The 144,179-nt window shown below is 29.6% G+C and overlaps 1 protein-coding gene across 1 annotated transcript; it reads right to left on the reverse strand.

Moving 5' to 3' along the window:
* Positions 1–11,996: 11,996 nt before the first annotated feature.
* LOC142328343 (uncharacterized) lies at positions 11,997–76,371 on the reverse strand. Its single transcript, XM_075372049.1, has 5 exons — positions 76,326–76,371; positions 70,526–71,075; positions 29,123–29,175; positions 26,043–26,087; positions 11,997–12,494 (listed from the first exon to the last, which is right to left on the reverse strand). Exons 1-5 carry the CDS (start codon positions 76,335–76,337, stop codon positions 12,108–12,110), a joined length of 1,047 nt encoding a protein of 348 aa, XP_075228164.1. The 5' UTR covers positions 76,338–76,371; the 3' UTR covers positions 11,997–12,107.
* Positions 76,372–144,179: the final 67,808 nt, after the last annotated feature.

A 144,179-nucleotide genomic window follows, 5' to 3' on the forward strand; every position in this document is an offset into this window, starting at 1 on the left:
TTACCGTAGGCTAAACAGGAAAAAGAAAGATCTGGCCTCTACGTGACTAGAGGGGAAGGATTTTTAGCGGGTGAGAGCCCCGCACTTGCCGTCAGAGCAGGCCTGACAGCGGCTGGCACAGCTTTTCCTCCCCGTACGAGGAAAAAAACAGTCTGTTTTATTGTCAGGCTTGGAACTATAGAAATAAACTACAAACCTTGATGACTTGGAAGTAAATTTCGACGCGTTATTAGTGGATTTGATCAAGCGATCAAGCTGATTTGTGCGAAAGAGCCATGCAAAATTTTGTTTATAAATTTGATTGCCAGGCAAAGCTGTAGACCACAGCTTGCCCATTCATATGGGCAGACCGCCCATATGAATTATACTGTTTTTCGAACATAATGTATTGTTTGAAGCTCAAAATAATAAATAAATAAAAAATGTTGTTTGATGTTAGGAATACTTTTTTTTTATTCCAAATTTACTTTCTTCGCTGAAAATAAAAGACCTATATATATATATAATTTTCACTTTTAAGATTTAAAAGTAAATTTAATAAATTAAATTAAATTTTTATTTAATAATTAATTTAATTTAATTTAATTAATTTTAATAAATTATTTTTTTTTAAATTTAATAAATTAAATTTATTTAATTTCCACTTTTAGTTTTTTTTTTCATTTGTAGGTCCATTTATGATTTCTACATTATTTATTTCTAGTCGGTGTACAACTGTACTTGAACGTATTTTCTTAATTTTGATTATGAATTTAAATACTATGGTTTGTTGAGTAATATATTTTACAGCTTTTCATCGAAATTTTATTTAAGGTTTTCTTATTCTGAAAACTGTGTTTTGTACTTGTTTTTACGTTGGTATTTTATTTGTGTTTCTCAAGGAGTAAATGATTTTCTGAGCTTTACAATATAACAGTCTAAAAATACGAAAAAAAAAATCTTGAAAAGGATTGTGTGCATTAATTGACTTCAATAGGTAGCCGCTTCCTTTTCTCTACATAATGATGACTGCACATGTAACTTTTTATTCCTGTATCTTGTTAATTAAAACGCCCGGACGGGATGTCTCGTTAATTAGAACCTAATAAAAGAATGATGGCCGGGGAGAAGGCAATTTGTTTTTTAAAGGCCATTTACATTTAAATATAATTGATTCGATCAAGCCTTGAACTATCAATTTTTTACTCGAGAAGTTAGTCCTTATTTTTTCAACCATGAAGTTACTTGGTACGTACTACTAGTTCATTTTTAAAAGAGTACAGCCCTTTCTTGGTGTTCAAACATAAACAGTGAAGAAAGAAACAATAATTCTTTGAAATTTGTTGTAACAGATGGTAATTGATGATTAGTGGTGGAGCGTAATCTTGTAAAGAAATGAAGTAGGTATAATTCGAGGTATAAAAGTCTAAGTATGTATTGATGTCGTAAAAATTTTATTTATTCATTCTTTTGGTTTTATGTGACTTAGAAACACATACAAAAAATATCATTAACGTTCATAAATTGGTTAATCGTTTGAGCATACACAACATGCACGCATAATTACCGTTTTTGTAACGGTAACTTTTATCCGATCTCTTTTTTTATGTTTGTCAGTTGTAGATATATCCGTTGTATTAAATTGTTTAATACATTTTAATGTAATAAAATTTTAATTTTAATGCAGCTGATAATAAATGGAATGGAATGGTAATGACTTAATGCAGGTAATATATACCATTTCTTCTCTTGTGAATGAAGGCAACGGTTTTTTATAATTATTTTTGAAACCTTGTTCGTACCTGTTGGTTTGTAGATTACTGTTATTAGTATTATCCTAATCGTTATCATAATATCATTAAGTTAATTTTATGATGTTGGAGCCGATGAACCAGAGTAGATATTTATTCTACGTATTAAATCAGCCTCCCAGATAGTTCCGGGTTTATTCTTCATAATAATAACAACGATTAAAATGAATTTGGTAGCTCCATATGTGGTGGTCTAATCTTTACATACAATAAAAACATTTGTATTCTTTCTCATTTAATAAACTTAATCAGCTAAACTGCATTTGGTAACATGTTGTATAACAGATTATTGCAGTAATTTGTTAAATTGAATTCTATTAATTTGAAGTTTCTTAATAATATTTTTTTATGTTTACTTATTTTTTAATTAATTAAGTTGTTATTTTAAACTTTTAATTTGTCCTTAGTTATTATTGCATAGATTAAATATTGCATCAATTTATTAATTAAAATTATCCATCTACGTTAATTACGAGGGAAAAAAGTAATCCCTTTTTTAAATCTTCGTGTAATTTTTTGTCGAATTATTATTAATGTTTTGTGTCCCAATTTAAATTAATAAGTTAATTCTATAATTAAATAATTTTTTGATACCTTGTTTCAGTTTTTATACTTGGATTTTTTCTTTTTTTTTAGTTTTTCAAATTTTATTTCAACACAATTTTAAAATAATTAAAAAAATCCCATCAGAGTTTCGTTAATAATTACCTTTATTCTTTGTTGTATTGTAGTAATAGAATGTTAATTTTTCATTGACCTTTACATCGGTTCGATTCCTAGCAAAACCCTACCATTTTTATCACTTTATTTTTATGATGATAATAAAATAAATTTCAAAAATAATTATTTATAAGAATGTAATAGGTTCATAGAATAGACTGCTTTTGATAGGAACGAATTTAAATTTAAAACAATTAAAAGACTTACTTTTTCTATTTTATTTTGTTTCATTTTGAAAAAGATATGAACTTATTTTAATCCAACATTTTACAGAAAAAAAGAAAAAAATCTTTGAACCATTAAACATAGTTATATGTCAAAAAAACCATTACAATAAATAAAAACACAAAAAAAAAACAAGTTTCAACTCTCTCATCACTGTGACTCGCTGCATAAATGCGTATAAAAATTCACCACTAAACAATCAACATAACCACAATTTTTTTTCTACCTTGAATTTGCGTAACTCAAGAACTACTCAATCAGTCTTTAACAAATCTTCACTTTTCACATGCAAAACTTCAAATAAATAAAACAGAAATAAATTCAATTGGTAAAATCGAAATTTAACGTTAAAAATCCAGGGTTACACATAAAAAGTAATAAGTGCAATATTACATGTTCGATTCGTAAAGGTTATATTACTTTTATTAAAAAATTAAAAAATATGATATGAAGTGAATGTTATGACTATCAACAAAAAAAATTAGCCGTGAAATTCAATTTATTTGTTCTTCGTAGAATGGCAATAAATTTTTATAATAAATCCATAAGATAACAGTCAGTAATTCATAAAAAAATAAAAGAGTAATCTAACAAAACGGAGGAGTGATAACCAAAAAAATTACGATAAAATTGTTAACTGTACGGTAAAAATCTAACAGATACCATTTCTTCCGCTCAAAAAACAAAAATAAATTTCTGTAATATAAATAAAACTGTTATTAACAAAATGATACTGATATCAAAAAAAGGTAAGATACTACATTTCTATTTTCAAAATCTGTTATTAATTTAGAATTTGTTTAAAAAAAATACGTTAAATATATATATAATAGACAACAGATATATAATAATAGATAATAAACAGTGTTTGATGTTTTTTTTTAAACAAAAATCCAGGTTAATAATAGATTTTGATAATAGAAAAATGTAGTTTCTTACCTTTTTTTATACCGCTATCATTTCGTTAAAAACAGTAATTATATTACAGAAATTTTTGTTTTTTGAGCGGAAGAAAGGATATCTGCGAGACTGTTACCGTACAGTTTACAATTTCATTGTAATTTTTTTGGATACATTTTACAGATTCCTTAAATCAGAAACCGATGTAGTAAATAATTTTTTTAACTTAATAGTTTTTTTTTAAAAATAAGATAATGGAAAACAGATTTTTAATATTTGTCTTAAAAACTTGTAAATTTTTGGTTTTCAAGCTTGCAATGTAAAATTGGGTATGTGTTTCATGACGATAACAAAAACCCTTTTAAGTTCTCAAAGGGTTAAAAATTATTAATATCTGAGCAACTATAACAGATGCAAATATATGGTATTTATTGCAATGTGATAATTTTGGTAATTGACTTGTGAAAGAATGAACAAAATTGTAACAGTAATAATGAATTTATTATTTTTTAATGTTGATGATATTGTGTCTATTGTCTTACCAGAAATGATTAGTGCATCCTGTTATTGTCATAAAGTAACTTAAGTAGGGAATTAGTTGTAGTATACTCAATTGGAATAAAACAAATACTCCCAAACGCAATTCTTAATCATTTTTACTGACGAAATAAAATTTTTATTAAAATAGTTATCATAGAAAATTATTTTTATACATTTTTTTAAACTGTTTAATTCAGGAACTTTAATTTAGAACTTTAGTTTAGAGATTAATCTCTAAACATCGCTCAATTAAGCTTAAATCTAATAGAAAATAAAATAAATGCATAATAGACTCGCTACATTCTATAGAGCCTTAGTTCACTCTCAGTAGTAAACTTTAACCGTATTATCTCTTCTCTTATTTATTTACTACGAAGTTTTTTCGTCTTTGGTGATTCTTGAGAAGAAACGCCAAGTTAAGGATGGGTGTTGTTAATAGTTTGTTGGTAATGTAATGCCGACGTCAAATGTAAAAATTTAAGGAAATGTGACGAAAATGATACATGACAAATCGTTCGTATATCAACATAACATTTTTTCTGTTTGGCCTCTGGAACCACCGAATTGTATTAGGTAGATTTCATAAGAAAGTTACCTATTGTAATGGGTACCATGGATCGTTTTCCGGAAAATTTCGACATATCTTCGCGTTTCACATCCCCCAGACCCAAAAACCACCGTTAGTTCAAAAGTTTATGTATACATTTAGACATACGAGTATATATATATATATATACGAGGTGCGACAATAAAGTAATGAGACTGATTTTTCTTTGCAAAATGTGGCAACCCTGCAGCTTGCGTAGGCATACCATCTTTGACCTTGGTCTATAAGCTACTTCTAGTCCAAGCAGCACATTGATGCAACTGCTCAGTCGTGAGTTATGCTGTAATAAGTGAACACGTGTTTGTGTCTCTCGTCACAGAAATGAAACCGCAAAATATTTCGCAACGGTATGCCATTCCTTTTTGCGTTAAATCGGGTGAAAACGCGACGACAACTTACGGTAAGCTTCAGAAGGCTTTTGGAGAGGAGGTTATGTCAAGAGCTCAAGTTTTTCGCTGGCATAAAATTTTTTGTGAAGGCAGAACGAATGTTGAAGATGAAGACCGTAGCGGACGACCGTCAACCTCACGGACAGATGTCAACTTGACCAGGGTTCGTGAAATCGTACGATCTGATCGAAGATTATCCGTGAAAATGATTGCAGAAGAACTCAACATCGATCGAGAAACGATTCGTCTAATATTAACTGAAGATCTTGGTACGAGAAAGATTTTTGCAAAAATTGTCCCCAAAAATCTCACACAACAACAGCAAGAAACACGGAAAAATGTGGCAGCCGATCTGTTACAGGAAACGGAAATCAATCCAGATTTGTTGAGCCGTGATATCACCGGCGATGAATGTTGGTTATTTCAATACGATCTAGAGACAAAACGCCAAAGTTCGCGACGGTGCTCAAAGGGATCACCCAGACCAAAAAAAGCTCGCATGTCAAAGTCAAAAGTGAAACGCACGCTTGTGTGCTTCTTCGATTCCAAGGGAATTGTTCATGAAGAGCGGGTGCCTCCTGGACAAACAGTTAACCGATATTTCTACAAATAAATTTTAGAAAGACTTCGTAAACGAGTTCTTCGTGTCCGTGCCAACATCGCTGATAATTGCATTCTGCATCACGATAATGTGCCATCCCATACTGTTCTGTCAGTACAGCAATTTTTAACCTCAAAACAAATTTCAGTACTACCACAGCCACTTCATTCACCAGATATCGCTCCGTGCGACTTTTTTCTATTTCCAAGTGTCAAAATGGCGGTCAAGGGACACCATTTTCAAACAACACAAGATGTCCAAAAAAAAGCTGTGACGAGGGTCTTGGAGGATAATTCAGAAGATGAGTTCCAGAAATGTTACCGTCAATGGCAGAAGCGCTGGAATTAGTGTGCGCAATCAGAGGGGAACTACTTTGAAGTAGACAACACTAAATATGACTAAAACGGTAAGCAACATTTTTTTTTCACATCAGTCTCATTACTTTATTGTCGCACCTCGTGTATATATATATATATATATATATATATTTCACTTTTTTGTGGACACGATAACTGCCGTAATTTTGCGCGAATCACTTTTAAATTGATACATAACATATAACGACCCAAATTTGTGTGTGTGTGTGCATGTACACACACACACAGCAGTAGTTGTAAAACTGGTTGGAGAAAACAAAGTGATAATTTTTATTAATATGAATTTTTAACACCTCTTTATTTATTACTTTTTTATTTTATAATGATGTTCTAATTGAGGTTTCCTTCGCCCTTCCAAGCAACCGTAGCGCAGTTCCTTTAATTATCGTTTACCTAGCCGTTCCAGACGTGATCTGTACAATGTTTAATTACGTTGTGATATGAATAAAATATTTTAGCTATCTTAGTCTTTCCCATCATCAATCTTTATCCATTACCCGTTTATACCTTCTACACCTCTCCTTTTACCAATCTCTTTATCTAAAGTGGATTATTCCTGTTCCTCTCAATGCGTTTCTTTGAAATCGATGATAATTAATTCAATCTTGTAAGTAATATTTGTTTTAAAAAAAATATTGTTTTACATATTTTCTTTCTATTACCGCTTTTTCTCTTTTTCTTTCCGGTCGCCCACTTGCCATAATATTCCCGTCCACTCACATAAGCAAGTCGCTTATAGGATACGCCCTAGCCTTGATTTATTTCCATTTTGATCATAATTAATTTTTATGTGACCGATTAACATTTTGAATATGCGAACATTTTTTCCGATGAAGGAATTATGTATTCCTAGAATATCTCAAGCATTATTGATTGCGGTTTTTCATTCTCTAAATATAATATATTTATTGTTTTTATGTAACTTGTAATAAATAAGTTTATTTTCAAGTTTTAATTTTTGTTTTCTGTTCTTTCAGGTAAAAAGAAACTTAGATCAAGTGCAGATTATATCTTATTTTACGGTAAGCTGTTGAAATCAATTTATAACATTGTTTTTTTATTAAAAATTAATTCCTATAAAAAAAATATCAGTTCAAGATAACCCTTTATTTTCTGAATAAATTTGAGAATGGACTTCACAAACTGTATGTTTCAATTTTTTTTATTATTTACTGTTATATTATTATTTAAAACGACCCCAATAATATTACGCAGTATTTTACTCTATTTTTCATTTTGAAAATCGGCTAATAATTTGTGTTATCATTACGTAAATTACTTGAAGAAATATTATTTTTAATTTGTATTTTTAGAATAGATTTTGTTTTATCATCAATAATAGTACATTTAAAACGAGTAAATTGATTTTTATTGAATTTCATTGTCCCACCGAACTGGTTTAGGTTCGTTAATTCGTCGTCGCAAATAAGTTGTTTAACAGCTAATTTTCGAAGTCGAAGGTCCTGAGGTTCAAATTCTAGCAAACGTTAGTTGCTTTTATACGGATTTGAATTTTCGACGGTGGATACCGGTGTACTTTGGTGGATGGGGTCAATAATTATACGTCTCACGGATGGTCGGCCTTAGTCTGTACAAGACTACACTTCATTTTCATGTCATACATATCATTCTCTTTTCATTGGTCATAGGGAATGGGGTTCTTATTGTTCACAGTTGATCAGATTGCAACTTAAATATTAGGAAAATAAAATAAAACGATTTCATTTGCAAGTTATATGCGATTTGGTTCACGTAAACTTTTTTTTTATTATACGTTTAACTACATAGAATAGCCTTCCGGGTAAATTTTCCAGTGTATTTTTTGTATTTTATTCTAATGAGATTAAGCCAAAATTTTATTTAGATCGAAGAAAATTTATTTTAAGTAATAAGGTAAAATCAAAACAAGTCAATCATTTTTTTCTTTTTTGGTTTGCATCTTTCACAATAAGACACCAAAATACCTAGGCGTTACACTTGATAAAATTTCATTTAAGGAGCACCTAATGAAAACTGCAGAGAAATTGAAAGCGAGAAACAACATTATACATAAACTCTGTGGAACAAGGTGGGAAGCATCAGCTTCCATTTTGTGCACATCGACTCTAAACCTGGTCTTCTCGGCTGCTGAATATTGTGTGCCAGTGTGGCTTAACAGCCCTTATGTTCATAGAATTGATGCTCAACTTAATAACGCTATGAGAATGATTGCCGGGATTATTAGGTCTACTCCCGTGGAATGGCTCCCGGTATTGAGCCACATACACCCCAAACCTGCGCTTCAAACCTATGAACGCTTGTAAGAGAGTTCAAGAAGATTATGGACAATCGAAACCTACCAATACATGAGGACATTGAGGATTCCAATCGTGGTCGCCTTCGATCTAGAAAGCCACCTATCAAAACAGCAATTGCTGTCACAGAGGACGGATTTAACGTAACTGACGCCTGGCGTCAAGAATGAACCACAAAGCAGAATAACCAAATCCCATGCATTACTCAAAGGCTGCTGGGTTTTGACTAGCCACGTAAGACACGGTCAACGCTAAACAGAATACGAACTCAGCATGGTAGGTGCGCCTATTTCCTGTATAAATGGGGTAAAACACCGACGCCTCTTTGTGAGTATGGTGAAAATCAAGCTGTTAGACACATCACAAAAGTTTGACCTAGGACAGCTTATGAAGGGAATGCTGAAGATTTCCTGCTGGCGACTCCAGAATCAGTAGCATATATTAGTTTGTTAAATCTTTGTTTGTAATTTTGACTGTAATTGGTGTTGTGTTTTGGTGCCATATGCTAAATAAATAAATATATATGAAATTTGTTATGTTGACTCAGTTAAATGAGGCATTGGTGTTAGTGAATTGTTTGAAGAATGGACTGTGGAATCGGATATTTCACCCTTAATTCTAAGTGGGGGTTTAAAGACAAAATAAGGTTACGGCAGATTTATTTTATTTTCTTGGTTTACACACTATTAAATAGTGTAGCATATACTTTTTTCGTATTTAATCTCCAGGAATTACCGTCAGGTATTACTTCAGAGGATGTATGAGGATGGTATGAATGAGTGAAGGGTAGTATTGTACAGTCTCAGGTCGACCATTACTGAGATGTGTGATTAATTGAAACCCAATCACCAAAGAACACCGTTATCCACGATCAAGTATTTAAATCCGTATAAAAATAACTCACTTTACTAGGATTTGAACGCTGGAACTCTCGACTTCCAAATCAGCTAATTTGAGAAGACGCGTACAGTACTAGACCAACCCGGTCTGTAGCTTCACCACATATGCCTCAGATTTAGCGTGATCAAAAACGAATGGTCCAGTTTATTGATTTAGTACATTACATCAAAATTACGCTTTACCTTGGTCATTATGGTTGTTTTTTTACTCGATTTCATATTAGCGTTACGCGCGCGCAAACACTCACATACACTCAATTTTCTAATACTATTGATTTATATTCGTGTCTGCTTTATATAGTTTGTCTTTAACATTAGTCATATTTTTATTATTTAGTAATACATTTTTATTTTTTGTATTACTGTTTAGCCACCATATCATATTTTTAATTATACATTTACGATGCAGAGAGATAGAAATATATTGTGATAGTAAATATTACATTTAATATTTACAATATAGCAGTGGCTACCTGCCACAGCTCACACGTGTAGTTGTAGTAATATCGCCTATAAAAAAGAAGTTTTTTCCATAAAAAATAAAAAAGATTTATCAAAATCTGTGTAGTACTCGCTGAATGAAAAAATGTACACCTTCCAAACTAATAAATTTGCTAAATTTTCGAAAAATTAATGAATGATAACGGGTTTTATTTGTAGACTATACGTTTCGATATAAGAAAATTAAAAAAAAAAGTTTATTGTAATTGGTGCAGTAATTTTTGCGTGATTGAATAAAAAAAAAAAAAAAAAAACACTAATTAGTTTTAATAAATAATGTAATATCTAGTTAAATTACATTACCTATCACTGGAAGCAGATTTATGACTTTGATACAACTATGTTCTTGAACAAAAATCAATATTATTTTTTATGCGTGTTTTTTCATCACGCAAGAAAACGGAAATATGTTACTACAGATGGGGTGTAATTCTTAGAGGAAAAAAGTTGTGCGGGTGTGCACGCGCGCGTGCTTCACATATGTCCTTCACGCGCACACGTGTGTGTTGTCTGTGTGTGTTTTTTAAGGACATAGCTTAAGATTATCAGTTCAAAAGATTAAATTAATGCCTTTTTGCGGAAACTATCTGTTGGGATGAACAATAATATGAATTGAATGGAGCACGTATCTTTAAGTTTTAAATATTTTTAGGATGAATTCTCTTTTATCGATGACCATGATGTGACAAATAAACTGAAAAGGTTTCAGCATATTTCTGGGATGTTTTCGTTACACCCTGAAACAGTAAACAGAAAAAGGAATTAGAATAAAATTCTATAAGACTATAACAATATGACAAAAATCAAATTAGGGTTATAAAAACGTGATTTCATAAGAGACGAGTATTTCAAGAAAAAATCGGCTTCCTTGCACGCCTATTAGATTACATACACGAATTTCTTGCTGCACCATTTATACTGATTTCATTTGAAAGTAAGGTACGATCCTCCAATTCTTTATTAAAGTGGAAGTCCACTGTGGCGGACACCACATTGCATCACATTTTTTTCTGGTGTCCGTATCAACAATTTATATAGTAATTTTTTTTCACATCGCTCAAGTTGTTATGTGGTGTAACTGAGAACATGTCGGATCCGTAACCATGGACACATCGGTTCGAATCCGACTTCAAATACATTTATTTTTATTTAACTTTTATTTTTAATTTAAATATATTGATTTATTAGCAATTGTTAACCGATGTAAACATTTTTGAATTAAAATGAAAAATATATAAAATTTTATTTCATTAATAACTTCTGATTTTCTTTCATATTTTCTATTTTTATTGTTATTATTGAATTATTTATTGTAAAGATTTTTTTTACAATCAGTGGTTAATAATTATTAGTAAATCAATATATTTAAATTAAAGAAAGGAGATGAAGTGGGATTTGAACCGATGAGCCTTCTACTTGTAAGATCCAAATATTTTATTAATTAAAATTTATGTGTCTATAATTCTGAAACCAGTGAAATTAAGCACCACTTACGTTATATCGTTGAAAAGCTCTCAATGAGGTCTTGTTACTGCAGTTACAAAAAAGTCCAAAATCCAAATGTTTTGGATTTTGGGCTTTTTTGGTCACTTTTGGTCCAGTCTATTCCAATCAAAAGTTGAGGTGCGCAACTAGATGTTACAACAGTCCTTAATCCAAAATTTCAACATTCTGGCTAATTGTTATTGAGTTACGCGAGATGCATACGTACGTACAAACCTCACGCCGAAACTTATCAAATGGTTTCAGGGATGGTCAAAAATTTTGACCGTTGAAATCTGAAAACCGAAATTTTTGGCAATCACAATACTTAGTTTATTTCTTACAAGGAAGTAATTTTTTTTAAAGAATAATCTACGTACATTTTCCGTTTTTAAGAGAAATTTTTGTAGAGTATGAAAAATGTCATGCCTGACCGGGAATCGAACCCGGGACTATCTTATAAAAGGAAGAGACAGCTATCACTCCGCTACGGAGATCTTTTATTTTATTAAAAATACACAGCTTGTTGTGCACTCTTTAATAATTTAGTTTATCTAATTTAATAATTTATTTAATAATTTAATTTTATCTTCATCGATAAATAATACTATTGTTAATTTTTCTTCAAAATGTCGGTTTGGTTTAAAAAAAATACATATGTTAATGTGAAATATAAAAAAAATGTTTATTAGGTATAAATAGTTGTACAAAAATAATTTATAGTAACTTTAATATCTTATTTATTAATCTTTGTTCTTGTATTTTTTTATTATCGTCATCTATCAATGATGATAGTGATGTAAAAGAGGAGCTGGATGGTGGTTGGCTTCCTTGTGTACGACTGCGTTGAATCCATTATGATCGTCAGCTGTATATTCTACAGTCCTTTTGCTACCGTCTGGTTCGATAAGCGTGTAACTACCCTTTACGACATCGCCGTCTCTTGTTTCATGTTGACTTTTTGCGTCTCCTGTATGATGATCAGCTACACTATATTCGAATGAATATTTTGGGTGAGCAAATGGTTCTGGTGCTTTATGTGCTGCGTATGCTACTACTGGAGCGTGTATCGGTGCTGCGTACGCATATGAGAGTGCTGGTGCGTGGTGTATTATTCCAGCTTCTGTCATCATTATAAATACTATGGCCAGAATTGCTGTCATTATTACCTGAAATTAAAGAAAAAGAAAATAATAAATATTATTTTTAATAACAGTATTATTAAATAAAAGAAATAAAGTGCGTACTTATATAAAGGCAGCGAAGTGTGCCCTTCGGTCTTTGGAAAATATGGGAGTCTACAATCTGTTACAGCCTATAATTGCTGAAGCAGTTATACGTCGTGTATTACAAAGGTTATTTTTAGTAATAAAATACTAAAAAGAAAAAATCTGATGTGGACATCACATGACTTCCTTGTACGCCTATTAAATTACATATACACATTATTTTAAAATTAGAAACATAAAACTTATTTCATTAACTTCTGATATTTTTTCATATTTGTTTTTTTTTGTTATTATTGATTTTATTATTTATTATGAATATTTTTTTAAATCTGAGGTTAATAATTATTAATAAAGCAATATATTTAAATTTAAAAAAAGGAGATGAAGTCGGTTTTGAACCAATATGCCTTCCTCTTGTAAGGTACAAATATTTCATTAATTAAAATTTTATTTGGCTATAACTCTTGTACCAGTGAAATTAAGTAACATTTATGATATATCACTGAAAAGCTCTCGATGAGTGCTTATTACTACAGTTAAGAAAAAGCCCAAAATACAAATTTTTGGGATTTTGGACTTTTTTGGACACCTTTAGTTCAGGCGATTGCAATCGAAAGGAGAGGTGCACAACTAGATACTACAGCAGTCATAAATCCAGAATTTTAACATCTTACGACTAATCGTCTTTGAGTAATGCAAGACACATACATACGAACAGATGTCACGTCGAAACTAGCCAAAATGGATTCAGGGATATTCAAAATGGATATTTCCGTTGAAATCTGAAAACCGAAATTTTTCGCGATCACAATACTTCCTTTGATTCGTACAAGGAAGTGAAAAATTGTATAATACATAAGATGTGGTTGGTTCCAGAATCTACGTCAAAATTATTTTTATGCGTGCGATTCTTGTTTCTGGGATTTACGCCCTCCTTCTGTTCCTCGTCTGTTTTGCTTCATTGAAATTCAAATTAGATTCGATCTTTAGTTTATGCTCAATTATTTTTGAGCGTAGAAATAAGAACATGATGAATGACTCCAATATGAAAAATGGGATACATTCTTTCCTCAATTTTTGTATTTAATTTTATTCGGATATTTAAAAGAATTATAACAATTTTACACTATTGGAAAAAATGAATTCTTATGATTGTAGTGTACAGTAAAAAAAAAGAATAGTTAAAATCTGCAAATCGTAAAACTGTAGGATATTTAACAGGACTTTCGATGATCTTCCGGATCCAATCCTGTTTTTCCTGCCTTACGGCTATGTGTTTTTAGAGATGTGTATCTGGTTACGGATATCTGGATAAGGATACTTATCCAAAGTAAAGCTTCATAATTGAAAATTGTTTGTTCCAAGGAAAAAAGAGGCTATTATCACGGCCAGTAGGCCGATTACGATAAAGATGCTTGGGATACGGCTAAAAGCTGTCCGAATTTGGTGGAATCTTCCTTCTCTGGGTAATAAGTAGGTACCTTTATTAGAGTTAATAATTTTGACTCTGATTAAAATTTTTTTTTAACTTTGAACTATTACAAAATTCATACATGATTTATCGTTTTTTCTTAATCTCTTTTTTCTGAACCATGTTTTTATGAAATAACCGTGTTAGGTTAAGTTTTACTTCGTTATTCTTGGAGAGGACTGAGTTCAACAAAGAACAACTTTTTTTTTTACTCTGGTTTATTTATTACACGTATTTTAAGGCATGGAAATAATATATACTCTAATCCCGAAATTTAAGATTTGAACGTATTATAGATGTCATATTTGGAAAATTTTGTATTATGTGCTATTCTAATATATTATTTGAACTTTATTCTTTACAATTATTTTTATTTTTCCATATTCTTAATGTATAGGCTTAATACTTAAATCAATAATAAGTATTAAGCACTTAAATACTTATTAACATAAAAACTTATACGTAATTAATAAACTTTCTGTGCTAATTAACTAGAATTTCGGTATGTAAATCATTTTTATAGAAACTTTTTTAAGTATTTTCTTTTTTACAGTTATAAGCGATTTGAATTTGTTAATTTTCAAACAGGTAATGTTGAATGTGTAAGATATTTTGAACTTGATTGAGTATTCTTCCAGTTTTACTTTCTGTTACAGATTTTTCGAAGAAAAGTACTTATCGGTCGCGTGGTGGGTGAAAATGAATTTTCTTTCGTTTTGAGGTATGAGGAGTACGAACACTTAAATTGGGGTTTTCTTATATCTATAGGCCTATCTATAAAATTTTCTGGCTCGAAAATCTCCAAAATTACCTGATTTCAATTTTCATTGAAATTTATATATACCGTTATACCGTATCTGAATATTTGCATGTGAAAATTTAATGGCGATTGGATTAGTCGTTCCTGAGTTACCCTTCAATTTAAGGTTGAAAACAGACAGCATAATTTCAATTGAGGTATTACTTTCGGTCGCATGTTAGCTTTGGGAAGTGAAAATTAATTTTCTTTGCGTTTTTAGATAAGGGGAATACAGAAATATTATTCACTTAAATTGTGGTTTGTTTCGTTATAGATTTATATATAAGCTTATGTAAAAACCTTTGTGGCTCGAAAATCTCCAAAACTACTTGATCAATTTCATTGAAATTTAGTTATGCTGTAGTAATGTATATGAAATTATTCATATGAAAATTTGATAAAGGTTGGTTGAGTCGTTTTTGAGTTACGATCAATTTAAAGCCGAAAAAATTTGAGCAGGACAAGTTAGAAGCGTGGTTTGTTATGATGCTGCAAATTGGAACGTTGACGTTTCTTTACCTGCGGTTTTTATTTTTAGCAATATAAAACCAAGTTAAAAAATATATATATATTAAAACCACATTGAATTAATGAAATGTCGGTCTTATTGAGTAGAACTACGCAAGTTTTTTTTAAGCAAGTATGAGAAAAACTATAAGAATATCATATGGTCGACATTTTTCTGTTTAACTGTATCAAATAATTGACCAGATTTATCTTCTCCAGAATAGCTTATTTACATTTTGCTTTATTAAATTTTTAAATTGACGTTAGTTTTTCGTTTTGTATCTATATCAAATGATTTTGAATTGACCGATGTTTAGGTAATTCAGTATGATTTTAGTGAAATGAGAGTACAAAAATTCTTTTTTTTATTTTGTTGGTTATTTTGTGATTAAGAACAGCTGTTGTTCTTGGTATATAAGCAATAACCTCATATATAATGATTCTAAATTACGAACTATTAAGCAAGAAATCTCTCTGATCAGTAAACGATATCAGAATTTTAATATATTAAACATAAATATAAAGAAGTAATAATTTAATCTAATAATTATCTCTTTGATAACATAGTACCGTTTGATTTCATTTTAATCCATCAGAGTTATGAATATTACTTCAGCTTACTAGTAGGACCGAGACAGTCATGACTGTTTTTAAATTTTAACTATGATTTTTAAACTTTGACTTTAATGTATTATTTTTGACTCCTGATGATGGCTTCTAAGTAAGCCGAAAGATCTAAAGAACGTATCAACGTTCTGGTAAAGTGGATTTTATTAATTGTTAATTTATTTATTTAACATATCAGCGGTACCATGTTTGAGAAATTTATATCAGAATCGTTTGGATCGGCATCCAAATTATATGGCAGAAACTTTATTGAGTGATACTATCAGCGATTTTTCCAGATTAACGAGAAAATTGGTTGTATAATCCACCTTTACGAAGTCCTCTTAATGTTCATTCCAAATTTTGCTTATTTATTTATTCTACAATTTGAGCATAAAAAACTAAAAAAATACAGTCTGAACAGGCTGTAAAGTTATAATAATAAAAAAAATTGTGATATATAAATATGGCATTTAATTTCAATAATATTAACGAAGTTAGTATATTCTAAACATAAATGGTTTAAAGAATTTTTTTAGCTTTAGTTGTATTACTAATTCAGATTCTTACTAGTTCAAATTCTTATATACTTTTTAGGATTAATTGGGCAACAACTCGTGTACGTACATATTGGTTTAATTACTACGTCAGTTTTACCTGTAGTAAGTTTGTATGTTATGCGATTAGTAATCGATAAAAATGTAGTATTGGAATTTGCAATTTCTTTTGAAGTCATTTATTATTAATGAAGCAGGAACTTGTATTACAAATTATCCTATTATGTTAGTTTTATTACGTCAATCCTTATTAATATTCATAAAAGTAAGCGTATCCCATACTTACAAACACACACGCACACACACACACACACAAAAAATACATATATAATTAAAATTATGTATGTAAATGCTTTTAGTCGTTGAAAAACCAATAGATTCATTGACTATCTGGGTTTATTAACTATTAGACTCGTTTTATAAATTAACTTGGTTTTTTTAAATATGTTTTCCCCTTACGTATACTTTCAAAGCTTTTTTTCATGTTAAAAATTAGTTTCTTAAATCGTTCTGATAATTACTTTTCCCGAAATTCTCATTATTCAAAACCATATAATGTTTTATTTCATGTCGTTTATTATTTAAGTATTTAAAGTGAAAATATCCAATATTTAAATGTTTACGAAGCGAATAAAATTGATTTTAATTAGTTTTAGGATTTTAAAATCCTTTTTTTATCTCTGCTAGAAAAATTCAGATTTTACTTACTCCTAAACAGATTTTTTTTTTAAAAAGTCTGTGTAACTAAAACGTTTGTAAAATCTTGCTTGTGATAGAGTAAAAGGAAAATTGGTTGTTTTATATTTTATGTATAAAATAATACGATAATATTACTTTTTTGGCTATGACGCCAAACCTTAGGTAAAAGAGATACTATTCTTTTAGGATTTGTTTTCTCTGTCATTGATGTTCTCTTTTAAAACCAGTTCCTGTTGTCAATAGTACGATGATATTACTTATAGGAGTAAGTATCTTCTGAATTTCTTTGAGCTTCCTGTTTTTATTTGCATCTGTTTATATTCAGTTCAGCGAAAAAGGCAACTGGAACCTGCTTCAGTTTTCATTTTCTTTAGAAAGTTTCACACGGGTTACTTGTTATAGTTCAGAATGGTTATACTACTTTCCCGATAAATTTATGTCTTATCCTTAACGGATTTAGCGTCAAATCTACTTCTTTAACAATTTTTATCATTCAGTTTAATGCGCACGATTATTTTGGGTGCGTGTTTTTTAAATAATGCTTTAGAAGTATCTTATTTTTTATATGTGAATCTTTAAATATTTCTTTTACGCTTATTTTTCCGTTTTTATTTTGATGGGTTAGGCGAATGATATTTTGCAGTTTTACAGGATTTTTATTAAGACTTCATTACTCAACTTATTAAGAAAACTTTTACATATGAAAAAAACTCATGTTTAATAGAATTTTTTCTTGTAAACTTTGGATGGAAAATATTATCTTTTTATCGTTAATTTTGTTAAAAATAACGTGCCAAAAACACAACTCGCATACAGTAGTCGCCACATAACGACGAGCTTAGCCCGCACGTCACCCCTATACTATTGTTCTCTGAAACATGGGAATCAGTGATTAGTTATCTCTTAGTAGCGTAGGCATGATGCCCCTTACGTTGGGTAGTAATCGTCATCATTTCAAGCTCGCCGTTACTTGGCGACTACTAATTATTTCCTTGTAGATAGTTTTTTGTATCTTAATATTTGCATCTGTTGTGGGTTTTGATTTATACGTGTATATTTATTCATCTTAAAATAAATGTGAAAATTACCGAAGTTTGTTAAAATACATAGAAGAGGAAGTCTAAAAAAAAAACTTATGTTGTAAAAGTTAGCCGGCAGTTTATAACGTGTAGTAGATGATGACGAGACTTTATAAATTCCCTTATCACAATCTACTATCTGCTACATACGAAATAGTACAGGCACTTAAAAAATTAAAATTACGTATAAGAAACTCTTATCAGCGTAATAAAATGCAAAGTAGTATATATATATATATATATATATATATATATATATATATATATATATATATATATATATTTATTAATAAAATATTAATTTTCGTATATTAACTCTATTTTACTTTAACCTCCGGGAGGACCATCGTTAGGTATTATTTTACAGGATGAGATGAATGATTTGTAGCGTGTGTGAAAATGCCATTCCTGCCCGGATTCGAACCCGGGACCTCCGGATGAAAGGCTGAGACGCTACCACTCGCGCCACGGAGGCCGGCAACTGTATATTAACTAGAAAAAATACTACATTACTCCAAAAATAAATTCATTTGTATTTTATTTAAGCCTAAACATTACTTTACACATACTGTACAGTAAGTAGTGACTGAAATTTTTAAAACGTGTAAAATAAATAACTATTATACCAGGCTTTTCTTTTTACTTTTTATCCTCCGGTAATTACGTTTCAGATAATACTTCAGAGGATGTATGAGAATATGCGTGAGTGTAAATGAAATGTAGTTTTGTATAGTCTCAGTTTGACCATTCCTGAGATATGTGGTTAATTAAAATCGAACCACCAAAGAACACCGGTATCCACGATCTAGTATTCAAATCCATGTAAAAATAACTGACTTTACTAGGACTTGAACACTGGAACTCTCGACTTCCAAATCAGCTGATTTGAGAAGACGCGTTCACCACTAGACCAACCCGGTCTGTAGCCTTACCCCATATGCCTCAGATTTAGTGTGATCAAAAACGAATGGTCCAGTTTTATTGATTTAGTACAGTACATCAAAATTACGCTTCGTCTCGGTCATTATGGTTGTTTTTTTTTTTTAGTGAATTTGCTAAAATGAATTATATTTCCCGGTTTTCTTTAACAGATATTCTAAAGGATAACTCATACATTGAAAAGTCAGTAAAAAAAAAATTATAATAATAAATTATACTTTCGTTAATAGCTTTAAATTCTTGGAAATGTTTAAACGAGTCAAGGTTGAAGTATATATTGTTTTCTTATACTGCATATTAAGAAATTATTGCTAAGTTATGCGTGCAACTAATGTTAAACGTTATTTGATTTTATTATACGTCGAGCAAGAAAATAATAAATAATAAAATGGATACACGTTTGATTTTTGTAACTGGAAATTGTTTGGGTCATGAAAAAATTTGAGAAACAAATTATATTTATGTGTCTGTGCGCGCACACACGTATACATTATATATTAACATATATATTTATGTAAATTCATGGACAATTTTGTATATAAATATATTTGAAAATATCTGCGTGCATTAACTGAAAGTAATAAGTAAGAAGCAAATAGATATTGTAATTATTTAAATTAATTCATATATATATATATATATATATATAACCAACCGTGATGTCTGTTGCTTGTTATTGCAAATTTATTATGACTATGTTTGCAATAAAACTTGACTTATATATAATTCTTAAGAATTATTTTAATTTTCAAGAATTTTCTAGTAAAAATACTTAATATAAACATTAAAAATGATGCTGTAACAATTAATTACTAAGCAAAGATGACAAAAAGATAAATACCAAAGTTAAAAATTGTTTACGTATACAAGTTAATTTTTAGTTTACAAAAATCTTCCATTTTACTCGAAAATCTCACAACGCGACCAGTGAACTTACTTTATAGAATAAAGAAAATCACTTCCATAAATTTGTGGAGAGTAAAGCTTCATCAAACGTAGAAAAAGTACATGAATAAATAAAAGCGTAGGGGTAGAATAAGAACCTTCTCCCTATTTTGAAGTTAGTTAAAATTAAGGAACTCGGTGTAGCAAGTGAAATCTATATTCATATTCTGTTTCCAAAATAAAGGGTTGTAGAATTATTTGAAATAAACTCAGAAGATTTTTTTCTATTACTTTACATATTCGTATGCATTTACTGTAATTATTCCCAAGAATTAAACTTTGCTGATTTTTATAAAAATTTTGAGTTTTATGTTATTTACAAGAACATTTGTCGAAAACATAACTTAGTTTTGAGCAGGTATATATAACGAAAATGCAAATATATATCTAACGTATAAACGTATATTAATGAACACACACATACACACACACACACACACACACACACACACACACACACACACACACAGTGTGATCAGTGTTCTTTGGACTCATAATTGTATACTTGTTTGTCTTCGTTATATATTTACATTTGTTGTGCAAGATATTTGTGCGTATATGATTCTTTCAGAGATTTCAATGAAACCCTCTCTTTGCATGTCAAATTTACTTATGATAACGGTTAATTTGAACTGATTGTTCGTAAAGAAACTTCTGCCAAAAAAAAAAGTTAATGATTTTCCTACATTAACTCGGTCTTTGTTTGAGCTATGTATATAGCTTAAACCTATTCTAACTTAAGAAAACGAACCTACATCCTCGGTTTAAAGTACCGTAATTCTCTTGTTATGAAGTATTTTATTATATAACTACCTAATTTACAATGATTAATTAGATTTGCTTAGTTTTATTGTTTAATTGTATGAAATTGATTATTATTAAAGTAACTATTGTAGGTCAAGTAAATGAAGAGTAATCAAGTATAATAAAAATTAATTTGATTTTTTATTACTTCCTCTTATTTATAGAAAATATAATTATTTTTTTCTTTTTCACTTTATATTGTTTCATCAGATGATTAAAACATTTTATTATTTAACGACTCCTTATAATTGGTATACTTTTAAATCTTTGCGATTGTATAACATTGTAAAGTTGCATACTGTACAATAACAATATTTGAAATCTGTAATAGGATGTATTCTCATTATTGTATTGTAAATATCGTTACAAAATGTTATTAATAATAAAACATGATTTTATTATGGCATTTCCATTTAGACACGAAATTATAATCTAGATAATATATTTATATATATAGTTAGGTCGTCCATTTATGTTATTTCTCGGTTTCATAATATTTTTATTTTATACCATATCGTTATTTATATTTTACGTAAAGATACTGTAATTGAACACTTTTTATGTGCAGTATAATTTAATCTCTTTCCATCCGAGATATTTAGAAAATGATTTATCGACAAAAATGGAACGCGTGATTAATTTTGGAACATCCTCCAGAAATTTTATTGAAAACGTCTTAATTGAAACCGGTATAATAAAATATTGACATTTTCCTGCTTTTACAAACAATTTTTATTATTTCATTTTAAAACTGAAATTTTTTTGTTTCATGAAAATGTGAATTTTTTTTCGTAAATCTCTTTTTTTTAATAATTAAATTTACTTCACTATTACTTTGATTTGGTGTAGGTACTTTTTTTACCAACAGTTTTGAGTAAAATTCCTCATTAATATTAGAACAAACCCTTTCATGATGAAATATTACTCTATTTTTGTTTCATAAAATTTAATAACTTTTCGACAAAAAATGACTTATTTTCAGAATTTTAATTATTTTTAATCTTCCATGTTAATTGTTATTCTATGTATATCGTATTATAATCAAAAAATAATAATCTTGAGATTTTCTTTTTAAAGTTATTTTTAAGACGAATATAATCAATTAGTGATTACATTTAAATTAAATTATAAATTTTCCGACACTAATCGGGAATCCATCCCGGGATCTTAAGATGTAACAAGCAAGAAGGTACCACCAGTTTGGTCCTTGAGATTGCTTAGAGGTGATTAAATGTTTTGCAGTTACCTATTAGTATACTGATCTAACATAAAGAATATCAAAGTGGAAACTTTGCTGTTTAAAACACAGAGGGATGTAGTAAAGACAAAATTTCAACTGGCTTTCCCTTATAGAAAGATATTGACTGTTTTTTTTTTTTCATTGCGGTCTCTTGGTAAATCATATTAAATTTTAAGAAGAATTTCCCTTCACAGTGATTTCCTTTTAAAATCTACTTAATGGATTTCTATAAAGAAACCTCTTCTGCAATTATCACACGAGAAAATTTAAGATTATAATTTTTTTGTTTTGATTTAACAAAATTTCTTAATCTAAGAAAGATTGAAACTGTTGTCGTTGTGTTTTATAAAGAAAACATAAATAAATAGGACTGATAAGTTTTATTTGAAGTTTTTATTCTTTCTTTATATGTTGATTTTGTACCTTTAGGCTATAATTATTTATTTAAATCCTTAATTTTTTTAGTTTATTATTAACGCAATTATTTTATTTATTAACACCATATTTGTTAGTCATATTTGTTTTAACACCTTATTATCATTATGGTCGAGAGAATGTTCTTAATTAATTTCCTTTATAATCGTAGTTTTTATTGTTATTATTTAAGTAATTAATTATTAATAAATATTATTAGAATGCTTATGGTGAATTAATTGCTATTGTGATCAGTTTCAAATCAATTACAGATTAGCCAATCTTCATATTTTTTTCTTACTTTGTTTATGTATTAATTGTGTTTAAATTCATTCATAACAGGTGTTAAATGTTCTAAAAAAAAATTAATCTTAAACAATCATTAAGATAATCCATTTATTTTTTTGAAAAAATAGGCTAAACAAATTCGTGTAACTTATTTTTTTATTTTAAAAAGTTGGCAAGCTTGTAGATATTATATTTCTTGCGCGTTATTTGTTTGATATGTTATATACATACATATATATGTTATATATATATATACATATATATATGTTATATATGTATACATGTTATATACATTTAAACAACTTTATTTTACACGCTGAAAATAATCAGTTTCCCATTAATTTATGTTAGTAATTTTGAATTCTTTGTATCAGTTATTTCTTTACATTAACCTGCTTATTAGTAAAGTATATATAATTCAAAGCTTTTTAATATATCGCTTGGTCATTATTATAATATTCAAATTTTAAATGTGAATTCTTAAAAATCAATCTAGTACTCATTCTATAAAGCGATGAATCGCTTAGAAAGTCTTTATGAAAATTTTTCAAAAGGAACCTAAATTGGTTGAATTCTAAAAATAATGTCGACGAATTATTCCCGTTTTCAATGTAAGCTTCTTTTATCTTACTACTCTCCCGTGCAAAGCCGGAAATTTTATTAAATATTTATATAAATATTATATAATATAAATATACTAAAGCTTAATCTTCTCCCTTCCAAAGCAGGTAATGATATTAAATATTTATATAAATGTTATATAATATAAATTTTATATTAGTATAAATTTATATTCTCATTCTCCGTCTCCTTGGGGTGAAAATAGAGGGAAAGAAATCAAGGGATTTATTTTTTATGAGACTTTTCTATTGCTGTAAAGAAAAAATAAAGAATTTTAGTTATTTATCTTCAATGTATAGTAAAAAAAAATAGATAGTGAATGATTTTTCCAATAGTTTTAATAACTTCGAAAATGTTGTGCATAGATTGAAAAAAAAAATCAAATTGTTTGTGGTTTTTATTATTATTTTTTCCTCTGAATTCGTTGTTGCATTATATAATGTTAAAATTTTTATAATACTTGTACACAATCAAATTATTTGCCTATTTTATTAATAATTTTTGTTTTATAAATTTCATTCTCCAATGTTTTTCCTAAGTTTTTCTGTCTTTTTTTTTTGTTTCATTACTTCTCTTACATAAATATCACACAGTAATTTCTTACTGAAATTTCATCCCATATGGGATGACTTACAAATAATTTAGTTTTTTGAATTTAACTTTTCATTGCACTTATTTCTTAATTTTATTAAAAAATTTGTATCCATTCATTTGATTATTACTTTATAAGTAAAAAATTAGAAACTTTAATTAATTGTTGTTTAATTTGTACCAGAACACAGTATTGACATGTAACGTATCCGAAAATTTACAATGGTGTTTTTTAGTTAAAATAGAAAAAAAGTAAAATAGAATCTACTCTTAAGATATATTATTTTATGTATAATTCGCTGTGTACGAGGAACAACAAATGTATTTAAGACCTTAATAATATCAGGAAGAGATTTGAATATTATACACTTAAACAGTAGAAGATCGATTTGAATGGTCAATTAAAAGATACAAACCATGAAAAAAATTGAAGACCATGTAGGCGATAACTGTGGCCAAATTTGGTATTTATAAGTAAAATTTCTTGTTATGGACATATATATATATATATATATATATATATATATATATATATATATAAAATAACATGCCGTTTTTCATTCATAATCAACGCCCAGCAAAAACTACTGAAGATAATTTGATGAAAACTTGTACACTTTTAGAAGTTCTTACGGTGTAAGTGCACAAAGAAAAAGGATTTTATGAAATCCCGAATTTAAAGGGTTAAAATGGAATAACAATGAGATTTACAATTTTTTTAATTTCTCGGTAACAAATGAAGTTATCAACTTGATGTTTGGTGCGTATAATCTTCATTTAAATATCCAAAAACCAATTATTTTTTGGAAATTGCGAGTTTTATGGGTTAAAATAAATGTGTAATTTTGTTTAAACACGGCTTTTGTTTGAATCTATCAGTAAAGAAATTAAAATATCATCTTAATGTTTGGTATGCGTGAGTATCTAAAAACCAGTTTATAATTATTTTTGAAATCCTGAGTTTAAAAAATAAGATGAATTTTTGAATTTTTTTTTTTGAAACCCGCCTATTTTTTTTTTTTTTTAATTTCTCTGTAAGAAATGAAGATCGCAACTTTTGGTGTGAATATTTAAAAACAAATTTTTAAATTTTTCTTTCAAATTCGACCTTGAAAGTGGTGAGGAAAGGTAAAAAAATGTTAGCATTGATTTGAAATTTCCTCCATTTCCTACTATACTAAACAACATATTCACAAGATTGAAGTTTGAAGTACTCTTCAGATTATATTTATAAACCATTTTCGGTTTTTTTTTCGAATTTCGATTTTTTAAGGGGTGTGACGGTGTACAGCGCGGCGGCTCAACCAAGACAGCCGCTGTTACTGTATATAGGACGCGTCTGGCTGCACCTGCTTCCGGTTACTTGACAAAAAAAAAATAAAAATAATTGACCGCGATGCGAAACGCAAGTAACCATATATAGCGGGAGAAGCCGCGACGAGGATGCTAGTGTATTCATACATATATTTATATAGAAAGAGAGAGAGAGAGAGAGAGAGAGAGAGAGAGAGAGAGAGAGAGAGAGAGAGAGAGAAAATAGAATTATATTATTTAAGCTGACGAATTTGAAAAGCGAGGGAAATTTATAAATACAATTTTGTTTATTAATTTAGGTGAGTATAAAATGTTTTAAGGGCTACGTTGATTCTACGCTACATGTAGCGGCGCGTTGTTGTAAACAAAATTCTTTACATAATATTGAATCATCTGCCTGAAATTGTAACAAATTTCCATTTCTCTATCACGAGCTAACTTTTCCTAATTTAAGGAAAAGTGTTTTACAATTTAATTGCAATTATTACGCTTGTTAATGCGACAATCAGAGTTGCCCCAAATATTCACATTTTCAAAATCTTTATCAGTTTCCTTATTTCATATTTTAATTGAAATTTTATAAAATTCTAAGAAAAAACATTTTCATCAAGTACCTGAGTATATTGTGCCATCCTTCTTCTTTTTCTTCTTGCTAAAAACTTTTAATATGTTGATGCGACTGTGTCTGGATTGATACTGTTATCCCTTACTTTTTGTGCAGTTTATATACCTATTTTTTTACGAATGTAAAATAATATATATAGTAATATAAAGTAAAGAAGTGATGGTAATACTTTCATTTCAAATGGACTAGAGAGCCGAGAGGAGAGGGACATCAGGAGAGGGCGGAAGGTTTCGTTTCGGTCCTTGCCCCGTTGGCTTCCCATTGTACAAGCACAAATGTATACACGGTGTACAGCAGTATTAACACAATTGAGTTACCGACCGTTGTGCAACATTCGTTATTATTATTACTATCATCGTAATTATTATTACTATATATTATTTCTGTTTAACTGTCCTTAGTGTCTCTTTTCTATTATTTTATCTCATTTTTGATTCCTTATTTTAATTTATACGTTTTAAACAAGTTAAGCAACTGCAGAAAGATTTTTTTTTTTTTAATTTAAATTTTGCCCGTAAGGTTGTAAGTAGATGAAAACATAACTAATTGTGTAACCCGCATCTTTCGTAATGTTAATTTAAAAAATAAATAATTAAAAATTTATAAATATCATATTATATGATATTTAATTATATAAAATTAACCAGTATAAGAATTTTTAATTTTTTTTATCAACTTGATTCTAATTTAAAATATACCGCAGAAATCTCATTTTTAACTTCTAGTTCAAATATTTAGCTTCGTACTACATTATATGTTTACTCGTTTATACGTGAACATCGCCAAATATTTTATACGAAGAAACGGGTCGAATTGAGAACCTTCTTTTCTTTTTGAAATCGACTAAAATTTTTTTTATAATAAATTATTATTTTTTTTATTTTTTATAAAAGTTTTTATGCTTCAGGATAAAGAGAACGTAATACGTTTAGGTGATGTTTTACTTTTTACGCTTCTGCAATTCAAAAACAACTCGTAAAACGTTTTTCAAATTTTCATGGAAATTTTATCCAAAGTTTCGTTTCTTATCACTGAAGTGATATTAAGTACATTAAACTTCAAAGAAAGTGACTTTGTGCTCGATAGAAATAATTTTCTTAAAACAATATGACAAACTGTTTAGGTAGGTATTAAATAAAAGTGTTCAGAAAAAGTATTTAAAAAAATATATTTAAAATAGTGTTATAAACACATTACTGTAGTTTATCAGGAAATATTGTTAAATTTCATTCGGAAAGTTCTGGGTTCAATTGTCGGTAGGTTTAGCTTACATTCAAAATGTACAAAATTTATTTTTTATCTATTAAAAAGTGGTGTTAGGTAACTGCAATTGGGTACAGACCTGTAATTATCGGAGAGAGGTTAAAAATTATAAAATAAATTTAAAGGTTATTTGATAATCAATAATTAATATTAAACAAATTTAAATTAAAATGTTAGAAATTTTTTGGAGAAATGCTTGATACTTAAAAAAAAATAAAAAATATGATATGAATATTGATTTTTAAAAATATGATGTTTTAATTAGTAAGGTGTCAAAATCTTTTCCATGTATACTTCTTATATTGGTACATGCCAGCTTGAAAAAAAATTATACTCACAAATTATTTGGGGGTATTAAACATAGCATTTCTTTTTAGAAGATGATATCCACTACTAGCACTAACCGTACGAAGCCGTACGGTCTCTTATTTTTCTTAATTATTAAATTATACTTAGAATCACAGTTTCATTTTTCCTTTTATTAAATCCATCTTATATAACGTACAGAATTCTCTTCGTCTTGGTTGTACACGTGGCCGAAATTAAAAAAAGATTTTTAAAATCTTGAAATCAGTTATGCGCGTTTTAATTTATTCTGTTATTTTTCATTCTCTGTGTTCTTTGCACTCTCCTTAAATACGTTTCTATTTATAACTTCTTTTATTATGCGATTTATATCTGAAAGATGAGGTTTTTCGTCCGTTTTAGGGTCAAACATTATTTCAGTTAGGTGGATTTTCTGTATTACTCATTCATAGTTTCCTTTCATTGTCATACATGCATTACCTTCTATAATTTTAACTGTATATTTGTCGTGCATAAACAGTTATTTATATGTAAGGGTTGGGATTTTTGAAAATTTGTTTATTTATGTACTGTATAAGCTACTCAAAATTCTATTATAATTAATATTTGAAATTTTGCGATATTATTGATTTTTTCTCAGACTGTATTAATAATCTATTTGGTTGTTCCCCTATTAAAAAAAAAGTACTAGTTTGATACACTGTGTATATTTTATGTAATTGTTTGTTTTACCAGACTACATCATGATGTTAATGTATTAGAGAGATTTGTTAGTGCTATTGTACTCCACTAACTCCAAAACAAATGTAGAAATTTTAATGAAAGGTATCAAATCTTATTTTTCAGTTTTGTGAGTAACACTGGATATTATATGATATGTAAAAATAAAATGAAATGCTGTAAACCTTTTTTTCTTTTTTTAAATGGAGACATTATTTGAAACTGCTTAAAAAGATGTATTTTTCCTTTAAATGAGATCTACACCTATTTACAGATTAATTTAAAAATTAACTTCAAAAATAGTATTTTCTTGGCCTATCTTCATTCTTCTAGTAACTTCAACCGTGGTTTTAAAACACCAGAAATATTCATTATTGTAACAATTATTAAAAATCTTTATGCTACATTCTGTGTAAATATACTCGTACATACATGTACACATATATGTACACCCACACTCATACATATATAGTATGAGTGTATTATAATTATTATAATAATTATTATATATATGTATATATATATATATATATACAGAGAGAGAAAGAGAGATAGATTGAGCGAGAGTGCACAGCATATCACATCCGAAGGGTATTCAAATTAAATTGCTGTTGGACTAAGTACTACAGTGACGGACAGACTGGATACACATTTATCCACAGATAAAGAAAAATTATAACAAATATAGCAAAAAACGACAAAATAAAATTTTGCTAATCTCTTCACAGAAACAGGACAAATCTTCAAAGAATTTCACTATAAAATTCAAATTACACGCACCAAAGAAATACCAGGCTGTGAACGTCCTGGAGCATTATGAAATTCACTAAAACCTAAAAATACATTCAACATATATATTCAACGAGTAAACACAGGATATATTGAATGTATTTTCGATTATGTACCTATCAGATTTTCCTAACTTTTTTCAGATGATAATTCCGTTGGTAACTTCAATGAAGTAATTCCAAAAGATCTTACAGAAGAAAAAGTTGGAATATTTTCAAAATAGTTCGTTTCAAGTTAACAATTTTAGTGGTTTCGAGTTTTGTTACGTTGTTCAAACGTCATTGTAGATTTAAACAAAAAAATATTTACTAAATTCGTCTTTTTTGTAAATGATCAAGTACAAAGTTACCAAATACACAATTTTTACTTCCTTGTACGAAGTAAAGGAAATACTGTGATCGCGAAAAATTTCGGTTTTGAGATATTAACAGAAATGTCCATTTTGACCAATCGTGAATCCATCTTCACTAGTTTCGGCGTGACATCTTTACGTACGTATGTACGCATCTCACATAACTCAAAAACGATTAACCGTAGTATGTTGAAATTTTGAATGTAGGATTGTTGTAACATCTAGTTGTGCAAATCCAAAAAAATTGGATTTTGGACTTCTTAATTGCAGTAATAAGCTCAACTTAATAAGCAAGCTTTTTCAACGATATGTCAGAAGTGGTACTTATGTTCATTGATTCCAGAGTTATAACCCAATAAAATTTCAATTAATGAAATAATTGAATCTTTCAAGGGGAAGGCATATCGGTTCGAATCTGACTTCATCTCCTTTTTTAACTTTTTTTTTTTTTTAATTTAAATATATTGATTTACGTATTAATAATTAGTAACCTCTGTAAAAACATTTTTACAATAAATAATAATTCAATAATAACAATAATATAAAGTATCAGAAGTTATTAATGAAATAAAATTTTATGTACTTTTCATTTTTGAAAAAAATATGTGTATGTAATTTTATAGGCGTACTAGGAAGTCGTGGTGTTCACATCAGATTTTTTTTTTATTATGGGTTTGTGTGATATTCTCGTTGCAGTTTCAACACAAAATAAATGAAAAGTTTTTTAATTGAAGTATGTTACTGTTGCCTATGTAGGAAATTTATTTTTTTGTTGTCATTCTTATTATTAAATTAGTTATAAAACTAAGAAGGGGGAATACATATTCCCACATTTTAGAAGTATGTTTTCGTTAACAGTCTGTCATTTCTCTGATTTTTTTTCTTATTTTAAAACAAGCGCCTATTCTCGCTTTTACGTTATTTTAGATAATTTTTTAATAAGAGTATCGTTATTTTTATAAAGCTTTTTGCATTTTTAATAAAACTTTTTAAAAAAATAAAAAAAAAATTAATAAACAATAATTAAATTCATTAAAAACATTAGATTTATAAACCTTTTCAGTTCTAGACTTTTTACCGTAGTTCTTTTAGAAAAAAAAAAGTTGTACAAGTCTTACATTTTAAATTTTAATGAGGTTTTTATAAAAGTCGGTTTTATTTTATTTTTTTTTATATTTTGTTAAATTAAAAAACTGAGTTCTTTTTAAAATGATGATTCTAAATTAAAAAAGATCACATGATCTTGTAAATAAAATAAGTTAATATTATGTGTGTAGATTATGAAATTGTACTTTTTAGGAAATAAAAAAGAAATCTTAACATTTTAATTATATGAATGAACCGGATGATTAAGGAAACTAAATGAAACCAGGTGTAAAACTTGTCAGATGTTATTTATTTTTTTGTGTTTATAACTCATAAGAAAATTTATTTATTTAATATCAACTAAATTGTGGGTTTATTTTGCTGTACTTTTTAGCGAATTTTCAAAAAAAAATTGTTGAAATCGCTACTGTACCTGGTCAGATTTTCTAAGGGATTAGTCGAGGGGAAGGGTTGACCAACCCTTACGTTTTGGAGTCTCTTAAAACCCTTACGTTTTACGTTTTGGAGTCTCCTGAACACGACTCTGCAATGTTTATATGCAACGTACATATGCATGTATAAGATTTTTTTGTCCGTTTTACCGGATGCAAGTCTTAACATCCGGAGGTCCCGGGTTCGAATTCCGGTCAGGCGTGGTTTTGTCACACACGCTACAAATCATTCGTCTCATCCTCTGAAATACCTGACGGTGGTCCTGGAGATTAATAAATTTAAAAAAAAACTTAATCTATTTTGACGAAATTTGATGGAGGTGGTGTAAATCTATTGAGAACAGAATCCTATTGATTTTCAAGAGAATCGATTCACAGGAACCGGAATTAGATGCAAAATACTGAGGTTTTTTTGGTTCGTTTTCAAGTTTTTTATGTTGAACTTGAACGTGACACGATAAAAAAGCAAAATTAGATTTTTGCGAGCACCGCCAGATGCGAGCTAGTTTCTCTTTTTTACTTTAGTTTCGCAGTAATCTAAAATGTGATCTTTCTTTTTCTGTTTAGCTTCTGGAACTACCAGGTTGAACTAAGGTGTTACTTCAAAGAAGGAATGAGGATGATACATATGAATGTACTCTAGTATTAAGGAAAAGTTTTGGTGTCCAAAAAAACAGTTAGTTTTAATCGTTTTGGGTCTATTTTGGTTCAATTTGAAGGTTTTTTTTTATAACCACGGCTCCAAAATCACACAAATTATGCTAACAGTATCAAAGTGGGTTGTTGGAAGTAGCAGTTTAAACAACTGATGCTGTCGACACTTAACAACTGTGTGAAAAGGAGAAAAGAAAAAAAATCCACCAATATAATATATTTATTGGAACAGTACACATTACTTCGCAGTATTATAAAAGAACATATAATACTAATGTAACATGAAATACAAAAACATCGAACGCAATATATTTTCAAAGCTCATTAACAGCAGTAGAATATCTTTCCTTTCTTAACTGATGTAGGAAATCCGCCCTTCTGACGCATTGATTCGACAGAGGTGTTACTTCCTTGTTCAAATTAAAGGAAAAATATGTATTCGCCAAAAATTTCGGTTTTCAGATTTCAACGGAAATATCCATTTTGACCATCCCTGAATCCATTCTGACTAGTTTCGGCGTGACGTCTGTTCGTACATATGTATGTCGCATAACTCAAAAACGATTAGCCGTAGGATGGTGAAAGTTTTGGATTTAGGACTGTTGTAACATTTAGTTGTGCATCTCCCCCTTTGATTGCAATTGACTGGACTGAAAGCGTCCAAAACAGCCTAAAATCTAAAACATTTGTATTTTGTACTTTTTCGTAACTGCAGAAATAAACTCTCATTGAGAGCTTTACAACGATATATCATAAGTGATACTTATTTTCATTGGTTCCAGAGTTATAGCAAAATGAATTTTAATTAATGAAGTATTTGGATCTTACAAGGGGAAGGCACATCGGAACTAATCCGACCTTATATAAATATATATTTTTAAGAAGTTTTTTTAATTAAAATATATTTTTTAAATGTTTTAATTTTTTTTAAATACAAGTTTCATTTATTAAAATTTTATTTGACTGTAGCCCTGGAACCAATGAAAGTAAGTACCACTTATGATACATCGTTGAAAAGTTCTTAATGAGGGCTTATTACTGCAGTTAAGAAAAATTCAAAAATCCATATTCTTTGGATTTTGGGCGTGTTTTGGACATTTTTGGCCAATTCGATTGCAATCAGAAGAGAAGGTGCACAACTAGATGTTAGAACAGTCCTAAATCCAAAATTTCAATATTCTACTGCTAATCGTTTTTAGGTTATGCGAGATAAGTTCGTTCGTACGGTACGTACAGATGTCACGCCGTAACTTGTCAAAATGGATTCAGGGATAGTCAAAAAGGATATTTCCGTTGATCATTTTTCGCGTTATAATTTTTGTTTAATATTATAATAATGTTATTTGCTTTTAATTCTAAATAAAAACGGATAAAAATTAAATTTATTAACTTTAAATCTGATAAAAGATGAAGTTGTTATTTTCTAAGCTTCTTATCGGTATTTTCGTGTTAGTGTGATAGCAGTTATAGTGAAATCCATTTAAATATTTGACAATACATAACTTAATTATTGACAAGACATACTTAATTTTCAGAAAGATAATCTTGATTCTTCGTTTCGTCTTAAATAACTACTTACGTTTTTCACCCCAAAAAAATAAATAATAAACAATAAAATTTAATTTAAAAAAACTACAATTTCAAAGAATTTCAATACATCTAAGGTATGGTATTACCCGATAAAATATTCAATGCGAGATAATTTTGTTATAATCTATTACCGTTTGTGTTTGAAGCGTATCAGGTTAAATGTTATTAACCCCCACCGGGTTGGTCTAGTGGTGAACGCGTCTTCCCAAATCAGCTGATTTTGGAAGTCGAAAGTTCCAGCGTTCAAGTCCTAGTAAAACCAGTTATTTTTACACGGATTTGAATACTAGATCGTGGATACCGGTGTTCTTTGGTGGTTGGGTTTTCAATTAACCACACATCTCAGGAATGGTCGAACTGAGAATGTACAAGACTACACTCATACATATCATCGTCCTCTGAAGAATTATCTAAACGGTAGTTACCGGAGGATATACAGGAAAAAGAAAGAAAAAGGTTAAATGTTATATTGTGTTTGAATTTATTTTTTTCTCCCAATATGCCATCAAGGAATTTCTTACAATACGTTTGTTATATTCTGTCTGATTTTATAGGTTATCCGGCATTGTGGTAGAAATTTAAATTAGACTGCTTAAAATTGACAGTATTGTAGGTAATGTAGGTGGATGAAGAAATTTTCTATTGTGTTGTAATATTTATATTATTTCTTAAATTGATTTTTTCAAAATTCGGAGGTAAATTATCTAGTTCGTGTTCAGCTCTTAAATTTTGTCTACAATTTTGCCTTGATAAGCAATATGTTATTATAAATCTGTATATTATATGTACATTAACATTTGTGGTTACGTCAAATCGTGAAATGAATTGCAAAATTCATTAATAAATATATTTTTTGGCATAGTTTTTTATTTATCAGAATTTGAGAAATTTCCTTTTTAGTATAGTTTCCCTCAGGATGCGTGTAATATTGAAAACTAAAATAACTAAGGTTACTGATTCATTACGATAAAAAGCTTGTTATCATTCAAGCCTGATTCTCTATGGATAACCGCTGTCAAACCGCATATTTTTACAACATATGCCATACCTGTGTAACTTATAACTGTAATACACGCACAAGTACGTGCTTATGGTTATGCAACTGACATTTTTGACATGACGTTAGTCATTTTTTCCTCATGTACACACGTCGCTGATTCAGTGTCTTATGATGTTTATATATACGTAGTTCCTTTATTTATCCTAAATTCTTGAACCGTAGCATTTCTATGAAGTAAAAAAAAAAATATATTACGTTCTGGACCGTGACTTTTCTTACATTTTTTTATTTTAATGCAGAACTTACGTAAAATGACTTTTAATTCGTGGACTTGTACGATGCTACTCGTGTATAAATGTTACTTGTGACACATATACTCTAACACGGTAAATACTAAAAATTCTTCAACAAAAAAATAGCTTTATTAAAGTTACATATCTCCCCCATAACCTTTAGCCCCATTTATTAACTTTAGGCGCAAATAAATAATAATGCAAATTTTTGACAATATACTCGTATATAAAACGAAAAAATCGGTAATTTAGTTTGCTTACAAACTCCAAGGAAAATTTAAATAAAAATGATGGTTCACAACAAAAGATTTTAATAATTTCTTATTAAAGGCTTGTAAATTTGTAATACAGCAATTAAAATGGCCCATTTTAATTTTTCATCGTGGTAAAATTTCCTAACATTAAAAAATAAAGTTATTGAAATTTAATAATGAAAAAAAAATTAAATTTATGAAATGAATAGACTTATTTCAGTGTTCAAAAAAACATGTAAAAAAACAAACGAGTAGATTTAATATCAACAGAATTAAAACAACAAAATTTGATTAATTGTATGGTTCATACATTTTCTATTGTGTGTACATGTACTAGGTTGATGACTGGAATGATTTTTAATTTTGTTTATAGGATAAAATAAAGAATAACAGCTCAAAATTATCAAATTATTTACCTTCTTGTAACTAATTACGTTACCCATTTTTTACATGCTTTTTCCTTAACTCGCTTTCGTCCACGTTGCAGTACACATACGCAGTAGATAGGTTTACACGATCGATTCATTCGTTCAAACGATTTATACTTCTCGAATTGATTCGTTCGAACGATTTTTTTCCCCTGTTTACCCTCCAGGAATCACCGTCAGGTATTACTTTAGAGGATGATATGTGTGAGTTATGTGAAGTGTAGTCTTGTACAGTCTCAGGTCGACCATTCCTGTGAAGTGTGGTTAATTGAAACCCATCCTCCAAAGAACACCGGTATCCACGATCTAGTATTCAAATCCGTATAAAAGTACCTGTCTTTACTAGGATTTGAACACTGGAACTGTTGACTTCGAAATCAGCTGATTTGCGAAGACGCGTTCACCTCTAGACCAACCCGGTGGGTTCATTCAAGCGATTTATACTTCTTTATACGAAAGATTTATCTAAAATTATATTTTCGTTTTGGAAATAAAAAAAAATGTTTAATTCTTCCCGTCATAGAAATTCACAAGACCAGTTACAATCGTAGTTTTGTTCAATAGAAATAAGTCAGCAGTGCAATGTTTAGAAAGAGAACGGCAGCGCTATTTAAAACGTAAAGCTAACGAAACACCAGAACAACGAGAGATTCGTTTGGCACTTAAACGTCAGCGTTATTCGCAAATTCGTGCTAAAAGTGAATGCCAGCGCTTAATGTTTTTAGACTTAAAAATAAATTTTTAATATCTATTGAAAATAATATTTAAAAAACATTTTGTTAAACTTGGGAGGAGATAGCATTCACATAGTAAATCCAAAAGCCATTCAGTTTTCTCCTACGAATAGCTATGGAATTGTTAAACGACAGATGCTAACTTTGATTCTGTCATTGGGATTAACAGCGCACAAATTCAAACTTAAATTTCAAGTTCTGTATACTATGCTGTCGTCTGTTTGGGTCCAAAATTCTTTGCTGATGGGCAAGCATACGTTAGCCTCAGTAGAGTTAAATCTCTTGATGGACAGTGGTTGAAGAATTGGACAATAAAAAAGTAACTGGTAAAAAACCTTGTAACAAGGACGCTTTAGAGGAAATGGACCGTATGAGAAATATAATGTAAATTATACTTTATAAATTTAACTATAATTTGATTAGTCTCTGTATTGGAATAAAGAATTTAATTTAGTTATAAAATGAAATGTGAATGATTACTAGGTATTTAAGTATATAATAGAGTAAAGCATGGGGCGCGACTTCAGTTCTATTTTGCACCTCAACTGTAGTTCATTCATAGAGATTATGTAGATATTGTGTACTGAAGCTATCATTTCCATTTTGTATCAAAACCTTTTCATATTTAAAAAATTTATGTAGTCATATTTCATTGTAGTCTTGCGAAAAAAACAACTTTATACATATTTTTTTGTTGAAATCAAAATTATTTTCTGTGTATTTTTACTGAGTAATCCATTGTTCGGGTCTTTTTTTTCCTCGAATTGAATTGAATTATTTCTTATGATAAACTTAATTTTTCAGTAGTCGTTTACTTTTAAAACTACTATTTTTTACTTTTAGTACGATGCTTAAATATTAGTTTTTTAGACTTTCAGTTTTTTTTTAGAAAAGCATGTTTTAAAAAAAACATTTTTTTTATTTAGTCGTGTAATCAATTTGAATATGTCGAGGGGCGACGCTAGCGCTCCCTCTGGAAAATATGATAACTTGACAGCGAGGAGACGACGCTATCTCTCTATCTTTTAAAATCGGATTTCTATAACCTTTTTAAAATAGGGTTTTTCGACACCTGCCGTACCTTCAGATTCATTTTATTAAATAAATGAGAATTGTATGTTTATGAATGATTGTGTTTAAGAATCCTGAATAAAAAATTTAATCTTATTATTTATTAATCTATAAATCTATTTATATTTATTTATTTATTCTTATTTATTTTTCGATTAGCATTCTTCTTTTTTTATTGTTGCGCATTAAAGTCCCACAGTAACTACTACAAAAATATTCAGATTTCAGAAGTAGGCCGACCGAGATCACCTGATAGTGATCGGTCAAGAACGATCGGATCATTTTCATCAAATTTTAACATGCACATCTAAATTTTAATGAAACTGATGTAGTAGTTTGGAGATTTTTGAGCTCCAAAATTTTATACATAGGCATATATAAATAAAACACATTCTGTCAAGTATTTTTCATGATTTAATTCATATTTATATTGAATACATACAGTCTACGCATGCAACAAAAACTTTTTCAAAACAGAAATTTGTTTCCACATTTATTTTCAAAATTAGTGATCATTCTTTTTTTTACTAAGAAAATTATTTAGGAGCAAGTATGACTTTTTCTACGTGGAACTATGTAGACAATTCCATTTTCAACTCTATGCAAAAAATGAAATCAGAATACATTCTGTCAAGTTTAAACTTTCATTTCATCATTTCCCTACTACATGAAGTTTTTTTAATATTTCAATATAAGGCATTCTTTATACATGCAATTCTATGCCTAAACGTATTTATGTTGAGCTGATGTTTTTTTGCAACTCACTTATATACTAGATCTCGATAAGAGAGCTGCGATGAACAAAATATATCGCAACTTATTTTTAATAATGTTTAGTATCATGCTGTAGAATTTGTTGTAGGATAAAAACAATATGTCTCATATTAAAATGGGATCCCTATAGGAAAAATGGAATCGACCAAGTAGCCCACATCATTACTCGATTTATTTTCAATCGGAAACAGACGGGACTTTGACATACTTGACCAGTTCGCCAAAAGAGATTGAAGCATCTAATAAACATAAATTTATCCGACTAAGCTAAGAAGTTTTAATGAATTACTAATTTTCACTTTTATCTATTCGTTTGAATAGTTTTAATTTCATACAAGTCAGATTAGATGAGTTCTAAAACCGCTTCAGTACTTCTTTAACTTCAAGAAAATTTAGGCTTGATATTAGAAATTCATTCACAGAAAAAATGCTTACTCAGGTAGTTTAGGTTGTTCGACATCCTGTGATTTTTTAAATGGAGCTGAAGCATCCTGAAGTTAAAGAAAGGACAAATGTTGGTCCAAGCGAGTATATACGAACTTTCATGCAGTTTGAAGTTAGGAGAGGTGACAAAATCGGTGTCAGCTCGGAGTAGATGCCATATGTTAAAATGATTTAAATCTAATTCTTTCCACATTTTTAAGTTATATTGCTAAATGAAAATATTAAATAATAGCAGACCCGGCAATGTTCGCTACTGCTAGATTTGACTGTATACGAGTATATAGCTTAAATGAACACAATTGAAAGTTTGATAAAACAATAAAAAACGGAATTTCACAAAATTTAACCTTTCACTTTTTCTATTTTTCTCTTTAACTCCTTTCCACCGTTTCCCGTTCCCACTTCTCACCTCTTTTCCATTTCTTCCTTTTCCCTGTTTTCCCTTTATCCCTTTTATTTTTTACCGTTTTCCATTCTTCTTTTTTTCCCTTTCTCCATTTTTCCCTTTTTCTTTTTCCTCTATTTCCTTCTATTCTTTTTTCCCTTTTACCTGCGCGTAAACCAGTCCAGTAGTTTTTTAGTTATAGAGGATACACATACGAACATTGTCTTTATTTGTTGGTTTCGTAAATATCTCGACACCGGCGCCACATAGCGGGTATAGTTTTTGCAAAAATTTTTCTTTTCACGTAATTAATATATATCCTGAATATGAGCCAAATCGGTCCATAAATACAATTTTTCGAAATATCTCGATCCCAGAATCACCTAGCGGATCCAAACTAATTCAGAAAACATAGAAACTCATACAGGGATAAACAAACAAACATTCATTGTTATTTACATATATATATATATATTTCTATTAAAATGTTTGCGATCGCAATACTTCCCTTTACTTCGTACAAGGAAATAAAAATATGAAATAAAATCAGAAGTTATTACTGAAATAAAATTTTATGTTCTTTTCATTTTAATTCAGAAACTTTTATTAATTATTAATAAATCAATAAATTTAAATTTAAAAAAAAGGTTAAAAAAATAATATATGTATATGAAGTCGGATTCGAACCGATACGTGCGTGGTTATGGATCCGACACGTTCTCACATACACCACATGAGCGACGTGAAACAAAATTAATATGTAAACTAATATAAAATGCTGGTACTGACACCACAAAAAAATGTGATACAATGTAGTGACCACCACAATGCAATTGTATAACGTACAATTCATTAAAGAATTGGAGGTCTTTCCTCACTTTCAAATGAAATAAGTTTAAATGAAGTGCAGCAAAAAATATGTATATGTAATTTAATAGGCGTACAAGGAAGTCATGCGGTGTCCACATCAGATTTTTAATAATATTAATGAAATAGATTCATTCGTAAAAGTTTAAAACTTTCAATTAAAATGTTTTATTTTTTTAAATGGAATTAAACGTTTTATCACTTGAACGATTTTATTATTAAATTAAAAAAAAAATTACATTTTATTACATAAGCTACTTTTACTTTAAAATTATATAAGACAATTTATTTATATTGGTTAGTAATTAATAAATTATTTGATATATTTGGTATGTAATATTGTGTGTGTAAAGATATATACAAATACACAAACGTTGCACACACACACACACACACAGACATATATATATAGACATATATATATATATATATATATATATGTACATACACACAACAAACTTAACGTCATGCTTCAGTAACACTGCTGCTTTGTTCAAGGCAATATTCTATTTCCCTTTCCAATTTTTAATCATTTCTTTAGTAAAGACACCAGTACTGTGTCAAATATCCTCGTGGCTGTAACCCTTTAGGCAAGAAAGGTAAACTGTGACGGTTGTATATTGTGGAATTGTGGAATAAAAAAAAATTAAATAAAGAATTATCGTATCAATAAAGGAGGGCGACTGGTCAATAAATTTGATGGTCAAAATGCGGAAATGAATTACGGGATGCGTGTTTTCATTATTGTTGTTATTGCATTTAGCTATGTTTACACCGCGTTCTACTACGCGAATATTATTACACTTAAATGGTTTTTTTCGTAACACGTTTTATTATAAATTATTAATCTAATGGAATGTTCGTATTTTTTATTAAGATAATAAAATTTGTATTATAAAGTATCTTGTGAAATGTTGTAGATTACGATTAAATAGTTAAGCTTTTACAAGCGTGTTTAAAATAGTTTTGACTTGTTTTTTTTTTTTTTTTTTTTTTTGTTTTATCGTATGATCTAATTACTTTGTATTATTTCCTGGATTTACTTTTATTTATAACCAGTAGCTAGATAGGAAGATTGTTCATAAATAAAGTAACACGTTTTCGAATATTTTTGCAGCATCTCGTGTTATCTTTTTAATATAAAATTTTAGTTTATCAGTAGAATTATTTAATATAGATAAATAACGTGTAAGCGTAACTGTTTGGGAATGTAGATGGGCGTCCCTTAACAACTCATACGGTAATAAACTGTTATCTAATTTCATTTAATGGTGATACTTGAATACCTTTGCTTCATTTTTAATTATAAATTTAAGTACAGTATTTTTTATATTTTTTTATCGGAATTTTTTTAACGGATTTCATCGTCTGAAATATTTTAGAATCCTATCGTTCGTACTTCTCTCTTACTGATTATAAAAAATAATAAGATTTAAAAATATATTTTTTTTTAAGTATTTAAAATTGCTCCGTTTGGGGGCCGTTACAAAATCAGGAATAAATACATTTTTATACATTGTTTTTTTTTTAATGAATTTTTATTTTATTTTCCATTTCCTTTTATTTTTAACACGTAAATTAATTTTTCAGATGAATTTCAAATTATTGCAATTTTTTATATTATATAATTTCCCGTGATTTTATATTTTTTTATTTTTTTTTATTGTGGTTAATTTTAACCAATCTAAAATGGAAAATTACAGGTACAAATAAAACAGGAAATATCTAGGTAGGTCACATCCATATTGTTTTTTTAGGGGTAATCTGACAATGTGTTTAGTTAGCACGCGACAAAATTGTTTTGTACGACTAATGATTATTTAAAAAATAATAATTTCACTTTAAATTCACGGATAAAATTAGGAAATACATTTATAAATATACAGGGTATTTAGGGGAGAAGGGAAATAACTTGGGGGACTGATTCTAAAATTTGAAATAAGAAAAAGTTCATAAAAAATAAAAACGTAGGTTCGCAAATGTTTTGTTATCGAGTTACGGTTGAAAAAACATTCGTTCGGATTTCAGTTCCTCTGGTGAAATGAAATCAAATTAAAATTTTCAAGGCGTTTTATAAGAGGTAAACTTGATTGCTTCTTTTTTTTTTGACCTGAAAAATCGAATAAAATGTGTCCCAGAACTGTATTTCCCGTAGCTTTTATAATATCCAACGTAAAACAGGAAAATTTGATGATGGAAACACGTTTTTTAAGGTTTGAGGTACAAAAAGTTTGTTAAATGACTAATAAATGCATACATTTTATTATGAAGATTATAGAGAATTTAAATCTCAAAATTAATGTTACAAAGTGTATGAAAAAAAGTCAAGTTTTATTACTAAAAACAAAACAGAGCAAAAAAATTTTATGAATCTGTAAAATGTATTTAAATAAACTTTGAAGCATCGATTGTCAACTTAATTTTTCAAAGGTCGATATTTATTGTACCAAAAAATAACTGTTTTTAATTTTTTTAAATTCATAACATTTATCAATCAAGTTTTGTTCTAAGCCCTCCGGGCTGATCTAGTTGTTAACTCATCTCAAATCAGTTGTTAAAAAGCTGATTTTCGAAGTCGAAGGTTTTTAGATTCAGTTCCTCGTGAAGGTTAGTTTCTTTTGTGCGGAATTTTAAAACTAGGAAATGGATACCGGTGAACTTTCGTGGTTGGGGTTCAATAACCCACACGTCTCAGGAATGGCGGCCTTAATGTGAACAAGAACTACACCTCATTTACATGTCATTCATATCATTCTCATCTCATTGGGCTGGGGGAATTGCTTATTGTTCATTAATTAAACAGATTGCAACGTACACGTTAAGAAAAGTTTTGTTCTGTAATACTACTTATTAATTTTATTACATGAATTTTCTCAGAATTTAATTCTCTACAAATTTTGATAATAAAATTTACGCAGTTATTAGTCATGTAACATATTTTTGTTCTTCAAACCTAAAGAAACCTGTTTTTCGTCACCGAATGTTTCTGCTTTACGTGGATATCATGACATCTACGGGCAATACAGGACGTTTTATTCGATTTTTTAGGTCAAAAAGACAGAAGAAACCATCAAGTTTAGGCCTTATGTAACCGCCTTAAAAATTTCAGTATGACCTCATTTCACCGGGCGAAAATTTTTGCTAGCCGAAACTCGATAACAAATTTTCGGACGTATGAATTTTTTTCTTATTTCTAGATCTACAATCTGTTCCCAGATTATTTCCCTTTACTTCTGAATCATTCTGTGTATGATAACATTAAATGAATTTGCGTACCTTCCCGTTATTAGGTAGATATCATAAGAAAACAACCTATTTTAATGGGTACCATGATTCGACTTCCGGAAAATTTCGACATATCTTCGCGTTTCACATCCCCCAGATCCCAAAACCACCGTCAGCTCAAAACTTTATGTATACAATTATATATATATATATCACTTTCTTGTAGACACGATAACTGCTGTAATTTTGCGCCAATCACTTTTAAATTTTCCTTAAAAATAGCTCGTCCCAAAATCTCGGTCGAGTTCGTTAACGGCCAAAATCGGACAATGGGGTGAAAATGGGAGGGCTTTTTTGAAAAACAAAATATTGCAATAACTTTCTTATTAAATAAAATATCGAATTCGTTTAAAGTTCCTACTATTATTTGGATAAGGCCATAAAACTTATCTAAATAAAGCTTTTTGATATCACCAATAATTTTCCGATGGGGGGGGTTAGAAAAATGGGGTTTCGATGACAAAGAAGAATCGAATAGGCACAGTATCGAATCGGTTTAAAGTGGTCGTTAGATCTCTAAACATTACGTAAAATATTTGTCTGAAACAATTTTTGATATGACCAACCCATACGGGAAGGGATAACCAAAATATTGCTGGAATTGTAAGAAGATGGGACTTGTCGTATGCTAAACATGTGAAACTTTTTTCACATGCAATCATTGCGTTATTGAGTAAATTTGAAGTTTTTCTTAACTTTAAGGTAGAAATCTTTTTTATCCCGTACTTAGCACCGGTGAAATCTACCTCCGCCTTCCGGCGTGCCGAAAGGGATTTTTTTTTCATGTTTGTTCTCAAATCTTGCATCCTTAATTTTACAACTACCTGATATTGCCGAATGATGAAATTTTGCACAGTTAATAAGGTCGGATGACAATACAATATTTCAACATTACTTCTGCAAACATCCCACTGTACGGGGATAGATTAAGGGTGCAAGTGTAATAATTTAACATTCTTACATTGCTTATTGACGAAATTTTGCATCAATGATGAAAATTTTGGTAATTAATTAAGTAAATGAAATAAAAACTTCACTATTTCGTTACTTTGTATAGTAAATGTGATTGAAAATTTGTTAGAAATTTCAATATATGATGTTATCTTTTGAAATCCAAATTAACCTACTAAAATTAAACTCATGCAATGCATGATAATAATTTGATTAAAGTATGACTATAAAATATAAAGCAAGTTCTTAAAAATTTTTATTTTAAATTTTCAAACCTGTTTTATTGAAGTTTGACGTGAAAATATTTTAAATATGAAATATACTAAAAGTCGATGGATCTTTCTTTACAAAATAAATAAAAAGAATAATCAAAATCTCTGCATTTAATCATTATTACCTACGGTTCCAATTGAGAAGCCAATTTTTTTTGTGTTGGTTGAGTAGCATGCGCAAAAGAAATTATGAGGAATTCCGCACGCTTCAAAATACAACACCCCACAATATTCCCTAATTCCTTTTAATTTTGCCAAAATTAAAAAAAAAAACGAGTAAAAAACATTTCATAGAAATAACCTCCGTTATTCACAAAAAAATGCCTGCGCAGTGCTGCGTAATAAGACACCGACTTTTCGTTATTTAATTTTCTTTTGACCCTCTCAAGCAGATACCCTGTCATCATGAGCCTTAACGCTTTCTGAATACGTTGAACTGTATTGGTAACAATTGATACCGCAGATAAAGAAACGTCAACGTTCCAACTTGCAGTATCATAACGAACCACGTTTCTAACCTTCTTTGACGTACAACTGCTAATCAGTATAACATTTGCTGATATTAATGTTATCTATATTTCTTTCTTTCTTTTTCTGTTTATCCTCCGGAACCATCGTAAGGTAGTATTTCAGAGGATGAATGAAGATGATATGTATAAATGAAAATGAAGTGTAGTCAGGTAAAGTCTCAGGTCGACCATTCAGGAGATGTCTAGTAATTGAAACCCAACCACAAAAGAATACCCACGAACTGATATTCAAATCCGTATAAAAGTAACTAACTTCCTTTACTAGGATTTGAACCTTAGAACTCTCGACTTCGAAATCAGCTGATTTGCGATGACGAGTTCACCACTAGACCAACTCGGAGGGTACGTTTCTAACTTGTCCCGCAGATTTTTTCGATCTTAAATTGAGTTAACTCAAGAATTATTCAACCAGTCTTCACAAAATTTTCACATGCACAACTTCAGGATACTTTACTACAGCGTATTAAAATTTCAGTGGAATTTATGTACTAGTTTTAGAGATTTTCGTGCCACGAAATTGTATCCATAGGCCTGTAAATAAATAAGGAAACTACAATTTAAATGAATGATATTTTCGTACTCCTCATACTTCAAAACTTAAAGAAAATTTATTTTCACTCCCCACTGAATCCACGTGACCGAAAATAATACCGTACTTTTTCGAAAAATCGGTAAAAAAATCATCCTTGATTCATGATTCTAGTTTAAAACGTTCCTGAGTCAAAACTCAGGGATACATACACATACATGCATAAAGAATGGTTTTACTTATTTCCTTAGTGCTTTTGAATTTAGCCATCAGTCGATAAAATACAAAAATTTATGGGAAACCTATTTTTGAAAGTATAATAATAATTTACATCTATCTATTATTATTTACTCTAGCAGAATGGAATGTAAATACGAATTTGATTTATTTTAAATTCATTTTTTTAATCACCGGGTAACTTAGTTGCTTGCATCATTGTTATGTCGTAATGTAGTTAAAATATATCTGGATTTTCAACGAATTATATTTGTATTAAACTGATTGATGAAAGAAACGTTTCGTTAAAATGAAATATACATCTTATTTACATCGTAAATAACGACGTTAATTCATTATAGATATGTATACTTATTTATATCTTATTGTTCGTATTGTTGCATAATCACCCGATTTGATTAATTAGAAAGTATAATAAAAATTGGGTGTGGAATGTTGAAATTAAAATTCTTATACGCCGTATAATCTTCAGTTTTACTATAAAATAATTTCTTAAGCGTGTTTCTGATCATAACCTTCATCATGTCGTCGTATTTTTATATGTAACACAAAAATATATAATCTATTTTTGTAATTTTTTGTTACTTTTACTTTTAATCTTTTTCGACAATGAGCTTTATTAAAAAATATTATTGAAAAATAAAAAAGTTCTTATTACAATTATTATTTTGTTATAATCATAACGTTGTTTTGATTATTCCGTGTAAGAAATCTTTGAGTTTTCTGCTCCCTCTGATATTACACGTGTAATTGTAATAATAGATATGAAAACACGTGTTGAACATAATTATTATTCAACTGTATACTGTTTGCGTGTATGTTTATTATTCTTTTTGTAATAAATTGGAGGACAGCAGTAATTATGATTCAATTTTACCAACATTGAAAGCTCATAGGTAGGCTATTTAAAAAAATATTCTTTGTTCCTGTAGATGTAAAGATGCCGTAATTAAATTTACTATTACTTGTTTGTATATATTATTATGATTTCTTTCTCTTTTTGTTTGATATATATATGTATATATATAAACAGTTTCTTTTTGTACTTCCTTTTTATTGCCCTTGTAACAATAACACATTTATTTTGTTATTACTAATAGTGTACTTATTAATAATATTACATATACATTCATGTGCTGTAAATCATACCTGCGTGCATGTCAGTAGTTGTAATATCATTAGTTATTATCACTTCATTCGTATGCAAATCAGTTGCCCATTTTAAAAAACGTACTTGTACCTTTTTTTAATCATTAACATTTTTATATACCGATTAAAATTTTTATTGGACTTTGCATTTCTGTTTTATTACTTTATAGCTTTTATATTTGTTGTTGAGCGATTACTAAATCTTTCTTTTTTTAATATATTTTTACCGTATTTGCTCATATTAAATGTATTTGAATGCGGTTATTTATTTAATGTGTCATGAATCATTTGAATATTACATAATGTTTATACTTAGCAATTTAACAAATAATCCAGTTGTAATTACCATTAAAGCTTGAATTCTTGAATATTTATATTTTATTTTTTAATATATTCCCGTAAATCGCTATTATAAGTCATTCGCTCCAATCAATAAATATATGCAATCTCTCACTTTTATTCAGTTTTATGTTAAGAAAAATATATGCTAAATTAATGTATTTTTTAAAAATATCAATAAAAGTATAAGGAAACATTTTTTTTTTAGTAATCATACTCTTAGATCTATTACTCAGCAGACCAAAATGCTACTACTTCGACACAAAGGTGGTTAAACTTAAATCTAGTACTTTTTTCTTTTTAAATTAATTTTTTTACCTTTTATAATTATAACTACTATTGAATTACAATCTAATGATTCTTGATTGGCCAGTTATTTATCAAACAATTATATTTCGTTTTTATTCAAGGTGATATTTAAGTATGGAAACGGCTTCATTTTTCAAAACTGAAGGATTCTAGAAGGTGAATTTACAAGTGCGAATTTACATAATTAGAAAATTACTACTTTATTGTGCGATTGAAATTTTTGTTCATCATCTTGGATACGCCATATTGAATCAACAAATTTTTTTAACATAAAGGTACACATATTATTCATGATTTTAATGTAAAAGATTTACGAGAAAACCCCGTTTCTCTGTTATTTTTTTCGTGTTTGATTAACAAGCAAGTAAATTTGCAGAAATGTAAAAATCGTGGTATAATAAAACAAGATAAAACGTTCTGAAATAAGTTTTTTTTTTTAATTTTTTTTCATTACCTCTAGAATTATATCCGATATCAAATGGCCCAAACACTTATAAACAGACATCACAATAATAAATAATTCTAACGTTAATAATACATAATAACTAATAATTTACATTACTAGAAATTAATGGGTAGGTCAACTGATATTAACCCACCGGGTCGGTCTAGTGGTGAACGCGTCTTCCCAAATCAACTGATTTGTAAATAGAGATCTCTAGCGTTCGAGTCCTAGTAAAGTCAGTTATTTTTACAAGGATTTGAATACTATATCGTGAATACCGGTGTTCTTTGGTGGTTGGGTTTCTTCAATTAACCACACATCACAGGAATGGTCGTACTGAGACTGTACAAGACAACATTTTATTTACACTCGCACATATCATCCTCATAAATATTATCTGAAAGCTAATTACCGGAGGCTAAACAGGAAAAAAAGAATGGTCAACTGGTATTGTTTACTTTTATTAAGAAAATATTTTATTTAAAAATTTAGTTAAATGTTTTCGGTCTTATTTTAATTAATACAATAAATTTTGAAAAAAAATTAAACAATTTAAGAAAATTTTAAATTTAACAGTAACAAGCTGTAACAAGCTGAAAGTAGTAACAAGCTGTGAAAGTTCTTAGCTAAAGTTTTAGCTGTGAAAGTTTTCGTAAAAGTTTTCATTAAAATAATCTATCACTTGTTCACCTTACTATTTAAAATAAAAAGATTGATTCAGTGAAAGTTCCAAAGTTGCGATCAGAAATTTCATACGCACCATAAACTTTATAACTGTATAGATCCGCACTTTTCAAATTAAGTCCCGCAACCTTTCAAATATAAATAATTATCTACTACGTTGATTACAAAGAGTACCAGCAATCTGTACTGGTTTAATATTTATACCGTTTTAAATGTTTCTGGCTTCCGATATTAATATAAAATATTTATGATTCCCGTGGTTTTGTCTGTGTAGCATCACGCAGGGCATTATTTTTTTTTCTTTATCAGTTTTAGTTCAGATTAATAGCACCATCCTGGTTCTATGCTGAGAACAACTTAAGGTCTGATTCACGTTAAGGGATATCGTATCAGTATTATTGGTCATCGTTTCTAGAGCAGTAATTAATTTGCTTCATTCATAGTATTCTACCATTAGAGCAGGTCCTGTCACGCCTGCTGCTCTCCACTTTGTTCTATCCTTTGCTAATCTCTTTGTTTCCGCATATTTTCCCTTTTCCATAATCCGATCCATCATTTGAAATCTCTTCCTTTCTTTCCATTCACCAAGCCTTCTATCTCATCCACTAATAAACATCTATTTCCATACAGTGTCGTAGCCAGTTTCCTTTTCCTATTCTCATCGATTCTACTTAAGATTTCTTCATTTGTTACATGGTTTTCCTGAATTACTTAATACAATAAGTTTTGAAAGCATACCATTCTACAAAAAATGTTCAGTGTTTCCCCTCTACAGCTTGACAATGCACTAACCTTACGTAATATCTATTTATAACTTGTATCTTGTATACGTGCAATTATTCACGATTTCGTCAATTATTGGTGTTCGTCAATTATTTTTCAAGTCGTAAATGATTATAAGTTTTGCACATTATTATGTTTTAAGTAATCCAAAAAATAATAATCTAGAGGAAACAAATCTAGAGACAATTTCTTTCTTTTTCCTGTTTGCCTCTGGGAATTACCGTTCAGGTATTACTTCAGAGGATGATATATATGTGTAAATGAAGTGTAGTCTTGTACAGTCTCAGTTCGACCATTCCTGAGATGCGTGGTTAATGGAAACCCAACCACCAAAGAACACCAGTATCCACGATCTAGTATTCAAATCCGTATAAAAGTAACTGCCTTTACTAGGACTTGAACGCTGGAACTCTCGACTTCCAAATCAACTGATTTGGGAAGACACGCTCACCATTAGACCAACTTGATGGGTCCCACCAGAACAACACATATAAAACCACCAAAACAAGAGATGAATAAATTATATTAACTTAGCGTGTGTATTGTATGTACAAGTTAGAAGTAATACTCATAATTTTGTTAGAAATGGACTAATAATTGAGAAAACAGTAGTAATAATAATAATAATCATTCGGGAAAGCCTTACTAGACTTTTCATTGACAACTGGTTTATCTTTATATATAATCTTTTTCCGGTATGAGTTCCTATATCGTTCATCCGACTATGATAAAACTTCAGTGAGGTGTTATGCGCACGTCCGCGAAGGTTTCTGAAATAGTTTGGACCTGCTAGGTGACGCTGGGGTTGACTTATTTAGAAAAATTTCATTTCTGAATCTCTTTGGCTCATATTCGGAATATATTTTAGTTACGTGAAAAGAAAAACTTTTGCGAAAACTATACACGCTAGTTGGCACCGCTGTCGACATACTTACGAAACAAACAAATATATAAACAGACTTTCTTCTTCTATATATATATAAAAGGCAATGTTCCTTTGTGTGCCCGCTATAGACCAATAAACTACTGAACCGATTTACGCGCGTGTTTTTTAAAAATGGTGTGCGTTGTCCGGAGAAAGTTTAAAGTTATTGAAATCTTCTATCTGACCAGTAGAAAGATAGTTAGGGGTATGTTGAATTCGTGTTATTTTCGATAAGTAGTGCTGTTGTGCTGTTGTTTTGCCAGTTGGATTTATTTACATTCTGACTTTTTATAAAGTGAAAGGTAAATTTTTGAAGTTCTGAAACGTTCAGTTTTTTAATATTTTATCAATTGTGTTCATTTAATATATGTATATATAAAATATACTCAAATCTAGCAATAGCGAAGCATTGCTGGTTCTGCTAGTATTTTATATATATATATATATACATTTTTTTGGAATCAGCTGATCTTTACCAAGTTGAATAAACGAGTTTTTTTATTATTATTAGAAACAAAAATGGTTATTGTATTAAAATGTAGAAAGAATCATTTACTATTAGAGATTGAAAATGAAATAATTTGATTGTAATTGAAAAAAATTGTTTCTGTTTGATAATCATTTACCGTTTTTCCTATATTATAATAATAATAATAATAATAACTATTATTATTATTTTAATATTCATGTCGAAACTCATATTACATTTAGTTACAAAACTGGGAAGTGATGAATTAATATTATAAATAGTATTTTATTCTACACTCAAATTCCTTCAGTAATTATATGATTTTAATGTTATAAATTTCACACATTGATATTGTCAGAATGTTTGCAAATGGCTATTCTAAATATTCCCATAATTTGTGTTATTAAAACATTATTTGCCGTTTCGCAACTAGTGTTTTGAGTATTTTTGATCATGCAATTTAATATCGCATTCCTTTATGAAAACGTTTCTCACCACTCCCATTTTATTTGATTGCATTATAATATTGTACACGTAATTAAGATCATTTAAATTATGTTGTTTCTAATAGTAATTGCCTGTATTTTTACTAATAAAATAAAATTTATTAATATTTAAAACGTGTTTTTTCTTCATTGAAAATTGCTTGCAAATTGAACGCTTCCACTTAACAGGGATGTAGAAATTCCCTGAATTCTGGTGTTTGAAGTGAAGATATATAAATTCGGTATAAGTTTTAAGCTATAAAATGAAAAATTTTAATATAAATTAAAACACTCCGTCGATCTTCGTGACGGAGTGGAGCGTCTCAGCCTTTTATCGGGCGATCCCAATTTTGAATCCTGATCAAGCATGACATTTTTCATACACTGCAAAATTATATTCTCATATTCCCACGTATAAGCTTCAAATCTTCTAGGTAGAATTCAAGATATATATATAGATATATAGCATGCTACCATCCCGCATTCGTGGCTTCGCCCGCGCTGTGTGGTTTCTTGTGTTTTTCGTCGTGATCAATTTTATTTTAATTTTACGTTTTTTAGTCAAGTTACCGTAGATAGATGCACCCAGTCGCGTCGCATAGACAGTAACAGTGGCTGTATTGCATGACCCGCCGTGCCGTTCACAATCTCACACCTTAAAAAATCGAAATTGAAAGAAACCCCGAAAATGGATTTCAAATATTTATCTGAAACATATTGACAAGCTCCAATCTAATGAATATCTCGTTTACTATAGTCGGAAATGGTGAAAATTTGCAATTATTGTTCAAATTTGTTTACCTTTCTCCACCCCTTTCATGGTCGAATTTCAAAAAAAATCTAGAAATTTTTTTTTAGATTTGTATGAAAATTATAACAACACAAAATTTAAGTTAATGTCTTCATTTGTTACTAAGAAATTTAAAAAAAATAGATGGGTTTTAAAGAAAATTGAAAAAAAATGGATTTTATTGTTATTCCATTTTAACCTATAAATTCGGAATTTTAAAAAATCCTTTCTTACTGTACACTTACACCGTAAGAGGAACGTGTATACAAATTTTCATCAATTTAACTTTAGTATCTTTGCTGGGGCTTGATTTTGCATCGCTCCCAACGTTTATCTGAAATGAAATTAAGTAAAACATACTATTTGTAAGTCTATATTTAACTAAGAAATAAATTCATATTGTTTATCTTTTTTAATTTTAAATCAATAGGCCGATAGATGAATTGGAGATGAAACTTCCGGGAAAGTCCTACATATCCATCTTACCAGCAAAAAATGATGTGTTTTCTCGAGATCTTTCGGTTTATTTCAAATCATCATCAGGAGATAAAAATAATATAAGCAAAAAATTAAAATAATTACACAGTCATGACTGTTAGAATGTCAAAAGTATACTCGAACAAACAGTACACTCATACACAGTCTTGACTGTAATTATTTTAATTTTTGACATTTTTTTATCTCATGATGATTTTGTTTGATATAAACCAAAAGATCTCGAGAAAACACATCGTTTTTGCTGGTAAGGTAAATATGATTTTATGTAAATATAATATTTTTTCGTTTATTTAATTCAATATTTTTAAGTAAAAAAAAAGTAAAGCTCGCAAGCATACCGTATTTAATTCGCTCGGATGTGATGGTAACGTAATTTCACAACTTACATAGAACAGAAATTTCGCTTTTACTATCGGCAGACTGGTGTAGCTGCGAGGCTTAACGCATCAGCCGCTAACAAGGCTGAAAATTTTAACATCCCGAAAATTTTCATCCAGTTTTTTGAGTTCCTTAGGTGTCAAAACGTCCCATCGAAACCGCATATGTCCACATTGGACGGATTGCAATACTTTCCCTTCTAGAGTTATAGCGAGCGCTATCTACACGGGAAAGTAAAATAAAATCTTTTCCCTATTGCCCTCATTTCAACTTTATAATATAAATTCTTTTTGGATTCTCAGAGTGAAAAACTTTATATAAGATTACGAAACAAAAATAGTTCTCTCTGTATTTAGTTTAATGTTTTGTTCCATCAACATATTTAATTATACTGAACTACTCGTAAATAAATAAGACAAGATTTACTTTATATTAATACATTTATTTTTTTAATTAACTTTTACATTTTTTTTCTTATAACACTAGTTATAACTGTATTTTAATGTATAAAATAAATTTAACATTCTTTGATATAATTATCTTTCTTTCAATAATATCTTTCTTTTCAATAACGTCTTTCTCAGTATCACGACAAAATTACTCTAAATTGCAATGCAAGAATGCAAAATGTAAGATTATGTAAAGAAAAATACTAGTGAAAATGTTTTGTTTGAAGTTTATGAAAATTTACATTTCTTTTGACGTATATTTATATATTTTTTGTTAGATAATTTTCCGTTGTTATTCCTTTATTTTTATAAAGGAATGTAACTTAAAATATTGCAAAAACCTAATACTTACTTTTCTTTTTTTACTAATTTGAATTTTATTTATTCTTCATTATAATCCGATATTTGTATTTATTTAAGAATTAATAAAATTATCGTCAGATGTATTTTTTTTTTATTGTCAAGTTATAATTAATTCGTTGTTACTAGATAAGTTAATTTATTTATAAATCATTCCTTTATATCGGATTATTTATTACTTTTTAATTTTTTCTGTTGGTTATTTGATATATATACACATTTTTCTTTTTATTAAATTTTTGTCATCTAAGATGTAGAAATTTATTTAATTTTTTTTTCTCTCTTTTGTACGCTAAATCGTGATGTCACCAAACTTATAATACTTCCGCTTACATAATACAGACTAGTGTTGTACAAGTCTTGGAAAAATTCGTGATATATACATCTTTTGTCGTTGCTGGTTACAAAATTCCCACTATTCTTTAATAAATGAATTAAAATACGTACCATAACTTGATGTTTACTACTTGCATTTAAAAAATAAAAAGATAATTAACGCTGGCTTTAAATTTTAAATGGGTTAACTAGACATTATGTTAAATCTATCAAACCTTATTTTTTTTAATGATTAATCTTCATATAATCTTTAAGGAAGATTTTTCTGCTTAACAGTATGAAATTAATGTCATGTATGAAATATGTCAACTTGAGTGAGGGATTCGAACTCAGAACCTTCCAGATTAAAAGTTGTGACATCACTGAGTTCGGCAGAATGCTACATTTATATTATGACATTCCATAATATGAACTATTTAAAATACTTTATTTTAAACATTTTTGAAAAATTGCTTAGAATTCTGCAAAAATCGGGCGTTTTACTTCGTTTTTTTTCGTTTTTGCAATTTTGATTTGCTTATAACTCAAAAACAGATATTTATACCATTTTAGTCATAATTTTTCTTGTAAAATTTGGCATTAAAATCATGTATCATATGTACCCTCCTATTAAAAATTAAAATTGGATTCAATCTATCTAATCTAAGATGGCGAACAAACATTTCGACTAGAACTCGCACCGAAACTTGTGATACTGTGGCTGAATCAATTGATCGAATCGCTGATGAAGAACCAGTAAAAGCGGTCTGCAGAATTAGGCATCCCGCGACCGACTATGCCAGACCACATGCGGAAAGACTTGAATATTTCATGATTTCGGCCATGATCGTGGCTTGGAACAACGTGTGCATGCATGTGAAATGTTGCTCGCACGCTTTGTGCGATTTATCGTACCTCACGAAATCTTAGTCTTTTTTTGGGGAAAAAGACAATCCGCACTTTTATGTGAAAATCGAATGGAATCCACCGCATGTTATGATTTAGGCAGGTATAACGGCAGACCATCTGCTTGGACCATTTTTTTTTTTTTTGTTCTGCGAACTATCACAGTTATCTTCACATGATTAGCACGTGGTTGCTTCTAGAATTAAAGGCAAGAGGAATAGCTTACTGACATCGTTACACTTCAACAAGAAGGCGCGCCACCATATTTTGCTGTGGATGTCCGCACACGGCTAATTGAACTGTTTCCAAATCAATAAATGAACCTTGAACATTTGTAACAATATTATTCACAGTAAATGACAATGTTAACCAAACATAAATGTTGAAATATACTGTTTTTTTCATTCGTAACAATGTTTATCTACATATCTATTAACAATTAAAGGGTCTGTTCGCCCATACTGTATTTTACTTGTCGATTAAAAAAAATAAAATAGATAATTTTTTTCTTCAACTCCCACTAAGATTTATGGACGTGTTTAATATAAAATAAGTTTGATTTCTCACACTTTTTAAATTGCTAGGATTTTTTTCTAGAGGTTATATTTTTTATATTTTTTACTTTTTTCTTTCAAAACATTAGAAGATTTATTGATGTTGCTTATATATCAGAAAATATATGTTATAAATATATAAAAATATATGATAAGAAAATTCTCATTAGCATTTAAAAAAAATTATCCATTTAAAAAAAGGATTGCATTTGTTTAACTTTATATATATATTGATAAAATCAATTAAACCTCTTCTCTAGTAAATCTATTACGAATTATTTTAGTTAATAAATCCATTAATATTAATTAATATGAAATCAGTAATTTATTACGTTTTATTATATTGTTCGCTTTGAAGGCTCTTTAATTAATCGCTTAAAATTTCCTAATTACGAAATATTTATTAAGGCTCCAATATTCTCCCACTTAAAATGGGTACAAAAAGGATTTTAAAATCCTTATTTTGGTCCGATAAATATTAATTTATTCAGATTAAATTTTTGCATTTCTAATTTTTTATATTTACGATTAAGACGAACTTTGAAAAAATGAAGTATCATTTATAAAAAAAAAAAAAAGAAAAAAAAAAAAGACGTACTTGGATGAAATTAGAGAAATATTTCCTGATAGACATCATAATACTTCGACTTACAAGAAATAACGTTGTTATGTTTCTCTGTATCAATAAATTATTTAACAGTGTAAAAGATGTTCAAACCAATATAATTAAATATAAATTAAAAGATTTGCTTTTAAAGAAACGATAAACGAGTTTTTTTTCCAAGATAACTGTAATTAGATGAATGTGAATTTTTTCCGTGAAATCATTGAACATGTTCTTAAATGAAAATTATTTACATATTTAAAAGTAGCATTTAATTCCGTCGAAAATGGATAATTATTTTATTATCTAATTTTACTTCTTTATTTATTACCTCCACTTATCCTAACATGTAATCGTGTAACATTAAAAGCAGTTGGGCATGTGTATAACGGTTAAATTAGTTCTATTTTATTTTTACGTATTTATATAAAATAAGCAAGTTCTCTTTTATGTCGTTCCGTTCACGAGTTTTGCGCAATTCTTGTGATCTTCCCGACAAATGCCGCAGTAGTTCGTTTTCATTGTCCGTATATTATCATTGTCATTCGTGGTTTGATTTACGTGATGTATAATTTTTTTATCTTATATTGTTATTCTGAATAAAATATATGTTATTGCTTCTCTTTTATAACAATAAATTAATGGTTGCAGTGTTTAGTAGTAATAAACTGCTTTTCGTTTTTATAAAAATTTGGTTAAAGTGATTGAAATTAATTAAAAAGATTAAATAAGGAAGGAGATTAAAATAAAAATTATTTTTTAGGTTTTAAACTGGCTTTCTATTTTTTTATTTGTTAATAAATTACTTAACCCGTGTGGTATGAACATCCAAAGATATTAAAAATCTGAGATGAGTCCTGAAAATTTGAACATTAAGTTTTATACAACTTTTTTTTTGAAAAAAACTTTTCCATACAGATTTATACTTATTTTGATGCAATTAAATATTTTAAAGCTGTTCCTCGGAATAATGAATAGATGCCTTAAAAGTCTAAAGCAACAATGCAACACATGTAAATGCATACATCGAACAGCAGTACAAATGTGCATCCAAACAGCTAATCCTCACGGAATTCAGTAGGCCCCAAGAGACAGGAAATTAACCCAAGATCAGATAAATACATAATATACATCAAAAGCAAAATACTCAAATATAACGAAACAGAATTATACATCAAAACCATTACATCATAATATCAATACAACAAACTTACATCAAACTAACCAGGCACAGATACATACCCCTTATACTTACTACCTGCGGACGTCATCAGATACGCGAGTGGAGTGCCCGCGGCCTCTTCACGTCAAGGCGACCCCCACATGCACGCGGGACCCTCCTCGTCGCTCACCCTCGGACTTGTCCGTCCCCGCACCCTCCGACGCCGCCGGTTGTTTCCTGATTGCTCCCATGCTTGGAGGTCTCATCATAATTTTGGCTGGAACATCACTTCCCTGCCTAAGATGTCAAGTAGCTCTGTCCTAGATCCTTCGTATCTCGGACAATGGAAGAACACGAGGTATGGCGTTTCCTCGTCGTCGAGGCCATACTTTTGAAGGTATATGATCGATATGATATGATCAATCATAGGTGAATAATCGGTGATATGAATGATCTGGTTGTAGCTAAGAATATGAAATGGCAAATTGATCCAGGGCGTCTTCGTTTTAAAGAGTTTGTGAACTGCTATCTTCTTGAATCGAGCTTCAACAGAACGATCATATTACTAACTTTTTTACCATTATTTTAATTCTTTGATACAATCCGTTTATTTATGTAAATTTTACCTGATTTTTATTTCTCTTTAAGCTGCAATCAGTTAAAATTGTTATTAACTAAATATTTACTTAAGTAAGGCTAAAGAATATTTTTCTGAGAAAATTTTAACGAAATTCCCATTAATCGGAGCTAAAACCAAAACTGTTCCCAATTTAATGTGTAGAATATGTCATCAGAATATCCTGCCTTACTCGTTGTCCTGTCTTACTAAAAAAAGAACAAACATGCCCTGAAATGGAATTCAGACTGAATTTTGTATGCTTCAGTCAACCGTGCCGGTCTACCAGAATTCTTTCTTGTACCAAAGGTACAAGAAAAATTTGGTGAGCGTCTGTATTTAAGCGTTTATATGAATCTATAAAGCAAAATGTTTTACGCGAGTCAGTATGTAATGTTTCAACTAATATCGCAACGTATTTTTTAACCGCCTAGTACAAGAAGCGTCATCTTTACAGTTACGTGCTGATACCGTGTTTTAGATTTAAATACTTTAACCCACCGGGTTGGTCTAGTGGTTAACGCGTCTTCCCAAATCAGCTGATTTGGAAGTCGAGAGTTACAGCGTTCAAGTCCTAGTAAAGCCAGATATTTTTACATGGATTTGAATACTAGATCGTGGATACCGGTGTTCTTTGGTGGTTGGGTTTCAATTAACCACACATCTCAGGAATGGTCGAACTGAGAATGTACAAGACTACACTTCATTTACACTCATACATATCATCCTCATTCATCCTCTGAAGAATTATCTAAACGGTAGTTACCGGAGGCTAAACAGGAAAAAGAAAGAAAGAAAGATTTAAATACTTTGTAGCTAGATGCATGAGTGAACTGAGCATTATGAGATTTATTACCCGAAGAAAAATGATAGACCTCCTTCACTCACTACACAACCTCTGTCTTTAATCATAATCTCTTCTTCCCGAATAAATAATAAATAAACTCTTAGCTGTATGGGCTTCCCAAGTAATGCGTTATCCGACCGGGAGTTACTCAACAATGTTATAAGCTGTCGTACTAAGATAAACTGTATGAGGATTTGTACACAAAAAATAAATAGTTGCATATATAAATGTTAAAATACCATCAAATCTCAACAACTACCGTTTTTTTAATTTAATTTTGTACTACCTTTATGGTAATACGATATAACTAATTGTCATTAATTTTACCAAATAACTTTCTGTAGTTTATTCAGGTATTAATTAATGATATATATTTGTGAGAAAAAGTAATTTATTGAATAGCTAAAATAAGCAGTATGCTGGAATGTAGTATAATAATAACCTGGGCTAAATCGGCTGAAACTGGTCTTCAATGCACATCCTTGGAGGATACTCTGGTCGGATTTTCAGTGTCACTTTCGTGGTGTCATATCCTTGATGTCGTATCCGTGGCCGGCACTCCTGGCCGGGTCTGATCCGGCCGGAGTACCGATCACGGATATGACAATGTCGTATACGTAGACCACGGCACTCATGGTCGGGTTAAACCCGTCTGGAGTACCGATCACAGATATGAAACAATATCGTATCCGTGGTCGGCACTCCTAGTCGGGTGAAACTCGGCCGGAGTACCGACACTGATATGACAGTATTCTATTCGTTGTCACATTCGTTGTCGGCAATCCTTTTCGGGTCAAAATTGGCCGGAGTACCGATCATGCACATGAAAATCCAGGTGAAGTAGGTCCGATTAGGTGATGGTGTGTCGGTCGGCCCGGTTGGTGTGCTGGTCGGCGAGGTTTGTGTGACTGTCCTCTTTAAGTTCTGAAAATAAACCAAAAACATACAAGGTAGTTTTTATTTCCTATTATGGTAAAAACGGTACGTTTCAGTCTCGATGGTATTTTAACATTTCAGACTGCTTATGTATTAGACATTTAATAACATATATATAAAAAAAAAGGTTTAGGAAAATATTTAATTACTTATTTTTTATGTACGGACCCTCCATATATTTAATCAAATTAATATATGGCCTTGGTTTAGTAAAATAAAAGTTAGTTGTAATTGGTTGGATCTGTGAAAAGCTGCAGAAGGGAACAAACAAATTATTTACATTACCAGTTCTCCGATGGACATAGTCGGTAAAAAATAGGAATGCCTATATACATATACACAAAGACACACACTTTTTTCCTTTTTGTACCGTTATTAAATATTCTTTCTGTAATCAATGAAATTTTTAATTCCATTGTTAATGGAAGAAATGTTCAATAACATCGTTTTTTTCACTATCAGTTATACATTTTTCATCTGAAAAAAAAAAAACAAAGAAACCATTAAAATAGTGCAGTATATTGTATAACTAATTAAATCTAAGATCATATAAAAAATAAATATTACCCAGATACATTTCTTACAATGTAAACAAAATTAAAATATTTAAAAGTATTAGTTATAAAATATTATTCAGTAGCCTTTGTTTATATTCAGTGATAAAATGCTAACTATTCGAATTCATTATTTATTTTTATATCTCAATTTTTTGCTATCCGATGTAGCTCACGCGTGTAAAATATTTAAAAATACAACCTTTATAGTATAATATTTTATGCTATGTAAATTTGTTATTTTTACGCTATCCGAGCTGGTCGCAATTGTGCTTCTCACTTTCGCTGCTTGACCGGATCTGGGAGGCATGACCGTGATCTTTTTTTGCCGACTTGAGCGGAGTGCAGATGAGGAGTGCTTATTTTCTTTCCCGGTAATGGAAATCGGGTTGCAGTGAGCTTCCTCTGCCGAAATCTTGCACCGTTCAGCGGGAGTCGTCACTTCAGCCCTTGACAGGGATTGTTACTTATTTCTGTGTGAGAGCGATGGAATGAGATCATTTTACATGAAACTCCGGCTTGTTTTAAAATATGTAGAACGCGGCTGTCTGGGGGAAACCCAGTTAAGATCAATGATCTGGGGCATATCCAACCTACTCACCGACCGCTACCTTGCTACATACTGACTGGCGTCATTTAATTCTTTAAAGAAAACTAACTTGCACGAGGGTCCTCATACAACCTCATCTTGGAGAGCCTTTGGATTTACAAGCGAAGCGAAGGAAGAGCGTTGAGTTTTATGATATTGAAAAGAGAGACGAGCTAAGTTTTGACCATACGTGGTGAATCGCTGCCGAAATATTTGATGATAAAGAGGAAATACGGAGATTTTACTAAGTTCAGTCCTTTTGTGATTGCTGCAGGAGAATCTGTTAAGGAAGCAATGGAGATTGCTGTGGGACTGTTTATTGTAACCATCAACAATCTATAATCACCACGGCTACTCAAAGCCAAGAAACAGGACTTATTGATATTGAAGATGTACCGCATGGTACAATATTTCCAAGGGAGAAGTTGTGTGCAGGGATTACGAAGGGAATTTTTGTGTGCATGTCTGAACAAACGAAACAAACAAACTGAACAAACGAAGAAACAAAAGTTGAGCCTCCGCGTCGCATGTCTTGAGTTTAACAAACCCAAATGTCCCAAAAAGGTAAAAACTGATTTCTCAGACTAGATATTCGTTCATTCATCCCGACTTCATTACGGTGCTTTGGATGTCAGAAATTCGGACAAACAGCGGTGCGATGCACTATGAAACAAATCTTTCCCTGTGGTGATCTATCACAACCGGATGACCCGTGCAGTTTACCGGTTTGTGTCAACTGTCATGAGCATCACTCTACGAGATTGCGATTTGTTTTAAGATATCTTATATCTGAGTTTTCTCGACATCAAAACCTTTAGAGTTTTTCTTTTTCGTTGACATTTATCACTTCAACTTTTTCTAGATTTTGAGATATTTTAAGATATGGTAACGATGGTTGTAAAGATTTTTATAAAATAAATTTTGTGAACAAATTTGAACGTACAGTAGAGTATGTATAGAAAATACTACAAAAAAAAATACATTACTATAACGAAACAAAAATATTACACATTTTTTTATTTACAGTATCCATTTGCGCAGCAACTAATGACGATTCACGCCGGATAACGATTAAAATCCTAACTTCACGTGTAGTCATGAAGTAGTGTAATTCACAATAGATAAACAAATTAGTCGCACTAAAATTAAAATAAAAAAAAGGAAAATTACAATTTTTATTCCTGTTGTCCGTTTTCAAGAACTGATTGAATAGTTTTTATCGATAAATTTATTGTCAGCGTCCGTTATTTAGAAGATCCATTATTCAGAAGTATTTTATACATAATTACCACAATAAAACTGCTGGGGAATCTAAAAGTATCCGTTATTAGGAGAAATCCGTTATTGTAAAGTTTCACTCCATATTCATAATTAATTTTTTTACTATTTAACACTATATATAAATTTATATTAACGATAAAAGTTTTTGTAAACTAATAAAGATAAAACTAAATTTTAGCGTACCTTATTTTTAATCCAGTCTTTAAAATATAAAATATTGAAAAAATTTAAAATAACTATACGCCTCTATTCACTGTTATTCAGTTTTTGTTTGAGTTTATTTTCAATATTTCTCCAACTATGCACGTATGTCTTATAGTTTAAAAATTTGATAATGAATGTGAATTTTTTATTCATAATTTTTCAGTGATTGCTATGAAACAGAATTTATAATAATTCTATTGTTGCTTTAATTTTTAACTTCAAATTAAATTTTTTACTTCAGTTTTTATTATTTTTATTTGTATTCACACTAAGCATTTAAGAACTTGCCCTTGATGACTTGTTAATAATGTAGTCCAATACTGAAAACTTCGAACTAGATCAGTTACCAAAGATGTCTTAATATAACCATTTTAAAATGGTCATTTTTTTTTTGTAAAAAATAGTTTAAAATGTTAATTTGGGTAAATTTTTGTGGTTACCGTATACATTTTTCTAAATACATCATATAAAATATCAAATCACTCTATCATTGTATAAGAGTAGATGATTATTGTAAAAGTGATTATCTTTATTAGCCTTCACCTAACCAGAAAAAGTTTTTTTTTGTCATTTATCCGTAATGATGTAAAATATCTACAGTATTTATACTTATTTTCAATTCTGAATATAACCAACAAAACTGCATTGAAAAAATTTATTAAGATATACAATGAACAGAATTGTTTTAATTTATATATTTAAATGTATATATATATATATATATATATATATATATAATTTTTTTAAAAGCAGTTCGAAAATAAGAACAAAATTTGTATTCAGTAAGTTAGGTTCCGTGGTTAATCCAGCTCCTTTTATTTTGATATCACTTTATTAAGTTTTATTTATAGTATACATAATTATATTGGAAATTATTCTCTTAATTCATGTAACTTGCATAATATAATCTGACTCGGCTAATTTGCTCAGCTGAAGTTTTATTTTAATAATATTAATAAATAATCTTACTTATTATGTATCGTATTTATTGTAATTATCTCATATGATTCTTTAAAAATAGGCCAAGTTTTCTGTATGTTCGTTTCTTCATTATAAACAAAATGTTCTTTGTGTCTTTATTACTAATTACCATATTTTTCACGTTGTTTTACTGCTGACATCCTTGAAAACGCTCCATTTAGTTATTAATTCAATTTCGTATCCGTTTCGAATTCCAGTTTAATTAAAGCTTAAACGCACAATTAGTTATCGAAACACTACTTGTCATTCATTAAATCCATATTGAGATCATACCTAATGAAATAACCTAATTCAAAAAGCTAAAAAGAGTGACAAAAAAATTAACTTTTTTTTTAAGGTAATTTTACAAAACCCATGTAATGTAATAGTCTACGTAACATTATGGCTACATGGCGACGAAAATGAAAAATCTTGATCATGGCCTTCACTACAAAACCGGAAAAGGTTACCGTGATTTGATGGTTGACGTGAAAAAATATGGTATTCACTCAATAATGGAAATTTGCTGTGTTGGTAGTTTTAAAAACTTTTTAAGAATTGTTATTTCTGATTGTGAATTGTTAATGAAAATGACTGGACCGAAAATAACGAAATAACAATATTAAAAAAAAACTATTAGTAATTATTGCATTGAGAATTTATTTTCATATTTCTCATCTGATTGATTTCTTGCTAATTTTCATCCGTTCACACGAGTTTACTAAGAATGGCGTTGAGTATTTTTATCTTTGATGAATAATAGCGTACAAACCACTTTTATTTTAAATCTTCTGTACCAGGTCCATTCATATGTTTCTTAGCTTCTCTTTGAAATTTGCCTGTCAGACATCGCATCTTCTTTTGAACTTTAGCGGTATTTGTGCCCATTTCTCTACCGATTTTACTCCATACGTTTTGTTTTTTAATTCCCACTTTATATTCCGAACAGATACAGGTTTTCTGTAAACAGTTCTATTAATTTTACTGTCATCTTCGTTTCATTTTGTTTCTAATGAAACAAAATGGATGAATTTTTAACATTCACAGATTCCCTCACAATTTAACTAAAAAATGTATCTGTATAAACAATACGGGTAAATATTTTTTTACGTAAACGACGGCATTTAATGACAGCTAGTGGATGAATGAATGCGATGTGCAATGATCATTTTAATAGAAATGTTTTTAAATATCCTCTAACATTGCTATTGGTAAATGTTTGCAACATATTTTTGCTCTTTACAATTAACTTGTAGACAACAAGATTTTTGCCATAAAAAAGACAAATTTGCTATCATTTTGTAATACATTGTATAGATTTATACAGGATCTGGGGGGATGGTATGCCTCTCCTTCGTTTTTAAGTGCAACAGGAGCCTGAGGACTCTCCAACCATGTAAATTGAAACCAATATTTGTTTCGGTTCCGCCTGGCAACTGATGAGTTGTGCATCTGCGGGGAGGTCCAGTCGAACGAAGACATGATGTTCGACTGCCCAGCTCTTATGGCGGGGGTAGGAGAACTCAGGCCACCCTGGAACTTAGAGGTCAAGGGGACAATTGGCTACTCACAAGCGGCGAGTCAATGTGGCGAGAGCCGCATTGTTGGACTGTGTGGGAGTTCCTTGATGCGGTTGCTTTGTTTAACCGACATCAGTAGTTTACCTAAAGGAAAAGACTTCTACCACGCTACTGTAGGAAGCTAACCGAGAGATGTGGCTAGCTACCAGCCAGATTAGGGCTCCAAGCGCTTTAATGGTGGACAGGTACTTGCTGGCATTTAACAGTCTAGGCATAGCAGCGAATTGATGTCTTTGACGAGATAAATTTAATTATTGGTACTCATATATGATTTAGTAGTTGACGGGGTGCGCCTACCCATTTTAGTGATATATGACAAGTGAGCGGTCGGACTCGCAAGCGAGTGTTGTATGGTACCACGCTTATTCCGCTTACGCTTTTAGGTTAGCTGTAGGAGCTAGTTAGGACACTGGTCGCTAAACTGTTTCGAGGCTCAGTAGCTGTTTGTGGCACAGACATTCGGTCTTATGCTTTAGGACGACCGAATGGGGTGATGGCGGGAGAAATGCCACGTAAAAAAATCATTTTGTAATAATAGGAGTTGATTTTAGTTATATAATGTACTGTTAGTAGCATAACACTTAGTAACTTGGTACGCTACGAGGGTCGTTCTATACTTAAAGAGACAAATGTCAAGGAAAACTGTTTCGTAGAATAAATTGTACTGACTGATGTTCAAACTGGCACCCCTGAAAGTATGAACTGTTCGAAAATTCTTTTCGAACAGTTCATATAACCTCTGTTTTTTTCAAAATGTTGGCTCCGTTTTAAGGTGGGAGAACAGCATGCTATGATAAGATTTCTATTTTGTGAATGTATAAAACCGGTGAAAATTCACTCGCATATGTTATAACATTATGGTAAAAAGTGTATTACCAAAATTGGAAGTTTCGAATGCATTTGTTTTTTTTAGATTGTACGTAACTTCCATGAACGAGACAAGGATGACATCAAGGTGAACAATTAATTATTTTTTTACTGAAATAAGAACGCTCACACAAAGGCTGGACAAGTACCTGAATGTATGTCGAACAGTAGGGTTAGTTACACTGTCATTAAGTAAATAATATTTTTCCTACAGTCGCTGATCTTTTTAATTTTTGAACAACTGTCACACCATCTTGATTTAAATCCAATCGCGATGGTATTGTCAGAGGTAAAACGACGTGTTGCGAACTACAAAACAACGTTTAAGATGTCAGAAGTTCAGAGACTGTGTGAAAATAAAAAGAATTCGATGAGCGACGAACACTGGAAACCTTACTGTGAAAGGGTTAAAAAAATCGAAGGTGAATATTGGAGCCGAGAATCGTTAGTAGATTCTCTGACAGAGTCTTTCATTGGCTCTTTGTGTAGCGAGTGATAATAGTGACAATTAGACTGAAGATAGTGATGTCAGTGAGGAGAGCGTTCTAGTTTAGGAATTAAACGGATATTAATTTTCCAGTAAGTAATTACAGTTTCAATAATAACCATCTGTCCAATATTTACCGTGGTATTAGTAATAGATAATATTTTGTCATCCGTTATTACATTTTACAATGTTCAATACAGAACTCGCCGACTTTATTTCATTTCAAAATTGTTGCATTCGTTTATTAAAAATACAACAGTTATTTAGTAAAGGGGATTACTAAGAGCGAGGAACATGTTTTTACGTTGGGTAGTAATTTTCGCCACTTTAATTTTGCCGTTACTTGGCGGTAACTATACTTGTAGTAGTGTTTCTGAAGTGGTGCATGTGAAAATTTGATGAAGATTGGTGGAGTCGTTCGTCACTTATGCTCAATTAAGAATCGACAACCGATAACATAACTTCAATTTGAAGTTACGTTGACTGCATTTTTTTTTTTTCATACCCGCTTATGCAGTGAGTCACAATAGTGAGCGACTTGAAAGTTGATGTTATTTTGTGGGGTCTGCACGTTAATTGAACGTATGTAGTTGGCTTGTACTCTGAAAATCAGTGCATTTCTGACTACGAAATAGTGAGGGCACCGGAAACGAAAGGCGATTCTTGCGTAGGACTGCGCAAGAGTTTTTTTTGTCTTTGGATCGTAATAACCTTTTACATTGTTTCCTCATTAAATTTAAAACAAAACCGTAAAAAATAATCAACAGTGAAATAATGATGCTTTACTAATCTATTTAAATTTCATCGTTCTATTCGATAATACTATTATTCAAATTATGTGAAGCAATTCGTAAACTTTCTGGTTTAAAAACTCAACATTCTTAATAATATATTAGTGCTAAATTATAAAATTTAAAAGTATTTGTTGTTTTTGATGATCCGCGGGCTTATTATTACCAAAAAGGTAGAATGATCAAACAAGAAACAAACTGTTGACACATTCTCTTGTTTTAGGTATACTGTAAGATATTTTATTCATCAAAACTCTTTATAGATTCATTTTTGTGTGAAATACACGGAGCAGAAAATTATATAATTTCTCTAACCCGGAAATCGATATATTAATCTTCTGAAATACTGTACGACATAATGTTTTATAAAAAGTTTATAACTTAAATCGATTAGAGAGCAATTTTCAATATCCGCCGATCTATGTGATGGAGTGGTAGCTTCTCAGCCTTTCATCCGGAAGTGCCTGGGTTCGAATCCGTCAGGCATAGCATTTTTCATGCGCTACAAAGATTTCATTTCCAAATCCACGGTTAAACTTCAAGGTTGTGGGGCGAAATTATAAACGCAAATGTCTGATAAGTTTTCATGATAACTCAAACTTTGTTTAAATGTATTGAAATTGTATTTAATCATTTTATTCACAACTCAGTCTCCCCTCCCCATTAAAAAAGAGCAAAAAAAAAAGAAACAGTTTGTTGTGAATAAACAAATTAATAAAAAGAATTTCCAGGGATTCATTTTAAATGTGTTTAAAAGACATCTATAAATATATATTTTTTTAATTTATCAATTGATATTCAAATTAATTTTAATTTTGGTTTTTGATGAATAAAGTTTTTGTGGTTTCCTTACTTACTTGTATTTATTACATACTAGTGGATCCGGCAATGCTTGGCTATTGCAAGAATGTGAACCACATTCAAACCTCATCAATCTCACTACTATATAAATCATAAAGAAAAAAACGTGTAGATAAATAACCTAAAACTTCTTGTACTAAATTTATTGTCGTCGTATACATCGAGAGATATCTTCTGTGTCGATCTTTGTTCATGTCTATATAGACTTCCTCCGACAGTTATTATGTGATCAAATATTATATTATTAAATAATGCGAAACTAATAATATGTAAATACTCCGAGGGCAAATAATAATAAATTGTGAAATTTTCAGCGAAATCGGTTAAGTAGTTTTTGAGTTATTAGAGTACACACAAAACCAAGATGTGTTTTTTTTGGGTAAATTATTGATCTAATTTTTTTGGCCAAGAGAAAAATTATTCATTTTTTCCATTTATTGACTGATGACTGTTTGTTATATTTTTAAAATGCACAGGTTGATCTGTTTAGGTGATTTTATTTCATTCACTATTTCTGCCGAATCTTGCATAATATTTTAAGTGTTCTAGGTATTGTAGTATAATGTGGTGATTGTATACTTCTTCAAAACCTTTTTCATATGATGTTAGTTATTGTAAATATATTAAAGTAAGAGAAAATGCCATAAAAATTAAAATTAAATATTATGAAATGAATTTCGGAATTTTCAATTTATGTGAAGAATGTTTGTTCAGAAAGCAGAAGTGAGACTAAAATACTTCCCTGTGGCACTCCAGTACGAATTTAGGTTTTTTCCTGTGAATATTTTATAATAATAAAGTATTTTTCATATGTAATATTATTGAAGGTTATATTTCCGCTTAGCCTCCGGAACCACCATAACGTATTAATGATTTGTATGAATATAAATGAACTGTAGTCTTGTACAGTCTCAGGTCTACTATTCCTGAGATGTATGGTTAATTGAAACCCAACCACAAAAGAACAGTCCTCAAAGACTGCCAACAGGACCCTAGGTGCTTATTCTGCAAATCACATGGTCATGCCCCTGATGGTCCGGGATGTAAGATGGCTTAATCGGGATCTGGAACGGCTTTGCGTAGGAACATCGTGTAGTTTCTGAGGGACAGCTCCATCCGGGTGGTGGTGGGAGGCCTCGGTCTCCCGCTTTTCTTTTTTCTTTTGGAGCTTTGTCAGTTAAAGGAATGCGTATCAACTTTCATTTAACTTTTTTTTTCTCTGTTGAATGTTTTCCACATTTTTTCATTCTTTCTGTGTTTTTCTTATTCTTTCTTGTGTCCATTTTTCTCTTAATTTTTTTTAAGGGTATCTATTCCTGAATCTTTTTATGTTTTTGATAATTTTTCCCTATTTTAAATATCGTTTTCGGTTATTTATTTTTCTTTTAAATCTTTAGCTGTGTCTGAAAACCATTTAAGTTCTACAGTTTTACTTTCGAAGAGGTTTTTTTCTTTAATCTATTATTATTCATTCTACAAAGGTGTTGCAACAATTGGGATTTTTTCCATTTTATTATTGTATTAGAGAATGTCAGTTGATTTAGTTTTTCACTGGGTTTTATTTTCTAGCCTTCTTAGGTTTTTGTAGGTCGAAAGATTTTTCTTTCGTACTTCTTTATTTTTCCTACTAAACTTTTATTACGAGGAGATAAACATTCAGAGGTAAATATACGTTTTGTTTTTAACGCTATATTATCCTCGTAATGTCTTAATTTTAAATTCTCGGTAACGATTTTTTGTTATAAAAGTTTTAATTAACGTACAAGCTGAATGAAATTTTATTATTATTTCTTCTCTAGTCTATTTTGTTCTGTTATTTCATCAAGTTATTTGAATTTATTGATTTTTTTCTATTTCTCTTACTTCTGATTACAAAAGTTTTTTGCGACTTTAAAAGTCAGTCATATATTTTGATTTTTTTTCGCTGGAAATCTTTAGGCCTGTACTGATATAATTTGTTTAGTTTGATCCATTCATGGTCAAATCATTTAAATCTATGACACCTTCAGTGTTACTCTCTATGACGGTTGACGATGTAATTTTAAAACGTAAATTTCTGATTGACAAGAATCAACAAAATATTCGTCGTAAAAATATACTAAATGAATAGAAACAACAGAAATCCTACACACTTTTTGAGCGGATTCTGAATACAATAATTAAATAATATTAAAAAGTTGAAGCTAAGGCGAGAACATTAGCACTAGTTGTTGAAGTTAATCTTAAAGATCACATAATATAAAATTTGATTTGTCGTTAAATAGTTTTTATTTTTAATATTTACTCATCTATTTGATTCCCTAATTGTTCTACTTAAAAAAAAAAACTTAAGTGTTTTTATTACAAAAAGTGACTTGTGTGACATGAGTAAAATAAGTTACGTACTTTATTCTCCAATAGTTACATAGTTATTGTTTTTCGAATAATCAGATTGAATTCTTTATTGATTATTAAAGTCGATTCAGCAATTTTTAAGTTAATAGAGCACAAACAAAAATATACGCAACTTAATTCTAAGGCAAGATTGCTGGAGTAGTCTAGTAAAAAGTATTAAATTAATTTAATTACAATGTTTATTTTGTTGGTCTTTTATACGTACCGCTGATATTAAATCCAGATCTTCACCATATGATTTTTTTGTATGTTCGGTAAACCGAATAATAAAAATTACCAATTGCATTGGATAACAGTTTAGTTTTTGTAAATTTTATCACTTTTTAATTACAGAGTAATATATTTAATTTTGGTTGTCTTTTAATATAATTATTTCAAAATTGTGTTACGGATATCTTGTTCATAGTTATTCGAATATTATAGTTCTGACGGAGTAAAAATATAGTGATTTTTTGTTTACAAATAAAGAAATAAAATTAAATGTAATTTTTCTTACAAAATAAGTAAGTTTATTTGTCAATTAAATACATATCTATAAAAAAAAGTACTTACAAATTTGGTAAAAAATCAGGTATACAAGAGTGTAATTATATTACAAAAGATGCGGGCAGTAATGATATATTACAGATGAGATTAATGATATGCGTAGGCTGGGGCGGCGTATTTAGCGTATGCTACTGGAGCAGCGTATTTCACTGGAACTGCGTATGCTTTTGGAGCGTAAGCTACTGGATGGTGTCCGACTTCTTTGTGTACGATGGCGTTGAATCCGTTGTGTGGATCGGCTGTGTATTCGACGGTTCTCTTGCTACCGTCTGGTTCGACAAGGCTGTAAGTTCCCTTTACTACATCACCGTCCCTTGATTCGTGTTGGCTCTTGATATCTCCGGTGTGGTGGTCTTGTACGTCGTATTCGAAAGCGTATTGCGGATGAGGGTCGTATTCGTCATAATGTACGGCTTTTGGTGCGTATGCTATCGGTGCAGCGTATTTAGCGACCGGTGCGGCGTATGCGATCGGTGCGGCGTATTTAGGTGCTGCGTATGCGTATTTTGGTGCGGCATATGCGATTGGGGCTACATATTTTGGTGAAGCGTAAGCGATTGGTGCGTGATATGCTGGTGCGGCGTATGATGATATTATTCCTGCTCTGGCTACTGCTAAAACAGCGGCGAACACGAACAACTGTAAACATAATTTTCATAAGTATTTTATTACACAGTTACACTTACTTGTGTTTAACATTAATAATAAATTTAATTTTATTATAAGGTCTTGGCGAATTAACTATTAATTATATGAAAATCATTCATTATTTCTTGTAATGAAGTTGATTCGTCTGGGCAAGGAAAAAGAATCTGATGTGGACACCATATGAATTCCTTGTACGCCTATCAAATTACATATACACATATTTTTAAAATGAAAAGTACACAAAAATAAAATATATTTTAAATTAAATTAAAAAAATACATATTTAAAAGAAAGGAGATGAAGTCTGATTTGAACCAATGTGCTCTCCCCCTACAAGATTTATATTGTAGAATTTTTAACGATACAAATACAAAGTACAAGAGTATTTCTCACTTTCTTTTCGTTATTCAAAAAGGGAGTGAAACAACGATATAACTTATTCTCGTTGCATTCCAACACACACAAACATAGAGAGAGAGAGAAGAAACCTGTAGAATGGAAGAATGGATAAGCTATCCAAGGAAGGGAATAAAGTGTTAATGAAGTTCAGAGACCACAGATCAGTAAAGATATACATTATATATCTTTTTTTTTCGTGATGATATCACCACATAAACTTAAATCATGGTCTCATAATTTTTTTTTTTTTAACCCACCAGGTTGGTCTAATGGTGAGCGCGTCTTCCCAAATCAGCTGATTTGGAAGTTGAGAGTTCCAGCATTCAAGTCTTAGTAAAGTTAGTTATTTTTACACGGATTTGAATACTAAATCGTGGATACCGGTGTTCTTTGGTGGTTGGGTTTCAGTTAATCACACATCTCAGGAATGGTCGAACTGAGACTATACAAGACTACACTTCATTTAAATACATACATATCATCCTCACTCATCCTCTGAAGTATTATCTGATAGTTATTACCGGAAGCTAAATACAGGAAAAAGAAAGACTATATATTAAAACATCCAGATTTAATTAATTTGGTTATATAGAAATGAGTAGAAGGTAAAAATCGTAAAAAAGATAAAAATAAAACATTTTGTTGTTTGCTTTAATTCTTTTTCTTTACGGTCTTCTCTTTTCTTGTGATTTTATTAAATAATATTAATAATGACTTTTATTTGTGTTCGATCTGTAATAAAAATATATCACTCAATTTTTTTTAATAAAGTGGTATTTGACTCGCACTTTGTACTGTCTCTTGTTTTCTTCTTTTTTTTTATACATTAACTTTATCCGTTTGTTTCTTTTTCTTATACTAAAACAAAGATAATTAAATATTGCACATGCCGTACACTCCATGACCACATAGTTAGTTAATAATAACTATAGTGTCGAACAAAGTGGATAACTATAAAAATTAGAACAGTGTTTAGAATTGGAGGAAATATCATTTCTAACGTAAAATAATAAAAGTTGAGCAAATGTAATTTTATTTTGTATCTAGCCATAATTAGTTTGTTTGTTAATACTTTTTTTCACTATAATAAAAATAATGGTCACGTGTTTTATTTAATATTTTTATATCGTGTTACGTGATTTACTTTTCCATATTAGGTTAAAATTAATTTCCGGATAGTGTAATTTTTTCTAGTTTTGTTTTTATTACTTGACCTGAGAATTGATCTCACTCAAATTGCTTAAATAAAAGCATTCAAAATAGTATAATTCTAAACCATCAAAAATCTTTAATTAACCGTATATTATTTGTAATACTTAATTTTTTTTAATCTTTGACTCAAATATTTTCTCAAAAGTATAATCTGTATTCAATTTGATTTTAATTAAAAAGCATGGAGTGAAATAAAGTACCGATTTTTTACCAGGAAGTTAAAGGATTTGGTAGTTACATAAAAATGCCAAAAAAAGAAAATAGTGATCATTCTTTTTTTTTTTAATAAAAAAGCTTATTTAGGAGCAAGTAAGACTTTATGTAATGGACCTCTATGAATAATTCCATCTTCAATTCTATGCAGATAATGAAATCAAAACACATTCTGTCAAACTTAAACTTTTTAATTCGATCATTTTTGTTCTACATCGTTTCATTTTTTTTTTTCAATATAATTTTTATTAACTCCATATAAATTTTCAACTATATGCAAAAAATGAAATCAAAGCATGTTCTTTCAAGCTTAAACTTTCATTCCATCATTTTCTTACTACATGAAGTTTCTTTTATATTTCAATATAAGGAACTTTTTGCTACATACAACTCTACGCCTAAACATATTTGTATTGAATTGATGTTTATTCCAAACCATTTATCTACTAGATCTCAACTAAAGAGTGGTTACGAATAAAGTGTATCACAACTTACTTTTAAATACTATTTTTAATAGTGTTGCGTATCTTATGAATTCATCCTGTACAATTCATTGCAGGATAAAAACAATATATATCGTATTAAAATGGAATTTCTCTAGAAAAATTGGAATCGAGCAAGTAACCCAAATCGTTACTCGATTTATTTTTAATGCAAAACACACTTTGACTATACTTGACCGGTCCGCCGAAAGAGATTGACATGTAAAGTATTATAGTATAGTATATGTTTACAATTCTTGTATATAATTTTATTAATAAAAATGCCTTATTTTGAAATTATAAAGAAACTTTATGTAATAGGAAAATTATCGAAAAATGAGAATAAAATTTAGGTATACCATTTTTTTTTTGTGGTGGGGTGGGACCGGAGGATGCCTATGAGTCGCCGGACAGAATATAGTCTTTAGAAAAGATATACTTTAAAAAATTGTACCATTCGTTTTTTAATTATTTGATTACTTTTTAAATCAATTAAATAATTATTAATTAGGCGTGAAATGAGTAGAATTTGTCCCCTAGAAGAATTTTCGTTGCTGATTATTACGGCCCTTTCATCAGTTAAACAGTGTCATTTACCACTCCCCAATAACATGAAGATGCCGTTTATTATCCCTGTTAAACATTTTTCTGGAAGCATAATTTCACTTATTACCAAAATTATTATTTTTAATTAATAAAATAATATTAAATAATAAATTCTTTCTTTTTTATTTTGAAAAATATATCTCTAAAATTAATATTAAAAGTAAATTTACCATATTAAGGGTGACTTAATGAAATTACTTTATTTAGGGAAAGACACACCTTTTTTCATAATAAAATCTGGCAAAAATGGGAAAAGTGTATTCTATGAAGAAAATTTTTCATACTATTTAAAATGGTCAGATATTTTATTTCAATCTTTTACAATATTCTGATTGTAAATTTTACTACTTTTAGAGTGTAATAAAGTATTTAACCTTTTTTTTTTGTTAGTTATTTAGTGGACAGGTAGATATTTTATTAAAGATTTCCGATCTCTGTGGCTGAATGGTAGCGACTCAGTTTTTCTTCCGGGGATAATTTTTCTTTTAATAAATGTTATACCTTTATATGTGTTTTGCTCAGTGATGTATAATTTTACCTGTGTTTGATATGAATGATGATATCTTTATCACTTGTTATAAATTCGCTTGATAACATTTCTCTTTTGATCATCAATATACTTTAAGTTACTTTCCCGCATAGTTACTCCTAATGCTACTGCCATTATATGTAATAAATGTTATCTTATTTCTATTTATAACTGTTTTTTTTTTTAATTCTTCAGATGTATTTTATTTAATTAAAAATTATTAATATTATTAAAATAATAAATATTGTTGAAAAAATAGTATATTTAAAAAAAATGTGTATTTTATTTTTATAATTTTTATTTTACTTTTACTTTTTTGATAGAATTATGTAACATAATATTAATTAGCTAACGTTTGTAATTGGGCCTGCAGGATGGTATGTATCCGTTAATTTTTATACTTTTTCAAAAATTTTGTAACTAAATTTTCTAAACTAATTGCTCGGTTGATACCATAAGTAAAAAAATACACTAAGCTTACATAGAATAACAAGTAGCCGTTTTTTATTATGATAATATATACAGTACTTTTATTTTTTGAATCATAATCAAACATGTAACATCTTAAAAATTATAAAACAATAATTAGTTTCAACTAATCCGTTTCTATTCTTTCATAATCGGGTGTTTCTGTTTCTGATTGGTTAATTCTCATAAGACATTGATATTACATAGGTATGAAAACCATGTAGCCAGGACAGAACTTCATTCCGTGTAACTCATTAAAATGAAAAATATTTTTTTTAATAAACGATTTATTAAACTTTTCTTTTTTATTATTAAGCTTTAAAATTTTTAAAATAATAGTTTTTCTGTCTTGCAGAGAAGTTTGTTATATTTGACAGAATTAATATTAATAAATGCTTTGCATATTTACAGTATATCAGAATACATGATAAATTTGCATAGTAATTTTTAGTTACTGTTTTCAGTGGCATCGTTGTACTACTTAATTTGTAAAATAATAACAACAAGAAAATTTTAATTTATATATTTTAATAAAAATAAATTTGTAAATTTGAGCAACCGTTACGAAACGTTATTATGATTAGACCTTCTGTGTCATATGATAATTATTTATTTTTTTGTGTTACACATTTATAATAACTCACTTTGTTATTTCCCTTTAATATGAAAAAAAGAAATATAAAAAAATAATAAATAAAAAGCAAATTGCAATTTGATAAGTGAAAAACTGATTTTTTTTTTGTACAATATTCATGTTTACAATTTTTATAACCAATTTTGTTTTTCAATTGAAAACGAAGTTAGTTTTTAGTTTAATAGAACAAGTTATTGTAACTTGAAAATATAACTTTTTCAAAGACTTTAAGCTGTTTTTTTTTTTTTTTTTTTTTTTTTTTTTTATTTAACAAGCCATTGTAAGAGTGAATTTACTAGAGCGAAAGCGGTTCTTTTATAAGAATCCTGACTTAAATTTCCTGTGTCCTACTACAAAGTAGTAATCCAGTACGTTTTACACAATTTTTGTTAGTTTTGGACTACTCTGTAAATTTTTAGAAAATGGATCTGATATTTGTTTATTTTTATTTTAAATATATAATATTTAAAGTTTAATATTTACAGTTGCTTTTAAAATCGTATTTATTTAAATAAAACTTTTGAAAATTATAATTAATTTTTTTTTTTGTTTTACTCATGTAATTAATCGTGTTAATTACATTTTAAAAATTATTAAAAATTAACATGCATAACGTACACGACTAATAATTCTTGTTTGAACTTGGTTTAATTTTTTTTATGTATTGGTAATGAACTTATAAATCAAAATTAACATACCTGTAATGCCATCCTGTATTTGAAAATATATTGGATGTTCAGTAGAATGAATAATGTTATAATGAATGTACATAGATGGGGCGGTCAAGTCTTATATACAGTTTTGTATGTATGTATGTCTTCACCGCACGCCTCCCCCCACACACAAAGGTGGTGAAATAACCTCCACTCTCCACCCCGCCTTATTATACTCAAGCAGTTATGGTCGGTCCATCATGTTCATGACCGTCCGTGGCTACGTATTACGTATTACATGCAACATTAAACGGGTGGGGGAGAGAAAAAGAACGGATGACAGTTAAGAGGGGCAGGAGATGTGTCCTTTCACTCTCTTGATATCAGTAGATAATATTCTTTCGCATGTTTATCGGTACTTCAAAAATATGTGTTAACAGCTAAGGGTTTCCCTTTTTTAAAAAAAGTGTATTGGTACGATACGTGAGTTTTATCCATCGATCAAATATCATATTTAAACACATTAACACCTACACAGTGATTTATACATTCGTTGCACCAAGAAAATACACGACGATTTCACACAAATATGAACATTATTTTGTACGTACTTTATATAGTAATATAACAAAACTTTCCTTGTTTATATTTAAATTTTAAAAATAGTTTTTAAAATTTTTTTAATGTAATAAATTCTAACATTGACCTTCCTTTGTTATAAATAATTTCAATAAAATTAAATTATCACGGTATAAAATTATCAAATACTTGCACAAGAATATATTACTAGACTTGTGGAAAATATTACCGTGTGAAATATGTTATGTATGCGTTCCTTCATTAGAGATTTTTTTTTTTCGTAATATGGTGGTTAATAAATTATAATAATTATATAGTTCATGTGAATATTATCATAACGGTGTTTATAATTTACGGTGTTAACTAATTTACAGTTTTAGTTTTTTAATTTTTTGCAAGGAAATTAAAACTACATTAATTTACTTACTCGTATGGGTAAACATTCAAATCGAGCCATACGTTACTTTGTTATTCATATTGTGATTGTACAGATTCTAATTTCAGTAGTATTTCAGTCGGTGACAATGCATTTTTAATACGTTAGTTACAATGCGAACATATAATTAAACAACGTTACCGATAATGGAAAACAAATACCTGGGAAGATCCAGTTCATTTAAATATTTCTTTAATGACATATTCTAGAACATTATAGTAGAAAAGTAATTCGACTGTAATGATCCCGTTGTAAATCCTTCTCGTCTAAGCCCAGAAAAATTAAAACGATGTATTCCTCCCCCACCCAAAAAAAATGCATTTATATAAGTATAGCTTATTACGATTAAAAATTGAGGTGGTAAAATTATTTCTTAACCTTAAATTATATTTTATTTCTTATTTTTTTAAATCTACCTTGTTACAACCTACTTCTACTTTATCCTCTACTAATTTTCTAATATTTCATCTTTTTTCATTTTCTTCCTCAAAAATTGGATTAATGTTTTCCAGTTTTCAATTAATAGTTATTTCTGTCAAACGGTGTTAATAAAAATAATAAAATTAATTATTTTGAAAGTGATTGATATCTGGAAAACCGATGTTCCAATTTGATCTTATTAACAAAACGTAGAAATTTTGCAAGAACAATGTGACTAGATGAATCATCAGGTAGTCAGCAAGAGATTTATTTCTTTTGTTATTTTTTTATGCGCGTTTAATACTGGCGTAAATTCCAGTTATGTTAGAAAAGAATAAATAGGCAACACATTTAAACCTATTGTAACGGTTTAAAAACGTATTTGAGTTGTGAAGTCAAATTCTATAAGATTTATTCCTCCAGAACATTTTCTATATTTAGAAAGAAAGTACGACTACTGGCAATCTTTTTTACCGTTATTATGAAGCGATTCGTTAAGCTTATGAATTATTGATAAAAACATACGTCACTTATATTCTCGCGTTATTTCTAGGTAATTCATTATTTCTAGGTAATTACACTACAAATGTATTTTGACTAGTATAATAAAATTAACGTTTATTGAAGTACTTTTGATTATAATCTCTTATTAAGGAGTAATTGTATACTTTTTCGTTCGAGTCCTTCAAATTTAACAAAAGCAAACTTTTTCTAACAAGTTCTTAATATATTAATATAGAATAAGGATACAGAATTTTGTATTTCGAAAATGTTTTATTTAGCACCCTTAAAAAAATTAAAGTTTGTAACATGACGGGTTTGGAATGAAAATGGTAATTACGGATTCATAATCACAAGACATAGTGATGTAGAATAGCAGACAAACTGTCTCAAAGACAAACATTACGCTTAAAGATCGAGTAAAACGTGTGAGAGTAAAGTATCTAATGCATAACCGCTGAGAAAACGACTGAAAATAGTGGGTTAGAAATACGTTGTATCGTATAAGGAACGGAGGAAAGAACACGGATAAGTAGTTTGACAATGAAAGCGTTTTTCTAGTTAATATATGTCATTCTTCCTTCCTGTAAGAAAAATCGTTATACTCAAATCTTCGTATTATGCTATGAGCCTTTCTGCAAAATTTTATAAAAAAACGGAAAAACCTCCTATGCAAACGGAAAAACTTCTTATGTATTACTAGATAGGAGGGTTGTTGGAATATCATGTTATGGCCTCATCTCTTTATGTCACAAAAATTTCATAAAAAAATGTATGTTTATGTGAACCACATACAAATAAACAAAATTCCAGTTATCAGTTTAAAATAGGGCCAACTTCGTTCAGTCTGTAAAGATTGACTGTAATGTGAAGTTTCGAAGTTGGATTTTTTGAGTTAATTTCCTCCTTGTTTGTTTTATGATGCACCTACTGTCGACCTACCCCGAACAAACCCAAACTGTGTCGGGGAAAGGCCCCAGGCAGCCTCCACCTCAGCCCGAATTCTCTCCGCCACGGGACGCTCATACAACTTGCCAAACACGTTTAAAAAACTGATCGGCTTGAATCCATTTTCACCGGGATCCGCCCCAGCCTTTGACAATAAGAGCAGATGGCCCTCATTCTAGCATACTGGAAAGCTGCACTTTATTAACGCCCTATTCATAATCTCCAGGACGGTCTAAGTATGCGCCTCCGAAAAACTCCTCATTATGGTCGCCGGTATGCCATCCGGCCTCGGACTCCTGCTCGGAGTCCAGGGGAGAATCCGAATGCCGATTCTTCTAACGGCCCATCGCAGCTCAGCAATTGAGAAACCGATTATTGTGAAGTCAATTTATTCTCTCCCAGTCCTCTTCTTTACAGGGAAACAGTTGTAGGAAAGCCCGTAGAGCCTGTCCTATATTCGGCCGAGGGAGACACCTCCCGAGCTTCTTCATAACAACCTGTTAGGCTTCCCCCACGGGTTCTCATCCAAGTCAACCAACAGCTTAGACCTACACTCAGCCTTTGCCCGCTATAAAGCGGGCAAAAAATCATTCTAAATCTTCTAAAATCATTCTCTAATTATCTTTCTATTCCTGTTAAAGGGAGGGTTGGTTGATATGGAACGTTTTTGTTGCCAAGCCAACAACATTTTGTTTCTTTCCCTGTCCTGAAGCACATTTCTTGTTGCATTTCTTCAGTCACATTGGCCACATCAGCAACCATTTGCAATCTGTCCTATCAGCGGTTATGCATTGGATACTTCACATTTACGTTTTACTCCATCTTCAAACTTAAATTTTTATTTGGGTCCGTTCTTCTACTACTTTACAGAAGATCAGTTTCTCGGAAGATTGAGTTCTGTTCTAAATTTAGAATTGAAGAATATCTACTTAGGTCACAAAATCAGACCTATTGGATACGTGAATTAATGTATTAACAAATTTTGTTTTTTTTTTTAGTGGTTAAATAGATACACACATAAAATTAACCATTTTGTTGACATTGATTTCGGTAGGACATTTCATTGACAATAATGATATTTTTTTAATATCTTGCGGTAGGCTAATTACGTAGTGTTTGGCAATTTAGCAAATAATTGTTACTGATATTGGTGACATGAAGGTCATTTTATTATAGGAATAGTTTGTTTCCCAACTTAACCAGTTACTTATTGATGAATGACTCGTTCAAATTCAGTATAGTAGTTTAAAAAAATTGACCGCTGTGTTTAGAAATATTTAATATGCACTGTATTACGTAACTGTTACTCAGGATGGCCATATTATTGAAAATATTTATGTCATGTAACGAATTTAGCCTCCAAATTTAATAGTATACTTTTTTTTTAGTTTAAAAACGGTTTACCGCTAAACAAGACTAGATTTTATTTCATCATAATGTAACGTCGTGAGTTAAAGATTATTGTGTACCCATACATATAGCCTTAGGTGTAAATTTAAGACACCTAGTATTAAATAGTAGACTGATTGTAAAGGTTTTGTGCGTGAGTTTTTATGTGTTGCGTGGGCACGCACGTGCAACGAAATTGAATACATATTTTTTTTTATCTTCTGTTTATCTAGTTATAAATGACATATTGTTAACAAAAATAGTAAATATATATATATATATATATATATATATATATATATATATCTTTTAACATTTAATGTTGAGTTTAGTAATCAGCTTCCGGGAAATCTTTCTTATATGTTTCCAATTGTGATCTTTTTTAAACATTTATATTTTTTATGTTGGAAGATATATTTTAAATAAAATTATTTTACATATTTTTATGCAGTATTTTTACTTTACTGGCAACATAACACTATGGTTATGCTGCAAGAAGGAAGTATGGTAATCAGTCAAAAAATACGGTATGGGTTTTTTTTGCATTTCTCGACGTTCATGATCTAGGGACCCTAAAAAAAAATCAACTAAAAAACTAAATCGATTTTGTTGAAATTTTGTACAGACTGAGGCGATTTGTTGATAAAATTTGGAGTCAATTTTCACAAATCTTTGTTTAACATAAACCCCACTCTATATAAGTTCTCAATACATGTATGCATGCTTATTTTAGCATTTTTTTAAGAAACTTTTACCCAAAAATTCCCTCCTTTTACAAAAATTGAACAAAGGGTATTTTTCTATTTATTGCATATTTTTTACCCAATGTTTACTTTCTTGTGCGAAGTAAAGAAAGTATTGCGATCGCGAAAAATTTCGGTTTGCAGATCGGTAATATCCTTTTTGACCATCCCTGAATCCATTTTGACTAGTTTCTGCGTGACGTCTATACGTACGTATGTATCTCACATAGCTCAAAAACTATTAGCCGTAGGATGTTGAAATTTTGGATTTAGATCTGTTATAACACCTAGTTTTGCACCTCCCCTTTTGATTGCAATCCACTGAATCAAAAGTGTCCAAGAAAAGCCTAAAATCCAAAAAATGTTATTTTGGACTTTTTCTTAACTGCAGTAATAAGCCCCAAAATTAAGAGATTTTTAACAATATATCATAGGTGGTACTTATTTTCATGATTCCAGAGTTATAATCGAATAACGTTTAAATTAATGAAATATTTGGATTTTACAAGGGGAAGGCACATCGGTTCGAATCCGACTTCTCCTTTTTTTAATTTAAATATATTGATTTATTAATAATTATTAACCTCCGATTGTAAAAAAAATTATGTTAAATAATAATTCAATAATAACAAAAAAAAAGAAAGAAATATGAAAAAATATCAGAAGTTATGAATGAAATAAAATTTTATATACTTTTCATTTAAAAAAAAATGTGTATATTTAATTTAATAGGCATACAAGAAAGTTATGTGGTGTCCACATCAGATTTTTTAGTGACAAGTTTGAGGCTAAGTTTTTATAATATACAAAACAAAATATTTCAAAGTTTCAAAAATTAGTTTCGAAGTATCTTATTTTTTTTTCTACTTTAATGAAATAGTTATAAGTTATTTTTTAATGAAATAATAATTATTACATTTTTTTTAAGTAAGAGTTTTAGATATTTTTTTGACATTTTTTAGTTTTCTTCATAAAAGTAGTTTTTGAATCAATTAAAGCTATAATTTTCTTTATTTCACTCATTTTCTAGTTTCAAGAAGATGAAACTAATTTTTTTAAGAATTTTTTTATTTTGTTTGTGTAAAAAGTGTTATTTAAATTTATGTCTGATGAAAAAGCTGGTAGTAATACAGTCACCCAAAAAGCATATCTAAGTATTTTCTATTAATTTCTATTATTTTAATGAAATAAGACTTTGTTCGATTGGCAACAAAAACGTTCCATATCAACCAACCCTCCGTTTAAACAGAAATAGAATGATGAATTAGAAGAATGATTTTAGAAGATTTTGAATGATTTTTTGCCCGCTTTATAGCGGACAATAAACTGTTGGTGTACTTGGATGAGAACCCGCCGGGGAGGGCCTACCAGGTTGTTATGAAGAAGCGAGGGAGATCTCTCCCTCGGCCGAATAGTGGACACGCTGTGCGTGCTGTCCTACAACTGTTTTCCTGTAAAGAAGAGGATTGGGAGAGAGTAAATTGTCTTCACAATAATCGGTTCTTAATTGCTGAGCTGCGATGGGCCATTAGAAGAATCGGCATTCCGATTCCCCCCTGACTCCGGTATGCCGGATGGCATACCGGCAACCATAGTGAAGAGTTTTTCGGAGGCGCACACTTGGACCGTCCTGGACATTATGAATAGGGCGTTAATATAGTGCAGATTTCCAGTATGTTGGAAGGACGGCCACTTGGTCTTATTGCCAAACGCTGGGGGTGGATCCCGGTGTAAATGGATTCAGGCCGATCAGTTTGCTAAACGTGTTTGGCAAGTTGTATTAGCGTCTCGTGGCGGAGAGAATCCGGACTGAAGTGGAGGCTGCCGGCGGCCTTTCCCCGACACAGTTTGGGTTTGTTCGGGGTAGGTCGACAGTAGGTGCACCATAAAATAAACAAGGAGGAATTAGAAATTAAATCAAAAATCCAACTTCGAAACTTCACATTACAGTCAATCTTTATAGATTGAACGAGGTTAGGCCCTTTTTTAAATTGACAACTGGAATTTTGTTTATTTGTATGTGGTTCACATAAACATACGGTTTTTTATGAAATTTTGTGACCTAAAGAGATCAGGCCACAATATGATATACCAACAACCTCCTATCTAGTAATACATTAGAGGTTTTTTCGTTTGCATAGAAGGTTTGTCCGCTTTTTTCGTTTTTTATGAAATTTTTCAGAAAGACTCAAGTATGAGATACGTACATTCTTACGTACGTACAACAGACATAATGCCGAAACTAGGCAAAATTGATTCAGGGATGGACAAAATTGATATTACCGTTAAAATCTGAAAACCGAAATTTTTCGCGATCGCAATATTTCCTTCACTTCTTGTTAGGAAGTAAAAAAGGTTACCTCAGTGTAGCCTAAATGCTTCTTTTTTTTCTTTAACTGTTTTTTAGTGCATGTTTTATATTTTATGATATTTTTGCTTGACGGACGTATAAAGTAAATTATATTGTAATGTATTCGTAGTTTAATCAATATAAATAAAAATGTAAATTTTCGTTTTTCAAAATCTTAAATCTCCGAAAGTTCTTCATCGATTGCTTTGAAATTTTGACACAACGTTGTTGCATTCGAATACGCGCGCGTTTTTATATATACTTAAGATGTCACACCTGTGAAGGTAAAGCATGATTTTTTTTTTTAAAAACACCGCTATTTGTTGGATGTAAAAGCAACACACGCTACTAAATATTTTACGATTTTATTTCACTGTTTCCGATATGTGTGTCCTCTATAGACTAAAAAACTACTGGACCGATTTACGCGTAGGGAAAATGAGAGAAAGGGAAAATCGGAAAAGGAAAGAGGGAAAAATTGGAAAAAGAAAAAGAATGGGGAATGATAAAAATGAAAATGGGAAAGGGAAAAGGAAAGGTTAAAGGGAAAAAGGGAAAGGTTAAATTTTGTGAAGTTCCGTAATGTTCATTTTGTTAATGTTTCATCAAACTTTCAGTTGTGTTCATTTAATGTACATATATACATATTCTCAAATCTAGCCATAGCGAAGCGTTGCTCGGTATGCTAGTATTCTATAAAAAAGAAAACCTCCTTTTTAATAATATATATTTTAAAAAGCGTGCTACATTTAGCTTAAATAGAAATTAATTCGTATTTATCATTATATTATTTATATTGTTTTACATAATAGATATATCTTAAGTATACTATTAAAGTATATTGTGTGATTTAGTTATTACATTTATTTTCTTATCCTTAAACAGCTCCTTCTATTTTGTTCACCTTTATCCCACCCGTAGGCTCTTTCTTAAAAACAACCTTCAAACATGTGAAAAAACCGAGCTGTATTTTTTCTGATTACTATCAATTTCTAACTCCGTTCTCTAGTTTCTTTCCTTTTTTTTCTTTGTTGCGTTATACGTTTACATTTCTTAATATAATTTTAATACGTTTCATTTAGTTTCATTAATTTTTGTAAGCAGATAATTTACGTAATTACTTTTTACATTATTGTCTTCAAAATCGTTTTTTGTAATATTTAATTTATTTATTATCTTCAGCTTTACTATTATTCTAACCATTTTTTATTTTTAACTATTAGTGTACATTTATCTACTGATTTATTTTAATTGTAGATTTTGTGACTCTTTAATAATACGGTTTCTATTAATCCGTTCTAGTAAATTGGGCAGGTGCTTTTTGTTATTCATGAAGCAGGTAATAATTACGTTTATATCTATAAAATATATTATTAAGTATCAGAATTAAGTATTTATTATTTTGTTTTTACAGTTTTTACGTATGAATACATTGAGATTGGTTAAATTGTATGTGGTAAAATCTTACTGAGTTTTTTTACAGGCTGTATCACGAACTTTTCCAGGGACTTTCATAACCTATTCTACTGGTCAAAATAGTGGAAAAAATTCATATATTAATATATGTCCTAAAATGCTTCTTTGGGAGTTACGGTTAACGAAAGATTTCGCTCGGATTTCAGCTGCTCCGGTGAAATTTCTTACTAAAATATTTAATATGTTAATTAAGGAACAGAATTAGTGATTTCTTATGGTTTATAACCTGAAAAATCGAATAAAGTAGAACTATGTAGTACAGAACTATGTAGTAGTTTTTGAAACATTTGGGTTGAAAACCAATAATAAACCCTGCTTTTTTATGTTTGACGTACAGTAACTTTGTTATATGGGTAATAAACATGTAAAAATTTTAAACACAAATTGTAGATATTTTAATTCTGAACAAAATGGTGTAAGGATAAGTTGAATAAAAGAAGGAAAAGTTAGAAAAATTGAAATTATATATAGAAACATTACATCAGAAAAGTAGTTATTTAATGTAAACAAAAAACATAATTCTTTTTTAGTGATGTGAAAAATTTGTACAAACAAGATTTTCTGTTAAAGATTTAAAAAAAACTTAAGTTACACGCAATTGCAAAATAAAAATAAATAAATATTATTTTTTTTATTAATGACGGAATGCAATAAATTCTTTTACTAGTTAAACCATAATGAAATCACTAATTCTGTCCCTTAATGAACATCCTAAAAATTTCAGTACAAACTTATTCCATCGAGTTAGCTGAAATCCGATTGAAACTTTTCAGTAGCCGTACGTAACTCGCAAACGAAGTATTGTAGGATATATGTTAATATGAACTTTTTTCATTATTTTCACGTGTAGAATGAAGTGTGAAAGTCTCGGGAGAACTTTATGAAACACTCTGTATTTTTAACTTTGTATTTATGAAATATACGTGACTGTTTTTCGCAACAATCCATACGTAAATAGTCGTCTATTGCTTATAGACTTCTCTTTTTATTTGAGTCGCCAGTCGATTGGCTGGTTTGAGGCTATTTTACATCCTTTATCTATTTTGTAATGTTCTTACATCCTCTATAGACTTCCTACATTTACATGCTCGGTTGTATATATATAATACAATTCTTGTTTACTTCTGACTTGTAACCTTCTTCTATATATCACTTTATAAAATAAAATTCATATATTTTATATATGACTCGCCAACCTATTTCGTCTTTTAATTCTGCAATAGTGTTTTCACTTATTTTATTCTCTTTAACCATTTCATTTCCAAGTATATCAAACCATCTGATTTAAATTCATTATTGCAGCATTTCTACAGTCATTCTTATTCTACTTTCTCATATTTCAATGCTATAAATCTGTACAATATATAAAATATGTTTTTAAAATTTCTGTCCTGCTCCGTGGTCTGTATTTTTCAAATAATAAACTTCTTTACTGCATTATATACTTAATCCAATCTTTGCGTTTTTACTCAAATAACGAAACTTTAAAACAGAGTGTTCAAAAATTGACACAAACTTATGTGAAAATGAGTAAGTTATTACAGTAGCTGTTGAAAGTGGCCTCTGATTTAGATATTTTTTTGACATTTTTTAGTTTTCTTCATAAAAGTAGTTTTTGAATCAATTAAAGCTATAATTTTCTTTATTTCACTCATTTTCTAGTTTCTATTTTTTTAAGAATTTTTTTATTTTGTTTGTGTAAAAAGGTGTTATTTAAATTTAAGTCTGATGAAAAAGCTCGTAGTAATACAGTCACCCAAAAAGCATACTTAAGTATTTTCAATTAATTCTCTATCTGTCATCGGGTTTATTACTCGTCCGAGTTTAATAAGCTCAGTTTAGGTGCAGGATGGGGATAGAATGCTGAAGTTGGGAAGAAGTACGAGGAATTAACTCAGAAACACTAAACGAATGGCGTCTTGTTATCTATGACGATTCACATAATTAAATGCGATGTTGCATGCTCTTAAACGAAAGTTTAACTTTGTTGAGCAATTGCAGCGACACATTGTTCAATTTTGCTCTGAATTTCGGGTATAGTGTGAGGATGGGTTTTTTTAAGAAGCGTACTTAAGGTATCCCCACAAGAAAAAGTCAGGAAGGGATAAATCAGGAGACCAAGGGAGCCAAAACCACTTCGAAATCACCTGTCCATGAAAACACTGATCCTAGAAAGTCATACTGGTGTTGGTTGTATGAACCGAAGTATTCTCCTGCTGAAACCACTTGTATTCTAGCCGGCCTGCAGGTATAGTGTTTAGAAATTATTGCACCATCTATATGCAGCGTTCACTGTTCACTGTGTCATGAAGAATTTCTTGAAGATTTGCCTATGTGACACTGCTCATGAAACACATACTTTTTGTCAGTGCAGAGAAGACTCGTGCAGCCGATGCAGATTTTCCGTACACCAAATTCTGTGCATTCACGTATCTATCAAGGTGGATCCATACCTCATCAGAGCGAAACCCATCATCGAGTTCTTCTCCATCTGTTGTTATAGATGACATGAACCGGTGACAGAACCGTTTTCCAGTGTCTTCAGACAACAACTCCTTAACAAGACGAATTCTGTACGGATGCATTCTTAAACACTTGTACAATATGCGCGGCACTACCCAGGGATATATCAGACTGGCTAGATAGTTGTTGGCTATCAGATGTCTTGGGACTAACACAATATGTAGCTTGCACGTCGACAACGTTTCTGGTGTTAGAACTTTCAGTCGACCCCTTTTGGCTGCTTTAAACACATTCCCTGTCTTTTGGAACTCTTCGTGCAGCCCTTTTATAGAGAATTTATTTATGGAGAAAGTGTGGTGCATCCACACCACACTTTTGCACGAAGGCATTCTGGGTCTGGGAATAATTGACACATGTGATTTATTGGGAGAAAATGAATATTATCTGCTGCATTTTGTAATCCTTCCTCAATTAAACCTTTTCTTTCTTTTTCCTGTTTAGCCTCCAGTAACTACCGTTTAGATAACACTTCAGAGGATGAATGAGGATGATATGTATAAGTATAAATGAAGTGTAGTCTTGTACATTCTCAGTTCGACCATACCTGAGATGTTTGGTTAATTGAAACCCAACCACCAAAGAACACCGGTATCCACGATCTAGTATTCAAGTCCGTGTAAAAATAGTTGGCTTTACTAGGACTTGAACGCTGGAACTCTTGACTTCCAAATCAGCTGATTTGGGAAGACGCGTTCACCACTAGACTTACCCGGTGGGTCTCCTCAATTAAACCTGCATTAAAAGAACCAAATACTCTTCCATAAGGTTGCGTCACTTTTTGAACACTGTATTCTTGAGACAGTATTTACTCCTAAGTTAGCATTTGATTTTTCATTACCTCTCAATCTCCACATCTTTTCTCCTTTATTTTCTTTTAACTAAATTTATATACTTGCAATAAACCTATGTCATTCTGTTTAATTTTTTACGTGTAAAGTAAAATATCATTATAAGAAATTATTTTTTTTTTTTTTAAATAAAAATATAATTAACAAGTTTAAATTAATATTCTTCATTAAAAATAATATTAATAAATTTGTGGGAAATTGTGAGTGCAAGTATACATTTGTTCAAAGTAAACAATAATGTGCCAATTTACGACATTTAAATTCATCATTGCATTTTTGTGATATGATTGATTATGTTTTTATTTTTTATTAGGTTTTTTATTTAAAACCATATCAGTTTAAATTAAGCTTTTAATGATATTTTGTTTAAAATAAACGGTTAATCTTTTAGTGAATAAAATTAGTTTAAAAGAAAAACACAGTTTCTGAAAATAGTTTAAAAATTAACATGAAAGAAATGTTTTTAAATTTATTTTCTTTCCATTGAGTTGTCAGTATAAAAATGAGTTTATCGAATTTTATTAAAATATCTCATATCTATAATAATACGAATTGGTAAAAAACACAAGAAGACATTCAGACATTACGTATATGTACTTTTATTTATGGGAACGTTTTTACATATTGTTTTACAGAGATTCCATTCAAAGATTTTCCATGTATTTCAAGGGCATCCTAAATACGCGAACAAGTTAAAAAGCAAAAAAATGGTAGTAAAACACCCAATCGTTTTAAAATGCGTTTAATCAAAGAGAAAATACATCTTTATTGTACTTGTATTTTCAATTAAAATTAACCTTTATCTTTTATTACAGTTTTTATTTCTTTGTAACAACATGTAATTAAAATCAGGTACGATTTAACATAAGTATTTTTTAAAATAAATTTCAGTATATTTAAATAGTTTGATCATATAGTTAAATAGTTTCAATATATTTACTTTCAATTTATTTGTTTGGTTGATTATTAGAAGAAAATTGGCTTCAAAAAACCCCATACTCTGCACTCATATAAAATACCTTTACGCTAATGATAACGTTGACGTTCTTTAAATATGACACAGCACTTTCATGCACTAATAATATAATATGAAATTAGGTGTTGTAGTAAGTATAAGCTAAGTTAATATTGTAATTAAATAGAAAGTTACTTTTCGGTTATCAAAAGATGTATGTTTACAAATTAAGTACAATTAAAATTCCTGTACGAGTAGATGTTTAGTGTTCATAATGTATTTTTTTTATGAATAATTAATTTAGGTAATTAAAATACGTGTGTTTGATAGATTCATAATTACCACATATTATTTCGATGAGTTAATAAAATGAATGAAGCGGTGTTTTTATCTATAGTTAATAAGACAAAGAAAAAGCGTGTTCTGTTAACTTATTTTACTTTTATAACACACCGACTTTAGTTATAAAAAATTGTGTAATTATATATATCTAATACGATTGGGGATAGAATAATTAATAACATTTGATTTATTTTTTTAAATCTGTTAAGTAATTCTTTATTCCAAAAGTATAATTAAGTGTAACTTCTCTATTTCTTTCTAAGTCTATTCGAGCGGATAAAATATTATATCCAATAAAAATGATTTAATAACAACATACTTAAGTATAGCTTATCCAATAGGTGTAAAATATACGCTAAAAATGATATTTTCTTGATAGTGTAGAATGGGTGGGAACTTTAGTCAGATAATTAAATTGTACACATCGACTGATGTAAAAATTAAATTCAGAATGATTGAAGCGGATTTGTTTATACCCTATTCATTGATAAATTATGTGAACATAAAAATTATACTTGCAGTAAAAAAAAAATAAAAAATTAATACTTAATTCGCCTTCTTTTAGTATTTCATTAGTAACTCGATCTTTAAAAAAATCGATTCAATTACATTTTTACAAATATTTTTTTATGTATGGTAATTAATATTCCCGCACACCAAGACGGATTTAGCTTGCATTCGGTAGTAGTTACTGAAGATCTTTTCTTTGCTTTCCTTTTATTATTTTAATCAAACGTTGCCCTCTATGTTTTCTTTAGAACAATTTCTTCTTTTTGTTGTCGTTTTTTATCTGAATTTTTACTAAGATAAAAGTAAATAATTAACAAAAAAATAAACCTTTCAACAAGAACAATCAAATCAAAACTAGGAGTTCAAAAGAAAAGAAAGAAATGTTTTTTTCAGTTTTTTGTAAATTTACGTTTTTTGGTCGAAAATTAAAAGTGGGAAAGTTGTTATAATTTACTCTAGGCACAGATAAAGTATTGAAGAGTTGAATTTTTATTGGTTTTTTAAGTTTATATAATTTTTTTCTACGTTTAGTACTGCCTACCTTTCTTAAATTCATTCTTTTAGCACTTGTTGACGCGTTTCGGAACCATTCCATTGTCAAAGCTTATTGTACTAAGAGTATAAGTTAGGAAGAGTACCACTAAGCTTTGACAATGGAGTTGTTTCAAAATGCGTGAACAGATGATAAAAGAATAAAGCTAAGAAAGGTAAACGGTACTAAACATAGAAACTATAGTGATCTTAGCAGAAAAGATAATAGTAATTATTATCTTAATAACGAAAATTTTATTTAATTTTTTGTTTGTAGAAAATGTAATATAGAAAAATCGAAGCTTTCGCCCGTAAAAAATTAAAAGTTATATAAATTTGTTATGCACACATACATTCTTAAAATATATATATTAATTGAAAAATATACCTTTTTTTACTAATGTGTTTAAAAAGAAATATATTTATAAACAAAAGATCATTATGAGAACTTAAATATTGAGATAAGAGTGTAGAAGAAATTTTTAATTTACTTAAGATAGTAAAATTATACTGGGTAAAAAAAGTAAAGAATAATTGTATAATTTTATGTAATAAGTGAGATAATATTAAAGGTAAATTAAAAAAAATAAATTTTTAGAAACTATTAGACTGAACGATAATCTAGACGTCTGATTTAGAATCTATCAGACCTTATCGTAGTCGCTTCGGATTGATTAATTCTAACGAGAAGTGACAGTGTAAGTGCACGTACCTATAGTAATAACATCCTTTGATTACCAGGCTACTGTGTGATTTTAATTGGAATTAATAAAACAAAAAAAATGATCCGGAAAAATACGTAGGAACCGATAAAGTTAAAAGTTTAATTAGCCTTCGGAACTGACGTCATTATTACAAGAAACACAGTTTTTTCTCTGGATTATCTTGTCACCATTTTTAACCGGCGTTCTTTCTTGTTTACTTGCAGTTTTCTCTATATATTTCATTTGTATATATGTATATTTCTCTATATATTTCACGAAAATAATTGAATGATTTTTTTTTACTTCGTTATTTGTCAGTTTTTACTCACGTTGTTCGTAGTACCGAGTTTGACCACCAATGTTGTTAAAATGGATACTTTTATTGGTGCGGAACGTGCTTGCTGGGTTTTGGGTTTCGCAATTTGCAGTCAGCAACTGCAGTTCAACGTAATTTTCGAAAAGAGTACGTTGGGAGCCTCCTAGGAGGCCTACAATATACTCTTGGCACCAACCTTCCTTGAGAAAGGTTGTTCTTTTTTTAGACAGAACGGCCCGTTCTTCCACGGCGAAACCGTAAATGGTATCGTCCATTTGGAGATGTTTCAAAATTTTCTGATTCCTCAGTTAGACGATGATGGACGCCATTACTGTCAGCAAGACGGGGCACCACCTCACTACCGCCTAGAATTCCGAGATTTTTTTTATACTTGATTCCCAGTTCGGTGGATCGGTCGTGAAAGTCCAATAGCATGGCCACCTCGCTCTCCAGATTTGACCCCGCTAGAGTCTTTTCTTGTGCAATTTCTTTAAAGATCGGGTTTATGTACCATGATTACCTGCTGATCTTGCTGAGCTAAGCTTTAACGCCGCAGCTGCAGAGATAACGCCCGACTTGATGGCTACAATCTGGAATGTAATCGACTTCAGGTGGGATGTATATCGAATTATAAATGGAATCCATATCGAACCAAAATGAGTGTTGGGTGACAAACTTGATGTATTTTTCAATGAAATGAGACCGCAATTGAATTTTTAGGTTATCTCAGTAAATTTTTATATGCTTTTAAAGTTGTGAGGTCCTTTTTGAATCGCTTGTTATATTTAAATTAAAAGACTAGAAGAAAACTGAAAGGGGTGAAGAGTTTCAATTAGTTAACTGGTTAATTACACAAAAATAAAAAAGTAGGCGATATAACAAAATAACTGTAGACGACCTTACAATATGCATTAATCATTGATCTAATTAATTTGTTCTCAAAGTGGGCGATAACGCCCCTTTGTAGGCGCTGGAGGCCTTCAGAAGTGACGGTAGAAGGCCCACAGAAAATTGATGGTTTTCAGGCGGTCTAGGAAGGCGATGGCTTATTAAAAAAAGGCAAAAATATGTTTTCCTGATTTCAAACTAAAATGAAATACTATTACTACACAATACAAAAAAATTAAAGGGACACCTATATTTTATGATAAAACATGATTGTATTCAAACTACTTTAACTTTCCAACCAAGAGGCTTAGAGACGAATAAATAAAAAATTAAAGCTTGAATACTCTATTTTTTGACAGTATACTTCAAATTTCAAAAATCATCAAATTAAAAAAAAGAAAATCGGTAAGAAGTAAAGTTTTAAAAATTTGAAAGTTTTTTTGTGTTTGATTGAGCGCATGGGAAAAAAATTTTTCAGTAAACTGCATTTAAATCTTTTAAAAGCAAGACTTACCATTAATTTCTTTTTTTGGTTTTGTATGTCTCTGCGATTTTTCTGAATCGAATTATTCCACCTTTTAGAGAAAAGGCCCCTTTTGTCTTTAAAAACAATAATTGCTGTTTTTAAGAGCGCATCTTAAAAACAGAAATTGCAGTTATTATTTTTAACAGATGGTAAATTTAAAAATGTCGCGGGCGTTAGAAAACTTTTGATTCTCAATGTGGGCGGTGAGCGAAAAAGTATCAGAATCAATGGTCTAATTATTGCCAAAAATCCAGTTCCAGGGTTATTATGAAAATGAAGAGTGAAGATTTCCCATTTTTTTTTTTTTTTTTTTACTGTGCCGAATAAATAGTTCATGTTAACTTGCCAAAGCCATTAAAATGATATTGCAGTCTGTAAGTATAACCTTTAATTCTTTTTAACAAAGGAATTTTACAATGATAATCATTGCTTTCAATAAAAGCAACTCTTTTAGTGCCTTTGATATCAAGATAATGTCATAACGAGAAGAAGGAATTGGATAGAAGAAGAAGAGATAAAATTATAACAGTATTTTATTATTTGAGTAGAACGGAACGAATTTAACGATTAATTTCGATAAATTAATACGATAAAATAACAGTTCAATTTTGTTTAGTCGTTTATACGTTCATCTTCTTCTTTCTTTTCCTGTTTAGCCTCCGGTAACTACCGTTCAGATAATACTTAAGAGGATGAATGAGGATGATATGTATGAGTGTAGATGAAGTGTAGTCTTGCACATTCTCAGTTCGACCATTCCTGAGATGTGTGGTTAATTGAAACCCAACCACCAAAGAACACCCGTATCCACGATCTAGTATTCAAATCTGAGTAAAGATAACTGGCTTTACTAGGTCTTGATCGCTGGAACTCTCGACTTCCAAATCAGCTGATTTGGGAAGACGCGTTCACCACTAGACCAACCCGGTGGGTCTTATACGTTCATCTTATAATGCAGCAAAGGCTATTAATTTATACTGTGTAAAAGTTGACATACATTTTATTTATAAAAGTACATTATGTTTATATAACATCCATCATATTATATTTTTATGTTTCCGGTCGATGAATAATTTACTTGTTATGTGGAGCGGGTGTAACCTATACTCCTTTACAATTGATAGAGGTAATTATTTTTACGATTACACGTACAATACCTGTAGTATAGTCTTGATGTTACTTTTACCTTTTTTTCTGGAGGGCGCTTCATTTTAAAACCGGTTGTTTGGGTCGATTAGAACTGTTTTTTTATCCTTGAACCCTGGAATATTATCTTTCTACTCTATCTTAGTCAAATGGACATATACACTATACTGTTTATTACATTTCACACCGTTGCGGTTTATTATTTGATTTTATAATAATAAAGTAGAATTATTCTCTGATTTATTATAATATATTTACTATATATTATACTCCTTTTATTTACTATAATTTTAAAAATACTACAACTAATTTTAAATTATCTTATTTTATTATTACATCTTTTTATAATAATATCGTAAAGGAATATTTGTAAAGACTATAAAATAATTTTTTTTTTCTTATTTAGCCATGTTTACGTCATATAACCCAGATGATTTGTATAACGTAGATATGAAGACTGATATCTCAGTTTATTCCTATTCTTAGTAATACATTACTCCAATAATATACATGATACTAATATTTTAGAAAAATACCATATATATTTAAATAATAATAAATTAATTGAGGAACAGACAAAATTTGATAACGACGTTTTATACTGGCAGGTATTTAATAGTAACTATAACCATATAGTTACATAAATATAACTATAGTAACTACAGGCAGGTAATTATAACTATAGGTTGGCCAAACTGATCTCTTTCCATTTTAATATAACAGTTGAGACCACCAAATTGGCAGTTTAAAATTTGGCGTTTACGTTGACATAATTTAAAAATATATGACGACCAACGGTTATAATTACGCAAATATCACAACTTTCATACAATTAACATGTGAAGGTTTAATTATTGTTACAAATATGACAATAATGTTGAGTTTCTGAGAATGGAATTTAATTTCGAAAGCGCTTGAACGCGTCAAATTCATTTGTTGGTAAGCGGTTTTTTTGTATATTAACTATAAATACAGCTTCGTTCAGCCCAAATCTTTATATAACCGCTAAGGAAGATTGCGCTAAGCTCTAATTTTGGAGAAAATGTTATTGATTTTGACTATTCCCGTTTAATCAAACGTTGGCTGAAGATTGTTAGGCACGATGAATGTTTTACAGTTTTTTTTTCTTATTTAACATTTGAGAGCAACCGGTAACCGCCTAGAAGACGTTACTTTGGTCGGTCCCAAGTGACATGGCTGAAGACTAGCCCCCCTTTAGTGCAGCTTGAAGCTGATCTCCCGACGGGGTCCCTCTTGGATAATTGAGACATCACGACATCCCTCCCGGTTGCCATGGTGACTTCCCAAACAAGAGGGCTACCCTTCCCTTCCCTACCATCTAGTCTGGGTCCATGTATATGCACTCCACGCATACCCCCCTGAATCGCACGCCCACCTCACAAACCTTGAAGGTCCTCAATGCGTCATCAGAACGTACTGAATGCTTTACAGTTGTCGACAATAAGCTACACAGTCTATTGTTTTATAAGTCGTTTGTGCGTGAAAGTCGTTGTTGAGAGATTGTTAACGAACGGATTTCGTTGTCCTCTTTGATATATCCCTTTGATAACTGTTGCGTCATTTTCTAATTGATTGTGTATTAATATCATATTTTAAACTTGCAGGCAGCATTGGATTTATTTTGGATGATGATGTAGGCCAAATTGAGAAACTTTCCACATTCCTAAGAGTTTTATCTGAGATTTTCTTTTACGTTTTCATTTTTGTATGAAGCCCTTTACACTCCTTCATTATATACTGTCCCTTCATGTATACAATGCATTTATTTATCTTTGTGTGTCCCCTATAGAATAAAACAAGTATTAAAAAAATTAAAACGATTATATGCTAATGTAATAAAATAGTACAACAAATAAATAATAATAACCATCAGTCAAATAATTGATCTCCCGAGGGGGTCCCTCTTGGATCATTGATGCCACATAAAATGTGGCATTCAGGTTAATTAAAACATTCATAAAATAACTTTTCCAATTTTAATGTTTTCATTAATAAATATAAATAGAAAAAGAGAAATATTGAAATGGATTCAAGATATAATATTATTTTAATAATTTTCTTTAGTTTATACACTTTTTCATGAGTTATTAAAGCTTTTATTTTTGTTTATTTTAACTGTTTTATAGATATTTTTTTTTAATTACTGAAACAAAGAAATAAAAGTAGTAATTATATTTTAAAAGCGGGACAGTAACATTTTTTAAAAAATGTTTACACGACTGCCCAGAAAGGAGTGTAATGAATTTAGGGTGTATGTATGTTTGTTCCACAATTCAACAGTTGAACCGATTTAGATGTGTAATCCCTCGTTGGAATCCTTACGTTACCGGATGTGTCATATACTATATAAAAGAAAATCTGTAATAGATAAACCTGGTTGGTTTATTATTTTTTTATATGTTTTATAATATATTTCTGTTTCTGTTTAACTTCTACGTATCTTTTTTCTGAACTGAAGGTTACTTTAAAAAAGAATTTCTGTGGTTTCCTTTTTGGAGACCACGCTAGGTAAGGTTGGGGATAAAACTGCGATCTAAGCTTTAATACTTAAAAACTTGCAGGCTTTCTTCTGTGGTACTTAAACATTCCTCCTCTAAAATGAAGAAGATATAGACTAGACATTTTTTTTTAAATTATGAATGTTTGCTAGTGAAATTATAAAAATGAAACATCATAGTTTTGTAAAACGTATTATCTCCGTCAGTAATTTAAGGATCTTATGATAACCACAGGAACGCCTACGCAGCTCAAAAGGAGTAATGTCTTTATTTAGGATGTATGTATGTATGTATGTATGACCCGATTTAGTTGTATGACCCCGCGTTGGAATCCTTACGTTACCGGGAGTGCCATAGGCTATATATATATATATATATATTTAAATAAATTTAAACAGATTGAAAAGAGTATTATAATGAAATAATTGTCTTTTAATTAATCTTTTCTCATTACTCCTATTCGACCTAGATATTTTTGAATCGGCTGTTTCCAGTTACCGACTGTTCTTAAATAATATCTAACTCATTGAAGAATAGTTATTTTTTGGTTATAAGAAAACGTTTATCATTATGATTCGCTGAATATAAAAAACGTTTGCATAATGACTTAAGTTACCAGTTTTACGATGGGAATGACTATTATTGGAAAAAATACTTTACAATCACTGCAGTAGATCAGCATAACAACTGGTTTCCAATGAGGATTTATTCCTAAGACTGTGCCGATTGATAATTAACACAGCCGCACTGGATTGAAATCATTTTAATAAAAATATCGATTGATTTTCTAATTAATTATGTTTGTTTTTTTATTCAAGATTATCGCTGGTTCAAAAAAGCCAAAACTGGCGTCGACGATGATTGATTATTCTGCCGTTAATAGGCCATATTTTTATAATCTTTCTCTTATTTCACTAGAGTGTAAATCTAGTTTTGTTATGGTAACGAAATGAGAATATACATTAAAAAGAAAAAGATGGAAGAGTAATTAAGACTATTTTAGATTTTTTACCGTCACTTGAAACTAATTATTAAACGTCAAACTTTTTGGCAGAGAAACGAAGCGACCGGTATTATTTATTCTGGTATGCATTAATATTTATTTATTTTTTTGTTTGTTGATGAATTATCCAGAAGATTTGTAATTTGTAGTGAAATGAAAAATGGAATTTTTTAGTGTATGAAAAATGTCACGACTAACCGGGGGATTCGAACTCAGGACCTCCGTATGAAAGGCCGTGACACTACCACTCCGACATAGTAATCGGTATCCACTCAGATATACGTACAATTTCTATTCGAATTATAAAATTTATAGTTAAAACTGAATCCCTGTGGCGGAATGGTAGCGTTTCGGTCTCTTATCCTGAAGGTCCCGGGTTTGAATCCCGGTCAAATATGGCATCTTTCATACCCCACAAAATGTCTCTGTGATATCCCTACGGCACAAGCTTTGAATGTTGGTGGCGAATTGGTCATTAAAAAAAAATATTAAACTATTTATTTTAAAAAAAAGAAGACTTTCATAAAGAATTAATTGTGTTGATTATAATATATTTATTGTTATCAACCTGAAAGATATATTTTTTATTATTGTTTACAAATTTCTTCCTTTCTATCCATGAACTATTAGTTTTTACGGTTTTTTTTTTTACAGGTAAGACCAAAAAAAGTACATTTAATTCCTTTATCAAGTAAGTACAAGTTTTTAATTTTTTTTAATTTTATCGTTATTATCTTTGTTGTAATTAAACAAATAAGCGCTATTTGCATGTATGTTGATTGTAATACATATGTGTGTTTTTGATTTTTTTTATTGTCATAAGAAATCTTGAGATTTGAGTTTAATTAAATATTGGCAGCTTTTTGGTGTTCAAGTTTAAGTTTACTTAGAACTTGTTTTTAGATGTCGTTGTAAAGGAGATTTGGTAATTTATAATTACAGTTTTATTTGTTAACCTTCGGTATTTACCAAATTTGTCTTAGCTAAATCTATCTTAAGCTAAAAATATCATTTTCCTTAGTTGCAAAACAGTATTGATCGATATAAAAAAATCATCAGTAATATATTAATTGGTATATAAAAATTATTTACATAACATAAAAAGGAAAAGTTGCATAACTTTTCCGAATTTGTTGGGCAATGTATTGCATCAATTTTTATCACGTCTGGCTATTAGTAATAAAAATTAAGAGCTAAAGCAAAAAAATCTGTATTTTTTATGGAGAAAAAATTTTAAAATAAAAATTAAAAAATATTCATAAATACGTTAAGCTTAATAAAAGTAAAATTTTTTAATAAATCTTACACCTCCTTCAGTAGAGGTAAAATAAATATAAAAATTGAAAAAATCTTTCTGCATTTTAGTCCGGAGTCTATAATTTTAAAAAATATATAATTTAAAAAAAGGTATAGATTTTTTTATCTGCATATATGAAGTATAAAGTTTCAGTAACATTTTGAAAAATATTTAAACCGATGCGAGATAGAGCAAAAGAACAAAAAACATATATTTTAATTTTAAGACGTAAGAGTTGATTTTTTGTAAAAACCTTTTTATATTATTTATACTACTCCATGTATGTAACAAATTTGTATTAATAAAATTTTCTCTAAAATGCCTCTCAAGAAAATAGAAAGTGTTTCTTCCCGATATAAGTTGACCCCATTAACGAATTTTGAAAAAAAAAATATGTTCAATGCTGCATATATAGAAATATTTGAGCCAAATTTGAAGAAAATCGGGTCGGTCAGTTCTGAGATATAAGGTCAAAAGCAGTGCGAAACATACGTACATATGTACGCATGCACACACTCATGCATATGTTTTTACGGCCTTGATGAACTAGGTGAACCCTAGAACGTATAGATTTGCAAAAAAAAGTCCGATACCCAATTTTTAGCACGATCACATCCTTTCGCGTTTAATATAGCTAATAATAGCTTTAATGTAGCTGTTTTAGGAAAATTAAAAAAATGAAATTCTGCCAAAGGAGTAAGGAGATGCGAAGATATGAATATATGAGGAATTTTTCTTGTTTTTTTGACACTAATAATATTTGTGATTTTTTTTCGAAAAGCTTTATAATTTTGTCAACTGAGTATTATAATAGTGTTTCTAAAATGGTGGGCTGAAAAACAAAATTATCCTTAGAAAAAAAATGGCAATTTCTCCTTTGTTTTCCCCCGGTCCACCATTTTGCTGTTTTTATATAAAATTTTATATCTCAAGTTCGGATAAAGGAATCACATTAAAATTTGGTAAGCGTCTTGGTAATAATGTTTTAAAATTAACAAAATATCAGGACTTAAATACCGTGCAAATTACAAAATGGCGGTCATGTTTATTTTTCAATCCGTTATATCTCCATAAATATTAGTTTTATCAAAATGTATATTATTACTGATATATTAAGCCTTTTATTTTGAACAAGATGACATTTTATTTTTTTAAATCGGTGTACAAATAGCCGAGTTATGGCAGAAAATTTATGTAATTTTGTGTCTGTTGTCATGACCACTTTAAATTCGATTAAATATTAATTGTTTTTTTAGTTAATTCTAGTATTTTAAATTAGTATCAAATTAAGTAATAATTTTTTCACAATAACAATCGTAATAATTATGACACTCCAAGTAGATTATAATTGGAGATTATAATCTCCGTGTTGTATATTATAATAATCTAGAAAATAAAATTATTTTCTATTAATCGTTTGTATCTATTTGTTGTATAATTATGTATTTTACATTTATATACTATTGTATGATCTGTAACTATGCTCATGTGAAGTCATACGATAAATAAAATAATCTTCGATAATGACTGTAAAATAAAGTAATTCATATTTAATATAAACAGATGTTTTTTTTTTCATCGTACAAGGTTTAAATATTTCTTCTTTTTTTCATGTAGAGGCTCTTATTTGATATTTTCCATTTTTGTAAACTATATTTTGATGTTTATGCCTTTTATTTTCTAAGTTTCTTACCAGTGTCTTTATTATCAAAATGGCATTAAGTATTTACATTTATGTATTTAAACCAGTTTTTTTTGTTTTACTTTACTGCTCCAGTTTAATTATTATCATTAATTTTATTTACATTTATTGCATTATGACACTTATTAAACCGGTATTTTTAAAGTTGTAACATTGGTAGCAACTCCTTTACGTGCACTTGTTAGGTATTTAGTGATGCAGTTTTATGTAACTGAATTAGGTTAATATGTTTTATACTTATACGTGGATATTACAAAGTATTTTAATGTTCTATATTTAATACGATTCAACTCGCTTTGTCCTTAATGTATTTCATTTCATTTTTTTTTGAAGGGAAGCTTTGATGTACTTTAAAAAAAAAAAATTAGGAATATAAATATAATTTTTTCATGATTGTGGTTATTTCATTATTATATTAATGAAAATTGTAATACTGTACCTTTTTTTCGAAAGGTACACCGTGCAAAAGTTGGTTACACTGTGGGATATATATATATATATATATAAATGAATGTTTGTCCCGTATGCTTTCCCAAACCATTCATCCGATTGCCATGAAACTTTGTGAGTTGTGTGCTCGCCCGCGAAGGTTTCTGAATTACTTTGGACTCGCTAGGTGGCCTGGGATCGAGATATTTCGGAAAATTGTATTTATGGTCAGATTTGGCTTATATTCAGAATATATATTAGTTACGTGAAAATAAATATTTGTGCGAAAAAGGGAAAAAGGGAAGAAGGGAAATAGGAAAGATGGGAAAAGGGAAAAAATTTAAATTAAATTTTGTGAAGTTTCGTAATGTTCAGTTTTTTTTTTTAATGTTTTATCACTCTTTCAATTGTGATCATTTAATCTATATAAACACTCAAATCTAGCAATAGCGAAGCATTGTCGGGTTAGTAAGTTTCCTTATAAAATAATAATTAACCAATAAGTCGTGTTCGATTAGCGAATCGAACTTTTTTATTGCATTGTACTCTGACAATCAGTTCGTTTCTAACTGCGAAATATTGAAACAAAATATTCGGAAACAAAAGTCGGTTTTCCTGCGCAGTATTGCGCAATAATATTTTATTTGCCTTTTATCATTTTATTAAACTTTCTTATTACACAGTAATTATTTCGTCCGTGTATTCATTAACAGTTTTAATGCATATTATAAATTGTATGCCTCGCTGTATTATTTATTTATATTTATACAACTGGTTCTTCTAAGTAATCAACATTATTACTGACTAAAATTTTGTGACCTAGAGCAGGTCCCCAGTACTTACGATGTCTCCATACCGTTTTATTCTCTACCGTTATACCTACTGTTTGATTATTTACCACCTGTTATTTATAGAAATCGATATTTTGTGTGTGTGTGTGTGTGTGTGTGTGTTTTGTTTGTTTAATGTACTTCGTCTATAAGAATTTTCACCTATCGGGCTTACAGTATTCTTGCCTGTACTCGTCATATCTAGATAGTTTAAATATATTTCGATCGTCGATAACTCATGAATCAGGTATTTTCCTGTTTATATTGCAAACTAATATTTTTTTACAAGGATTGGATAAAAACACTTTCTCTCCATCCGTTCGTTTTACTGTACATTTTTGAAATAATAGTTCGTAACTATCCCTTTCCTGAGTGAGATTAGAGTTTTGCACTGAAAGGAACAAAAACTATAAATTTTTTGATTCGCCATATTTGTTCAGCCTTTTTTTTTTTCATTTTAAAGCATGTGAAATATCTGAGAGCTTTTTGGTGAAATTCTGAATGTGTTGGGGTTCATTATACAGTTACGTGGCAAACGAAATGAATCATATTTTAAAATTCATGGCTGGCATATCAGCGGATTTAATTTGGCTGTTATAAATTGTTTAATCGCCTCTGTACAGAAGGCAATGGGAAATCGCTTACCACGATCTGCTTGGCATGCGATATCGTTGATCTTGAACAATAATGATTTTTATTTAGAATAAAGGTACTCACGTGAATCTGTTCATGAAACAAAACGTACAGTCATTTCTTACAAAAAAAGCTGACAACACAGTTGTAGGACTTTCCCGTCACGAGGCTTTTTTTCTGATTCACGGGTTACACACAAAAATTAATTTAAAGTATCTGTCATTTTATTTAATTGTATTTCTTTCACGCGGATGTGGCGGTACTAGCGGCCATTTTAAATATTTTTTACACTTTAAATTTTATTTATTTATTTAATTCTACCGCTCACCTGTGACGTTACAACATAAAAGACGACTACACAGCCGCACGTCAATGCTGCACTAGCGCTCCTTCTGGTGAAAGGTGGTACTAATGCCACTTAGTTTATTTAAAGCATTTTTTGGGGTGTGGGTGCGATTTTAACAAATGTGCCTAAGAAAAATAAGACCTTAATTAGGCGAAATCTCGAGATACTGAGGGTGACCTTGCTCTACAGCTTCACCCACTTGACCTTTGATTTTAATATTTAATGGCATCAGTGCCCCATATATAGAAGTAATCTGACCAATTTTGGTCAAAATCTGTCCGGTAGTTCTGGATATATACGTTTTGAAACACCGAATACACTCACGTACATACGAATATCCGGAAAATTTCCTTCCGGTTTTTTGGGTTCCTTAGGTGTCAAAACGTCAAGATATGATGAAAACCGCATATGCCCACATTGGACCGATTACTATACTTTCCCTTCTAAACCTATAGCTCTGCTATAGCGCTAGATGGACACCTAAAAGGAAGTATAAAAGTGTACTGTATTTTTATTTAGTGTAGCTTCATAAGTAAACAATATTTTGAAACTGTTATTATTAAAATGTAATATTTTTGAGCGGCTGATTTGTCGTAAGATCGCTTAAAACCGTTAGATTATATCAGTCGACGTTCGAGATTCTCAAAGGAATTTCTGAGACATTTGAACAAAGTTATCACTTGAGTCCTCTATATTTTTGAATCTGTTGGAAGTTAATTTTCATAATTATAATTTGATGACCAATTTGGTGAAGTAGAATACTAACTAGTTATACTAGTAAACCAATTATCAGAATAGTATTTTTTGGTATATTAAATTTATGTTATTATTTTACGTGAAAAACTTTTCTTGTGTAAGTAATATGTTATAAATTATATGCGTTGTTTATTTCTTAACTGATAAATAATTTTACAAAATTCTTTAATGCTCGGATCCTTAACTACTTTTATAAAAAAAAAAAAAACGTTTATATAAGTTATACATCTATAGCGTAATTATCGAGAGGGAATTTTGATTGGATTGTGGTAACTGTGGTAAATTGAAAATACAATTATATATGTTCGTTATTGATTGTACGTTTGACCAGTTGCGTTTTAAGTATTATATTGTTACTCAATACTTTAGAAACAACACTGTATAATAACACAGTATGTATTTTGTTTCCTTTTTTGTTAGAAACGATTATGTTTTTTATTTCAAGAACAGGTACACGTGGTTACCATTAATAGTTAAGTTATATAGAACAAAATACAGCATTCAAATTTTCACTTATAATTAACGAAATTTCGTTTTCTAATATTATGTTCTAATCTTATTACGAGTAAATTGGCTGGGCTGAGCGTGCATTCCAATCTGTTTTTTTTCTATTAATGTAATTAGTGTTATTTTAAGGAATCAAAACATTTTGAGGTATTATTTATTTTAGGTAATAATCAACAATAATTGATCTTTGTTTACGTGTTTATTTTATTGTATTACAATTTTAATCTATTGTTAGGATTTATATAATATTTTACTTTCCTGGCATCATAATTCCAAAGATATGATGCAAGAAGGAAAGTAATGTCATCAGACAAATAATGGACAAATCAGACAAACCAATAATATTGGTTTTATTTTGCGTTTCTAGATGTCATGATCCAGGGACCTCAAAAAACAAAAAAGGGTGGTAATGTTCGTACGTATATACCACTTTATATACGGCGTACCATCACCATATGTATATGTTTTTAGCTTAATAACTTTTGATTGAATTAACCTATTTTAGTCAAATTTGTCGCAGAGACTATCGTATATGTATCAATTAGATTGTAAAATTTTTAGATCAGTATCTTCAGGGGGGTGGGGTAGATTTTGGACTCAATTTTCTAAAAATTTTATAAACATATCCCTACTTTATATTAAGCTCAGCGCATGTATACATGATTATCTTACCATTAAAAAAAATTGCCCTCAAATTCTCCCGTTCACCAAAAAACGACCTTTTTATTTATTGTATATTTTTTAAACTTTTTTTTATGTTTTCCTAAGCATGATAGTAGTAGTAGTACAAGCGGTCCCCAAAAAAATAATTTTGGGATGGGGGAGCCGATCAAAGTTTAAAAATATCGATTTTTGAAATTTTTAACACTTTTTTTATTTTATTTATTGCTTGCATATTTTTCAGTAGAATTTTTAGCAGTTTTTTTCAATTTAACAAAGTAAACGTAGAGAAATCAAAATTTTTTTCTTGGGAGGTGATTTTGGAGCGGAGGATTAGAAAGAATAAGAAAACCTGATCTACTTGGAATTTTTTAAACTTTTTTTGATGAATCATTATTTTTTCAAATAAGAATAAATAATTCCATGAAAGTATTATAACTTTGTTGTCAGCTTTTTTAATCAATTAAATCGAACTTACTGAAAATCTTTTCGTTGATATCTTTTCTGTCTAAAAAGTGTCGGAAAGGACTGAAGTTCAATTATACAATTGAAAGAATTTTGTTCCTTTTCAATATAATTGTCTATCAAATGGTTATTACACTTTTACAAGCATAAGTGTGTTTGAGTTTTAAAAATTGTGTTTATTATACATTTAAATATAATTTGGTACGAAATATTGATGGTATCATTTTAGATAATTATTATTTTTGCTTATCACCATAAGTTCTAAAGACGCTCAGTATACAGAAATAACACGTATCACTCAGCATAAAGAAACAACACTCTTTGTTTCTTCCAGAAGTGTGATAAAATTTTAGTTAAAAAAAATGAAATCAGTTTTACGTTAAAACTTAACTTCTAGTAGAATTAATTTCTTTTATGATAAATAATTTGATTTTCTTCCTTATTAACATTAAATATTATTAATATGCCAGTGAAATAGTGTACTGGAAATTGGTTAAGATATTGATTTAAAAATCAGCTGGTATTGGGTTCGATTTCCGACAGTAGTGTGGAATCTTTTCACCTACCTTATCATCCATCCCTTCGTCCTCATTAAAATATATGTTGAACATCCTAGATCGTTGTAAATAAAGTATTGACCAATTACAGGATCAGTTGATCTTTTTCTGGAATTTCACCGTGTTTTTTTATGTTATTTGTTTAAAAATACTCTTACCTGACTTTGCAGACAACTTGCATGATACATTTTTTGTTGCAGAAAGGGATTTGATCATTTTGGCTGGATTTAAATGCTATTGATCCTCACTTTATAGGTAATTTGTGTTGATTAATAAAACCGTCTCAGAACTGACAGAGACAATACAAGGACAAAAATATTTTTCATTGGTCCAAATTTCGTTATCATCTGTATATATTATTTTTATAACAGCTAGTCGTGTAATAATAATAATTAAGGTATTTGTTTTTCGAGGATGAAAATATATAAAAAATTTCTCAACCTTTTAGGGAATCGATTATCTGACCAACCAGTTAATAATAGGATCACCTTATTGATCAGTGTGAATTCAATAAATTGTATACATGATAATTGTAGGTAGCCCGACACCAGACACCAGTTTCTCTGAAAAATAATAAATACTTTCTCAAAAGAATGAACATGGTTATTAGAGGGTGAAAAGCTGGAGGTGTTAACGTTCTTTCGCGACGTAAATATACATATGTTATCAGTATTGTAAACGTATCTGAATAAAGTTGATATTTAGCCCATACAAGTGATTCCTTCACTCGGTGTACTAGAGGGATGACAATATAATTAATATTGGATTTTGAATACTGGACCGTGGATATCGGCGTTCTTTTGTAACTGGATTTCAGTTAAACACACATCTCAGGAATGGTCGACTTCAGACTTTACAAGGCTACACTTCATTTACATTCATACATATCATCCTCTGAAGTAATATTTTACGGTGGTTTCGGAGGCTAAACAGAAAAAGAAAGAAAGAAATATAATTAACATTAATATCAGCAAATGTTATATTGATTAGCAATTGTACATCAAATCTTTACGCACGTTAGAAAATGTGGGACAGATGTTGTAAAGCAGCAGATTAATACTGTATTTACTCACATAATTCACGCACCTGAATTTTAAAACAATACTTTAAAAAAAAATATTCAGTCAAATAAATATAATTTTCTCATTGATTATCGCATTTTAGTTTCATTATAAACCGATTTAAAATCGTTTCCTGGCATAAATCACGCATCTTTATTTAGATAAAAAAATAGTGGACAAAATAGTGCTTGAATTTCACGAGTAAATACGGTATATATTCCTTTTTATGGAAGTAGTGCATTCACTTGTTTCTATGTAGCAGTCTTCAGAAAAGCAATTGTATAAAAATATGTCTGTTCCACTCCATGTAGGTTTTTTTTTTGAAATAATAATAATAATGCATATACTAAAAGTTACAACAAAGTTAAATATTTAAATACGTTCAAGAAAATAGTACATATACCTACTTGCGGTGACTTGAACGAAGGTCGGTTAGGGTCTTTTCCTAAGACTGTTCTGGATGACAATTTGAAACGGAATATCTTTAAGCATATGTAATTCCACGCCTTAACAAGAAACATTCTTTTTTCTTTTTTTTTATTAGCCTCCGGGACCACCGCTTGGTATTTCTTCAGAGGATGAGATAAAATGATAATTTTGTAGCGTGTGAAAATGCCATGCCTGATCTAGGATTCCAATCCGGGAAATTCGGATGAAAAGCCGAGACGCTACCAATCGCTCCAAGAAGGCCGGCATGACAAGATATCTTATCGGAAAATATCACAACGTTCAGGATAGATCGGCTTCACAAACATAATAAATGCCAAAATGGTAATTTAAGGCAGGACTTCGTACCTAAAATAACATCTTAAATCGATAACATATAGTAAAATTTAGAGTATATTCAAGAATTTCAAATTACTCATTAATTGAAATTTTGTTGGAGAATTTCAGTTTTGTTACGAAGAGAGATTAATCAAACCGTTTATAACGAAATTAATTACAATGGAGATTAATTTTTGCAATCTTTAATATGACTTCGGCAAATGATCCAAAGGGAGTAAAATAAGGAAGAGATTTGTTCCTTATTAATAAGGAAGGAAATAAAAAATTTATTTGTAAAATGTTACAGAGTATTCAGACAAATGTACGAATATATAAATAAAGAAGGAAGGAGAGATATAGGAAGACCAAGAAAAAATAAATGTACAGAACAAGACCGAGATAATCTGTTTTTTATAGTAATTTTATGTTAAATTGTAATTACTCTTTCTGTACTTGTAATGGATATATTCCATTAATAATAAATTGTTTTTTTTTGTATTTATTTAGCGTACATGTGAAGATGTTCATACTAATTTACTGTTATTATTTTTTTAATGTAAATCGTGTATTATATAATCAAGTGAAAGTAGTTTAAAAACGTGAGTTCAGTTATAAAAAGCGAAATTATATGGAAAGTTGATATTTTGTGATGTAACGTGTTGCAAAGTTGTTAATGGCCTTGACCTAGGTCAACTATGAATGAGATCTTCTGTTTGGTTGGTGTTATAATAAAGAAGATGATGAAGAAAAAGAAAGTAGTTTCATCTTCACGACTCCCCACCCGCCTTTCTTTGCACGAATTCTTTACCGTTGCCCGCGTCTAGTGTGTTGTTTATTAAAGAAGACTGGTTTTATTTATTTCTTTTCAGGTCATCCTCTATCTTAGTACTGCGCATCGTTGCAAAGCATCATCATCCGTGACCTTGTTTAGTTTAACATTGACATACTCGCTTAGTTTACTGTTTAAGGATATATTATTTATGTATAAAATATTTTTTCATGCCATTTATAATCTTGTTCTTTTTTTTTATTTTTACATCAAATATAAAACATGAAATCTTTCGAGTACTATCACTTAACTTCTTTATTTAAAAAAAAATCTTAAAACCCTTAAATTATTTTTAAACTGTTTTTAAATTTTTTTCACTTTTTCCTGTTTTTTATAATTAACGTTGATCACTTTCCCAAAGATATAACATTTCAAGAAAGATTTTTTTTTAAAGAAGTAATTAAAACTTTCAAATTATAGTCTTAGATGTTCTGCTACGATTCTAATTGCAATAAAACGAATTATTGTGGTTCTTTGTTTGCCTATTGGTAGATAAATATTTCTTAAGATATAAATTTATCAATAGTTTAAATTAAATTTATTATTTGTCTTTTATTCAGATTTTATTTGTTCATTAATATAATATATGTTGTTTATTTGTTCATATTTTTTACCAACTTTTGGAAGAAAAGTACGATGTTACTGTCGATTGTACAGTGAAATTGAGAATGGGGGTGTAATTGAATCTTCTTTACGTTTTCAGATATGATAAGATGGACAAAAATATCACTCACTTAAAATCTAATTTCCTTATATATATAAGGAAATTAATCATCTAATTTCCTTATATATATAAGGAAATTAGATGATATATATATGTTTATAAGATAATAAAAGAACCTTCTCGATTGTTTGTGTAAAAAAAAAAAAATATATTTTATTTTATAACTCTTTAGGTAACAACCATTTAATATTGTTAAAAAAAAAACTCCCTTTCGGCACGCCGGAAGACGGAGGTAGATTTCACCGGTGCTAAGTAGGGGTTAAAAAAGATTTCCACCTTAAAGTTAAAAAAACTTCAAATTTATTCAATACGACAATGGTTGCATGTGGGAAAAAGTTTCACATGTTTAGCATACGACAAGCCCCATCTTCTTACAGTTCTTGCAATATTTTGGTCATCCCTTGCCGTAAGGGTTGGTCATATCAAATGTTTTAGGCAAAAGTTCTAGGTAATGTTTAGAGAACTAATGATTACTTTAAATCGATTCCATGCGGTGTCTTATTAAGGGAGGTATGCCATTTTTGTCTTCGAAACCTATTTTTTTCACCCGTTAGGTCAATGGTTGGTGATATCAAAAACCTTTACTTAGATAGGTTGTATGCCCTTATCCAAAGAATAGTAGGAATTTTAAACGAATTCGATATTTTACGTAATAAAAAAGTTATAGTGATATTTTGTTTTTTCGAAAAGGCTCCCCCCCCCATTTTTACCCTCATGATCCGATTTTTCCCATTAACGAACTCGACCGAGATTTTGGGTTGTTATATTTTATATCAATTTGAAAGTGTTTATCTCAAAATTACGGCAGTTATCGTGTCCACAAGAAAGTGGAAAAAAAAAAAAAATATATATATATAGATGTTCTTGTAAACATTTGAACTGACGGTGGTTTTGGGTTTAGGGGATGTGAAACGCGAAGATATATTGAAATTTTCCGGAAGTCAAATCATGATACCCATTACAATAGGTAGCTTTCTTATGAAATCTACCATATAAACACAAACAAATAAATCGACGTTTTGCTTCAAATTCGAAGTTATCATACACTTGTCGTAGGCATTTCGTACATGTTTCGCTCCATCAATATATCAACATCATCATGGAATGAAATATCATCGATTACGTTTCGTCTGTCATGTAGGAAATTCCAGTGACAGATGTATGATAAGTCAATAATTAAAAGTATATAACATGTTATTTAGTAAAAAATATAAATGTACCATACGATAAAAAATGCTGATCAAAAAGATTTATATATATATATGCACGTGTCTATGTACAACGTTGTGGCTCGAAAATCTCCAAAAATAATCGATAAATTTCATTGAAATTTACATATGCTGTAGTAATGTATCTGAACTTGTGCATTTTAAAAATTTTATGATGATCGGTTGAGCCGTTCTTGAGTTAAGTTCAATTAAAGGGTGACAAGAAATAACATAACCTCAATTTGAGTTTATCTTTTCGATCACATTGAGGAATTGAGGGCTGAAAATCAATTTTCTCTCCGTTATGAGGTATGAGGATACAAAAATAACATTCATGTACAAAATTTGTGGCTTGAAAATCACAAAAATAACATTCATAAATAAAAGTTTGTGGCTCGAAAGTCTACGGTTGAATCATTCAAATTATCGGTTGAATCATTCTTTTGTTACCCCCAGTTTAAGGTCGGACAGATAACATAACTTGAGGTTATATTGACTGTGTATTTTTCATACGCGCTTATGCAGTAATTCACAGTGCTGATTGAATTAAAATTTATGCTTTTGTGTAAGGACTACTGTTTAATCGAAGCTATATAGTACGTTGTACTTTGAAAATCAGTGGGTATCTGAGTTCAAAATAGAGAGGGGGTCGGAATCGCTGAGTCGGTCTTCTTGCTCAGAACTGTGCAAGAGTTTTTTTTTAACTGTAAAGGATTTGAATTTGTTAATAAATTGATTTTTTAAATGTACACGTATTCTTTATATAATTATAATAAAATAAAAATTGGTTTGAAAATATTATTTTATTTTTTATTATAATTTTATTAATTTAAAAAATATATATATATTATATCCTTGTTAATGGTAGATTTTTTCCTGTGTAGAAATTTTGTTACAATTTTATCTCTCTGTATTCTGTTTTATACACACCTGCTTTATTATGTGTATTAGTATTTGATTATCTTTTTTTATTAATTATTTTATCTTTGGTATTAGTTTTAAAAGCAATTTTTTATGCCAGTAATTACTTTTTTGAAAAATTTGACTTACTGATATAAATTTTCTTTCTTTTTAAAATTGTGAATTTATTATTTTTTTTATTGAAATTTTTAGCGTATGAAAAATGTCAAACCTGATCGGGATTTGAACCAGGGACCTCCGGATTAAGAGCCGAGACGCTACCACTCTGCCACGGATATCGGCGGATTTTATTTTTATGTTAAAAATTAACATATGTTTATTTTTGTCTTTCATATTATAGCAGTTTTCTTTCGTTATATATTATTATAATAAATTCAATTTTTCATTTAATTCTCTTCATTCATATAGGTTTAGGGCTCTATTAATCGTACAACTTATGTTATCTTTTGGTGGTATAAAGTGGATTAATTTAATTTATTGTGTAAGTATTTATACATTTGTGTATATTGCAGACAGACATAATTTCTTATGTACATGATGACCCACATTTCAATGTTAATAAATAGTTTTTATTCAGGTAACAACAATATTCTACATTATATAGATCACCTCAGGAATTTTAAGTGGTGCGTTCTACGAATAATAAAAAATAATTATAATCTAGCATGTCCCTGAAAGGATCAAGGGAAATTTGTTAAACCTTGATAAGAGCAGCTTGGAGAATTACACAATTATAAATGAAAGAGAGAAGTGGTTTTAGTCCATATTAATATATACAAATATTTATTTTATCAATTAATAATTTTGTGACTGTATAAAAAATAATAAATAAATTCATTCAGTACACACTTTAAAGAATATTTTAAAGACGTTGATTGATAAATATTAGATTATATATATATTTTTTTAAGTATACGTTAAACGATTACGAAAGTAATTCAAATTTATTTAATTAATATTATTTTTAAACACAATAATATTGTTTCTGCAAAGAAAAAACAAAATTAATTTGAATAAATGGATCAGAAAACCTTTTAAATCATAATTTTTTTAAAAATGCCAACGGAAGCTTAATAAAATCCTTTCTCATAGGCTGAAATATTAATTATGCCGTACAACTCCAATTTAGATGTGTTTATATTTTACACATAGATACACGCAAAGCGTTTATTATTGTATTTTTATTATTAATTACAGTGTGTTTAATTATGTATTTGTCTGTACATGCTCGCTCACATTTATAAATTTACATTACGTGTGAAAATAATTATTTGTATGGGATATATTGACGTTTACTTTCTTAGTCATTAAATTTGTCTTTGTTGTGATTTTCCAAACACAAATGATTTCACTTAGAGTATTAAAAGATCGTAGGTTTTGTAATCTATGAATTACATCTGTAAAGAAGGCATTTTGTGTTGCACAACTCGGGTCGATTTTATTAATCTGTACCTACATTTCCTAGATGGGCTTTTATTTTTTTTTTATGTACAGTATATATAATTTGATAAATATTGTTTACTTAAAAATAAATCAATAATAGTTTGTTGTTTGATTAAGCCGAGTTACATAATATAATTTCTGTACCACATAAATAAATTGCTGAATCGTTATATCAAATAGTTTCTGTTTTCTTAGCAACGATAAAACATTTATATAGATAAGGATATTTATATTTAATAGACTACTGTACAATCTTTTATCAAATACTAAAGGTAATGTTATAATTATATGAAAACGGAAAGTTAAAAAAAGTCTATGAGTCATCAGATCATATTTTTATCCAAACAAATTTCCCGATATTGGTATTTTATTTTCGCTTGATTATATAAAAAACAGTTTCTAGATTTTTGAAATTCTGAGTTTAAAGGGTTAAAATGGGTAACATTAAATTGTACTACTATTTCTTAAGTTCTCTGTAATAAATTAAGATATCAACATGATTTTTGGTCTGTAATCTTCATGTGAATATCTACAAACCCAATTTCTAGATTTTTTAAATTCCGATTTTGCGCGGGCAAAGCCGCGATGCTGGTTACATATAAAAAAATATAATTGTATCATAAATTTTGTATCTTATTCACTAACATATAACTAACATTGTTTATCTAATTTGAAATATTATAGAAGAATTGGAAGTTATTTTGTTGAATTGGGATAACTTTTAATGTTAAGGAATTTTTTTACTGACTAGAAAAAAGGTAGTAATAAATTCGACCCAAATTTATTACCTTTTTTTTTTTTTTATCTTGTTTCTCTAATTCCCTGGGCTGAATTCGCCGTGAAGCATAAGCACAGCCCAGGGGATTGTCTACTCTAATGGATCGTTTCAGTGCCTCCCTCTAACCCTTAGGGCAATGTATCCAGGGCCGACTATGTCGTTAATACCTTATCAGTGATTAACTCCATTAAATTCGAATATTTATAATATTATTCTTTATTATTAATTTATTTTATAAAAAAAGTTGCCGGGTGGTTTCGTTTTTACAGATATCTTTGGGAAAATATGTTTTTTTTTTAATTTATAGTATCCTATGTAAACGATAAGAACTTTTTTTGCCGTCTTCATTGATTCGTTTAGTGGTTTGTTAAAGCATACGATACGTAGCTCATGTATGCTGATAATCAAATATTTTCATGAGAGATTTCCAGAAAGTAGTTGGAAAATACGAGAAAAATAACTAAAATAAGTTAATAAATATTTCAAATTTTTGAAGACGACACCAAATTAAACGTATAAAATTTGTTTTGGTTTTTTTGCCGTTTTCTTATAGTCAAAAATTAAACAAATTATTGGTAAAGTATTTAAAAAAATTCTTTTTTATATTTTAATATTAATAATTAAAGGTTTTTAAAGGTTATTACTATTTTTATTAATAATAACATAATGTTTAAAGTATTTAAATTAGTAAAGTTTTTCTAAATATAGAATTCGCATTCTGTTATTATTATTGGGATAAATAAATCTATCTTTATTTCAAATTTAAAAAAAAATATATATATATATTGGATTTTAATATTTAAAAAATAAGTGAATATTCATTCTTTAGGAAATTAAAGGAATTAAATTAAAATGAACAAACTGGAAAATAACAATTTTTTAAAATTGAAAGAATTTAATCGAAAATAATTTCGATATTTCGCTTACCATTTTCCTAGAAGATGACTTTTATGAAAGAATTATTGGTAGCTTATCATATGTTAATTAGTGAAATATTATTAAATAGTAAATTGTTTATTGATATAAATCGAAGAATCTTATGTATTCGTAACTCAAAAATTTTATGTTAAACAATTTTTACATAAATTATTTATTTTTACAATAAAAAGATAATTTTTTTTAAATTCATGAATTATTTTTTCTAAAATTTAAACTTTAAAATTCATTCAAAGTAATACATTAATTAGGTTATACATTTTTACCTTTGCTGTTCTTTTATGTGTTAATGTATGTAAATTACATTGCTTCAGGCTTTATTCTGGAAATTCATGTTCTGACTTTTATATGTTAATTCTAATTGATTTATGACTTGAAATATTTCTTTATTTTTTTCTTAATTGATCACTTTAGTTTTGTAATATTATAAAGAAGTAATTATTTAATATATGTATTACGAAATATTGTTGTAGCTGTAATATTAATAACTGTATAACCTAATTGTATGTATAAAAGGATCCTTGACAGACAGGTGTATTGAAGATTTACTATTGGTCATACAATTTAAGATAATTTATTGTTACGTTTGCTATCCGAACCTGTTATTAAAATATAAGTTATGTATTTTGATTCTAAATGTTTTAATTTTGATCGCCTTTTCTGCTATATCACAGTGGTATCTATGAAGTAATATTTTTATTAGTATATTTTGTATTAGAAAAGATATATTTATATAATATAAATTATATTTGTCGAACACTGCTCATTGATTCGTTTGATTATCCGAAGTGTCGAAATAAGTAGTGCAACTTTCGTGATATGTAGCACGTAAGGAGGCTGGGTCTTTTGTTCATGTAATGAGTGTACTATATGCAAATAGTTACATCTATGGATCGCCAGGCCAGCAGGAGTGTTTTATTAGAACTTATCAGACAGAACGATGGCTGGGGAAAATATTGGGGAACCTGTAGGATAAAAAATAACAAATTAAACCGAACTTCAAAATTATGAACTCCCGTTTGGAAAGGTTACAATCATCGCCATTCTTACCGATTGAAATTTATATATCGTTTTTTAAAACCATTGTTTTCTATAATTTTTTTTCTTATAACGTTCATTTTCTTTACGTCATAATTCTTACAAAATTATTATCGTACATATCTCCGGAGTAAAAATAAAAATAATACTTTTTCTTTTTCATAATTTAAACCGTTCTTTATCTTGTCATCTGTAGTGTAGCAGTATATATGACTCCCCCCCACCCACGACAGTGGTTAATCTCATTGTTTTTGTATTTTTCTTTTTTTTACGTTATGAATAAAAACTAGGTCACGATATTTTAGATGTGATGTATATAATACCATTACCTTTTTTTTTTTATTCTTTACGGTCGGGTCCCTTTACAATCTTTCTTCATTTTAATTAAATTTCTTTTTTATCAACTTTTCGAAGAAAATTACGGTATAACTTTTGGCCGCATGGTGTTAGAGGGGGGGGGGGGTAAAAATGAATTTTCTTTACTGTTTGAGGTATGAGGATTACGAAAACACCATTCATTTAAAATGGGGTTTCTTTACAGACCCGGCATTGCTTAGCTATTGCGAGATTTTTTATTTCTCTCTCTCTCTCAATCTCTCTCTCTCTCTCTCTCTCTCTCTCTACATATATATATATATAGACTAAATGAACACCTTTGATAAAAAATTAACAAAATGAACATTACGGAACTTCACAAAATTTAACCTTTCCCTTTTTCCCTGTTATCCTTTCTTCCTTTTTCCCTTTTACTTTTCTCATTTTCATTTTTAACATATTCCCTTTCCTCCATTTTCCCTCTTCCTTCCCCTTTACCTTTTCTTCCACCATTTCACTTTACCTTATTTCCCTTTCATCTTTTCTTTTTTCTACTTTTCCATTTCCTTTTCCCCTTTTTATTCTTTCCCTTCTTCCCTTTTTACCTTCTTCCCGTTTATTTTTTTCGATTTTCCCTTTCTCCCTTTTTCCCGCGCGTAAATCGGTCCAGTAGTTTTTTAGTCTATAGCGGACACACATATCGGAAACAATGAAATGGAATCGTAAAATATTTAGTATAGCGTGTGTTGCTTTTATGTGCAACAGATGTTTTTACAAAAAATAGCATGTTTTTACCTTTCACAGGTGTGACAACTTAGGTATATAAATAGTAGGTTTATAAAAACACGCTCATATTCGAATGCACCGTTTTGTTAAAATTTCAAAGCAATCTGTGAAGAACTTTCGGAGATTGAAAATTTTGAACAAATGAACATTTACATTTTTATTCATATATATATATATATATATATTGGCCTACATATACAATTTTGTGGCTCAAAAATCTCCAACACTACTAGATCAACTTCATTGCAATAATTATATAATGTAGTACTGTATCTGAAATTGTGTATGTGAAAAGTTATTGAGTCGTTCGTGAGTTACGCTCAATTTAAGGTCGAAAAAAGTTCAGGTTACGTTAACTGTGTAGTGGTGTATTTTCATAAGCGCTCATGCAGTGAGTCTTAATGTTGAATGAGTTGAAACTTGTGTTTTTTTAATCTTTTTTTTATTATTTATTCTTTTTTTACGTGTAATTACTTTTAGATTAGAATGAGTTGATAATTTTACAAAAGGAAACAAAATTAAATAACGAAAAGCCGATCTTCTTTTGCAGAACTCGTCAAGAATCTTTTATTTTGCAAACGTTTTATTGTTTTTTTTCCCAATTTTTTTACTTTTCAATTTTCTGCGGATATAAGTTAAATAACTGTAAACCTTTTTGGATATGCTTTTGTATCCAGTTGTAAGTCGTTAGCTAATTTCTTTTTAAAGAAAAAGGGCTTTGAATTTTTTTAACTTTGTGTTAAATTTTTCCGGTTTGGGGTAAATAAACACTTCATTCACCATTGACAAAGTCCCTTATCAAACCATATACACACCAGTATTTTTACCGATCAATTTATACTTTAGGTCTACCGAACATCTAGTCAAATGACTTTCTTCAGATGGCTATTTTGGGTTTCTGGCAACGAAGAGATGAAGTTAAAGGGAAATTGAATAATGAGAAAGGATTTTTTTATCCAAATAGGGATTGCAAAACGAGATAAAAATACATCTCGTCAATTTATCTCATCACAAAGATGAGGTAAAATTATCCATAATATCTTGGTTCATCAGAACAGTACAATATACTGATAAAAATTTTTTCATTAGGAACGTTTGTGTACGCTATAACAGATCGCTTTTAAGATACTAAAAGGCTGCTTGAGAATAGATTAAAGCTTCCTTAAACAAAACCTTTCTGTACTACTGAACTGCGTTCAAAGTAATATGAAACCTAAATTTAAAACTTCAAAACCTTATCATTACGAACTGTTAAATATATTTTGCAATAATAGCTCATTTAGAAACTCCTCTTTTTCCAAATCTTATTCCAAAGATAAGGTTAATTATTATTCTTCAATTTACTGCTTTTAATAAAAAAGTCTATTAGAATATTTTCGTGATGTTCTACTTTTAGACCATGATTTTGCTAACATAACTTACTATATAAATTGAAATAACCTAAAATAAGTTAACGTAATTTAAATACAACTAAATTAATTCTGGAAGAAAGAAATTGAAAAAAAATTGATATTTTATCTATTTATTTTTTACCCGAAATAAAAAACTTTACATAGCTTTGAATTGAACTATATTTTTAAACATCTACTTTTTATATAAATAATATTATTAACGTATATTATGGAAAGGATTTTTTGTTGTGGTGGTTGTTACAATTTTATGGAAAATGTTAATAATGATTTAATATTTAAACGTGATCGTTATAGTGACAGTGCTGCCGTGTTATGCAGTGCGAGGTCACGATCGGGTCGATTCTATTATAAACGACCAAAGACATTCCATTATGTATACAAAAAGGTCAAGTGAATGTTGTCGACAATATGCCCAATCCTTAAGCAAACGACCCCGGTATTATTATTAAATGACATCAGAACGACGGAGAAATGTTAAATTAAATTTAATAATAATCATTATTATTATATCTAAGTAAATGTTGGATTTTTGTTTATTTGTTGCTCGCTTTGTTTCAGTTAGAATAAATTATTTTAAACGATTTAATATTTGTTTGACGTACAGAACATACACACCTCCTCTCCAGCGATACGACTGCATTAAATTTTTTAATGATTTTTACCTCTTTTTTTGTTTTTGATTTTTATTTCGGATTCGGATTAAGCATTGTTAGAAGGTTACAAAAATATGGCCGCGATCGACCGTCAGGTTCACCTTAAAATGCTGCCAAAATTAAAATTTTGTAATAATCATTACGCAATAACGGTGTAAGCTATCACGCAAGCTCAAACGCATTAATGGGTTTACTAAAATGCATAAAATATATAAAAATCATTTTTGTAAATCAAGTTTAAGACTCCAAAATGACTGAAAAGTTTTTAGTTATTGAAAAAAATATATATATGTCATAAACAAGAGGTAAATAAATTATATTAACTAAGCGTATGTAGAGTAAGTAGAATTTAGACATAATAACTTTGTTCTAACAAAGTTATTATATGTAGCTTATACTTATAATTAAGAGAACGGTAAAAATAATAAGAATGTTCGTTCGGGAAAGTCGTACTAGACTTTTCATTCGTAACTGGTTATAACTAAAAAATTTGAAAAGAAAATATTTAAAAATTTAAAAAAGAAAGAACGATTTGCAGAAATGTTAATTATATCTGATAATATATACGGCGTGCATTTTACTCTTTAATTTTTGTCGAATCATTATACGACGTTGTTTTATATCTCTATCCTTGGGAACTTCAAAGTAATTACAAAATTATTACCTTACGTTACATTATACTATTTCATAATGTTGCAATATCCGTTTTACCTAACCGTTAACGGTCGCACCGCATCAGTAGTCTACCAACGCGCGTTTCCACTCGCACGCTTAGATTATGTACCAATGACAGTTAATTAGCGGAATCTTAATTAGTAAAAAAAAAAATCTCCCTTGATTATCTTAACAACTTTTTTTATGTATGCTATAATTCGGGTTTTTTAATTTATAGCTTAATTTAATTATTTTAAAGATTACACATGTACGTTTCTTAATTGTTTTATTTATTAATAAGACACACACACACAGCGAGAGAGAGAATATCTTTTCAGCAGTATATAACTAGAATAATAAAATAAAAATTTATAAGCTGAATTTAGATAAGCGATTCGTAATGGAGTACATTATAGTATCAGAAATCTCAACAAAGGTTATCCAATCGACTCTAGTATGAGAAAGAAATCTAAAAGGCATGCAGTATATATTGTTTAAACTAACTAATTCTGAAATGTTTTTTCTTTCTTGGCGGATAGGCCTTCAAGGGTTAACCCATCGGATTGGTCTAGTGGTGAACGCGTCTTCCCAAATCAGCTGATGTCGAAATCGAGTGTGCCAACGTTCAAGTCCTAGTAAATGCAGTTGCTTTTATACGGATTTGAATACTAGATAGTGGATACTGGTGTTCTTTGGTGGTTGGGTTTCAATTAACCACACATCTCGGGAATGGTCGACCTGAGACTGTACAAGACTACGTTTCACTTACACTCATACACGTCATCCTCATACCTTACCTGAACGGTAATTCCCGGAGGCTAAACAGGAAAAGAATGAAAAGAAAGGCCTTCAAGTGTCCAGCAAATATCATTTCATGTAGTATCTTTTTTTTTCCAGATGTTTTTCGTTCTTTCAGACTGCTTAGCTCTTCTTTCTTCATTCCATTTCCTCTGGTGAGTTTTTTCTTTTCCCCTTCAAGAACCTTTAATTTAAATATGTTTCTGTATTCTTTTCAATCTAGATGGTCACTTTCTGTAACATTGAACTCTTTGAGCACCTCTTTCATCTGTTTAACATAGCCACCTTGACGTTTATAATTCCAGAATTTATTGGAAATCTGTTTGTTTAGCTTTGATTAGTTCTCATTCGGACCTTGTGTCCGTAGAATTTTAGTTGTCGTTTTCTTATTGTTGCATCCTGGACTTCAATGTTATCGTATATCCACCTTTGTTTGATCTCAGTGTACGGCCTTCTTCTGTTCTTTGTGGACCATAAATCTTTCTTAAAATTCTTCTTTCTATCTTGAGTAATTTTTTATTCCAATTACATTGGTAGTTACCATGCCGTACTAGATTACTGATCTTTCAACTGTGCTAAAATAACTTAATTTTTCATTTATAGAAAGGTTCTATTTGTTGTAAATATTTTTTGTGTAAAAGTTTAGTTGTCCTAATTTGTATTTTTTAGTCTGAATCATTAGTTTATCTTTTCCGTTTCTAGTAATCGTTTCTGCAAAATATTTAAAATGGCCCGTGATCATAATTTTGTTACACTTAGTTTCTATTGTCTATTTGAGATGTTTACTATAAAAAAATAATTATTTTAATAAATTAAATTAATTTTATTTATTTATTTTTTTTAATTATGTATCACGCATAGCGAGACAAAAATGAACAATAGAAAGACAAAAAATGTAGAATTTTTTAAAAATATTTGTTAACCGGAATGTTAAACTAGTTATCTGATTAATATAGAAACCATGATAAACTTATATTTTCAATTTTATTTAGGTAATTTTGATCGGATTATATACGTATTTGAGATGTAAATTTTTGACTTGAATGTAAGTAAACTTGAAAGTAAGAAAAAATTGTAAGTTATTATATTATAATTCGTAATACTCAGTTTTTTCGTAATAAAAATTTACTTTATAATCATCTAATTTTTTTTTTTAATTTATTATTTAAAGGTTACGCGTTTTATTTATTTTTTATTTATCCAAGTATTATCTAATTTAAGGGTAATAATAAATATAATGTATAAAAGTGACAGGTGTCCATTTACCAGACCGACACGGGTAGAGGAAATAGTGAGAGAGAAAAAAATTACAAGTCATTAGCCATTAGACCTTGGCCTAGTATACACGTGAAACTTATTTATAATGTAAGTTAATAATATTACGTATAATATGAGAATATACAGTACTAAGTAGTAATATAGACCGGGTAGGTTCATTTTTGGTAACCTCTAACCTTATGTTGTATCTTAACACGTTCCATATGTATATATTTATTTATTTTTTATTTTCGTTCTTTTATATAGGACGCATAAACAAACTAACACTCATACAGCGCAGAAGATGTACCGTTATATAATAATTCGTGTAATATTCGCAGAATTATTTAAATAACTTTCATTCTGGATCTACTGAATTAGTAACGGTGTGAAATATTAACAGTCATGAATTTTTATCATAATAATTACGTTTGAATATAAAATGGACATGCTAGGTTTCGTCGAAGGCAAGATTTCGATAGTTTCCTTCGTTTTTACGGTGGCGGTTTTCTAAAACATCTAGATAATTAAGTAATAATTGTAATCTTTTACGAAAATTCATGTAAGAATCGTGAAATTTGTTTATTATTATGTAGTACGCGTGCCGATTTCAATTGTTAGCTATCTTCACGAAATTCTTTTCATTTTATCGTATTTTTTCAGTCTATTGAATTTTTACAACACTTCTGAAAAAAATTGGTGTGAGTATTAAATGTCCCGTACGAATTTAAGATTAGCCCAGTGTATTTAATCTTTTCTTTCTTTTAGCAGTCATTCATCCGTTTCTCGTAGGAGAAATATTAATGTAGTACATAAAATGAATTTTATTAGAGTTTAAAAATATTCACTTAATACGAGTAGAATTAATGTATTAAGAAAAATAACAAAACAGAATTTATAAATACCTCTCTGCTTTTATATCTGAGTCAACTGAGACTTAAAAAGGCCTTAACCTCGAAAAAATTCACTACAGCAAATAAATTATTGGAATGGGTTCGGAAAAGCATGCAGATTAAAAGTGTGTCCTAGCGGACAGCGGGTCTATTTTTAATCGTAAAAATGAAAAGCACCAATAGATAGCTGAGGAAATGTCACATAAAAAAACCTCCCGGGTACATTTTTTTACGAGCAAAACTAAGGGCGCTAGAGAATGCTACAATACACCAAAGTTGTGGTTTGCTAGAATATCTTGGAAACTGAACACCTTCTCCTGTACAGTAAGACTAAATGGATAAAGTAATAATTTATACATAATTTCTTAATCTTGCTCATAGAAAAAAGTGTTCGGGAGCTTTTTAGTGAAAAATTATCTTAGTTTTGTACTGGGGCTATTTATTTTTTCGTAGGATTAAAAATAAACTAGATATTGATGAAAACTAGATACTTTTTCAAAAAAACAGGTTTTTTTCTACAAATAGCAAAAAATTTGCAAAACTTTTCAAAAGCAATCAAATCTAAAGTTAAATAATTGTAAATGATGTATTTTTACATAAATCTACGAAGTTATATAAAAATATCTGTTTCCATTAATTTTTTATAATAATTTGTTTATAGTCATTTTCATGTGTTGACGAAGTATAATAACATTTACGTCTTAAACTCATTGAAAAATTAAAGTTTTTGAAAAACCATTTCTGCCATATTAACGGACATGTTTTACCTTACAAATAATAAATTAAAATGTTTTTATATTTAAAAAACAGAATTAGTAATGATTGGTTTTGAGCGTTAGCCAAGGTATCGAAACACGCTTTTTCTAAAAAAAGCAATTTTCAAATGTTAATAAATAAACAATTAAATATGATATAGAGATATCCCTTATGGAATTAGTAGTTAGAATTCTCAAGAACAGAATGCTGCTACATTGACTTTTTCATTTTTTCCAGTTTGTTTATTGTTAGAAGTTTTATCAATTTGCAAATTTTCACAGTAGATCTGGATTAACGGGAAATCAGAGATTAAAAATACTTCGAAAATTTTACTAATTTATAGCCTTTGTGTTTTTTTTGAATTCGTACCTTTTTGAATTTTTGAATTATCTGTAATAGGAATAGAGTTATAGAAGTTTATTTATCGCGCGCCCTCGATTTACGGTTATCTACGTATGATAGCTATAGCGTGATTTTGGTGCTTATTGTAAAATTCGCTAGCACCTTTAGTTTCACTCGTAGAAAAAAGTCCCTGAGAGTTTTTTTATGTGAAATTTCCTCACCTATCTATTGGTTTTTTTTTATATTTTTACATGCAATTAAAAATAAATCCGCTATTGGCAAAAACATAAACATTCCAATAATTTATTTGCTGTAGTAAATTTTTCGAGGTTAAAATCTCTATTAGATATACGCCATCGAGATATCTATAAAAAAATAGTAATTTATGTTGTAGTATCCTTGTCATCGTAAATAAGCTTTTATTTCTGGTCGATTATTTTAACGAAGATAAACTGAAAGTCCGACACTGCCGATCTGTGCAGAAGTATGTTGTCTCATAAAATTCTTTATTTAGAAGGTTGGAAGTTAGAATCTTAATATGGTTCAGCATTTTTCATATGCTATAAAATAATCACATCATGTTCCCACGCCAAAATTTCGATCTTACGTTAATATGTTGCTGAATTTATTATTAAAAATATAATTGAAATAATTTGTAGCAAGTTGGTTAATTTTCATGGTTTTTTAATTTTTTTATAAAATGCGTATATTTCACTACATAAAGGAGAAAATGAGTTAGTTGTTTTACTTTATTTGGATTTTCTTACGGCTGTTACGCGTGAAACTTATAATTTTCTATTTATTTTCAGGTTAGTCATAAATTTATATCTCAAATTTATAAATAATCTGATCAAAAACTGTCTAAATAAAATTTAAAAAAAAATTTACTATAAGTCTTTCATGGGTTCTATTTTAATCAGATAACTTGTTTTCACTTTAACACCACACCCCAAAAAAATTCTACATTCTTTGTTTTTCTATTTTTCCGCGTTTAGAGTACGATTCATAAAAAAGATATCATGTGATCCATATTTTCAGTTCTGAAATCTGATATATTAGTGAAACTAATGAGCCAATCATTGGAGATGGTTTATCAAGTGAATTTCTGGCTGGAATTTTGATAAGCAAAGTATATTCGGCTATTTGAAGAAAGCGACGGGAAACCACTTCACTCATCATTTTCTCTTATAAAAGCCTAGTTTGAGAAAAGCTACTTTTGTTATAATCTTGCCTGATTTTTAAAAAATATGACTCGTGTTTAACCTCATTTAGAGTACATTTCACAAAGAGATGTCATACGTTCCATATTTTTAGTTTTGAAAATATGTACTGATATTTTTTGTATTCATTTAAACCCCTTTTTTGATCTTTTTTCTGTTTGCATTAAAGGTTTACACGTTATTTTACAAAATATTTTATTTAATTTTAATTAAAAATGTTATTAATTTGTTAACGTGATTAGAGTATAATTTTGTAAAAAGTGCGTACAATAGTTTCTATTTGTTTTACTATTTGGTGTATAATAGCAGTTACGTTATTTGTCCATAACAATTAAAAAGTTAAATAATAAAAATAGCAGTTTGAGTTAGTTAAAAAATCACGGCATTCGTTTCTACAAGTTGGCATTCAGTAGCTGTCACGTTACGGCAGCCTTGGATAATCAGCCCGCAAATCACTGCTATACTATTTTCTGTGACATATTGATTCACCTAGTCATCTGTTTGAGTCATAAACATGATGCAACTGTTTACGAAGGAATGTATTTTTGTGAGTTTACAGTATTAAGAAACTGACATCACATTTTAAATACGAAAACATTATTTTTCTTTTTTCTTTCTTTTTGTTTTACCATGTATACAATGTTCAATTCTGTGATTCTCTCTGTCGGTACGGTTGTTTTGGGTTGTGTCGTGTATTTTGTTACATAGTCAATTCATGCACGATATGATATTTTGTAAGATGTTTTTATTGTGGTTTACGGTTCAAACTTTGTAAAGTAGTTCATTCACGAGCGAATAGTTATGGGTGAATTTAAGTCTGCTGTGAAAGGAAAAAACTTCGACGATAGGCGTACGAAATTGTAAACATCTCATTTCATGAAGAAAGAATCTTTATCTGTAGAAAAACTAAAAAATTACAAGGATTTAATCGCTATACAGAAGTGTGAAGAGATAACTGCAGCTGCCTTTGGCATTTTCAGGATTCAGGTTCAAAGCCTGAGAAATGAAAAAATAGAATTTCTTCGATCCGGGGGGCCTGTCACCCCGAAAAAGAAACTTTCTAAACCGGTGACCGGATTAGATGATTTTGATAAAGGTGTGATTATGTGAATGAATTTCATTCAGAGTTTGGGAAGCTGCCAACAGTTAACAAACTCTGTAGAGAACTGAAAATTAAAATTAATTTTAACAGCAGTGAAACTAGTTCAAGAAGAATTCTGAAAGAATTAGGGTTTTAAGTGCCGCAAAACAGAAAACCAAAGGAAAATTTTAGGTAATTAATAATAGATAAATATTGTGTCATCCGTTATTACATTTTACGATATACAGTAATTCTCCAACTGTATTTCATTTCAAAATTGTTGGATTCATTTAGTAAAAATAGAACAATTATTTGGTATGTGGGATTGCTAAGAGCAAGGAACACGTTTTTATGTTGCGTAGTAACCGTCGCCATTCTAAGTTCGCCGTTACTTGGCGGTGATTGTATCTTTGAACGATGATTTGATTAACTTTATCTGAATTTTAATGTAACTTATTAATTTGCTATAGCTTTTCATGTGTTGTGGAAGCCTAAGATAGATCACCATACTTATCTTAGTTTAATGTTTTCTCTTTTAGTTTGCGAAAATTCTTGTGTAATCTTTTTTACTTCCTTATACGAAGTATTGTAACGCGAAAAATTTCGGTTTTCAGATTTCAACGAAAATATACATTTTGACTATCCCTGAATCCATTTTGACTAGTTTCGGCATGACGTCCGTACGTACGTGTGTAACTCGCGTAGCTCAAAAACGGATTGCCGCAGGATGTTGAAATTTTGGATTTAGGACTGTTGTAATATCTAGTTGTGCATCTCTCCTTTTATTGCAATCGACTGGACCAAAAGAGCCCAATATACAAAAACTTTGGATTTTGGACTTTTTTTTTTAAATGCAGTATTAAGCTCTCACTGAGAGCGTTTCAACGATATATCATAAGTTTTATTTATTTTTATTGGTTCCAGAGTTATAGCCAAATAAAATTTTAATTAATGGAATATTTGGATCTTGCAAGGGGAAGGCACATCGGTTCGAATTCGACTTCATCTCCTTTTTTAAATTTTTTCTGTTTTGATTTATTGATAATTATTAACCTCTCATTGAAAAAAAAATTACGATGAATTATAATAATTTAATAATGAAAAAAGAAAAAATATCATATCAAGTTATTAGTGAAATAAAATTTTATGTACTTTTAAAAATGTATATATGTAATTTACTAGGCGTACATCGAAGTCATATGGTGTCCATACTTACAAAATTTTACCAGTGATTCCCTTCATACCTGTTAATTTTACACATTTTTATAAAAATTACGTAACTTCTTTTTTTGTAAATCACTTAAAGTGGAACATTTGATGATGCATGTTTTTCAGATGATTACCTCTGTGGTTTTAATGTTAAATATTCATTAATAAAACCTTTTCGACTCTTTTTCGGTAATACCATTATGCTTGAAAAAAAATTATCCGTTTCGATTTGGCCTTTAAAAAATTTTTTTAAATCTTCATGTAGATACAGAGTGGTACGAAAATAGGGAATGTGGAGGTTAGGCATTCGAGTACGAATGTACGGTACTTCTAATAGCGAATAAAGAAAAAATAACAGAATGAACGTGTGAGTGAGAGAGTTATAATATCCTTCACGACTTGTATAGGAATGAAATAATAAGTAGGATTATGAATAATGAAAGCTATTACAGTTTTTTTAATTTGTACAATAGCCTACTTTTTTACTACCAATGACCTTGATTTTATTTACGAAAACGTTATATTGATTGATATATTTTTATTCATACAAATAATTTGTTATTTTCTTTTATCATTTTAATTTTAATAATTATTTTTTGGTACTACTTAGTATGGAATTTTTTCTTATTGTCACATACCTCATATTTACTTAAAAATTCTTTAAAGTGGATTACATAATTAATTTTGTTAATTAATTTTTATCTCTTCGTAGTATTTTTTACATAATGTTATTAGAAGGCAAGTTGTACAGTTTTTTCTCAAGAATTTTTCATGCTAAGAAGAATAATTAGTAATTATTAATATTAAACCTGATATTATCAATTTTAATGTGTAATCTTTTCTCCGCTGTCATATGCTTTAATTATTAATATTTATACAACATAATATATTAAATTCATTTTATTATATATATATATATATATATATATATATATATATATATATATTAACAGAAATGTCTTTTACATTAAAATAACACGCGTAGAAAAAGTTATAAAATTCTTAAATAAAAACAACATATATATTTCATTTAATTCATTGTAACAATCCTCTACCGAGGCTTTCCTTCGAAAGAGAGACACACCTTATAAATTGCACCTGTAAGAAGAAGACCCCTTAATGAGAATATTTATTTTTATAGTTGTATATAAAATTAAATAAAAGATGATAAGCGTCAGTTGCTTTGTTACCAATAGTATTTTTCCATAAAAATCATTTTAGTAATTTTCTGTTATAGCGAAATAATGATTGGCTGAAGCCATTATTACGAGAAAACTCAATAAAGTTTAAAGCACAATACTCAAATAAAAGTTTCAAAGTTAATAAAGTTTAAAGTTAAGGCACAATTTAGATAAAAAATAATAATTTATTTTCTTCATTCCATACATCCTGACCCCCGTTAAGGGAAGACACCCTCCTTGTGATGATCCCGGTCGCCACACTACTCGTTCCGTTTCTAGTCCTGTGGGCTTTACCGGAGGTCGTCTTTGAAACCCTCTAAACTTGATATAACCCAGTCATCAGTTTGGCCTCTTTCAGGATAACACTGATGCAAATGCCTCGGCAGACATTTCCATCAGTGTATTTATACAACTTCATTCTAGATAGCCTTATCTGTAAAATACTACTTTCGACTGGCAAATATTTACTTCATGACTTTCATTTGAATTCCAGTTTCATCAAGAACTTAATACCTCGCCATTACGTTTCTTATGATTGGTTTTAAGATTAACATTTTAAATTACTGGCATTATAGTTTTAAACCTGTGCTGCAAGAAGGAAAGTATGGTAATTAGTCAAAAAATGGCGTATGGGTTTTTTTTCATTCCTCGACGTTTCATGGCCCAAGAACCCCAAAAACAAATAGAAAGTGGTGAGATAATGTTTGTACGTACGTGTATTGTTGTTTTTAAAGCTTAACAACTTATGACTGGATAAACCGATTTTGATGAAATTTTATACAGAGATTTGTGTATGTGGGTGAATTTGTTGGTAAAAGTTTGGGGTCAATATCTCCAGTTGGTGGAGTAGATATAGTTTTTTGGCGGTCAGTTTTCTCAAAATTATGAAAACATAACCCTAATATATGTTAAGCTCAGTGCGTGCGTGCATGCTTATCTTAATATTTAAAAAAAATTTTATCTCAAAATTTTCCACAAAAGTTGACAAATGCTATATTTTTATTTATTGTGTTTTTTAACCCAATCTTTTTAGTGTCTTCCTAGGTAGTGCAAGCGACCCAAACAAAATATAGTGGGGACAAAATGGGGGTGATTAATTTCGGTTTTCAGATTTCAACGGAGATTTCTATTTTGACCATCCCCGAATCCATTTCGACTAGTTTCGGAGTGACGTCTGTTACGTACGTATGTATGTATGTATGTATGTATCCCGCGTAACTCAAAAACGATTAGCCGTAGGATGTTGAAATTTTGGATTTAGGACTGTTGTAACATCTAGTTGTTCTCCTTCCCTTTTGATTGCAATCGACTGAACCAAAATTGTCCAGAAAAGCCCAAAATTCAAAATGTATGGATTTTGGACTTTTTGTTAACTGCACTAATAAGCTCTCATTGAGAGCTTTTCAAGGATATTTTTTCGAATTTAATACTTTTTAAAGCCTTTAAATGATTAATAAAAAATTCCATTTTATTAAAACATTTTTTATTATTTTTTTATATTTTCTTTCTCTGGTAAATTTAATAGTTAATACTACTTTATATGCATACTCTATTACTGCAGTATTTCATTCCACTTAAAAAAACATTGCAACCTTCGCTATATTTTATTGATTTTTTCTTTTCGTTTTACTCCGTATACTTTTTTTATTTTTCATTTTTATTTCTGAATAATAATAACAATTGTTGCCAAAATTTATTATGAATTTCTTGCGTTTTTATTTTCATATAGTTTTGTTTAAATACGTCATTTATTTACTCGTTTAAAATATATATAATTTTGATTAAATGTGCGTTGTTATTTATTTAATAACTTTTTATTTTATTGTTTCTTTTTAACTAACTTAAAGATATAATTAATTTCTTGGGTTCAACTCAGCCTACCTGATATATAAGTTTTTGTAGTTCATATTATACATGGAAAAAAAATTAGGTCCTATTAAATTTATTTAATACTGTCTTGTTATCTTAAGGCTATAAACGCGCGCGCGCACACACACACACACACACATATATATTTTATATATATATATGTGTGTGTGTGTGTGTGTGTATACTGGTGAAATATGCCCTGGGTGAATGTGTATTTTCGTAGTTGAATAAATATATTACTCAGGGTTTGGTGTATTTTATTAAGCATAACCCACTGTAACCTATATTAGAATTATTTATGTACAGTTACAAATTTTGTTTTAATCTATTTCATTATGATGATGTAATTAAATTAATAAAACGCGAGTTAAATATATAGTTTGTGATAGGTATGTAGATTTTTCTTATTTATTTTCTATTAAACTTAATTTGAATAATAATGACCTTAATATACAGGCTTTATTTTTGCATAAAATAAACGTATCTGTAACATTTAACGCCTGGTATATAATATATTCTACATGGCCAGGTTGTAAATCTGCTTACAAAATAAACTAAACTGGTTAAAATGGTTTTTATTATTATTATTAATCCCTTTTGGGTATATTTATTAATTCATATGGACTATCTGCTGCTATTCATACCAAGAAGATATTCTATTCAATAACCTATTTTAATATAGGTGATTGTATGCTAAGAGTTTACTCTTAATGCATTTCCAGTGAAAAGGTAAGCCGTAGCATTTATAAAAATGTAAAAGATAAATTACAATTGTACGTTGAAAATTTTATTGTATGGATACAAATACAATGTCTTAACACCGACTTATTTGATTAAAAATTGTAGAAATCAAGAAATGAATGGAGAGATTTACTGAAAAGCATTTGTGGGTTTTTATTTTTCGATTGTATTAAATTACCTTTGTTATTTAAATCATATTTATATATTAATTATATTAAGTGTTGATTATTTATCATATTTATGAGCAAGTATGACTTTATGGTCTGCACTACTTTGTGGATTAAACTTTCATTCGATAATTCGACAATTTATAGTAATTATTGTAGGACTTTGATACAGTCCAAAAAAATAAAATAAGGCTAATTTAAAAAGTGTTTTGCATGTAAGATTACATTTTTATTCAGGATTCTTAACACACATCATTCTTATTTATTTAATAAAATGAATTTGAAGGTATCAAAAAACCTATTTTAAAGATTATGGAAGTCATAATCTCTGTCATATCTCTCTGTCATATATCAGACTTGCCAGAGTGAACGCTAGCGACGCCCCTTCGATTTAATACTACCATCGGCGCAGTATTTTTACTTGCAGTATAAGGAAGTATTGTAATCGCGAAAGATTTCGGTTTTCAGATGTTAACGGAAATATCCATTTTGACCATCCCTAAATCCATTTTTGACTAGTTTTGGCGTGGCGACTGTACGTACGTATGTATTTCGCATAACTCTAATACGATTAGCCGTAGAATGTTGAAATTTTGGATTTATGACTGTTGTAACATCTAGTTGTGCACCTCCCCTTTTGATTGCAATCGATTGTACCAAAAGTGTCAAAAAAGCCCAAAATTCAAAACATTTGGATTTTGGACTTTTTGTTAACTGCACTAATAAGCTCTCATTGAGAACTTTTCAACGATATGTCATAAGTGGTACTTATTTTCATTGTTTCCAGAGTTATAGCCATATAAAAGTTTAATTAATGAAATTTTTGGATCTTACAAGAGTATATCGGTTCAAATCCGACTTCATCTCCTGTATTTAACTTTTTTTTTTTCATCTAAATATATTGATGTATTAATAATCATTCTTTATATTTATTAAACTCTTGATTGTAAAAAATGTTTTACAGTAAATAATAATTCAATAATAACCATTAAAAAAAAAATATGAAAAAATATCAGAAGTTTTTAATGAAATAAAATTTTGTATGGTTTTTGTTTAAAAAAAATGTGTATGTGTATTAAGCGTACAAGGAAGTCATGTGGTGTCCACATTATGTTTTTTCTTTATGGCAGGAAATTAACGTTTATATTTTTACTTAATAATCGTAATTTTAAATTAATAATTAAATTTTTTTTACGTTAAGGATGTTTATAAAGTAATTCCATAAAACATTTGTAAGGATATTATTTTTAATTTTTCTTATTAAATTTCTTAGAGTACGCGCGATTAAATATTTTCGGTTTCATGTAAGGCGAAAAAGAAATTCATTTATGTTACGTATTATATATTCAGCAGTACTTCTTAAGTGTAACTTAATTTTTTTTTTTATTAATATTAGACTTTGTAATCGACGATGATTTCTTACAGAAAGTATTGAAATACAACGTAAAGAATTATTAAAAAATGTATAATTAGAGATTGTACATCATTCATTTTTATTCAAGAATCAAAACTAGATGCGAGTTAATTAAAAGTTACAATTTTGACTTTTTTTTAATATAAAATACTTTTACATTTTGTAGAACACCTTTTCATTTTATAGTTTCAGATTAGTTTTGATTTCAATTCTTCTATAAAATGAAAAAAATGGACTACTTCATTGTAGCTTAATATTTCCATCATTTTTTTTTTTTTTTGTAAGTATAAAATACTTGTTTTAATCTAATATGAATTAAAGATGTTACATAAAATATAGTGTGTGTAACTTAACGTGCCCTATATATCAGTAAATTAAATTCCAGTGTGTTTTATTTAATGCTGTTGTTTATTATGCAGCATTTAAGATATTGCACTTGTGTTATTCGATGATGATGATCCCAATTTAGTTTTTATCTCTATATCAACTTTATTAATATGATCTAACGTTCAGTTGCATAACTGGTATTATAATTATTTTTGCTATAGGGCATTTCGTGTCTTGTTTAATATAGGTAGGTTTATACGCTACCATACGTTGAGCTGTTAATTTTCCATGTCATACTTTTTATGATCTAGATTGTGTATACATGTTTATATCTTATATTTGTAGCAACTTTTTGTTTTATCTTTATTTTTAAAACATATGCTTCCCGGTCGATTATTGTTTGTTACTATTTTATAGTAATTTCTACTCGCCTACTTACATTCTAGTTTTTTTTCTATTTTTATTTATTTCGTAATTTAAAATTTGTTTTGATTTATATCTTGGTTTTATTAATACATGTCATTAGTAAATGAGATATTATTATATGTATTAATAAATTCTCTTTGTTATTATTATTATTATTTTTTTTTTTTGTAAATGGTATATTAATAAATTATGCTATAAAAATATCTTACAAAAAACATCTCATAAAATTACAATTATTGTTGTAAAAATGTTGCAAAAATTTTCTCATTTCTATTCAAATTTTTTGTCCTATTCATACTTTTTGTAGCGATTGATTCAAAAAACTTCACAACTTTAAAAGCCTATAAAAATTTACTGGGATTACTTACAAATTCGGTTGAGGTCTCACTTCACAGGAAAACATATCAAGTTCTGACTCACGTAGTTCATTAGTACCGAATTTGGCCACCAATGCAGTTACCAATGTTAAAAATGGATTTATTTACTGGTGCGAAACGCGTTCGCTGTGTGTTTTAGTTTTATGATTTGAGTTTGCCAGTTCAGCATAATTTTCGTAAAGGGTACGGCAGGGAGCCTCCTAGCAGGCATACAATTGACTCTTGGCACCAAACCTTCGTTGGGACAGTTTATTCTTCTTCTAGGAAACAATCGTAAATGGTATAGTATATCTGGATATACTTCAAAATGTTCTAATTCATCAGTTAGACATTGATGACCAAGATGGACGCCACATTATCAGCAAGACCACCACCTCACTACCGCCTACAAGTCCGAGATTTTCTTGATTCTTGATTCCCAGTTCTCGGTGGATTGGTCGTGAAGGATTGCACGGCCACCTCGCTTCCCAGATTTGAACCCGCTAGGTTATTTCTTGTGGGATTTCATTAAAGATTGGGTTTATTTACCGCCTTTGCCAATTGATCTTGTTAAGCTAAAACTTAGAATTAACGCCACAGCTGCAGAGATAATGCCCGATGTTCTGGCTACAGTCGTCTGGAATGAAATCAACTTCAGGTGGGATGTATGTCGCATAGCAAATAAAAGCCACATAGAACCGAAGTGACTGTTGGGTGACAAACTTGATGTATTTTGCTATGAAATGAGTCATGAACCGAATCTGTAAGTTATCTCAATAAATTTTTATATGCTTTTAAAGTTTTGAAACCTTTTTGAATCACCCGGTATTTTGTGTAATACATTTTCCAACCTCCAATACGAATAAATACTAATTAGTATTTACATCGCATTATACTCGTAATTAAATAGAATTTTGCATGGTTTTTGATTTAGTTTATTCTAATAGAATTTTATCATAATGCTTATCGGCTACGATAGTAAATTTATCCCAGACGGCAGATTGTACAAATATATATAAGTAGTTATTGTCAGTATCTATATATTGTTTTTAAATTGAAAAATATACAAATTAAAATATAATATAATTAGCTAATATAATATATTATACCTAATAGTTTGCTTCAGGATAATCAAAAGATGTCGAGATTGACGCTTTTTTAACACTATCCAATCAGGGCTCGCCTTTTCCGTCCAGCCAGGTGTCTGAACCCACACTGTGTTCACTATCCTCGTTCTTATGAGAATAATAATGATAAGTAACAATTAAAGTCTATCCAATTTATAAAAACGATCAGTATATTATATATCATCAGAAAAACAGTTTGGTTAGCATCAAACTCGAAACTTTGAGTGATATGAAGTATACGAGTTTCAGAATAGTCGGCCCCCATCTTAATAATAGTAATTTATCCTTCTTACCGGTAAAGAAATATTTTCCACAGTTCTTAGCGGTACTCAACAGACACCACGAGTAGATGACCCTACTTCGTTTCTCATTTTTTATTTTTTGTTTTGTTTTTTAGTCAAGTGACCGGTGGGTGGTGCAGCCAGTTCGCATTTCACCAATAATAAGAGCGACAGTGGCTGGGTTAGTTGAGCCGCGCCGTACGTCATCGCACCTTTAAAGATACTTTTATCGATAACCAAAAGAGATATCGAAAAAGTTAAAATACAAATTTAATTTCAAATTTTGCAATTGGTCTCCGAATTGACCAACGCTGTGGCCATAGTAAAGTTGGATATCGGTTAGGAATATTATCCGGTTTACCGCAAGCCATTAAAACGCGCGCGCGTATGTGTATGTATGTTTTATATTGTGTTTATAAATTGTTTTTTTTTTTTTTACTTGTATGTTTTTTCAACCGTCTGTAAAATTGAGTTACCGTCAATGAATACAATTAAATTTCCCCCCCCCCCGCCAATTTATTCATTACTTATTATTTAACGGTTTCTATATAACAGCAAAATGTTAATATTAAAGATTATTGTAGATGAAACTATTCTTGCGAACTATAGTTGTTGCGAACTATTCCTTCGACAGTAAAATACCCGTTGGGAAATGCTGAAATTCTAACGTTTTTTCATACATTTTTATTTTTCTTTAACTACTGGTATATTAATTGTCAAAATTAATTATTAAAAAGATGTCTTTTCTTGTAAAACATCTGTATTACCACTTGAGAGCAACCGGTAACCGTCTAGAAGACGTTTACTTCGGTCGGTCGCAAGTGACGTGGCTAAAGACTAGCCCCCCTTAGTGCAGCTTGAAACTGATCTCCCGATGGGGTCCCTCTTGGATCATTGCGACATCACGACATCCCTCCCGGTTGCCATGGGGTGACTTTCCCCAAAAGGGCTACCCTTCCCTTCACTATCACCTTGTCTCGGTTCGGGTCTTGTAAAACATGTAATTACCTCTAACACTCTGATCTGCAACGTAGAATATTTGTTTTTTCTGTTAACTTGTGAGTTTACATTCTGATCAGTCTTGGCATTTTTCACTTTATAAAAAATTAACCTTGTTTTAAAACAAAAAATTGGATAGTTTTAGTTGCTAATATTAATTAATGAATGATTCAAGAAGTGTTCAGGTTGGAGATTAATTAGACGTAAAGAAAATTTTGTGGACTCTAAAACTGGTTTCGTGGGAAATGGTGGCTCACTAATGGGAAATGGTAGTTCATTATTATTTCATTTAAAGTAATATTAATAAAATTAATTGAAAGCAAAATTAATTTAAAAAGTATTTGTTCAGTTTTTTATCTTTATTCTTTTTTTTTATATACTGGGAAAACCGGTCTATTGCTCAATTAACCATGACGGTTTAATAGTCCGTAAAACTTTATTATATTTTTTTATTTATTATTTATTAATTATTTATTGCACTGTTCTTTATTTACTTATTTTATTTATAATCGAATATTTTCATTTAATATAGTTTACTTTTTAAAAATGAAATGATAAAAGGTTAAAACAGATTTTATTATAAAAAAAGTGAAAACATACATACAAATTACTTTCAAGGTAATCTGAATTTTAAAATTGCATTTTATATTTATTTATATACCTTATTGTCACTGTTATTTTAATGTAACAATTTTATTAATTAAATTATATTTTTTATGATAATAAAATAAAACTTAATAAGCTTAAAAATAAACAAGAAAATAATTTTTCTAATTACTGAATAGGTACTGTTATGGTTTTGTAATACAAAACATTAATTTTTATCCTATTTTTTTTGTAAGTGTTTAATCTCTTACGGAATTTATTAACAAACTATACTCATTTTATCGTATACATTGGTACAGTTTCTTATTTGCAAAATTATGAAATTATTTTTTTAAATTCAGTTCAGTGTAATTATCGATTCGTTTTACTACTAAAACACAACATGATTAATACCAATATTATTAGCAGAAGTTTAACAGAAGCTGTTTTCAAATAGCTTTTAAGAATAATCATTCTTATTACCATTTTTTTAAACCAGACAATAGTAGTTTTCACTTTATCTAAAAAGATAATTTCCATAATTTGTTAATTCGTTATTAGTAACTTTGCCCGTAAAATTAAAGAAAATATGTGACGGATACAGTATTAAGAATGTTCTGTATTTTCTGTATTGAAAATACACCGTGTAATGACTTAGCGTTTAAAAAAGAGAACGTATTCAAGTTAAAAATAAAACATTTTTCTTGGTCTCGGAATTTCTTCTTCAGATTAAATTAAAATGATAAAATACTGTTTTTATACGTTTTGGAATATACATTTTTTTAAAAAAACTTATTTAATGCGTTACTATGATAAAAATCAAAACAATTAATAGAATTAAGTTATTTTAATCTTAGGGGTCAGAAAAACTAATGATGATTGGAAATTAAGTAAGAACTTTATCCGGAGTTAAGTAGAATCACCGAAGCAATACGTAAGCAAAGACTGGAATTCTCTGACAAGAGTGGATTCAAACAGGCTTACGAAGAGAATTTTTTTTCAAGTGTAATAGTGATAAGACGAACGAACATTAAATGGTTCAAGCAAGTTAAAGAGAACCTAAGGGTAGCAAACATAAACGGTGACGGATTTATAAGATATAATAGGGAAAAATAGGGATAAAAATAGGGATAGAATGCGTAGGAAAAAGTATTAGAATTCGAGGGATCCAAGAGTAGAAGAAAGAATGCGCTATCTAAAGTGGTTGGAAGAAAGAAGGAAGTGGCACAGTGAAAGAATGAAGGAGTATTGGATAGTTAGAAAACTAGCCAGAAGTTAGGTTGACCTCCGTGGCTGAGTAGGTATCGTCTCGGCATTTCGTGCGGAGGTGTCCCGGGTTCGAATACCGGTTAAGTAGGGCATCTTTTCATACGCTACCAGTTTTCACCGGGCTAATGACTATAGCTGCTGTGCCCGCTCTTTCATAACAACAAGTTATTGTTAGAAAGCGTAAAAACTTATTGTTTATGTATAAACTTTTTGTATACTTTTGTGTTCTTTCACATTTAAAAATAATGAATCTCAATTGCTGTATTAAACTTTTTTTTATTATTCTGAAAAAAAAAACATTAATAATTAAACCAATGGTAAGAACTAAATCATCAATTTATATGTGCTTTTTCTTAATATTTTGAAATAAAAAATGTAATTAAACATGAACTAAAATGTAAGAACAGGTATGTATAAAAAAAATAAAATGTGATTTAAGGTCATTTTTATATATCAATCACTATTATAATATAATAAAATAACGGTTTTTAAAGTATGTTCCAGATGCGTTCTCTAGTCAAATACCAAATTTGCTCACTTTTGATTTATTTGAATGCAATGTTCACGGAAGAAAGTAGTAGAAATTGTTTTTCCACCGAATAGAATTTGACCACCAATAAGAAATTAATTTCGAGATTTATTATAGATAATTACAAATAATACTGTACACATTTTTTATTATACTATAAAATATTATAGTAATTGTTATAATACAATATTATAATTACAATTGCTATATTACAATTACAATAGTAATTGTATATTATTGTAATATTATAGTAATATTATAAATATTATATGTAATTGCTTAAATTTTATATATTTTTTTTAATGCTTTATTTAAAGTCGCATCAACACTTACAGTCATTAGCGACTAAAGTAATACTATCATGTAGTGTTACATAAAACAACAAAAATAAACAATAAAATACCGGGAACAATAAAAAATAAACATAGACAAGTAACAACAACAAATACAAACTAAAACACATAAATCAGACAAAAACCACTAAATTGTATTCTTCATTCCACTTCAGGAAAGGAACCGCAACAGACGTTTTATACCCCCTTTCCGATTTAGTAGAAATTTCATAACTGAACCAAAGTCTAAATTTTTCCGGATGGTTCCAAAGGTTGAACAATCAAAGAGCAGATGGTGCACGGACCATTTGACCTTGCAAGCCTCGCAGATCTTCTGAGGAGCGCCAAATAGATCAATAATATAATATTTGGTAATATTAAATTATTATATATTATTATAATATTTGGTAAGCCTGGTGTATCCGATACTTAGCCGAGTTAAGATGACTTGGTCTCTTCTGTTGCTCTGGGAAAGAGGTTTCTCGAGCACATTCTCCCGGATGTTATGTAATGCCGTGGGAGAACTCAGCAGCTAGAACCTACACCACTGGTAACTAGCAGACCCGGAAAAGCTTGCTATTGCTAGATTTGATTATATATATATATATATATATATATATATATATAGATTAAATGAACTCAATTGAAAGTTTTATAAAACTTTAACAAATGTACATTACGGAAATTCACAAAATTTAATCTTTCCCTTTTACACCATCTCCCTTTTCTCTTTCCCCCTTTCCTTTTTCCCTTTTCCTTTCCTCCTCCCTTTTACCCTTTTCCCCATTTTCGTTTTACTACATTCCCTTTTACCAATTTCCCCTTCCCTTTCGACCATTTTCCCTTTCCTCTCCCTTTTCTTCTCGAATTTTTCATTTATTTATTTACTTTCCCCTTCCTGTTTCCCCTCTCTTTTTTCTCCTTTCCCCTTTTCATTTCCTTTTCCAATTTGTCCCTTTCCTCGTTTCCCCTTTTTTCCATTTTTCCCTTCATCCCTTTTTACGTGTTTCCGTTTTATCTTTTTCGATTTTTCCCTCTTTCCTTCTTTCCCTTTTCCGATTTTTTCCTTTCTCCCTTTTTCCCCGCACGTAAATCGATCCAGTAGTTTTTTAGTCTATAGCGGATACACGTATCGGAAACATTGAAATTGAATCGTAAAATATTTAGTATAGCGTGTGTTGCTTTTACATTCAACAAATAGCGTTGTTTTTTTAAAAAAACATGTTTTTACCTGTCACAGGTGTGGCATCTTAGTTATATAAATAGTAGGTATATAAAAATACGCGCGTATTCGAATGTAACGTTGTGTCAAAATTTCAAAGCAATCGGTGAAGAACTTTCCGAGATTTAAGATTTTAAACAAACGACATTTACATTTTTATTTATATAGATAAGTACTATAAACTTGAACTCTAATAAGTTTCACGTCTCGAGTATAGAATAGGTGAATAAACTACGATACGGCTTAAAACCTCCGTCGAATCCAGATGTAAATAGGCCCCGCATATAGATCCACCCCCCCCCCACACTTTATGGGAGAAAATATAGAGAAAAAAACCTTGACCTATATTCGGGCAAATACGGTAATTATCTTGGGCACCTCGATCAACTACGCCTTGATCACGAAACTAAATCTGATTAAATTTTTCGAAAGAATGATCTACGTCTATAATTTAAAAGTAGCGATCTTTAAATCCAGCGTATACTGAAAATAATATATAAACAGTAATTATAAAAAATGAAAAAAAAATTTTTTTCACATATCATAATTACAATAACCAGGTTTCATACTTTGGCACTAAATTATTTTGATAGGTTCGGTTTGTGAAACTATCGAGAATAGGATCGATTTATATCAATGTAGATAATGAATGCTTAAGGTCTATTACGTTAAAATTATTATAACTTTAGTAGTTATTTATTGCTGGAATATAATTGATACTTTAACTACCGATACATGTGCAAGTTTTTTTGTGAAAAAAAAAATTGCTTAATAAATTTCTGTTTTATATATATATAAAATCGGTTTAATTATAATGTTTCAACATATATTTTTCCTCAAGTTTTTATCTATTTATAAATATTTCAAAATAATTTTTTATTTTATGTATTTTTTCATATTTAAACGTAGGCTATATATGTTCACGCATTATTGTTACGTATGTAAGCATTCATTTTGTTGGTTATGATTTTATCTCCAACAATATTCAAAAGTATATTAATAGTTTATATATATATATATATATATATATATATATATAAACATTCTATCTGGTGATCAGATTTCAGATTATTTTCATAGCTTTCATAATGTTCAGTTGTAATCAGTATAGTTGTATTAATGTACCTTTAAATGTTAATAGTGTTATTCTGTACAGATTGCATACACTTATACGTAATTTATTAAATATATGTGTTTTATTTATACACGCGCAAGTGTGTGTGTATTATAAATATAAGTTTGCAATATATAGTTGGTAACTTATAACAGTGAAAGTAGCTATTTTTAGAGTGAACTGGATTCTTTATACCTTTAATCGTCTCTAAAGGCTATCGAATACTTTTTTTTATTTACTTACTACATGAAAGAAGTTATTGTTTAATTTTTATATTTATATATCGTTTTGCCGGTAGCAGTTTTAAACCGTTAGATAATTATTATGCTATATATAGTTTTATTATATTAATCGCTTATTCTTTTAATCTTTTACGTTATGTACCGTTATGTATTTTTTCTTTTAGTTGATTTTTTCATATAGTTATTATTCCTTCTAGATAAAATAAATTACGTAGTATAATTCTTCCGAGTTTTATTAATTAGTGTATTGTATTTCTATCTTCATTTATCTTTGGTTTTTTATTTTATTTTTTATTATTTCCTGTAATTGTTGCACGATTTTCTGAAGTTCCGTTTTGTTAAACGTACTTCATTACTTTATTGAATCAGTATATATATGTATGTATATATATATATGCACACACACACACACACACACACACACAGACACACACATATATATATATATATATATATATATATATATACAGTAGAAGTCCGATAATCAGGCACCTTCGGGACCGGCTCGGTGCCGGACTACCGAACATTCCGGTCTATCGGGCAGTAATTTTAAGAACAATTAGGTTAATAATTAAACTACAAATACAGTATGCAAATAAATACATCAAAGTTTATTGTACATTTCATATAATGTACATACACGTACTGTAAAACATATTTCACTTAGATTTAAAAAAGTCACGAATATCTTTTTGTTTTCTTGACTTTTGGCGTTTAGTATAAAATTTATTTCTAATGATATGGAAATCAATAATTTCTGAAGCACTGTAGCTATATAATAATTAAACTACAAATACAGTATGCAAATACATACATCAAAGTTTATTTTACATTTCATATAATGTATATACACGTACTGTAAAACATATTTCACTTAGATTTAAAAAAGTCGCGAATGTCTTTTTGTTTTCTTGACTTTTGGCGTTTAGTATAAAATTTATTTCTAATGATATGGAAATCAATAATTTCTGAAGCACTGTAGCTAGTACTAGCCTCAGCAAAAGAGATAAAATTATTTAGTGATTCTGCAGCTTCTGCCCAGCTGATTTTTTCCTTTTCTTCCGTTTCGGCATCTGAGTCACTTTCTTCAAGATTTTGAGTAGGCTGAGGGTTTACTACAATGTTGATAATGTCCTCATCGGTTAGTTCTTGTTCAACAGGCTCATTCTCGTCGATTAGAAGCCACTCCTCTACCTCATCTTCAGGCAGGTTTTTCAACGGATTGTCAGCACTTCTAACGACATCCAAAACTTTGGTCAGAGCGTCTTGATGGTTTTCTTCCTCATCAGTCTGTAGAGTTAGGTCAGATGCAGGATTTGCAGCTGGCCAAAGTTTTCTCCAGCATTTTTGGAGCGTTGTATTTTTTACCTGGTTCCAAGACAGTGCAATAGCATAGACGGCATCTTTTACTGTAAACTTTTTTTGAAAATCAGTCACGTCACAGTCGGCATTTAACAGGCCTTGAATAAAAGACCTTCTATAAAAGCATTTAAAATTTTGAATAATCCCTTGGTCCATGGGTTGAATCAAAGATGTTACGTTAGGTGGGAGCAGAGTAGCAACAATATTTCCAGAAACTAACTCATCTACTGGCGGGTGGGCTTTGCAATTGTCCAAAAGAAGGATGGCTTTAGTATCTTCTGGTAGACCAAGGCTTTTGAAGTATTCCTTGACCTCAGGCACAAAGTGGTCAAAAAACCAGTCTTTAAAGAGGGCGGCAGTCATCCACGCATTTGATTGAGCATCGTATTGGACAGGCAAGTGTGTAACATTCTTAAAAGCCCTGGGTTTTGCAGATTTACCTATCACAAAAGGGGTCACTCGGTGGTTTCCAGACGCAATGTTTTTTTTAAAACCCTTAGCTGCTTTTTCTCCTCCCCCAGCTAGTGTAGATGTTGGTAAACATCGCCACAATAGCCCTGTTTCATCAGCATTGTAAATCTGTTCAGGTGTTAAATCATTATCAGCCACGATTTTCTCAAACTCGTCTTTGTATTTTTCTGCAGAGTTTTGGTTTGCTGAAAGTGTTTCTCCAGTTACATCAAGTCTTCGAATTTCATGCCGAAACTTAAAGTTTCTGAGCCAACCATCAGAATAATTACATTCACTGTCAGCAACTCCTAAATCTTGGCCGAATTTCTTTGCCTTTTCAACAATCATTGGCCCTTCAGAACGTACTGCACTAAACCATTGTGAACAATACACTATCTAGCTGTTCCAGTTTTGGTTTTTTTAATGTTTGTCTAGAAGCCAATTTTTCAGTTGTTACCGATTGAGAAGCAAACTTCATTAGTCCATCTTTTTGTTTTTTAATGTCATAAATTGTTGATGAGCCAATATTAAACTCATTCATTAAAACATTTCTATTCTCGCCTTTTTCTAGCCGTTTGATGATTTCTAGTTTCTGATTGAGAGTCAGTGTTACGTGTTTTCGTTTCTCTCCTTTTGAACTCGAAGGCTTAGGTTTTGAAAACATGTTCACTGTACAGTTAGAACGAAAATCACTTTTTTTATAAACAGTTTCAAAAGTTACGTTTACTGCGATGTGAAAGGATACAAAATAACAACGCACAAAAAAATGGCGAAGACGCTTCGTGATTGATTAACGGAGCTGCACTGCACCTGAATTTGTTGTGACAGCTGAGACTAGCCGGCCGCTAATTGTTTCCGAACAATACCGAGCGCTTCCGGATGATCCCGAACTACCCCGAAAACTTCCGAATAGCTCTCGAGCGTTTTTATTTGCTTTAAAAACACACTTTTGGAGAAAACCAAAATTTTTACAATTTTCCGGAGCGATGCCG

The sequence above is a fragment of the Lycorma delicatula genome, chromosome 7, assembly GCF_047948215.1.
Source record: "Lycorma delicatula isolate Av1 chromosome 7, ASM4794821v1, whole genome shotgun sequence".
In the NCBI taxonomy this organism is placed as follows: Eukaryota; Metazoa; Arthropoda; class Insecta; order Hemiptera; family Fulgoridae; genus Lycorma; species Lycorma delicatula.

What these genes read in the sequence shown, in the direction of transcription:
- LOC142328343 (XM_075372049.1), bottom strand. An exon ending in CCCAGCCTACGCATATCATT is followed by an intron (nt 29,176 to 70,525) that starts AATCTCATCTGT and finishes ATGTATTTTTAG; the next exon opens with GTTTTAGTGAATTTCATAAT. An exon ending in CACAGCCTGGTATTTCTTTG is followed by an intron (nt 26,088 to 29,122) that starts GTGCGTGTAATT and finishes ACATATTAAAAG; the next exon opens with TTTTTAGCAAGAAGAAAAAG.